Source organism: Spinacia oleracea, chromosome 1 (assembly GCF_020520425.1).
Source record: "Spinacia oleracea cultivar Varoflay chromosome 1, BTI_SOV_V1, whole genome shotgun sequence".
Lineage (NCBI taxonomy): Eukaryota > Viridiplantae > Streptophyta > Magnoliopsida > Caryophyllales > Amaranthaceae > Spinacia > Spinacia oleracea.
The window spans coordinates 104,814,568-104,957,213 of NC_079487.1; the positions used below are offsets into that span (position 1 = coordinate 104,814,568).

Genomic DNA, 142,646 nt, shown 5'->3' on the forward strand with positions numbered 1-142,646 from the left:
AGTTTACCTTTATGTACGTAACTTTAGCCTTTAGGTGGAGCACACCACAAAGACAAGAGCTTTGAGTCAAGGAGCAATCGCAGACCCATAAATTTAGGCATTATACATCCAAATACCATAATCCGAGTCTGTGTGATTATAGTCATAAAAGCAAAATACAATATATTGGATCAAACTCATTCAACTTTCCTGCATGTTCTTAAACATAATGTTTTTATCATATAAAATTATATTAACTTGAGACGAACCTACCAAACTGTTAGGTATAAATACATTCAACCAAACATCATAAGAGGAAGTAATATTACCTTGATTACGTGGGAGTATCCCTCGAGTGGAGGGGCTTCTAATGAAAATTGTCCTTACCTTGTAAAAAAAAAGCATCAGAAGAAGAAGTAAAGAAAATGCAATTTTTTTGCCAACTAATTTGACAAGGTTACACCAATTGCATGTTGGTTCAGTGGCGATTGAGGTTGGACTTGGTAGGGAGGACCGCGTATTCAATCCACACAACAACATTTGGGAGAGGACTGGAACCTATCCACCGATAACTCGCCCCGAATCCGGATTAGTTCTAAGAGTGAACCGGATGGTAACACCAAAAAAAATTTGACAAGGTTAACATTAGAAAACAAAAAAAAAAAAAAAAATACAATACTCCATTCGTTCTTGAATGTTAGTCCTCTTTCCGTATTGGGTTATTTTTTTATTATTCTTTTTTGAACTTTTTCCTTATTTGTCCAACATTTATACCCATTTACCCTCGTAGATATCCAAATAACCCACTTGTTTATTCCAAAGTAAGTCTTTATCTCCATTAAACCCCTCAATTATTTCTCTCGCCTTACTCACATGAGCTAGATTCATGTGACAAGTGTACTTATATTGGATTGTCTTAGATTCCAAAAGACACTAACATTCAAAAACGAACAGTGTCCAATAAATATTCAATGAAAAATGATTTGACACACTATCTTGTGGATAAATCACGGAAAATTATATCTCAAGGTGGATGTGCTAAAATTAATTGTCAGATCAATAGGCAGGTCCGGTCTGAACCCGACCAGGCCACAACCAAAATTTTATGCCCATTATGTCGGCCAAGCAAAACTTTGAGCCGATTTTTTCTTCAAAAATAGCGGGCTTTTCTAATCGGTCTAATTTTATAAGTAAAATTTCAATTATGAATTACCGAAACCCATCCAAAAAATAATCGAATTGGGCCAGCCAGACTTTTAATCGGGCCGGACTCAAGGTGATCGGTCTAATAATTCCCCTATTCAAATTGCATACAAAGTACAAACTCCAAGCCCTAAAAAAAACCTCCTCTTGGACCCACAACAAAACCCTAATTCACTCCCTCTCCTCCTTCATTTCACCTGTGCACAAAACCCCGCCTCCAAGAGCGAGACTGAGAGGAGAGAGAAAATAAGCTTGAAAACCCTCCAACAATGGCAGCACCAGCAGCCCAAGCCCCAACCACAACCCACGCCGTCCAATGTTTCGGGCGCAAGAAGACCGCCGTCGCAGTAACCCACTGCAAAACCGGGCGTGGCCTAATCAAGATCAACGGCACACCAATCGAGCTCGTCCAGCCAGAGATCCTCCGCTATAAGGTGTTCGAGCCAATCCTTCTACTCGGCCGTCACAAATTCAATGGCGTCGACATGAGGATTCGCGTCAAAGGAGGAGGTCACACTTCTCAGATCTACGCCATTAGACAAAGTATTGCTAAGGCTCTAGTTGCTTACTACCAGAAGTTTGTTGACGAGCAGCAGAAGAAGGAAATCAAGGATATTCTCATCAGGTATGATCGTACTTTGCTTGTTGCTGATCCTCGTCGTTGTGAGCCCAAGAAGTTTGGTGGTCGTGGTGCTCGTTCAAGATTCCAGAAATCTTACCGTTAGAACAATGTTTTGGTATGGCGAAGCAGAGAGAAAAACCCTAATTTTGTCTGTTTTTTGTTTGAACTGAATTCGTATTTGTTATGGAATTGAGCTCTTGTTTTCGCAGTTTAAACCTTAATTTTGGTTTAGTTATTATCGTTGGATTTTGATGAGTATCCTATTGTTTTGATTATGCTGCTAAATTTAATTCCTTTGTGTTAGTTTTGATTTCCGGTGCACGTTTGAATGTTTTGTGGTGTTACACTTAAATGGCACAATCATCCTTATTGGGGTGTTAATGTCACTGCTCAGTTCTGTTTAGAATTGCTTAGTGATACTAGTTTGCTAGTTCAGCTCATTGTTTTGAACACTGCCCTCCCCTTTGCAATGCTTCGGTTTTGGCCTTGTTGGTTGGATCTGGGAACACAGGTTTAGGCCTAGGCCTTGTTTTCACTATAACTCCAAAGTTGTGTAAATTTAGCTTAGTTTTTAAATTGAAAGTCGTGATGCACTGATTACCTGATTTCTAGTTTACTCCCATATTAGAAGCCTCTTTATGATCAACAAAGTTGAAGTTGCAATGATTAGAAAATTTCCAATTTAAGCATCTCATAGTTTTTGTTGTTCATCTTGCAGATGTTGTAATGCATTTAATATGGTGAGCTTAGTGTACACAGTAGTTGTTAACTTGTTAATTAAAGAGAAAGAACACAACCTTATCTCACCTTTGAAGCTTGGATTGGTCCGGATAAGTGAGGGCTAATCTATTAGGAGGTTAATAGTATGATCTCTTTCTTTGATTACTCCTTAATTGACTGAAAGGCTAGTACAATCCTATTTGTTTAGAAGACATACTAATTACATTTATCAACCCCGTCAAGCCTCTAGAATCATTGACTGATAGTTCTAGTATTTTTGTTTTTATGATTGTTTGTATGCTTTGAAATGTGTTAATTATTTTTGTAGGGTTAAACTTTTGTAGGGTTCAACTCGATTAGAAGTTAGCTATTTTCTAACCGAGTGAATAATTAGTATTATTGGCTAGAATGTCCTAGAAGGGTGCAATGCATTACTTTTAGATGCCTCATCTGGAGGATCATATATAACTCTAGAGATGGATAGAGTACATTTTTGTATAAGAAGTACCTTTGTTTGGATTAATGGTCGGTTGATCATCTTGTATTTTTGTCCAATTATCCCATTCTTATCTATTTCATCCTCTGTAAGTTAGATTTCTATCTTGAATTTCTTATGCGACTCTTGCTTTGAAAAAAGCAGAAGGCTTTGTATCAGCAGTTCAGCACCGGTCATCTGAATGACTTTTATTTTGGGATAGTGACATAGTGATTCAGTAGTGTGTTCAGGACTTATGGATGGATTTCTAAGGTAAATGTCACTTGGTGGGAAATGAGGACAGTAGATTGTGCTCCAAAGCACAGACATGAAGTGGATGCAAGTAGCATCCATCTGTTTAAGAGCTTATAACTCGAATGTGCAACAATTTTTATAGCACTCTTCATGGACCATTTTTTGTTGAGTCCTTATCGTCTGATTTTGCTGGTTTAGAAGAGCAGAATGTTCGCTTTTTTATTTTTAAATTGGCTGGAAGCTTGAGTATTTTTGTTTTATGATTGTTGCTGGCTTTGTAATGTGTTAATTTCTGTAGGGCATAATTTTTTTAGGGTTTGACCTAATTGAGTCAGTATTGTATTGATTAGCTATTACCTGGATTAGGGTAGTTGATTAGGTAGAAAATAATAGGAGGGAAAACGTCACCAAGAAACCAGTTTATGTGGTAAATTTATATAGTAATTGCATATGTTTCTATATGTAGTCCTCTTAGGACTGGTCTTTGGTCTTAATTTTTTTAGGGTTCGACCTAATTGAGTCAGTATTTAGTACTTGATTAGCTATTACCTGGATTATGGTAGTTGATTAGGTAGAAAATATTAAGAGGGAAAACGTCACCAAGAGACCAGTTTATGTGGTAAATTTATACAGTAATTGCAATTGCATATGATTTGGTATGTAATCCTCTTAGGACTAGTCTTTGTTCTTATAGCTGCAAATGCTAAAAAGATTCTGGAAGGGGAAATGTGTTTGATGACATTGGCGAAACCATAGAATGGTAATGCTGATCATCCGTGTTGCATCTGTTCCTTTCAGCTTTGGCTTTCAGAATTTTAGTCAGTATTACTGAAAGAACTCTATGGACTGAACTATTTTGTAACATTATGTTCTTATGAATTGGGACTTAGTTGCAGGTGATGTTGAGGGATCAAGGATCATATTGAGCACTAAATGTGTTTGAAATCTTCTGTTGGGTACATAGAAAATTTGTAGGAAATTTGTATGTCATATGTTTATTTCATGCTATGTTGATATATATGGCTATTGGTTACGGGAGCTGGTAAGTTGGCAATGGTATAGTCGATGGCGCCTTTGGTTGTGGATTAGAAATTTAGAATATTTGATGAAGTTTCATTTTCTTGATTTAGCTCATTGTGAAGATAATTATATTTAAACTATAAGAACTCTGAAGCTTATTTTGTTTCTAAAAACAGTTTTAGGAAATCAGATTTCATTTTCGTGCCACCGATATATTGTATCCATTGTTGGTTCAAGATTCTAACTACACATTGTTGACATTGTTGAATTTGTTGTTGCTAGCTACACAATGTTGACATTGTTGAATTTGTTGTTACTGCTCAATAGATCTTTATCCCATAATGGTTTTATACCATAATGGATTACCATAATTGTTGAACATAAATTGGTTGAACATAAATTGATAGATGTGCTGAACTTTTGATGGAAGTTGTGGCGGAGAAGAATTGTCATAGCCAAGATTCAAATAGGGGAAGTGCTTGAGAACTGGATATGAGTTTTTCAGTCTTCCTAGAGAAATCAGCTATCCATGATATGGCAAACCAAATATATTTTCTTCGAAATTTGTGTAAGAACTTTAGCTTAAAATACTAGATTAGTTGCAAAGTAATCATAGCAAACAGTTTAATTATTATACCCTTTTTGAAGATTTCCACCCTTTTTAAAGTTTGTAGTCATTCTCCATCTTTTCTCGTTGTCTTCGTGATGGTGTCGTGAAAGGGGTGGGATAAAGCAACTCCAATTGTTATATTTAGGGACTTGCTTGCAATTTCTAAAACTTTCAAGTAAGTAGCTAAATCATTGGAGTAATTTTGTTAAATTAGCTAGACAAAGCAAATTAGCTCTACCAAGCTAATTAGCTTGGAAAAAACCAACTATGGAGTACTTTTTTTCCCCTAGAGGAATGTAAATTTAAGAATAGAGTAAAAAAAAAAAGTTAAACAAAAATTAAGCTATTTGCTAACAATTGAAGCATGTTGTAGCTAGAAAATGTTGTTGCTTGAAAAATTAATGTGGCATACCAAGCTACAATAATATTAGCTAACCATTAAAGATACTCTAAGGTCTTTGGTCAACGAATCATGAAGGACTAGTCAACCATTTAATCAATTCCTTTGCTTTGTTCTTCTTATCATAAGGAACTTGAAATACCGTGGTGGAATATTTGTAGGTAAATTTGCTTTAAAATTTGCCTCTAACATTATTGAGAGAGATGATCTTGAATGAATGAGCATAATTGAGATTTAATACTGAAATTACAGGTTATACTGAAGTATAATTGGGATTTAATACTGAAATTACAGGTTCTACTGAAATTACATGTTCAACAAAAAGTTTGAGATTTCCTTTGGTTAGTAATGAATGTTCTTTAATGTGCAATTATAGCAGAGCTAAGTGTTCTCTTGCGATTGATCAGATGTGTAATTTGTGTGAAGAGCATACCGAAACCGTGCTACATAGTTTGAGGGTCTGCAAAGTTGTTGGAGAAGTTTGGAGGCAAGTCGAAGGTCCAACAAACGCGAGTAATTGTTGTACGGGTAATTTCAAGCAATGGCTAGTGTGCCATTGTGCTTTTGCGGATTTAGAGATGGAGGAATTGTGTGACTTTATCGAACTTAAGAAATGTTAGTCGATATAAATTCCTTCTTTTTATCTCCTTTTAAAGAAGTTTGGAAATATCTAGATAATAATGCGACGGAAGATAATGCCTCCCCTAGCCTCGAAGGGAAGCCTTCTTTTGCTAGAAACCACCTCAAATTTGATGGACTTTTCTCAACAATAAACGGCAAAAGGCTCCCTTGGCCTAGCCGGTGGTGGGGGATTATTCATGAATGTGGAGATGGGCATTGTAGGTGCTTAACCCCCTAACTTTGGCTCTTGTGCGTCCTTCTAGGCCGAGATCAAAGTTGTAGACTATGACCTCGAGTTGGCTTCGAGAATGGAGATCAAAAAAGTGTTAGTTCATATGGATGATTAAGTTGCGGTAATTGCTCTTATAGGCACATAGAAGTATGGAGGAGAGTTGCAGGAAGCTCATATATTAGAGTCGAGATGGAAAGTACAATCAAATCATTATTAACGCGAAGCCAATTAAGCTGCAGACGGTTGGCCAATCAAGGCATATCTCAGGCCTGCATGATCGAGTTGATTCAAGTCTCCTTTAACTTAAGGATTTTACACGATGATGTTTTATGCATGGCTACGCAACATTTTATATCTTTATATATTTTTTTCTTTTTTGTTGTTGTTGTTCCCTTCCGTTGCATAAATAAATAAAAACAAATGAAAACGAAAAGAATTTGAACGACTAACAATTAAAATATGAAAACAACAAAAGAATAATTTCGGTTTGTGGATTTGAACAACTAAAAATTTAAAATGTTTGGGTGCAACGAAGAAATCAATGTGTTATATAAGCCCAACGAAAAAACTACAAAATTTTAAATTCATCGTAATCCACAAAATTTGAACAGGCAAAAAAAAAAGGGAATAATAAGTGAAAATTGACTGTGATACCGAACAAGTGGTTAGTTATCAGTTTTGTCAATATAAAGTTTGATTAGGCTCAATCTGTTATATTTTCTCGCTCCCAATCATCCTTTCAAAAACGCCTTTTTACAAGTGCGGAGTAAACCGGAGAAGATGAGCCGACGAGAGAGAAAACCCGAGACAACAACTATGGCGGAGGACACGGAAATCGAAGTAGCTACCGGCTCCATTGACGGCGCTCTCATCTTCCATATCGTTTACGACGTTTTAGCCTTTCTGCTCTATATGCACCAGCAAATCCCCTCGTATGCTCTCCGAACCCTGTTAATTTTCGCTTTCGCCAATAAATAATCTTAGGATTTCAATTTCAAGTTCTCCAGTGTGTAATTTGTGGAAATTAGCATCAAGCATCAATTTTAATTTGAAAATTCCCAACATTTCCCTATCAATTTGTCGATTTGCCGTGTTTTATTTTATTAGGGTTTATATTCTACAATGTTCATGTAAAAAGTATAGGTTTGCGATAACTTTGATCATTTAGAAATTGTGCGTTAGTTGCCGAGTGAAATCAATGGTAAATGTGATATTTTTCAAGTTGCTGAAATCAATGTAAATTGTGCGTTAAGTTTTTGCTGAAATTAATGTTTGAAACTTTAGCATATTTTCTACTAATATATGAGAAATTGCAGAACTCTTAAAGGGAATGAAAACAATCACTCAAGCTTGCCGGCCAAAGCCTAAAGGTCTGCATTATGATGAATTTAGTAGCCTGCTATAGGAAGCCATAGAAAGCTCCTTTAGTATGTTTGGTATAGAAGCATCAGTTGTAAATAGCGAAGAAGAATTTGTTTTGTCTTGATAATTGAGTATACACATTTTCTAATTAGAAGAAGATTGTAGTTTGCAAGTAGTTAGAAGAAATGGCCTAGAAAATTCGAGTTGAAGAGTTTGGAGACTCATAAGATGTTCAAATAGAAGTGATTAGAGTTCATGTTCAACCTCAGTACCTCAGTACCTCACTCTTGTACTCTATGTCTGATGTCTTATTTTAAATGATTGTGGATCTGAGGACGTATTTCCTCACCTTATCCTACCCTTAGTAGTAGTATTATAGGCATAATTAGAGTAGGCAGGGATTTTAAATTGTTATTTACTTTCTCAAATACTGTAATTACTTAGATTATTATGCTTAGAAAGTTTCTTACTTTTTAGCTTATGAATTGGACTTTTAGGGTGTGTTTAATTCGAAGGATTTTTTTTAAAACAGAATTATGTTTTCAACGAAAAGTAAAGTTCAATGGGAATCAACTTTCAACTTAATCTCCCTTTGGTCCTTGCTAGAAATATTAGAGAGGTATGGAAAAGGAAAAAGGAATAGAGCGCATGGGAAGATGAAGGCTAGGGAGGACAATAAGTAAAAAAAAAACACTTGGAAAACTAGTTTTAATCTAAGATCATTTGCACCCCTTTGCAAAACAAACACAGGAAGATAGGGAAACCTAATTTTTCTTGAATATGATTTTCTTTTCAAATTTTCATTCAATATTTCAAACACAGCCGAAATGTGTGTTAATGGGAATTTCATATTTTCTATCAAGAAGTGCAAAGAGATCTTCTAGGTGGATAGAGCTCATATCTTCCTCTGACTTTCTAACGATGATATCAATAATCTGGCTCTCCTCTGGCAGCGTCTTGCAGGATATGACTCTTCAGTTTGATGCACTCCGTGCTGAATTCAAGGAGTCGGTAGGTTTTGTAGGATGCAGTGGATTTATTTATCAGCTCCAATGATATCCACTGAAGATAATTTATTTTAGGAGATACTTCTTACACAAGGTGGGCTCAATGCTTCATCTAGAAGGCAAGCCATTGGGAGGAAAAGAGATGCCAAGTTACAGATTAGAAGAAATGAGAAATTGATGAGTAAAGTATCTAGTCTTCAGACTGCTCTCTGTCTCTTGATCCGCCAGTTTCCCAGTGTTGAAGATATGGTCTTTATTTTTGGAGCAAGCCCACGACGACCACAGCATGTTTACCAAATTATATTTCCTCATGGAAGGATAGCTACCCCGGCTTCTGAAGATATGGCCAAAAACCGAACAGCAGTGGTGCTTTCGAGAAAGGTTCGTCTTGCTAATGCCTTCTCATTGTTTTCAAATGATATTGAACCTTTGCACTCCCAAGTGAGCTTACCTCCTCTTGGACAGGTCATAAGGGCACTTATCTCTAAAGGTGTGGGATCTGCCTCTTATACAGGTAATGACTAGTTAGTTTCCTTGTCTCATTCAAAGTATTTTCCTTGTGTGTTTATGTACATGGTTCTGACATAATTTCAACTCTGATATTTCTAGGTCCTACTAAGTTGTTTTTCCTGGTGAAGGCTCCAACTTCCTTGAATATGCCTATGCATTTTCTTCCTAAGCGCGACTTTCAGTTCTCAAAGAAGGTAGTGCCAATTTTTTTTTTTGAACTGCTATCCAGCAAGTTCAGTAGCCTGCCCATATCAGTCAAATAAGGCAAACCATTATTTTTCAGAGATATAGTTAGTAACCAGTTTTGTACGTATAATTGATTCTCAAATATTAACACGATCATGTTGAGAATACTGATAGATTAGTCTGCTTGTCAGTTACTATTTGTTGCAACACTTTCATATGGAGTGTAGATCACAATGCTAAACAAGTACACGGCTTCCTATGTAACTATGTACTCCTTAATACAGGATGGAATTGCAACAAATTATGTACATACTAGTATACTATGGAGTACATAGTTTTTTTATCGCAACAAAAACTATGTACTCCATAGTATACAATGTACATAATTTGTTGCAACTGGATCCTGTACTGAGGGGATTTCCTCAATTTTATATCATGGGCGTTCATCTGCAGATGGTGCCATTCAGGCTTCAGCTTAGATCCAAGACCTCTCATCAAGAATCAATAGCTTCTTCCTTTGTCCCAGACACAATCACTGGTTTCAATGAGAACAATCATATATGCAGTGATTTAACTTGGTACGATTATCTATTATGCCACTTAACTTTTATTTTTTTTAAATCATTTGGCTCTGAACTTAAATGGATTGGTCTATACTCTATACTTGCTTGTTACATTGGTGTATTTTCACTGAGTCCTTTACAGCGAGAAGTCTGTTATTTGAATTGGAATAGTACAACAGTTCGCACTTGATTTGCTCAATCCCCAATTATTTTAGGAGTCTACTTCGATAATGTTCATAGATGAGTTCAAATGAAGAACCTTTTTTTAACTGAGCAGCTATTTTTTAGATTGAAGTTGCCCATTTATGGTTGGCCAATGATATTATCAGAACTATCTTGTAAAACATAGCTACTAATAACTTTTTCAAAAACGGAAGATGTCATGCTTACTTGCATCTACCGAAAGATGTTGCCTTGTGCCAGAAGTGTCAGTTGGTGGCTACTTGCTTTACCTTGGCCTGGGCCTGTCATCATACTTATAGTCTAATACAAGCATAACCAGTAATCATAATGAGGATTTGATGTATGATATTACAGTACTATGCGCTTAGTTCAATCATCTTGCAGGTTTCAGTGTCGGCATGTGATCAAGGGCATTGCTTTAGGAAACCCTTTGCCTGAAGAATGAAGGTCGACGAGATCTTCAAAACGGGTATATAGTCAACGCCTTTCCATTTGTATGTCTTTTTTTACTGAATATTTAGCAGTAGTTAGTTTCTGTTTTTTTTCTATGTTTGAATTCCCCTTAGTTACAACTCCAACGTTCTGTGTGCTATCTGAATTCGAGCATTCACAGTTTCAAAGGGTTACGGCCATTCAGTCCTTGATCATATCTTTTAGCTGCAACATTTGAGGCTAAGCAGTTCTGTTCTGTGCTTCACTTAGTGAGCTGAGTGTGCATGCATATGTTCCAATGTACTTTGAATTTATGAGTCACTTTGAGGCACTTTTTGATTCACAGCCCTCTTCACTTCAATTATGCTGGGTTTCTTTCCATTGACATTTTCTTTAACCTGCTCATAGAATTCAAAAGTTATACAAAGAAAGACTTGCATCAATATGATTTTGCAAGATTTGGTTTTGCTCGATTGCAGTAGGGCTGTGGAGTTCTGGTTCTTGATTAAGCAAACATATGTGACAGTTAGAATTTAGAAAGCGATTGTGCACTAGTACACAATAGAGTGGCACTGATGCTAATATGTTGGACCACTTGGATATGACTTGTCTGCTACATGATGAAATTTTCTGATCCACACCAGAAAATCTTCGGGCTTAGGAGGTCTAATGCAGTGGCTAATTTAATTGATAGACATATAGAAGGAGGCAAGATTTGAACTCAGGATCTATATATGTATAACCTCAGTCAGCCTATATCATAAAAACTAAATTATTAAAGGCCTGATTCATAAGAGTGCAAGCAGAGTCTATAAGAATTCACTTTTGTTTATTTAGATTAAATTCTGTTTCCTCTAGGTTGTATTTGGTTTGAAGGAAAATGAATGTTCATTTCTAGAGAAAATATATTTCAACAAACTTCAACTTTCAAACATCCAAGTTTTGGTTTCTTAATAGAAAAGCTAGAGGGGAAAGGGAAGCTGAAGATAGGGGACAAGGGATTCGGAGGAGGAGTAATGAAGAAAGTAGTGCATGTGTTTGAAAATGTGGCATTCCTTCTTTAAGTAAGAAAATCCTGCCCTCCCTTAAAAACTATTTTAAATTCAATAAAAGTATCTCTTGGTATTTTTGGATTAAGAAATTAATACCTTGGCTCTTAACTCTGCAGCAAGGAGGCCATTGTTTAGGGAGGATAACACTGTAGTAACTTCTAGGCACATGTCTCTCAGTGTGATCATGACATCCAGTAACAACCCCTCCTTATATGGGCACTGCAACTCCACCAATGCATCACTCTCTATTATCGACACCTCTAACATGTTGCTTTGCTGCGACTGTGCTACAGTTTTCTTTGCCCTTATTTCACTGACACTGCTGCTTTCTTCTACCACCTGCACTTTCCTCTTATATCTCTCGTCTCCAGACTTTGTACAGCCTTCAAGTTCCTGTATCTTCTTTCGCAGCTGCTTCACATACTCAATAGTGTCCCCTAAAATAGAGGCCTTATCCATTTTTGTTACAAAAGGCACCAATGACCTCAAAATTATAAACCTCTCATTCAACTTCTCCCTTCTCCTACGCTCGGCTAATACATGGTTAGCCGAGAGCTCGTCGTGGGGGACGCTGCTGCTGCCTTTCCCACGAGCTAAGATACCGTACTGCGGGTCTGACTTGGGTGAGCTAATGTTCTCTTCGCGGTATTTGGAATGTAGGAGAGGAACTGTTAATAGGATGTTTTTCAGAAGGCATTGCGAGGTGCCTTCCATTGGCAAGTGGTGGAGGTTGGACCTAGGTCTCCAGCTTGAGAAGACAGAGTTTGAAGAGTACGAGAGGTAAGAAGAGGAGGTTGGAATAGAGGTGGTAGTAGATGATTCTGCCCAACGACTAGATTGGAGTTGGAGGATGATAGAGACTGTTTGGGAGTAGTGCGTGTCCTCTTGGGAGAGGTTTTCCATTGTTGTGAAACCTGGAAATCAACAGTTTAGAGATTAGTAAGACGTGATAGCATACGTTATTATGTGGCTCATGAGTTGGTCAAGAGTTCAGTTAGTATAATGGCTAAGTGAAAGGGTTTGGAAGATAAACTCATACATCATGGAGTCTAATAGCCTAGTCACAGTTACAAGCCCGAGCTGTTACTTGCACAGCAGTAGTCTGTGAGCACCAACAGATGCAGAAGTGCAGAACAAAACTAGGTTCTTACAGTTTACATGTATTCTAGTAGTCGTTTTATGTTAGCCTCGTTTAGAGTTACTAGTTTGGTTTAATCAATGTCTTATACAGTTACACTTTTTCGTTCTGATAATACCTACAAGTCTTGAAAAACTCAACTTTGGCCTTCTTTTGGGATACTCACTTTGGGTGATGTTTGTATTTTTTATCACAAATTATTATCAAGCAGGTAGTTTGGGAGGTTAATTAGTCATGTTATACATGGATGTTGTACGGCCATTTGGGAATGACAGGACAAAGATTTAGATTCAAAATTATATGTTACTTGCACATGATAATCTTGAGGGAACTAAAAACATTATTTGACATTGAAGTGGTAGTGCAACATTACAGAACTGTAAGGAACAATAATGCCTCAAGTGGGAAAAAATTATTACCTGGAGGAGGTGGCTGGAGTAGGTTGCTGAAAATGATTGGATCCTGTAACTGTTGCTGTTGCTGTTGCTGTTGCTGTTGCATAACTGGCCATCTACGAGTTGACTTGGTTGCTATGAACGAGTCAACAGGATGATGCTGGTGGCTGGCTGGTGTATCAGCAGCCGCCACTAAGGGGAAGTTGGAGTCAAGGTTGTTGGATACGACATCAGGGGAGCTGAGTCGTATGTCCTCAGGCATTTCTATCTGCATTAACTCGCTGGGCTCATCAGACGAGTCAGGAATGACAGTAAGACCTGGAAACGAATATCGTTAACTATATTACAGTACTACTTAGGCTCTGTTTGTTTTGACATAAAACACTTTTCCAAAAAAATGATTTTCCCGTTTTCCTTTTGTTTTGTTAAGGGTGGAAAACAACTTTCCCTAGTGGAAAACCAATTTTCCTTTTGAAAAGAAGGAATGCCACATTTTCCTCTCTAATCCCGTACCTTTCATTTTATCTCCTCCTATCTGTCTCTCATTTCCACTTCAATATTCTTTTTTTCTACAACTTTTCTTGTAAAGAAACAAATAAATGAAAACATTTTTTCCACTTTCCATGAAAACTAATATTCTATTGAAAATCATTTTCTGTTGAATATATTTTCCGTTGAAATAAACATAGCCTAAGGTAAAACATCAATGATTGTCATATTACCATGGCCCAAGAAATTAATAGACTACCTTTTTGGTAACATAGGTCCAACTTAAGTGGCAAGACAAGAGTTGTATTGGCCTCAGGATCTGAGTCAGCCTCGCCTTCAGTCTCCTCGTCATCATTGTTGTCGTTGGGACCGTCAGTACTAGGGACGGGTGGTGGGTTGACGGTGGCAGGGGCAAGAGGAGACTGGAAGTGGGAATGGTTAGAGGCAGTTGGGTTGGAGGTAGAGTGCTCCGAGAGTGCTGGTTTTGATTGTAATGGTGGTCCATTTTGGAGTTGTTGATTGTAGTAGTGGTCGTCGAAATAATATCTGACTTGTTCAATAAAAGATGGGTCTTCTTGAATCTGCTCGGGAAATAAAATAAAACTGAAAGCTAAGTATGAATATATACGAGATAGTGTAGCTAAGAATATATTCCACCCATTTATGGAGGATTATATGGTATCTTTTTTCTTCTTCTTTATTGATAGTAAATAAATAATGTAACAACTAAATCCGAACAATAAACCAACCAAAGTTGTTTTTAATAAGAAATTGAGAATATTCACCATGCAAACTACTTCGTATCATACATTCATACTCATATTCTTATATGTGGCAAACTAGAAATGAAAAGGGTGACTAGTGACTTACTCTTTCTGTGTATCCTAACTCCACCACACCGTCAATTACAGGTATGCACACTACAGTCTGCAAGTCACGTTGCCAACAAATACGAAAAATAATTGCTATTAGATCCACATAATCAAATTATAACCATCATGAGTTTACATGTAAATATAATGTACATGTTAGATTAATATTTATTAATATTATTATATCTGTTACTCCGTATTATTATCTATTGATTTCACAAAATTTAAGACGATCAATGAATTTTCTTATATCCCAACATTATTTTGAATATATATGACCTCTTATGTTTCGAAAATTGTTCGAGTTTATAAGATGCGTGAAGAGAATCGAACATGTACGTACCTGTATTCGAGCACTCTACAAGAGTTCCAAACACATGTACAGGAAAGAATAAAAGGGAGGTTAGGACAAGTACTACTTACAACATCAATAAGGAAAATGAAAATATAGAATCCCACCATTACCCGATAATTATTTCGACATAGATTTTATTTATACGTAGTACTCGGTAGTATATCATACTCTTTACGTTTTGTGACAGGAAGTAGCTTGTTCATACATTACTATTAGGGTGAGTTTATTTCCAGACTCACATCCAATCTTCAGACTCTGCTACATCAGCTTTTCACTAACTTTTTCATTATCCAGACTCACACAAAACTCACCCAATTTTTACACATTACCCTCAAACTCACCTCAGACCCTCACCTAACTTTTAAAATAATATTTTATGTATATATCTTTATTTTGGTACATTTTCTAAATAATATTGAAACTATGTTTTCTTATATACAAACAATGTAGACCTGATCAAAAGGCGGGCGGAGCCGGGTTCGGATCGGGCCGAGGACATGGAAATTTGTCCATTATGTCGGGGGCGGGCCGGATTAAGCTTCGGGCCAATTTTGTATGCTCAAAACCCGCTATTTCGGGCTAAAAATAGCGGGATTTTCGGGCCAATTGCGGGGCGGGCTAAATTTATAACTAAAATTGTTGTTTTGGGTTGTCAAAGCCCATAAATTTTTTTTAAAAAAATCGGGTCGGGGCTGGCCTTCTGCCCAAAACCCGATAATCTTCGGATCTGGTCAGGTCGGGCCAGCGGGCCAGGCCCATGTTGATCAGCGGTAAAACAAAGTAATTTATAATTCGAGAAAAAAATGAAAAAAAAAAACATAAAATGTTAATTTCGAAATTGACATATATTTCGTACAAATTAGAAACAATAATACAACATATTAAATTCAAAAGATCTAGAACATAAATTTAAAGGCAAATGAAACAAAATAATACATAAACTATCAATAATTTAGTTGGGTGAAATAAGATAATTTAAGTTTGATGATGTGGCATGATTTGATTGGAGGAATAAAAAAGTGGAGTCTTAAGTTAGTCTTGGATTTTCAAGCTCACTTCAAGATTTGGTGTAATGTTTTACCACATTATCCCAAAATTTAAGCTTGAGACTCATCTCGAGACTCCCTTTAAAACTAGGGATAAACTCACCCTTAGTTCAAAATAACTTGTTTCCGAATATATAGGAAAGTAAGAAATCATTTAGCATATAGAAAAAAAGAAGTCAAGGGAGTATGAAATAATCTTCCTTTTTCAGATTTGTTGGTGTACGTGTACGTAGAGAGAGTCAAAAGTAGAGGACAAATAATCTGATGTAGATCGGAGTTTGCACACTCATAGTCATAACTTAACAATTAAACTAGTTGACATCTATATTGTTTCTTCGGATTTTTTTAATGTATGTTATTTTTGTATCAATAATTTCTTCAACATGATACAAATGGGTTTAAGTTGAGATTTTTACCTTGGCAAGAATAGCTCTGGAAAATACTTTGCTATCGACCTCATTTGCTCCAGTTAGCCACATATGTTGACCTTTTGAATATGCTTTTCCAGGTAACCTAATTAACATATTGCATAATACACGTTAACATAATTAACACTAATTAGTATAAGCAATTAAGTCCATGAAAAATGTGAAATGAAGAAATGTGGGTGCATTTGAACAATGTACATGTATATACAATGTGAAAAAGAATGCACTTAAGTCTTTTGGTTTTTTAACCAATCATGTAAAGTTTTAAAAAATTGTCCAAGAAGAATATTGGTAATTTCGATTTTTTTTTAATGAGTGTCCATACCAATAGACACGTGATCAACAAAATTCGTATTTTTATTTTACCGCCAAAGTTAAAGAAAACCTTATATTTCGAAATTGTACTTATTATTTTCAGTTTTTCACTAGAGGTCAGATCTAGGGGTCAGATTGGGTGGGATACCTGAACTAATATCGCTATCAAATTCTAGTATATAATAACCAATAGCTCTAAGATCGATGTCAATGAACATAATAAGTTCGGATACTTCGAATTTTCGTATCAGATATCGATTATCCGAAATGATATCCAATTGAAAATTCAACATTTGAGGTCTTGAATTTGAAAGGAAGGAGAAAAAGACGAGTAATAGAATAACGTAATTGGAGTGGGTTAGCATAAAAAGCAGCTAAATTGAAGCGTGCTGATCCATCAATATCAGCTCCTTAACTGGAAACTATTTACAAAAGTGTTCATATTTATATATAGTTTTGGTTTCCCCCACTAAATTGCATGGTGTGGTCACCAAATATAACACCAATTCACCGCAGCTATGTTGCTGCAATTAATTCAATTTACACCTTTTTTATACGTAATTAACTCACCCACATTTCCTTAAATACCACCTTCTAAACAACCTTTCCTAATATAGTCATTATTCCCTTTTATTATTATGTGTACTTTATCTTTTTACCTTACATTAATTTCATGCATTACAACTACTTCCTTGAGAGAGAGACAGAAAGAGAGGAATGAACTACTCCATGTCTCCATCTGTTCCAAAATTATAGTCCTATTTTTTAAATCGGGCGTCTCAAAATTATAGTCTTGTTTTTATTTTTGGCTATTAAGGTCTTCACTTTTCCATGTACTATATTAATTAAAAATGCATTGAAAACCCCACCCATTTCTATATTCCATTTTTCCATATACTATATTCTCTTTCCCATGTACTTTATTCCACTTTTTCATGCAACTAAATCATCATTTGTATTTTATTCCAGTTTTTCATATACTATATTCTATTTTTCTTAAAATCCGTGTTTTTGGTCAAACGGAACTACAATTATGGGACGGAGGGAGTAGTTATTAACTCAGACGATCTCTAAGGCTTGTTAGTTTGAGAAATCACTTATAAAATTCATTAGATTTCTATTTTGAGAACAAAATTTACTAATCAATACGGTTTGACTGGACATGCTTGCCAATGTACAACTTTGATCATCAATATCTTCAATTATATATTATAAAAACTTATAAAATATTAATATTTTGAAAATATATATTATGAAGCCAACAATATATTATATGCTAACACTTATTTTCATGTACTATATATAAATAAAACAGGGCCAAAGTGGAATATGTGAATAGTGCAAAAAGTCAAACCGTTGCGAGTAGTCCGGGACGGAAGGAGTAATTAGTAAATCAAACTACTCCTTCTGCCCCTTTTTATTATTTACGCTTTCCGTTTCTAGTGCTATTGTAATATTTACATTTAAATTTTTTTCCTTTTATATTGTACAATAAATGTCCTTAGTAATCTGTCAAAAAGCATGCAAATTATTAGTTTAATTAATTAAAATCATTGGGACACTAAACCTTTCACGCTTTTCCATTGAAAGTTTACATGCATTTTTCACACTTTTTCAATGTCATATTTTGGATAAAAGTGAAAACATTATCAATAAACGTATTTTGCATTGTTTAATTAAAAAAATGATGAATCTTTATCAATGTTAATTATTTTCTAAATCACGTGTATGATATCAATCGTAAAAAATAAAAAGGGACAGAGGGAGTAATTTTATAAAGTAGTTTACTTGATTTGTATAAAATATTGAAGTATTTTTTTGTACGATTTCACTTACACCTTATAAAAAAATTTGTTAAGTTATTAGAACTGATGAAGCAAAAAGTTGTTATCATAAATGTTCCTCAATTATAAATTTGGGCGTTAAATTTTTATACATTCATAAAAATGACTTCTCTTCCCTCAAAAAAAAAAAAAAAAAATTGATAATAATAATAAAAAACAAATTGAAGTCATAAATTGTATCTTCAAGCGATGCCCATGGTGGTTAAAACTTAAAAGTTTGCATCAACAAAAATGGGGTCACGATTCTACGACGGATAATAACATTTTTATCGTGAAATACACTATATTGAATAATGGGTGTGCATGATATATTGCCAAGTTATGACTACACATAAAGATATCTTACATTGCTTTGGAATTTTATAATTTTTTTTTTGATTTTAGCACCCGGTTCACCCTTAGGACTAATTTGGATTCGGGGCGAGTTTTGAGTGGATAGGTTTCAGTCCCCTCCCAATTGTTGTTGCGGGGGATCGAACACGGATTCTCCCCACCAAATTCAGCCTCAATGACCATTGAATTAACAGACAATTGTTATTTTATAATATATACATATAGATGTATGATTAATAGTCAAATTTTCTGTCGTAGGAAAAAGGTTAAAATTTGTTTTAGTGTCCCAATTGAGTAAGTATTGAGCTTTTCACAAGATATCCTTAGGCCTGAAGGCCCGGGTGACCTAATGTGAAAACAAAAGCAATCATTTAGCTAACTAGACATCCTTCTTTGGTCTAAACGAGTGACAAGGATATTACATACTCACAAGTGAAGGGGGGAAGGTTTAGAAGATTTCGAACGTGCATATGATTTATGGTACACCGGTCATACAAGTACAAGACATCAGTCTTTGCCGCTAGGCCAAGACCTCAACGATAACCTGATCAATAAGTTTGTAGAGTTATTTCGTTACCATCAATTACGGAGTACATATTTACCATAAGGCTAATGGATAATATGATTTCACAACAATAATGGGATGGCCTTCAAATTGATTCTATTATTTCTCTCCTACTTTCCATCCCTCAACTTAAATGTAGCTAGGTGTATCTAGTAGAAAATAATTCATTCATTATCTAACATTTGCACTATTTTTAAAAGGTGAAATCATTTTCAACATATTGAAATAGTAAAGATTAATTGACATGCAACTTTATTACCACATGATAAATAATGTAATGCTAGAGAATCTACATTTCTTTTACCTTCTTTCAGAGAAGAAGAGGTCATTTAAAGCGCACCTCGTTATAGCACTTTTGTTATACCAAATTCCAAACAAGGAAAGGACTAGTTAATTCAACCAAGCTAAGGAAACTTAGCAAGAGCATAGTATAAACAAAACAAAAACAAAAACAAAACAAAACAAAAAAAAAAAAAAAAAATCAAAGTTGGAAGAACAAAGAGGGACAAAGGAAGTAATCTATACGAAGTAATACGTATTAATTAATATTTTAAAATAAGATTTTTTTGCATACCATGATTTCACATGTCATTGCTTTGATCTTTTTTCTTAATGTAAATTAAACAATCTTTTCTATTCATCATTTTCACTTATTCTCCTTAGTTAAATGTTCTTGTGCCGTAAAATTAATTTTATTTGTTTGACCTTCTGATTCTGATTCTGATTTTCGTTTTCATTATATTCCAAATACGTAATATTTCATTATTTCAATATTTATTAGAGCCTTAACTAATTATAAGGTTAGTTAAACAAAATAAAAATGGTTAGGAAAGAAATAAAAGGAGATGGGTGTGAATGCAAGTATAACTAAATAATTAAGACTTACCCAACACCAGGAGGGAAAGAGAAAGAGACACACATGAGATAAAACCACTCCGTTTCCGTTAAGTCCTCCGGTGACAACGCCGCACACGGCCTTCTTGCCGGTGGTTGGTTTAACTCTCCGGCGGATAACGACTCATAGAGTTCTTTTAGTTGTTGGCTTCTCTGAAGACATGATTCTTCCGCAGTTGCGTCCATTTGTTGCACCGTCTTTCTTGTTTTTATAGACCCATTGTAATACCCATCTTCCCATACTAATATCCTATTTACAAAAATATTAAACCTCTATCATTCTTAACAAATTTTATTTATACCGGAGTAATTAGTAAATAACAATAATCTAGTTTGTTGCTCCTTATAATTTTCTAGATAATTACAATTACTTCAATCAATCATTATCTACAAAAAAAATTGTAGTAGGTAAGATCCACTGAGATTCAGTCTATGTCGCTTCGATGTTTTTTTTTTTGTTGCATCAACAAAAAATCGGCGATAGAATGGGTGTAGTGGAGTAGGCTATTGGACTTATTTTGACTAAACTTATATTATCTGAACTTAATTGAATTTATCTGAACTTATTTTATCTGAAATAAGTCAAAATAAGCCGAACAAAACAAAGTGTCACTACTATAAAAAATGGTCTCTTAAGGCGCTTAGAAAAATTGGGTGTAGTGAATTAGTGTTTACTGCAAATAATCTTGTTAATCTTAAATACGATACGCTGAGATTCATCCATATATCGCTTTGAAAAAGAAAAAAAAGTTTAGGACCTATTGTCGGTACAAATAAATAGGTGTAGATGAAAATACCGTTGTTGGGGACAAAATTGCCAAAAGAGGCTGTAAGTCCATTGAACTGCTTGCACGGCAGACTGTAACATATGTTGAAGCTGTTTATTAGTACTTGATTCCGGAACAACAGCCATTTTTTTACTTGTCTTTCTTTTTTTTTTGGTCTTTGGATAAAGATATCATGCATATATGATCCAAACGGTCAATAAACGATGAAATCATATACACTGATCGGATAATAGTAAAGTTTTCGTGCGAATCATGTTGAAGTTTAAGGAAGTATGATCATGAACACATTGAAGTTTGAACAGATCGAAAAGAATTAAGAAAGTAGTAACAAGTTGTTAGGGTTTGAGGTACGTACGTTGAGTATTGTCTTCTTTTTGTGAGGAAGAAAGAAGAGATGAGAGAGAAAGAGAAAGTTTGAGCAGTGAGTTATGAGTTATGAGTTATGAGTTATGAGTTATGAGTTGACTGGCAGCTCTACCTGAAAGTTGAAGGGAAAAAGTGATTTGGTAGGAATAGCTCACTAACTAGAATCATTCATTTTTGGTTTTTATTTATAACATGAAAATGGAAATGTGTGAAAACTTGGCTTATAAAATCGTGCTTTTGGTATCTAACGTATCTTATATTTTTTTTTTTGTATTAATTATTCTGTACAAATTTTATGTTGTACGTAGTACTTAGTAAAATATTATAAGGGTTAAGTATTAATTATTCTGTACAAATTTTTGTATTAAGTATTAATTATGGTCTTGATTTTCACTGCCAAATAACGAACACTCAGTCACAAATTCTTATTTATAAGGGTTATACAATAAATATCGTACACCAGAGTAAAAGTTAATTCAAAATGCTTAAAAGTTAAGGTTAACTACAAAAAATTGTACCATTAACGACGGGAAATCCCGTCGCTAAAGGCCAATAATCGTTGATTAATGACGGGATTTTCTGTCGCGAACCCGTCATAAAAAAAGGCCGTCGTTAATGGAAAATCCCGTCATTAACCCGTCGTAAAAGACATTTGCAACGGTTGTTCCCGTCTTTGTTTGGTTGTTAGCCCGTCGCAAAAGGGCTTTTGCGATGGGATTTTTGACCCGTCGTAATTAGGTTGTCATTAAAGATACAAATTTTTGTAGTGTATATGTAAAAGTTATCTTTTTTTTAGTGATAGTTTTTTCATTTTAATAAAATTTATTTCTTCAAAATCACTAATAATGTATAAAATTAATCATTTAACCTTTAAATGTTTATCTGTCAACTTTTCTTTTTACTAATATAAAAGTTAATCAAAACTAAGTTAAAGTTGCAAAAAAAAAAGGGTAAAAATTATCTTGGTGTACAGTAAATTTATTGTACACTTTGTGCGCGCAAGACCTTTTGACACTCAGTACTCTCGTGAGTACTCCCTCCGTATTTATTTAAGGGATACACTTGTCTTTTCCGGCCGTATTTATTTAAGAGATACACTTGCCATTTTTAGTAACTTATCAACCCCACCATCTAATTAAATAATACATTTAATTTACCCTATCACCCACCATCCTATTAAACAAATAATTTCATAAATCCACCCCACCTCCCACCACCAAAATAACATGGTTCTCACTTGTTTAATTATTAAAATATCTATCCAACCCCACTTGCTTTATTATTTTATTTCATTCAATTTTTCTTCTTAATACCCGTGCTCGGCCAAGTGTATCTCTAAAATAAATACGGAGGGAGTATTTGTGTAGAAAGATGGAGACCACTTCAGAGTTGTAGTGGATTAAGGAGTGGTTGGAGAAGAGGGGTGGAGGTACGTGGAACCAGGTAGACATGACTAGGCCTGTTCATCGGTCCAAACCCGGACCGGACCGAACCGGACAGGACCGATGACCAAAAAAAAAAAATTCTGACCCAAAGACCGGACCGAAAATAATCGGTGCAAGACCGGACCGGACCGATAAAATCGGTCTGAAACCCCGACCGGATCGATTGGACCGGTTCAACAAAATTAATATTTTTTTTTTTAACAACACAAAATAACTCAACAAAATTATTATATAGATATATCTAAAGCCCTACTGGTCGTGTATAATAGTATGGAGTATGGACCATCAGATGGCATGCATGGCTGCGTAGGATTTAAGATCCTAAATCATGTTACTCTGCTTGCTTATGCACATCAGCATATGCAATAATGCAAATGCAAGTTGTAACTAATAAGGCATTTAGCCAACTTTTATTAAATAAACAATTTGTCTTCACAAAATCCTCTAATCAGTCTAATGTAATCAAACTTTAAAACGTATGAAAAGTCCAAAAGTGTGAAACATGTTCACAAATCAAAAATATATAATACACGCTAAAACTCATATCTTTGTAAAATGAAAACTAAAACTAATTGAATAAAGCCTACAGAGGCCGACCAACTTCTTTGAGTATAAAATTATCCGACATTATTAATCTGCATGATTAAAAAAAATAGCATTAGTATTATCATAATAAAAAAAGTACGTAATCCATAAAAATAAAACATAGTAGCCAATTATATTTTACTAATATAAAACCTTGACATTTTCTTACCTCAATCATACAAAAAAGAACTAAAATGTTCATCATTCGTCACCACTTATCGAAGAGTTCTCAAATTCTAACAATTTAAGAATAAAAAATATGTCAGTAGGAAATTCGAAAAAAAAAAAAATTATATAAAAATATATAAGTAAACAAGGAACATACCCTTCTCAAGTTGCTCTAAATCTTCCAACTTTTCCTCCACATTCAATCTCTCATCGTTCTCTTTCTTAGGGCGTATCCAATCTTGAGTACAAATAAGAGCTTCTACCATCTACATAAATATGTAAAATTTAAATAAAAGTTAACTAGTAACAAAAAAAACATTAATATCAAAGTAGTAATAAAATTACCTTAGTAGTCAAAGAGCTTCTAAATTGATCAAGATGACGACCCCCTGCACTAAATGCAGACTCAGATGCAACTGTAGATATAGGAACGGCTAGCACATCGCGAGCTAAACGTGCTAAGATCGGATACCTATGAGCATTCATTTTCCACCAACCTAATATATCCATATCCAATTCATGTTCCCCTAACTGCTCATTTAAGTATCTATCAAATTCTGAACTTGAATATCTGTTATCGGTTCTCAACTTTTTCACTTGTTCTTCAATATCTTTCTTGAGATCAAAGCTAGTAGAATGTGAAGAACTTGCAGAAGTCATCACATCATTATTAGGACTAAAAGCTGCATATATCCTCCTATAGTCATCAAACAACTTACACGCTTTATTATGCACTGCTTCACCTAGTTCTTCACCTTTAGTTGTTCCATACATACGATCAAAAACAAGTTTTAAACCTACAAGCTTCACTTTAGGATCAAGAATAGCCCCCATGTAGATTAACACATTCATCTTCTCAAGTTGCCCCCAATATTTATCAAACTTCTTTTTCATTGTTGTAGCCATTCTCATAAAATCTATATTATCACTAGCCATCCACTTATTTAATTGATCTAAAACACGTGCAATATAAAAGAATGTTGAATTGCTAGTCACATACAAGGAGCCAGAAACTTGTTCATTCAATGTCTTAAACTCCTTCAGAAATAAAGCAAACCCTTCACATACTTTCCAATCATTTTCTGAGGGAGCCCCCGCATTTTCCATTTCAAATTGTAATTCAATAGGATCTTCATTATCATCTCCAGCAAGCACAGCTTCCAAATCAGAATCTAGTTGGGGATTAGTTGGAATATCCATCCTCCAAAAAATATCACGAAACTTCAAGGCTCTATCCAACATGTCAAATGTAGAGTTCCATCTAGTAGGAACATCTAAAGAAGGTGATAATTGGCTTCGCACATATTTTTCAGCAAGATCTTTAAATAGTTTCAATCTAGAAGGAGAACTCTTAACAAATTTCACAGCATATCTAACTTTATCAATAGATTTCTTGTTATTTTTCAGCCCATCCCACACAATAAGGTTAATGATATGAGCAACACACCTCATATGCAAGTAATCCCCATTACCAATGCATGTTGATTTTTTTTGCATCATTTTTTTCAATTCTAGACATGCAACATCATTAGAACTTGCATTATCTACGGTCACAGTAAATAATCATCCAAACCCCAATCAACCAAACATTCCTTTACATCTTTAGCAATGGCCTTACCTTTGTGGCTAAAAATAGGACAAAAATTCAAAATCTTTTTATGTAACTTCCATTCATCATCAATAAAATGAGCAGTGAGGCACATGTAATTGATTTTCTGATTACTTGTCCATGTATCAGTTGTAACAGAAACCCTTTGACATTTCATTCGCAAAAACTCCTTTAAATTTGTCTTTTCTTTCCCATAAAGTTGCAAACAGTCACGAGCAATAGTAAAACGTGATGGTATATGAAATTTAGGACAACAAGTTGCCATAAGATGCCTGAATCCAGGTTTCTCCACATGACGAAAAGGTAACTCATCTACTATGATCATGTAAGAAATTGCATCTCTAACATCTTTGACATTCAAAACCCAATTTTTAACATTTGCTTCTCCTCCTCCTCTATCAATGTCAAACACCAATTCAGCTTGTTTACCTTTCATTTTAGACTTATTTGCAGGATTAGCAGGACATCTTTCCCAATGATATTTCACATTTTTAGAGCCATTAGAATGAACATCACAAGCAAAAGTTACCTTTTCACAATACTTACACTCAGCTCTATTCTTCCCTTTTTCCATGCACCCAATATTCAGCTCTCCTCCCTTTTGAGCCCTGGATGTATTCTCTTCCCACCATTTTTTGTCTTAATGGTAACAAAGCTTTCGTTGTTTGATCCTTTGTCTCTACAAGGTCATCATCTTGAGACTCACCACTACTAACATCTAACGTGGCAGCTCCATGTACTTCTACAAATGATTCTTGAGTTTCTGACTCGGAGATTGATCGTTTACTTCTTTTTGTAGGGCCTGACATCTGTAAGAGAAGAATATAATAAAGGAATATTAAAATGTAAAGTAATTGCAAATAAATAATTGGCAAGATTGAGGAATAAATACTTATAATCATTAATTCATGGTATCAACGAGATTTATGCATTCATGGTATTAATCTGCTATAGTCTATAGATTTCCTATACATAAACTCAAAGTAAAAGAACTCAAACTGAATACGGATTGGCAGATACGGAGTATCAAAGTATGCAAAGTAGTACGAACTTTCCATTACATTAAAAAACACTATGACTCCACTACTCTAAAGTCTAAACTCTAAACACTATATACAGCATAACAGCAAGTCAACAAGTATGCATCTCCCATATCAGTTGAGATAAAAGTCTAAGCCATATTAAATTGGGAAGAGTACAGCTACATAAATGCTCAAAGCCATAACTCACAAGCCAGTAACAATTCGAATATCGTATCACTAATTCACTATCTCAGTCAAACTCAAAGTTAAATAACACAAACTGAATACGGAGTACTCAATTACTCATAATTCAGGAAGTCAAAAATCATAATTGATCACTGGCAATAACATTTATTCAGTTTTAAGATTATTGTAAAAACTTAGCACCATGAAAAAAAATACACATATACATACTACGTACTCCATAGATAAATACATACAAATTAGTAAAAAAAAAATAGATATTCTTAATTGATTTAAGTACCAGTCGCTGATTAGTTAGATGGGAAAAAACTTATACGGTGTAGCAAGAAAAAGGCACCATTAACTAGTTAGGTTATAGGTGGTTATTACTTTATTCCATTAATTCTTTTGTAAGGTGGGTATTTTATTTGCAGATAAAACACATAGGAATGCCATTAATCGGAATTTTTACATAATAACTTAATTTACATTCATTGAAAAAGCAAACTACCATTACAATTTACACGCTTTACAACATGAAGGCAGGAAATCGAAACAACAAAACAGCAAACTTGCTAATTAAAAAAACCAGAAAGGCAGGAAATCGAAGGAACATGAAGGAATTAAGAAAAATTAAGCAACACTTACCAGTTACCACTTTTAAGGAATTGAGATGAAATTGACTAACAAATTGACGATCATCTGTAAATACCAACCGGCAGAGAAGAAGATGAATAGCGTTATAGCGTGGAGAGTTAGGGTTATGATGAAGTGATTGCAGTTTTAACTTTTAAGCGCTTAAAATCTTTTTAATAACCGCAAGCCCGCAAGCCCGCAAGCCCGCAATATGGCAACAATTCAGCGTAATTATTTTTTCAAAAAAAAATTTAATTTTTAAAAACCGGTCTTCGGTCCGGTCCGGGTTTTTTTCGGGTTTGGACCGGACCGGACCGAAACCCGAATTTTCATTTTGGAAGACCCGAAGACCGGACCGAAAAAAATCGGTCTGGTCCGGTCCGGTCCGGTCCGATCCGGCCTAATTTTTCGGTCCGGACCGATTTTTGCACAGGCCTAGACATGACAAATGGGTCATCTAGATCGGGTTTGGATCAGGTTATTTTACTTCAAATCCGGTTCGGATTACGTAGAAATCGGATTAATTGGGTCAGTTTTAACAGTAGCCAGGTAATCGAGAAGGTCAAGTTAAAATAGGGTGGACCCAAATCTGACATACTCCCTCTGTCCTTTAATACTCGCACCGTTTTGACTGGGTACGCTTGCATGCCAATGCACAACTTTGACCACCAATATCTTTAACTACATATTATAAAACTCATAAAAATATTAAAAATTTGAAAATATACATTAGGATGAATCCAACAATATATTATACTAGTCTTATATGCACGCGATGCGTGCGAGATAATATCAGAAATTTAAATTGTTTTATTGCAACTAATCACCAAAAATAATAATAGATTATGTAAATAATCTATTTATGTTTAACAATCTCATTATGTATAGCATATATTATGTATATATGATATCTATGTATAGGATATCAATAAAAAATAATCAGCCATAATTGGCGCATAATTAGCGATACTATTGCTGTAAATTAGCAACATGATTGCTGATTATCATGGCAGAATATTGCCTTAATTGTACATTGTATATTTATACTCCTAATCTATGAATGCAAAGATACAGAGTTATCATATCTTACAAATAGTATGCCACAAAATTTGTGGCTTCACTTCTTGGACCGTAGTATTGAATGCTAGATGGTCTCCATAACTGGATGTGACTTCACTTCTTAGAACGCAACTCATTTTACTTTTAGCTTATGTTTGAGTAAGAAGTAGATCTGAATTTCTTGACTCCTCTCTTTGGTCGAACGTATTCAATGGTGTAAGCGAGTGGTGCTGACGTATTGCAATGATTTACTACTACTACTGGAACCGTCTTTACCACCTTTTGATTCCATTAGAACATTCACTCTTCACTAAAGAATGAAACCAGAAATCATATGTCAGCAAATATTGCAAAAATATGATATATTTAGGAGTACTTCGAATAAAAACATCAATCACGCTAAATCATACGTCACCTTGCAAACTCGAAAACAGGAATTTATGAACATCAATCGCATGCCCGTTGATGAGGGAGTTCAAGAAGCCCAACTGCACAGGGCCCAAAAATTTAAAAGGTGTAAGGTTTAAAAAAAGGGCCCAAAAAAATTTACTACATCTATTAATCTATTATACCTTACATTGGAAAGCTGCATTCTCTTTTATCTTCCTAATGAGGAAAGCCAGCTTCCTCATTGTTTCTCACGCCATCATCATCAATCTTCCATCTTCTTTGCTCTTCCATTTTCTCCAACAATTCTACTTCAAATTACTAAAATAAAGTAGTCCAATTCCCATTAATCTCCCAATTGTCAATGGAAAAATACAGATTTTTCTTAATGGCTATGAACATCTAAAAATCAATTCCCATTAAATGTTTCTCATCAAACGTTTTGATTTTTTCCAGTAATGTATAATCTTTGTTCCTACTCCTATATTTAATAGAATAACAGTACTCTAATTATACAAAAATGATGTACACATATAACTGGTGTATTTGAAGAGAAATCAAAAGTTGGAGCAGAGCCTTGGAGGAAGTTCTGAAAATAAATCACTTTGTTACTATATATGGCACTTCAATATTGTTAAATTGTTTAAATTTTATTGTGATTTCTAAATTATGAGCTAATTGATACTCAGAGAATGGCCCAATTTTAATTTTAGAACAGGCCCCTAGAATCTTTAAGAAGGCCCTGATCAGTCGAAAACAGAAATCCAATCGAATTATAATGTAAAACATCAATATCAAAGCCGATTTTATAGGGAAAGAGTAAACTGAAGACGGGCTTAACTTGTGAAATTAAAACTCAAATTCACAAAATAAAAACTGAGTTTCACATATATTTATTCAAATTACAACGGGTTTTCATAAAGTAGATCAAGGAAGACATTGTAAAAATTATAGCCTAATTTCACTAATAATTCAAATTCTTTGGCAGACCTAGTCGAATTGATTAGGTAACCAAAGAAAATAGCCCAAATATTAAACAAAAACACCACATTCAATTACTTGCCGTTAAAAATAATATAATTAATTTTCTCAAAACATACCTAATTGAAAAACGTAAACACAGTATTGACAATGTTTCAACAATTTCACAGATTCCGACTGCAATTAATAACAAAAAACTTAAATGGAACAAAAACAACAAAAGAAATCAGATCTATAGAATTAAAACTCAAACAACAGAAAATTACAGCCAAAATTATCAAATACATAAACAGATTGCATGCATAAAATCCTAGATGAAATATCCCTAAACAATTTGCATGATATCGAAAATACACAAACTCTAGATCCAAATCAAACAAAAACTATAAATAACAACGATTGAAACGGAACAGTTAAAATCAAATCTAAGATCGGAAACATAAAATAAATAGGATCGAAGAAACTTACAGATAAATGGAAAATCAAGGAATGAACCAAAACCAATATCTCCAACCAACAACCCAATCTTCCAGAAAAACAAAGACCCCAGAATAATTACGAAATAATTGAAACGCAGATCATAGGAGAGAGAAAATTGAGGCAAAAGATTGGAGGATATGATAGAGAAAATTGCGTGAGATTGTTGGTGGTGACGGTCAGGAGCAAGGAGGGCCGACCAGACTGATGGTGGCGATGGCGTTGATCGGCGACGGCTGAGCAGGAGGAGAGAAAGTATGAGAGAGAAAAGTATGTACGCTTAAACAGAGGAAATTCTCGGGTTTTGAATGAAAGGCTGGGGGGTTTAATTAGAAGTGGGGGTAATTTCGTCAATTTACAGGGGGACACGAAAAGTGGTTTTACCCTTATACCCTCAGCTGTTCCTTTATATAATAGAGATACTAACATTTGTTTTCATATAATAGAAATAAAATAGGGTCAAAATGAATTATGAAAAAGTTGGATCAGCTTTTATTGGCTGTTACTGTAGATCAAAGTTTTCATCCATGGATAAATTTGGAGGTAAGATTTTTTTAAAAAAAAAAATTGTTAAAAAGTCAAACACGTGCTTGTCACGCGCCAATCAACGCCGGAAAGCAGTGGTTGACTACCGGAAAATCACATTTGGTCCTAATTCACAACAAAAAATCTCAATTGGGCCTTCTTTCACAACTTTTTTTTTAAAAGGTCCTTTCTTACAATTTTTGTGTTTTAAAAGATCTTTTCTGACAAATTTTCCAAAAAAAAAATAACGGCCCTACAACTATAAGAGCACACCATGATGATGGCGCACATGCATGAACTTTTTCTATATATATATACACTCCGTATTTTTTTTAAAACATTGTTGGCCGTGCGACAACGCTTGCAGGCCTAAGGTCAAGTTAAAGCACAACAACAAGCAACTTTGGGCCAAGCTCGAGGTGGGCTGGCGTGCAGTAGTAAGCAACTTTGGCCCAGCCTCGCTAGGGCTGGTGCGCTGCAGTAGCAAGCAACGCTAGACCAAGCCCGCGTCAAAGCGCTGCTGTGGGTGGCAGCAACTAGCGAGGCAACTTAAGGCCAAGACTTCCTCGTAATTTAAGGGCATACGTAGTATGTTAAAGTGGAGGTCAACAAGTAAGAGTTCGGAAAACTAGTTGTTGGCAAAGTAAAATGACGAAATAACAAATGTGCAAATCACATCCTTACATTTAAATCATTCTAGACCTTCAGTTGCTAATTCATTTTCTTTTGATTTTCATTAGAAAAAATGGCTAGAATTTCAGTTATGTTCATTATATTTTTGTAGGGACCTTTGAAATCTAAAAGAGAACTACTTTGCAAAATACTCATCCATGGACCATGATGATGGAGTATAGGCATTTGATATCATTTGGGGAGGCAGAGTGATTAGTGGATAGCATGACGATGGTTGTCATCAAAGGAGTGTATAACTGAATATGTAATCATTCTAACATCTTAAGAATGAGCATTTTCCCTTTAATCCAAACTCCATAGTCCTTGAGAATACTTATGGAGCGCAAAAATTGCTACATTGACAAATTCAGCTGGTTTTCATGTATATAAAACACCGTATTCTCAATACTTTCGTACTACGTATAATTTAATATGCTTTCCATCGAAAGGGGAAAATGATAAAAAGAAGGTAAATCAATGTGATAAACAAAAATTACAAGCTACTCTGTATAATTATATGTACCGGAATTTAGAGGCAAATCTTTCCCTCCCTTCTACGAGAGAACTTCACGCTAGGAAACGCTGATATGCATTCCAACAGTTGTTTGCTTCACTTGTGCAGACCGTTCCGTTACTGGTTTTCACATCAACTAAATAACTTGTCAACTACAGTACATGCACACAGACAAATCTCACAGGCAAATCAGCAGAGGACTGTTTTCTGATGGTCATACCAAACTCTGTATTCATTTACAAACCACCTCAACAGCACCAGCAAGTTTCTGATAGAACACAAAACAGTAAACCTCCAATGGCAGAAGAATCAAACAGTCCTTATAAGTGATGCATCACTCGGTTGATATGCAATAACGTTCTGGTTAGTATGAAGTAGGGAAGACGTACTTGTTTAAAAAATGATGCGTGTATATTTTCCAAGTAAAATTTAAGCTGTTACTCCCACAACTTAACAACCATGCTCCGAAGGCTTTCAGTTACTAGGGGCCTCAGCTACTAGTGTGGAATTCTTAGAGCGAAGCAATTGCTGCTGCTTCTTAAGGAAGACTGCATACAGAAGTTCATTCCATGTATCAGGAACACCAGGCAAACACCAATGACTACAGTCTTGCCTGTGAATCGGGGCTGGTTTTGGCCCCAGATAGTAGAGTGATGAATGAGCCTCTCTTCTCTGTAAAGTCAAATAGGTTACATTCAACAAGTTCACTTTACTCACATGAGATTTGTTTGCATGATCCGCAAGAGCATCATTCACAGTATTGAAATGGCCCCAAGTATGGGGCAAGTATGGAGCCGTCAAGTCTGGCATTGTTTCCAAATGACAAGTACCACCAGTTTTCCAGTCGCCTCCACTGTAGAAGAGATTTCCCTCATTAGTAATTGTTCTTTAAATACAAGAAACTCTAAAACAAGTAAATGAAATTAGAAATCAAGTACAGGCTCCCACCTAGCTAGGTTTGCAAGGGTCAACCGGTCAAATATAGAGCAAAGTGCACCACGCCAGTTGGCTTTCAATATTTCACTTAATTTCTAGGTTTGGAGAAAGGAAGAAAACATGGATAGCTAGCTATAATGCCAAACAGGAAGTTACAAATGGATCAAAGGATAAGACATAGGAATCAAGTAAAACCACATTCAAAAACAATACATGGGAGATGCTTATCAGGGATCTTGTAAATTACAAAAGCATTAGTAGAGTTCCTTAACAGTTGCAGATAATGATGTAGGTGTTTACCAGTTCCCTTGTTGTCTAAAGTAGGAAAAACTTTCCTAGTCACACAAGGTGGGTTTGATACTCCTTCCGTATTTAATTAAAAGATATACTTTGACCGGCACGTAGTTTTTGGAGAGTGAGTTGAATTATTTATTGTAGTAAAAAGATAATGTGAGTAAGTGGTGCAGACCACAAGAAGGAGAGAAATATTTATATAATTGGAAGTGGGGACCATGACATGCCAAAAAGGAAAGTGTATCTTTTAATTAAATACGGAGGGAGTATAATGATATCACTAGCTAATATAAATGATATTTATTGCTGTTAAGTAAAATCTTACATGGGAAATAGTTAAAGTAGCATATAAACATACCTATAAGTTCCATAACAAAATATAAGCAAGTAACCGATGGAAGACCCAAGTTAATCCAAACATTGATGGGTTTAATGATGGAACTACATGATGGACTTCATTTTGTGTCGTGGGCTACCAACTTGTGGAATTAACTTTTGGTCATATTATATGTATACCAAGTTAATCAAAAATCAATTATATTTGCAACATATAGAAAAATTACTCCCTCCGGTTTTTTTTTATACCCAATTATTGTAGACTCTTGTTTCTAGGAGAGGTGAGTTAGTGGGCATAAAAAGAATGTGAAAATAGTAAGAGAGAGGTAGTAAAATGGTGCAAAGTATTACTACTTTGTCGAAGCTTGATTTGAAATAAAATGCCTGATTAACTTTTCCCTCAAAAATGGTGGGTAGGTGTAAGAAAAAAGCGGGTAAAGTAGGAGAGAGAGAGAGAGAGAGACAAGGGGTAAGATTATATAGTTGCCAAAAATAATATAAAGTAGAAGGCTAGAACAAACAAAGCACCCTCTTATGGGGAAAAAATCAGAGGGAGTATGAAGAAACAAAAAGAATCCTTGCAAATTTAGAGGTTTTACGAATTATCTCAAGGAAATTAAGCAAAACTTGATCCATACGGACCATATAGTAGAGCTTATTCAGGACATGGCTCTTGATAGAAAACAAGGAATTCTAGAATCTATGCGACAAAGAGGATCATGTTATATTGTTTTTTTAGGCTTTTATGCAGTGTGTGTAAACCCTTGTGCATGTTTATCCTATGTGATACCTCATTGTTATTGATTTAGCTCTTTTAGTTTCTACCTCCCCCTCCTGCGTTCTTCCTACCTCTGTAGAAAGAATGGTTGTAGACTGGTTGACTCTAACCCTTTAGTTGAACACTCTTTCTCGACTTTTCTATAGGTCGTACCTTTCATAAATTCATAGACAAACCTTTACTAATTTCCTATAACTATTCAGGAAAAGAGATCGTACATTTGAACCTCCTAACCCTCTAATAGAGAGATTGTTACAACCAAATTTACGATACATGTCGCAAATATTGTTCTTGGTATTTCTCTTGTACAATGATTTACGTTTGGTCTTTGGAGCTTTACATCTAAACAGATCAGCAGTGAATGGCAAAATTTCCAAATAGGCATCTTCATCCAAGAGCCAATGATAAAAAAAACAAATGATTTTTCTTTCACCCAAAGAGAGACTAAAAGATAAGCTTAAAGGTAGTGGAGTAACAATTAACCCTTTCATTTGACCAATTAACGCCTATAAAGAGGACAAAATGCCAATAAAAATCCAGTTAAGGTCTAATTTTAAATCCGATCCACGCATGAAAAATAAATACGACCCCTTGTTCACTAAGATGGTTACTCCTCTTTATGTTGACTGAGCATCAGATCGCTAAATCGTGGCCTACAGTCACTAGGAGTGAAGACAAGTTCAATACAGTTATAGTTTACCTTCTAAGCTTAATAGCATTTTACACTAGATGCAATTTAGGAATGAGTTTGATAAATCCATTTTTATTTTATTGATAATGCTATTTAATATTGGTTTCCTTTTATGTTGAATTTCATGTCTCCCATTTTTCTACGTCGTAAATATAGTTCACTTGTTTGTGTAAAATCATTTGGACTACAAAGTACCCCACAACATAGGTGTGGCAAAGATGATGTATATAGAGGTGAATGTGTGGTAATAAAAGAAGAAGACAAAAATGAAGAGATCCGCAATAGGGTTGGAGTTGCAGTTATCAAGGATAAGATGAAAGAGAACCAACTTAGAGGCTTAGATAGGTCCAATGCAAATATTAAGAGGCACCTATTCGAAAAATGGAAAATTGAAATGACTGAAACTTCAAAAGTATCAATTTTCCAAAGATGACTGGGGTGAAAAGAGGAAAGAAAATTATTTGGTCTTCAACATCATATTGCACTGGATAAGCATTAGTTGATAAGAATGATTTACAAGATCAACTAAAAGAAAATTTTGTCTGTGTAGTGAAGCTGACCACATTCGCAAAAATTCTTCTCTTCCAACCATATGTTTGCAATGCAATATGATCAGAAAGATCAAATTCTTTCATTTTTTCTTTAACACATTTCATCCAACTCTTAGTCTGTCTCAGTCTTCTATTAATATCAATAATTGGTAAGACTTTTATGAATAAAAACAAAGAAGAAATTCTATTTTGACACACCTATGATAACTCCATTGACAAGTCAACTTTTTAAGCACCATTTTTTAGAATGTTTCCAAGATAATGACACCTTTCTTTCATAGTCCACCAACTAATCCTCCTTTGAATATTAGTTAGAGAAAATATTGTAGAAAAGTATTCTACATTTCTACTATACAGCAACTACGGAACTACCATCCCTACCCCTCTTTTCCTTTTTCTCCGTATATGTTTTTTATTGCATAATGTAGACAAACTTAAGTTCCCCACCCTTTTTGTCCTTCCCAATTTTCTTTTCTCCATAAATATACTATATGGATACTGGATCTGGGATTCAACATCTAAAGTTTGTTCAAATTTGAAGAGGGAGGTTGGACTGTGATAGTTAGCATCCATTCCCTAATACCCTGTCCATTTCAGGTTAATAGCAACATTTTGATTTTCACGTTTGCCAACGCACAACTTTGACCATTCATATCTTTAATTATCATTTAGTAAAAATTGTATATAAAATATATTTCAAAAATATATATTAAAACTAATCTAACAACATTTTACATAATCGCATTTGTGTTTTATATACTAGTAAAAAAAATATGGTCAAACATGGTGAATAGTGTAAAAGTCAAAGTGTTGCAATCCTGAAACGTAGGAACTATTCATTTTTAGTTAAAAAAATGCATTACAGCTATATTATTTTGACCTTGAACCTGAGGTTTTATAATTCAGTAATTCGGTAGCTCTTATTGGAGCTTATTAGCCCTTATCTGAACTTAATTTTATTTTTCTGAAATAAAATAAACAAGCATTTGCCTACACCTATTTCTATAAGAATTCTGAATTTGTATCATTTTGTATGCAGAAAGGTGACTATGTACCATTATAACAGAGCTGAATTATCGATCAAGCGGATAATGTCCAGTTTGTTTAGCCAAACTAAGAAAGAATGTCCATTCAACCATGCCATTTTCAAACCACTAATCTCTATTGTATAAGCCAACTCTTGAGGTTGACTTGTTTGGTGTCCCTCCTAGGAAATGCCTAAACTACCCCCTTAATTAATGTTAATAAAAATATAATATTGTCTTAAGGAATATTTGTTGTTCCTATATTTAATAGTATAATAGTATAAAATTCCACGCACGCATCGTGTGTATAGACACTAGTTTATTCATAAGTAAACCAGATGATACTAGTGTGAATAAAAATCTCATATCCTAGTATGCTACTATGCTAGTTGCATTCTAGGCTAGCTCAACCACCATGTGAAAAGATAAGCTTTGTCAAGTATGGAATTTACATAAACAGAGAGTTACAATGATAAAATGATATCCCACATCTTTATACAACTTTCCATACTCTTGTCTGACAAAAGATAATGTATAGAAGAATGAAGACATGTAAATGCAAACAAGAGATCCAAATATATTGTAAACAGAGGGGGGGCGGGGGGGAGCATAACATTACACTAGTCCTTAATGCCTCTATGAAGATTCTAGCCAAGGGCAAGGTAAGGGGATACTTAACCACATTCAGCCTCTAAAGAAAAGTAAACTTGGGCATGTTTTGTTTCTGCGTGAATTAATTGACTAGCTCAGTATTCATGTCATCGCCAGAGATGAATATAGAAATGTCCTTTAGATGTATCCTAACAAAATATCTAGTATGACAGATCTATCAATCCCTCCTAAACATCATATATTATTCAAAACGAGACAAAAAGGAAAAAGTTATCAGCGAAATCAAACCTGAAGTGCACGGGAGCATAGGATCGAAAGAAGATGCTTGTCTTGTTCGTATCTACTTGACTATCTATCCAGCTGGCAACAGTCTCTATTGACCGTCTAAAAGCAGTTTCAACAGTCATATTCATCTTTACAGCATTTCCTTCTTCAAAGTAACAACCACTGAAGAGTTGTAAATCAGATGTTAAGAAGTTCTAAAGGTAAAAAATATATAGAGAAAGCAACATCAAAGATAAAATGATAACAATCACAAACAATAATCAACAAAATGTAATCCTATGAATTCCAATCAGTCAACCGAAGTGAAAAGATGATGTGATCAACTGCCTGGGCTCAAGTAAGGGTGAAAGAAGCAACCGAAGAGGGACACGTAAAAGAATACAATTGGGAATTTTTCCCAATTTAAAAACAATAGAGTAACAAAATGTAACTAATAACATTTTGAAATCCCATGAAAAAAGAAAAGTTAACACTCAAATTTCACTTGGTACAAATTAATCACAAAGTTGTCAGACAAGCTATTTACACAGATTGATTTGAAGCAGCAAAAGGAATTGAAGCCTACTACATCCTGATCCTCAGACCTAAGAACGTCATGGATGCCAGAGCTTGTCAACATCTAGGCTACAGTATCATGAGAAAACACTGCCTATCAATGAAAATGTACAAGACCAAAACAGTAAATGGCTATTAAACTTGAAGTAGATTTATTCAACTAAGAAAGACATCAGAGCCATAGATGAAACATCCTAACTCGATACAGTAATTGGGTTTTGAATAGTTTCTTTTTAAACAGCTAGCATTCAACAATATCATGGAGCTTTATCAGTCATAACAATGTGTAACTTCAAATGCTCCTCCTTTTTGGTCCTAATGTCGTCTCTCTACTTTCGTTTTGCTTCAAGAAGAAGACAAACTCTAATTATCAAGTTATAACCCACTTTAAAACCGTCTTTAAACACAAATCTGGGGTTCCTCATAAGGACAGAGCCATGAAAATTAGCTTTCCCATTCATCTTTCTTTTTTGTTTTCTCAAGTAACCAGTTGTGATAGCAATAGATTGCAGAGGATTTAAAAAGAAACTCATCATACAAAATCATAAGTGCACCCTGCGAGATAAATTGGTAGAGTGATTTCTAGAATCGACTCAGTCAAACAAAACCAAGACTTATACCTCTCTTAAACTCGAACAAGCAAACAAGCATAGTGTTTACCTCTTAATTGTCTTGTCATTAGTCCACCAATGTCCAGCATTTAAAATCAGCACATCAACATCTTTCCATTTGCCAGAGCTCCAATCCAGCTTATCCACTTTTAGAGTGTACTTCACATTTGGTGGGGAACCACCAGGAGGTCTGCCTTGCACTACTAAGAATGGAGCTCTGTAGTATTCAATAGTGCAATTATAATCCCGAAACATAAACACCAAAGACCCCATATGCTTTGTTATCGGGTTTCCATGTACTTCGTAGATTGAAGACTTATTAGAAACTGCAGAAGAAAGCATACACAGGAGGGATTCCCATTGGTTTCTTCCGATTGAGTCCCCGACAAATGCAAGCCTCTTGTTTCTAAGCTTTTCTAACATTGCCTTTGCGTCGAATCTGTAATGCTCAAACAAACAAAATACATAACATGTTAAAAACATCACACACTCAATTACATTCATAATGCAATAGCACACAAACAGCAGGAAACCTAAGTCCACAACACCACATACTACACTTCTTGATCATTCACGCAACGGAACAAGAGTTCTAATAAACAAATGTCAAATAACACCTACAAATGTGGAAGAAAGAACCCTAATTCCTCTTTATTTTTTAACTTGTTTTTTCATTTGGTGCAACAGAGAAGCACATAGGGCATTACCACCGACAGCTTTCAAAGCATCTTCTGGTACATCCTCCTAGGAGTTGACCTTCAACATCAAATTATAATCAAGCCAGCATAACAGCTATTTAAAATCATAATCCGCATTATACAATAATGATTAACAAGAAGTCAAGAACATTATTAAAATCAAAAAATGTATTTTAAATTTCTAATGACAGGGAAAATGGCAAGTGAAGGCAGTAAACAGTAATACGAACAAAAATCAGGAAGAACAACGCACAGTATATACTATGACAAATACAGAAAATACCCACATCAATGGGGCAGTGTAGGAACACAAACCAGGAAGAACAATGGCCAGTATCATGAGAAATACAGAAAACACATACATTAATCATACTTTAGACAGAATTCGATTCCAGGTCCCGGGGAGTTTACTAACTAAACTAGCAGACATCCACACATTAATCATACATGTAATTGCAGAATAATAACAAAGAAAATCATACATGTAATTGCAGAATAATAACAAAGAAAATGAAAACAAATTGTTTGTGTTTTTACCTGGGCATATTGCATTTGTTGGGTTGCCATCTCCATTTAGTGTAGGAATTATCAGGTCTACCATTCTCAGAACACCTAAAACCACCATCAATAAACAAACAATCTTTGGAATCATAAAGAGGATAAGTTTCATCCCAAACCCATTTCCCATCAAAATAATCACAATCTCCTTCTTCACTAAATCCCAACTCCGCATTACCACTAAGATTACCCCCAAACCACCACGTGACCCCAGCACGTGACCTTACCCCTCCTCCTCCATCTCCAACACCATTATCAAAGTAGAACAAGGAACATAATAGACACAAAGTTAGCACCAAAAAAGCAGCTATTGATAATGATAGTTCAAGTGCGGTTAACCGGTTGAGTTTCTTGAAGAAATCAAGCTGGTTCATACTTCCTAATGTTTGTGCAAAATTTCGAGCTTATGGGTATAATTTCAGTTGAAAAACTTGAAAATTTGTAATGGGTATAACCATACCAAAAAAAGGGTGATACTAAAATGTTGAGAAAAAGTCAAATAGCTGAATCTATGACTAATTTTCAGTTGAAAAATCTTGCAAATTGCTACAAGGAAGAAGGGTGTTCAAAACTGCAGAATATAGGTTCAAATTCCTGAATCTGTGAGTAAATTTCAGTTGGGAAACAACTTGAAAGTTTTGAAATTGGTAATAGTTAAATATTCCATAACTGTACAAAGAGAAAAGTTCAAACTGAAGCTTTATTGAGTATTTGGAGTTACAGAGAAGCAATAATAAATAAAAGCAGACAAAATTGGGTCTAAAAAGAAGTTTTTAAGAGAGAGAAAGAGAACGCATTGAATGCAATTACTGGGTGATGAATTAAATACATAATAACCAAGGATTAATTTATGAATGAATTAGGATTAGGAGTCGTGGTGTTGACGGTGAGACAAATTCGGGAAGTGGGGGAGTCTGGGACAGCTTGGAAGTAGGGATGTGCAAGAATTTTCATGCTGCCGAATATTATTATTTTATGATTCATATCATAATTAATCATATGTTATCAAATTATTGAAAGTTTATTTTAATTCATTAAGATAATGGAAAGAAGTTTCTTAACACTAATCTTTGTGTAATTGGGTGTAAGTCAAATTAATCTCAAGTTCTCAATTATTCTCATTAATCAATCACAAATATATACGAATTGAAGTATATAATACACATGTGTTATAATCATACTCCCACTACAATAATATTAATCTTATGTAAACTCTAATTCTAACAATATTACTCCTGTTATATTTTAACATCTTCTTACGTTGGAGCATAAAGAATACAGTAGAAAGAAGATTTTTGACACTAATCTTATGTAATTGGTTGTCTGTCAAATTAATCTCAAGTTCTCAATTATTCTCATTAATCATTTAATCCATCACAAATATATACGAAGTATATAATAAATATTATCCTACTCCAACTATAATAATATTAATCCTACGTAAACTCTAATTCTAACAACATTATAACTATACAAGATAGAATTATACTCCTATTATATTTTAGCATCCTCACACGTTGGAGCATGAATATCTCAAATAGGCAAATAATTCTCTCTTTGATAGCATCCCTATGAAATGACATTATGTGTAATGTGAAGTGTTGACTAACTATGACAAAACATACTCATACCCTGCTTGTGTTTCACTCCCAAAATTTCTTAGCTTCAAAAGTCAATGTTGTCATCGAATGATGGTATGCTTCTGCGGAGAAACGAGACATTGCGAAAGACCAATTAGCACAATCCAGCCAATGAACGAAAGACGAGTCAACGGACAACTTGCCAGGCCATTCCTAGTCGCACCACTCCTTTAGGTACATAGCAAAGTCAACACGTAAAAGGATGCATTGACTCATACATTTCTTAAAATATAGTACCACTCTTAATGTTGCTCCTCGGTAGTCTTTTTTCGGCATTAAATTTGAATCTGGCATAGTGAAAACCAGATAAAATCAAACTTCCTATCAAACAGTTGCACTTTTCTCTATCAGTTAAAAGAGGGACATACATGTAATGCTTAATTTGGAGGGTAATGCAAGTGTAATTCTTCCTACTTAAAATTAGAAATTTTGTAAGATTTTGTAGCCTCTCAACATTCTTACAAAATAGGAACTATTCCTTTGGAAAATTGCTCTACCTTTGAAGAACATCCTAAATAGACGAGAAATTATACAAAATGCATGTGTTTTGTTTTTTTGTTTTGCTCTTCCGTGGATGAAGATGTTTAACATTTATTCAGTTGTGTTTTTTATTTATAATTTTGGGTTATTAGTTGGTAAGGGATTTTTTAAAAATCGTAATGTTATGATTCATTTGAGAGACTTAATTAGATATTGCATTTTTCTCTTTCTTGAGGAAGATGCGAATAACATTTATAGAATTGCGCTTTATGTGGCAAATTTTTGGAGTTTTTGGCTCATTTGAAACGAACTCCCCCCCCCCCCCCCTTTGTTGTGTTGTTTTTAGTATTCTTTACCTTCCCTTTTGTATCTGTCACATTTAACTATCAAACTTCAAAAAACAATCAATCATCCAGAAGTCTCACCAACGCTTCACTACCCCTTCCACTATAAAATTTGCCTCCTCCTCCCCATCCAATACTGCACAACAAAACTCACCACCTCCTCCTCCTCCTCCTCCTCCTCCTCCTCATCTTCTCCCACATATTTCTTTTCTTTAAACACTAGCTACCTCATCCTCCACCTGATCTTATTCTTCCTCATATTTCTCGTCATATATTTTCAATCTCCACCACGTAATCCCTTTTTAACTTCGAGTACCGCCACTCTTTCTCCTCATATTCCCAATTAACTTCTTTAAAGTCCACTAATTCTATGGCGCAACAACATTTGTTGTGTCTCAACAACAATCACTACCGCCAGCGAATCCGAGAACTTTATCTCCAACAATGTTACCCATCTAAACTTATCAAATCCAAAAAATTAGGTCGACAACCCGAAGCCTGCCCAACCTACTAGTTTGACATACTTATCCTCAAAACATCTTTTAAAACAGTCGATGTCTTGTACCGTGTTTCTACCCACACCACCTTTCTTAAAATAATCAATTTACCTACTATCAATTTTTTCCAGCAAAGAATTGACTACTTATCCCACTTGTATATAAAAATTCAACTCAAATCTCCTAAAACTACGTGTTAGTCAATGTATAACACTTAGGTTCATCACCATATCAGTTTGAACATATTTAATCAAGTGAGAGTGTTTTATCTTCGCCTTATAAAAACATGAAGTTATATGAATATATGATCTTCTCTTAATTTATTGCAACTAAATAAATCTTATTGACCGAATGAGTTGAACAGAACGGGGCATAAAAATTGAATGAATGATGAAGCCGCAAGCCCAGTAGCACTTTTAAGTTTTAACCCGTCGTCCAGCCCAGTGATCGTATAAATACGTCTTCCTGAAAAAAAACGGCGTCGTATGAGTCATAAGAGATAGTTGAACCCTAGTCTCGCTCTCCCGCTCATCGACTGCACTTCCATTTCTCATTCTTACCTTAAACCCTAGTTTCTCTCTCTTCTCTCAACAGCAAGATGAAGCTCGTCAGGTAATTGTTCTTCACTTTTTGTCCATTGAATTTTGATTGTAGTTTCTTCATTTTCGTATTCAATTTTCCGAACAACTTAGTTCTTAATCGTCGCAAATTGTCTTTGCTGTAAAATTCGTATGGAACAGATTTTTGATGAAATTGAACAACGAGACGGTTTCAATCGAGCTCAAGAATGGAACTGTAGTTCATGGAACTATCACAGGTTTTACTCTTTCTCTCTCCTAAATCGCCAATTTATGGTTTTTGTGAAGTTTTGGGGTAATTTTTTGTTTTGCGTTGTTCTTTTTTACCCCTAAAATCAATGTCTACGCAACCTAACTGATAGAGTTGGTAGTTCGTTCTTTTTTTCGGGTGTTACATTGATGTTTCTTGGCTATCTGAGGTGGTTGATTGATAATATTGGGTTTTATTTTCGTGTGCTGATTAAATGGAGTTGTCTTTAGGTTTCTTACCGTTATTGCGAGGGTTTAGCAGCTTGGTGGAGAATCATTTGCTATTATGATCTACTTGATTAGTTTGTAATCAGTTTGATAAATTCTAATGGGAGAGATCATAAATCGTGCTCAATGGGCTGTGTTATTGTGTATCTAAATAGTACAAAAGGGGTGAGAAGTTGTGGTTTCTAGCATGTTGTTGTATGGTTGTATTTCCTTACGATTGAGTAGGCTATCAATATCAGCAGTCTGGCTTTATTAGTATGTTTTTTAACTAGTTTGATATATGAAATACAATTTAGGTGTTTAAAGTAACATTGGGTTGTTAGATTTATGATATAATTTGATTTTTGTGTTACTTTCCGTGGAAAAGCGCAAGTCATAGATTTTCCATCTCTTGTTGGATGAACAAGTAATCTCAATGATTTTAGATCGAGATGGTGTTTGTTTAAGTGTAGAATGGACGAATGGGGAGGTTGGGACACTCTTGTTTGTTTTGCTAGAAAAGGTGCTGATCAGGGGTTGTTGATAGGAGTCGGAGTATAGCATACGAGCTAATGCAAAGTCAATTAAAGCTCTAAAAGCTGAATCAAATCAACAGCCTCATCTTAAACAAGGGGATCATTATGGTGCTTAAGTATTAGGATCTTTGTTCTCATTCCACTTTTGATCTTTGTAGTTTTAGAAATCACAACTAGCCTTAGTTTAAAAAGGCGCAAGGCGCACTAAGGCGCACAAGGCTCAGGCGCACGCCTTTTGGATACAAGGCGCACATAATTTTCTAATAAACCTTAAAATTCGGTATAGAAAAAAATTAACAGAATTTATACTCAAAACAACATATTTTTATTGGAGTGCCATATTTTCTTGCCGGTTCATAAGCATTACGACTTGCGCCTGGGCGCGCTTTTTTAAACTAAGCAACTAGCAGCTCAACAATGAATAGTTTTCTTATGATGAAGTCTGTAAATTAGACCCCCTAAACAAAACATTTAACACTTTGTTTCATCTCTCTCTGCTTGTGATGTAGTGAGCTTGGTAAAATTTTCTGTGGTTTTCCTGGATGTCTTGGACTATCATGTGGTATAAATACAAATTATGTAATCTTGCACCTGTTCCAATATGTTTCTTGCATATCCCTACAGAACTATTTGTCTCCTAATTTGGGTGTCTTCAACCTTAACCTAATTTAGTAGAAATGGTGTTTCAGGAACTGAACTGACTGAGACAAATGCATCATAAGTAAAGGAACACTTGAGCTTTTTTTAGGAAACAGGGATATTTTTAGTAATTTGGGTTGGGGGGGGGGGGGGGTAGAGGGGATGAAGTAGGTGGCTAGTAAACCACAACCAGGTGTCCAGGACACTAATATGGACTCAGAAAAGGCGAGGGAGAGTTTTCGGAAAGGATGGAGAAAAGTTTGTACATGTTATGGGCTTGGTTGCAATGTAGCGTTGAACAGATGCAGGCATAAATATGAGAATAATCTATGTTTGAAAAGGTTATTTGTGTTTCTATTTGGTGTAAATTTACTTTTGATATCAGTCATCTTCACAAGTAAAATATCTGAATAAAGGCCATTGGATTTGCAGGTATTGATATTGGTGATTGATATTGGGCTTTGATGTTCTTGAAAGTTTGAGGGTTTGTATCCCATAAAGAAAAAGAGTAAAATAATATACTAGTTTAGAGCTTTAGACATTCAACTGTGACTGTTACAATATGTCACTGACATTTTTTATTGAACCCGTTCACTTATTAGCAACCAAAACTTTCAAAAAGATATAAAGGAGGCTACAGATTCCCAGTTTTTCGTTTTTTTGGTAAGTGTCTGATTCATGTTTGGAATCATCAGATAAGTTGGGTTATGTCTTCACATTCAAAATATCATAAAGGCTTTGCATGTTTACTTCACTTCACTTCACTGGTATGTTTCAAATAAGTGTTCTCTCGCATGCTAGTGGCAGTTGCTAGCTTCTGAACCTACTATACAAGATCCTGGAGCACTTTTATTATTTATGAAGGACAGGGTACTTTTATTAGAAGAGTTATCAAAGGTCAAATATTGATAACATATATGTCGACCTCTTGTTTTGTAACCCTTGACGATATCTTTACATTTTCTCATCAGAGCATCTATATGCCTCTAATTCCATATAAATTCCACATTTTCCGCATTGTGCATTTTACCTTAAATACTCCTTGTTTACAGTGATGCCTTCTCCTGTAGTTAGGTTGCATGTCCATGAAGCATCCCTTTCTCCTTCCTTAACTAGTTACTTGGATTTACATAGCTAGCCAATTTTTTACCTTATGGGGACTTGCTGCAATAGTTACTTGCTAGTTTTCTTCCTGCTTGAGACAATGTAGGATGCAAGCTCCCATTGCTTTCATTGAATGATTCACCTTTACATCTTTGAAATATTTTTCATCAGTTTACCATAAGCGTTGATCATGATCTGAAAGTTCAGGGTATCTTGATTATCAATAGAGTTAGAGGTCATGTACTGTCTAGGGTGTACGAAAACTTTTTTGATACCAAGGGTTCCCCCGCAAGTTATATCATTGGCACTTTGTTGATTGTTATCTACATTGTTATCTCAGAAGTGCAAAAAACATGTTTGCAATTAAAAGTTGGTGTTGGTGGTTTTTTTGTTTAATGGCCTGGATTTATGTTCACCAAATTAACCTTTACCAATTTACCCCACCCTCTCAAGAGCTTCAGTCTAGGTTGTTTGATCGGTTCATTATTAGGATTTCAAATCACTTGCTTACACGATCTCGTACTCTTAAAGTTGGAATTGGTGAGTGAGAAGACAGATTAAAGAGAGACATTCAATGCGATTGAGGAAAGGAAGTTACCTTGCAAGTGAAAGGTGTCTCCTGGATTGTGACTGTCACCCTCTTTATATAATTATATAACATAATCATGTCTAAGAGGAACACACCATTCCCAATTCCTTACTCTGTGATGGAAGTATGCCGATGGCTTTGCAAAATTCCACCACTCTTCTACTGTGTTTCCATCCCCATGTCTTACCTTTATTTTTCTTTCCAAGGGAGATGGAGGTGTCCATTCATTCTTCTCCTTCCTCTTTCACTCTTTCACTTTTGACAACTGCGTAAGTAGTTTATGTGGTCAAACATACATGGACTGATTGGGTTTTGGGTTGAGGCCAAACTAATGGTTGTTTTGCGCTATAAATTTAATTACGAAAGTGACCATAGGCTTTGTTTCTATATACTTGTCTAGATAGACATGCATAGTGGGTCATGATAGAATTTGCCTTTTTGTTTTCAGTACAGTTTTCTCTTAAAATATGAAATAAGTAAAATTTTCTTGAAACAGGGAACTAGTGATATTTGACACCCATAAAGAATTTACGTGCGAATCAAACTGTGGGTCTCAGACTCCACATGCAAATTGAACGTATTCCATAGCCAGGCATCAGTCCCACGTTGACCAGTGTGGGTTATGGGACTCAACTCCGGTACCTTGTTTTTGACGAGAAAACTAATAATTCTTGCTTAGTGTGGTCACACATTTCTAAAGTTTATCTCAGATAGTAAGCTGAAAAGGATCTTTGTTATCTGGTGTCTTTATTTAGCATTCTTTTATAACCTGCTCTCGTCTCTGCCAACCCCGATTCTCTTTATTTTTGTTTGTGTTCTCTTCACCCGAGAAATTGAGACCATTGTACTTTATTTACAATGTGTAGGTAGAAGTTTTACAAGTTTTCAGCAAATGACAAATTGAGACCTCTGTTATAGTAGTCATTTGGTAGGCTGACTAATTGGTATTTGTTAAAAATGTAGAAAATGTGTAAACGTTTGTCCTGACCCCGAGTCATTTTAATTTTCCTAACTTCACTTTTATTATTCGGCAAATCACTCTAATAGTCTAATTCATCTGTCTTATCTTTCTCCCTATGCTATGGTTTGTTCTGATTTCTGTTCTCACTACTGACTTGTAGGTGTCGACATCAGCATGAACACACATTTAAAGACCGTCAAACTCACACCCAAGGGGAAAAACCCAGTAACTATGGATCACTTGAGTGTTAGAGGGAACAACATCCGATATTACATTCTTCCTGACAGCTTGAACCTTGAAACCCTACTCGTGGAGGAGACACCAAGAGTCAAGCCTAAAAAGGCCGCTGCTGGTATGGCCTCTTTAACAGTATTTTATTGAACATAATTGCATGAATATGTAGTATTAGCTGATCCCAAAAAGACTTCTGTTTTGCTGTACTGATGTTCTCTTTTTCCCCTTTATCTAAAATCCAGGGAGACCTGTGGGACGTGGAAGAGGCCGAGGCCGTGGTCGTGGAAGGGGTCGTGGTCGTTAATTTTGTGGCAGGCTGGCCCAATCGTTGTTCTTTTGGTCCTTGTAAACAGATCTTTTGTGACCGGAAAAAGTTCATCAGTGTCGAGGTGCGAACGTGATTACGCTTTGACTTTATCTGCCTTGTTGGCTGAGCTATGAATTGTACGTCGTATTTCTACTTAAGGACCTTAGTATTGAATATTGATAGATGTTGCAAAGAGGAGTGTACTTGTTAAGAATTAAACAGTCGCTAATTGTTTGTAGAAATTAGTCAAGTTATGTTTCATCATTATGATATTACTATTAGACCAGCTATTCTGTTTTCCCCAAGTTTATTACAGGCATTAATTTCTTCATTGGTTCCCCGGATTATGGATGTAAAATGTGAGCAGCACATTGCTAATGACATGAAATCGGGGATTAGGAAATTGATAAGCATGTGTCATTATAGATCTCTGCATTAAATATCCAAAGTCAATACTGCTGTACCCTAAAAAGGCGGTTAATTACCAGTTAATTGGGATGCTATCTGTTACTCTTTATCATATAGATTCATCTTCCATATCATTTCTTGTTCAAAAATGGGTCAAATACTTCACCTAATCGTTCTTTTGATTTCTCTTACAACTCCGGTAATCGAAGCTCAGTCGTTTAAAACACTAGTTGCTCCCATAACCCAAGTAAACCCTTCCACTTTTCTCTACACGATCACTCTCAATCGAAAAGAGAAACTTGTGATAGATCTTGAGTCACCATTCTCGTGGCACCATTGTCGTAAAGCATTTCCCCGTGTTTCATGCCAAGCGAAGCAATGCACTGCTGCACGCGGACCAAACCAAACCCCATGTCCTTCGCACAACCCTAGAACTCCATGTTCGACCTTACCTTCAAACCCGGTTAACCATTCATACGCCTCATCTCACTTAACCTACACCAATGTTTCAACCGCGTTTACTGATGGTCATAATCCCTTTGCACAAGCACACTACAAGAAGATCTTCCTGTCATGTGCCCCTAAGTTTCTAATTAAGTCCCTTCCTAAGGGCACTTCTGGGTTTGCTAGCCTTTCTAATGGAACTCTTTCTCTTGTATCACAGTTTTCTACTTCAAAAGTGCCGATAAAGTTCGGTATGTGCCTCGGGGATCAAGGAGTGGCCTTCTTTGGTGAAGGTCCCTTTTATTTGTTACCTCCTCCTGGAAGGGATGTAACCCAGTTGTTGAGTTATACTCCACTTTTAAAGCACCCATTTAGGGACACTTTAGGTCACTACATTGGGTTCAAAGGTATTTCCATCAACGGACAAGCAGTCGAATTCTCGAAGAAGATGCTTCCGTTTGATAAATTAGTGATGCTCAGCACGGTCACACCTTACACTATACTTAAAAGTTACATTTATAGGGTTTTTCTTCGACAATTTAAGAAGGCTACTCGTGGGATTCCTCGAGTAACCAAGGTTGCTCCTTTTGGGTTGTGCTTGAATACTAGCGATTTAGGGTCTACACGGGTTGGATTGCCCGTCCCTAAGATCGATTTGCAATTGATCAAAGGAGGGAATTGGACGATATTTGGAGCAAACTCGATGGTGCAAGTATCCAAAGACGTGGCGTGCCTTGCGTTTGTTAATGGTGGGAAGAAGGCTAAAAACGCGGTTGTGATAGGGTCGTATCAAATGCAACATAATTTCTTACTCTTTGATCTTGTTCGGTCTAGGCTCGGGTTTAGTTCTTTGTTATTTTTCTTTCAAACTACATGTAATAACTTCAATTTCACTTCTGGTGTGTGAACCAAATATAGGTTGAATGAAATAATGATCTTTCAATTTGCATGTGTAAGCTCAACTGATTTGGGAGTTAACTATTTTAACCGAGAGTGATCTTTAAAAACAATTATGTACAAAATAAGCTAAGTTGACGTGAAACCATCAAATCAGATGGTAACTAGCTTAGTTGGTTAAAATCTTGAGCGATAGATTTCTACAACCAAAAATAAAATAAAATGAAAACCATCAAAGCAATAGGATAGAGTAAGACCATCAACATTTTTGTGCAATTCAACAATCTAATAACAGGAAAAGTTGTCACAATGGAACTTAAAAAAACTATTCCAACACAAATGTCATTAACTAGCTTATACATGCATTTTCCAGAGTTCAACTGACAGGAGCCTTAAAGGTTTCATACAATAACAGAGCCTTCCATGACAGTAACAGCTTTTCCTCGAAGTTTAACTCTATTTTTCTGCTCATCCAACTGCAGCTTCAAAATCCCACTTCGCGGTGATGCCTGTTGCAGACAAAGAATTAATACGATGATCACAGTTGGCAACAGAAAAGAGAAGGGATAGACGGGAGAGAGTGGCGGTGAAGTGGTGATAGAGTAGAGCAAGGATAGTAGGGTGTATACCGCGAATGCAGTGAAATCTGACTTCCCCATCTTCTTGGACCAATACCATGCTAAAGCACAATGCGCGCTCCCACAAACTGGATCCTGCAAGGATATATTGCAACATCAATTCAATTATGTCCATTTCATAGAGAAAACCATTTCTTTTAACATCACATATTAGGACATTATATGGTTGACTAAGGGTGCGTTCTATTCACTTGATTTTCACTTATCTTTTCTGAACTTAACTGAACTTATCTTAACTTATTAAAACTTATTTTAGTCATAAATTGTACTTGGTCAACCCTTATTTTAGTTATAAACTTATCTGAACTTATTTTCCCCGAAATAAGTGGAAATAAGGTGAACAGAGCCTAAAACCCCCCAAAGAAACTTCCACTTACTTAAAAACTTTCTACAATAGTTTTACTGTGGACTTTATGATCCACTTAGACTAATCAGAAAAGCAAATATACTTTGAGAATTTTGCATCTTTGGAAGTCATTCTAAACCTTGATCATATCTGCAATGTAGCTTTTCTTAATTGGCAATATCAAATCACACACATAACTTAACCACAATTATTATTAAGATGATGTTCCCTCAAGTACAATGCAATAAAAGAATTCAGAGCATGAACTCTTTCTGAAAGAGATCTAGACAAAGTTATAAATATAATACCTCATCGATGCCATACTTTGGGCAGAAGAATCGACTAAAAAAATCAAACTCAGATCCAGATGGTGCAGCTGCAGATATGATCAACCCCCTGCCAGGGCATTTTTTAACTTCCTCAAGGTCAACTCTCATATCTGTAACAGCTTTTGCTGATGGCAAAACAACCTAAGAAATACTAACAAGTTAATAGTTTTCTTTCTGAAAACAGAAATTCAAACATTGCAAAAACATTACAAAATCCACCCATGAAACCCAACATGATGAGAAGAAGATGCAATGTTTTGACATATTGATAAAAAAAATAAGACTAGTGATTAAATTAAGTAAATGAACAGAGTTTGACATACAAATAGATCATCTGAAGCCGTCTTCTTCATATCGATGACAGAAGAACCTAATACTTTAGATATAGAAGAGGCCTCATCTAAACTGCATTCCGTTGTTGCAATAGCAGGAAAATCTAATTCGATCAAGAATGGTTGTCGTTCCACTTCACCTTTCTCGGACTCTTTTAGTTCAATCACTTTATGGGCCGTTAAGATGCCAGAGAGTGTTGAGAATTCTACTGTATTTTCCTTCACCAAACCGGATGTGAAACAAAAGTGTGCAGCCGCTAAGGTTGCATGACCACAGAGTTCTACCTGCAAAGTTCAGCAAAGTACTATCATACTTCAGTTCCATTGGCACACTTAAGAGTGAGTTTATCCCTCATACGCAACTCCAAACTCTGCCACATCAGTTTTCCATAACTTTTATCTGTTTTTTCGTTATTCAGACTCACACAAGACTCTCCCTACTTTTTCCACATTACCCACTTACAAGTAATTAAATAGGATAAAGTGTGATGATGTGACATGATTTGATTTGGTTGGAGGAAAAGGTGGAGTCTTGAGTGAGTCTTGGATTTTCAAACTCACCTCCAGACTTGTTGTAGTCTTTTATCACATGATCTCAAGAGTCTGGCTTTAGACACCCTTCCAGACTCCCCGGCTACTTTTGTCTTGCCTTTTCTGTGTAGAGTACATACAACACAATAAATTTAAAACTGGTGAAGCTAAAATGCATTTGCCCATCTATGCTAATAGTCCAATATATTAAAAAGCGTTGATAAGCAAGTCTATGTGTCATGTGGCACTCTTACTAATCTCACTCCAGGGCATCACCCGAGCCTAAATACTAAAATACTACTCCCTCCGTCCCGGAATACTTGACCTGTTTTCCTTATCGGGCCGTCCCTTAATACTTGACCTGTTTCTAAAAATGGAAATATTCTAACAATATTATATTATTTCTCACTCCACCCCTATTAACCCACCTACCCCCTACTCCATACAAAAAATAATTACAAATTCAACCCCTACTCTCCCCCAACCCCACCTCTTAACCCACCTCCCACTATCAACTACTACCTATTAAATTAAATAAGTCAATTCAAGTCCCTTAAACTCTGTGCCGGTCAAACCGGATCGAGTATTCCGTGACGGAGGGAGTAGTTAAATTTCAAAAGCTGTTTGATGTACTTTTACACATAACATATGCTACCATCACAAAATAAAGACAGAACCAAGTCCAAAACAATTAAGCTAGAATAATCAACTAAGTAAAGAGTGAAAATAAATTACAATTCTTCATATTCTCATCTTAATTTCATGAGTATCCTTCCTACCTCTAAGCATTTTTTCTTCTTCTGTTTTTGTTATTTTTGTATTGTAAGAAATACTCCCTCCGTTTTTTAATAAGAGTTACACTTATGGTCGTTTTTTAATAGGAGTTACATTTGTTTTCAAATAAGAGTTACACTTCATTTTTTGTTAAAGTTTTACTCCCCCATTCTCATTTTACTTGCTCAATTTGACCAATTTTTGTGAGTCTTTTTTTTTTTTTTATTAAAGTAGAGCAAGTAAAATGAGATTGAAGATACTCTGTAATATATGTCGGTCAAACTGTAACTCTTACTAAAAAAACGGAAGGAGTACGTGACGTCACAATCTCTATCATCTAGGACAATTTACATTGTACAAAGTACAATGCTACTCCATTCTTAATGGTTAAAGTCTTACTTATACTCTTACATTAGCAAGGGTGAAAGTCAAAATAAAAAGTGAAAAAAAAAGAAAAAAAAGAAAGAAGAGTTGACCTCAGTAACAGGAGTGAACCAACGGAGATGAAATCGAGGATGTGGGGAATCAGAAACAGGAAAAGGAATGAGATAACTAGTTTCAGAGATATTGAATTCAGCAGCAACTGATTGAAGCCACTCATTTTCTCTTTCCTCTTCGAGTAAACAAACAGCAGCTGGGTTACCCTTGAACTCGGAATCTGTGAACGCGTCAATCTGATACAAAATCAAAAACTCAGTGAGATCACTATCATAGCATTAGAAATTTAGAACACAGTGAAATCAAAAGATGCAGTATTGTTTGTTAGAATCTTACCACAGCGTATTTGACTGGCTTTTTGGTAATCCCCATTTTGATTTTGCGTTATCTTGTTAGTTCTTCCAGTTTAATTGGAAATGCAATCAGGAGTTTTAATAGACATGGGAAGAAAATTCGCGGGCAATTAGTCAACCTCACCAACCACGCCCACTTATGAAGTAAAAATACTCGTACCAATAGGATAAATAAAAAAGGTAACATTACTATTCACGCAATACTGTAAATATATTGAACTTTCAATAATTAATGGTATCAAAAATGAAAAAAAATAGTACCAAAAAAGTAATAATATCAAAAAAAATGAAACAATGATATCTTCTATGATATTTAATAAAATCATGCAAAATGATATAAAAAGTGAAACAACAGTACCTTAAAAAGACAATAGTATCAAAATGACATTATAAAAAACGAAACAATGGTATTTGCGTTACGGGATTCACTACATGTTACATAAAGTTCTTTTTATAACTGTTAGCCGCCTCTCCAACTTTCCACGTCCACTGATGAAGTGATGATTTAAAATTCGGTGTCTAGTCGAGTCATGTCGTGCTAGCTAGCTCTCTTACTAATTTTAAGATTTTTTGTTAATTGCTTAAATAATAAGTGAGTAGGCGTGCAGGCTGGCCCATAAAACTTATAGCGCTCACGCTAAATTTATAAGATGGTGTTCATCCATTACCCATGACCTATTGTTGTGCCTCTCATTTCATGCCACATTCACATCGGGCACTTGTCTTGCCAAACCAATTTTATGTTGGGCTCGGGCAGCCCGTTTGCTGGCTACCAGTCCATGCCCAACTCTAACCCCCACCCTAAGACATCTCCCAATCCAACCCCTGGAGTTTATGGAGGGAGAACATACTTCACGTACCGATTGCATGTTGATTCAGTGGTGATTTAGGCCGAACTTGGTAGGGAGGACCCCGTGTTCGATCCCCTACAACAACAATTGGGAAAGGACTGAAACCTATCCACCCAAAACTCGCCCCGATTCCGGATTAACCCTAAGGGCATGCTTGGATTAAGGGTAATGTATTAAAGGGGTAATAAAAGTCAAACTAAGGTAATTGAAGGTGATGATGAGGAGATGAAATGGTGGCAAGGGGAACAAGCTAGTGTTGGCAAGAAAAAAATAAAAGGAAAGAGGGAACAAATACCCTCATCATGGGGGGAATAGTTACCCACCATCCCACTAGGGTGATTATTACCCTCATTTGGGGTAATAACTTCCCCCCTTCCTCCCTTCTCTTTACAACACCACCACTACCACAACTTCTCATCACAATACCACCACACCACCCTCCTTGCAACCACCTCAATTCACCTTTATTGTCATTTTATTATAGTGGTTTGACTTTTATTACCCCAATAATCCATTGCACCCAATCCAAACGTGCCCTAAGGGTCAACCGAGTACTAACACCAAAAACAGACTTCACGTACGGTTAATAGTACATGAATTGCCATCCGCTTAAGAAATTTTTTAGAAACTGCAATTCTAGCATATATACAATCAGATTAAGAAGAATTTTAGAAACAGTTTCGGATGTTGGAAGTTAGAAACTTAAAACATTATTATTATTTACAAATGCAGCCAAGCCTTACATCCTAATCAATATCCTTGAAATAAATTGTGACAGTTCCAACAAGGCAACTGAGTTTATTAGTGTGGGATATAGCAACAATTTATAAATTACAACAAATTTCACATCCCACGAAGTCACCAAATCCCTTCCTTGGACATTTTCAGAAAACGGGACAGTGTAAGGCTAGGAATCTCCAACGGACCCGATTTTTTCTTCTGTATCTTTGTCGTCTTCACCGATTTCGAGCCTCTACTTTGTGTCTCTGTAACTGAGATCAAGTCATAGAACTGTTCCACATAGGAACAAAATCGCGAGTGAGATTGCTATTTTATTCACAAATATGACCTCAGTATCTTACAGCAAGAGGAAGAGGCAACACAATATTGTCATAACAGATGTAACACTGAAATTTCCATCCCTCATGAATCCTAGGCATATAACCTAAAAGAGTAAAAGCCCTTTTGGCTGGTTGCCTACATGATTGTCACTAATTAAATCAAATTTTCATTCTATATTTTATGGATGGTGAATATTACTGTCATTTTGGGGGTTGGCACTTGGCAGTTGGCAGTCTAGGCCTGGTCCACATTTAAGCAAGCCCATGTTTTAAGCCGAGTTAGAGAGGAGGGAAGGGGAGGTACACTTTCCATAAGTGTTAGCACTGGAACTCGAATCTGAGAACTTCAATTCACCAAGTGGATTTCCCACCACTATGCCAAACTTGGGTATGCACATCTTCATTTAGTCATAACATGGACATGCAAGTTATCTCACACTTCATATAACTTTTGACAATTTTTGTGGATGTCAACCAGTGTAGTTGGTAAAGTCTTGAGGGGGTGGTACCCAAAACCTGGGATTGAATCCCGTCTACATCATTTGTCGTCTTGCACCAAAAAAATAAATAAATAACTTCCAACAATTTTTTAATTCCAAATTATGACCATGAAAATATAGAATAGATCCTATTCTGTTTATAATTTTAAAATATCCTCCTCATTTCCGAACTTCCTTCTTAAACCCATAAGGCCATAACCATTTAAATTCCCAAGAAGTTACTTATAACAAGCTCCATTAAAAAATTCCAGGAGGGTGGGAGGGGGGAGGGGGGGTACATAAGGTTTAACGCATACTAACTATCATGGACCTGGAATTCAGTGGCTTTCTGAGGTTTAACACATCAACTATACAAGGTTACTTTAAATACCGTTTTCACACCAGATCACTTTAAACCACCCATATCGGGCATTTAAATTTAACCATTTGGCAAACTGTCCGAGGTCTTTCTAGCACCTATCACTGAGATGCTAATCTTTGAATGAAGGAGCCAAATAAGACAACATTGTCTCTACCAAAAAAGCTAAATGTGCATCAGTTGTAGAGGCTATTACCTCGCACACACCATGAAGCAACAACCTGTGGAAAGGATCTTGGACCTGAAGCAACAGAACTTCAGAATCATTGCCGTTCCCAATAAATGCGCGTATGCGGTTCTGGAAAGGAAGAAAATAAAGCATCAGAAAATTGCAAGACAAGGAACATGTTAGTGGGGACTGACAAGGGCTGGGGAAGCTGAGTACCAATAACAACTTTGCCAATACGACAATTACTGCTATTCACAAAGGGCTTTCTCATTTAAAACTTAGACGTGCTACAAATAAACAAAAACAAGAACAAAAGCTTACTGCTATTCAGAAACTACTCAAACAACTATAGGCTGAAATAGATCCCAAAAAAAAAAACCCTAATTCAGAGTAAAAAAAAATCTAAATTCAATATTATGCCTTCCAGTGGTATTACTAGTTCAAAACAAGAGGAGCCTGTGTCCTCTCCAACAGATGCAGCTTTTTCTTTATTGAAAAAATTAGCTATTTGAACATGAATGATCATTTTCAAACCAAGACTTCTCACACTTCTACTAAGTTCCCTGCAGAAACATAAACAAATTATTCTCCTACTGAAAACAAAGTTCACCTATGTTAGGATTAATATCAGCGAGTTCATTCCTCTGCCATAAGGAATAACAAAACCAAAGGCGTTATGTTGTTGTTGGTTTGACAAAGTTGTCTCTTTACACTTTAGAGAATGCGTATCCCAGAAGAAAGTCAGAATTTTGTTTCCCAAAACATGTATTGTAAACAATATGATAAACTGTGAACCTATTATTCACCACCTCTAACATGTACAACTAGATAATGGAACAATTGATGTTCGCCACATACCACACTTGAACTATGTACCAGAAATGTTAGAACACTTATACTGTGTTTGCATAGCAAGACAAAAGGGGAGGGGAGGGAAAGAAAAGAACGGGAACGGGAAAGAAAGGAAGGCATGAGGTGGAGCAAGAACAACCTGAAACAAAGGGCCCACACGCTTAGGAGGGCCTCGATCAAAGTGCATCGGCCAAAAAGAACAAAGGCTAGCTAATCCTACAGAATTTAAATGGCCTTAAACAATTTTTATGACAGCAAGTGAGCTCAAACCAAACTTGCGGGGGCTTGTTTGATATGTGGTAATCAAGTAAAGCAATCTGAACCTCTGATTCCCTTAGAACATGTATGGTTGGTGATTTTGAAAATTACTTTTCCCTTTAATTAGTGTTAGTTCCCTCAACTCCCTCAACCTTGATTACCACACCCCCGCTCGGGACTTACATAACCCCTAAAAGCTCCTATACACCATGACTACCATTGGCCCACCTTGACCACCACCCTAAACACCATCCTAATCCTATATCCACCACCAAACAACCCTCACAACACCAATCCGTAGCTTGATCCTACCACTCCAACCACCGTGGCTCCATCAGCGCCACCAACAACCCGGCCCATCAGCTTCACAAACAGCCCATCTCAATCCCTCCTCCCATCAAAAATCCTACCCCACTACCACCACCCCCACTAACAGCCGTACAACTAGCCTTCCATCCTACCCATATCAGCCAAAAGAATCTCCAACACATCCCATGAAGTCATGAACCACCTAGATAACCACCTCCACAGCCAACAACCACAACCATCAATTGTGTGTAGAGAGAGGGAGAGAGAAAGATTAAGATTTAAGACATACCCTTTATATATGAAATAAAGTTTTAGAGTCTAGATGGTTGAAATTGGCCAAAAAATCTCGCACTTTTATGGTCGAATTAAGCCAAATAAGCCTTTCTTATTGTTGGAAAGGGGTCATGTTTTATTAATTTTGGTGTTTTGTCTTCAAAATGTGATTACGATGTCCTTATATGAGATGGAAGCAGCGACATCAATGGATGACGGAGAAGAAAGATGGTAGTGGAGGAGGTTATGAAGGGGAAGAGGTGGAAATAGTAGTGGTGAGCAATAGAGGATGAAGATAAAGGTGGTTGAAAGAGAGAATAACACGAGGAATGTGGATATTGAAAGAAAATACCAACCGAACAGATATGATGTGTAATGATTTCAGTTTCTCACTTTCCCCTTTGAAACAAAAATATATATTTAAGTTCCCTTTCATGTTTCTTTTCCCCTAGTTTCCCTTTCTCTATTGAGAACCAAGTGGGAAAAATAGTCAAAACTAACATCACTCTTTTATCTCATAAACGAATGGGAAAAATATAAGCACAAAACTTCTATTGAGAAATACAAAATAAACAGTATGGCACAATACCTCATAGCCCTCGATGAGCTCAGGGAGAAAGCTACGTCGAAAAGCTTCCCTTGTTCGACAATCAATTTTATGCCATGCATTCATGACAGCCGTTTTGTCAGCGTCAACGTGGGTTTTACGCTTCTGAGAGCTTTGTCTAATGGACTCCAAAATGCTAGCCTACAAGAATACTTATACACGTGAAAAAGTTGTTGGAAATAGTATATTCATTTGAAGTTGCATAGTTTGGGAAACTAGTGCTGCTAAATTAGTATATTCAAAGTTGTTGCAAACAACTCTTTCTGTGTAATGTGTAATCTAGCTTTACATCCTTACTCTTCAAAATTAAGGACTCATACGACGAACAATATTTTAGACAAATAATTGCATATAATTGTCAACAATTGGAAACTGGAAGCAAGAACATTCAAGATTACACAAACATAGCCTTAAAAATCTTGAATTCCTGTCTTAAGGCACAAATTTATTACCTTAGATGAATCTTTATGGAAAGAAGCGAGTAAGGGTTGTATGAGATGGAAAGCGAGTAAGGGTGGTATGAGATGGAAAGAAAATGACCTCTTTATCCATGTCTGTGTTCCTAACTTTGTCCCAATCCCCCACATTGGCCATGCAAAACGATGACAATGGAACCTCCTCACCTGCAACAAACCATACATCAATAACAGGAAAAGAAGCCAGTTACAACCCACCCATCAGGGAATGTTAACTAAGCACCTCCTAACTAATGTCCACTCATGAGTCACATACATCAACATAAAAATTAAAATCACAAATTATTAGCCCGGTATCACGAGCAAACAACTTCCTAGCAAAGCTCTTCTTCAGAAGCAATTGGTAATTCTTTGAGTAACCAGACTACCAAAGAAGCATCCCAAGATCTAAACTCTAACACTTTATTTGGATAAGTTGAAATGGAGAGAAAGGGAGAGAAGGGAAAGGGAGCAACGTGTTCCCTTGTTTGGATAAGGGGTTGGGGGCAGGCAGGGGAGGGACAGGGAGCTCCTCATTTAATAAACAGCCATCCCTCCAAAATTGGAGAGATTTGGAGGGGAAATGAGGAGCTTCACCTTTCGTCTCCCTTTCTTTTCCCTCCCCTCCCTTTCTTTTGCCTTTTATCTTGTTATCTAAACAAAGAGTGAACTTGCGGGTTCAGGGCCTAAAAATAAAAATAAAATCTAAATATGAAGCAACTTACCCCAGGGTGGTGGAGCAAACAATCCCCTAATTTCTTCGGCATTAAGACGAGGGACGAGCTCCATCAAAAGTCGGTCATTCAATAATCTTCGTGATCGTCGATTGCCAACCTGCATCAAGTTCGAAAGAAAAATGCAGAGAGCAATAAGTGTGTTGAGATTAATAGCTACTCAGCGGATAGTGCAGACAAAGCACTTAATTGGCCAGGGTGTGGGAAGTATATTTTACAACAGCTAAATAGTTAAGGAAGATAAAGAGTGAATTTGAAGTTATTAAGAAAAGCCAAAAAGTGAATTAAGCTTATTAGAGATCGTAGTCCCTAAAAACTATCAAAGAAAAGAGTCAAAGAAGATGCAAGTAATGCAACTCTTATAGTTCAATCATTCCTCTTCCCTGCTCATAATCTCTCTTAACTTATCCTCCCTTTTTAATTTGCTGTTTGTTATTTAGCACATTGGAAAGAAAATCATGGGGGTATACATCATATACCAAAGGTCCAAACCATCAGATTGGATATGTACATGCCTGATGCCTCTTCAACTATATTTAAAGAAAGGGTAAAATTTAAACTCATCTACCCGGTATTTAAAAGGCTGCTAAAAGGATGAATATTATATGTACATAAGAACCTTAGTTTAAAAAGGCGCAAGGCGCACTAAGGCGCACAAGGGTCATGGAGCCTATGCGCAAAGCGCAAGGCTCAGGCGCGCGCCTTTTGGATACAAGGCGCACATAATTTTCTAATAAACCTTAAAGTTCTGTATAGAAAAAAATTAACACAATTTATACTCAAAACAACATATTTCTATTGGAGTGCCATATTTTCTTGCCGGTTCATAAGCATTGCGTGATCCCGTCGATGGAGTACCAGAATTAGAACCTTCCATGGTAATTAAAAGCTGGGAATATGAAAATTAACTCATAATGCTACTTCCACTACTCAAAAAGCTAACGTTGTAGAGATATGACCGTTGATAGGTCACATGGGGTGTGTTTATATCATTAAAAAGGAAAAAAATGTAAATAAAAGGTCCACGTCATCCTACCGCGCCTGAAGAACGAAGGCGCACAAGGCGTTGCGCCTTACGCCTTACCTAAGGCGCACAAAGGCGCGCGCCTGGTTGACATCAGTGAGCCTGGAGAGGTCAAGGCGCCGAAGGCTGAGCCTAGGTGAGCCTTGCGCCTAGGCGCGCCTTGGGAACGCTTTTTTAAACTAAGATAAGAACATAACCCAACCGGCCAACCCAGATATTAGCCACAACCCTTGGGAAAGCAAGTGAGACCACGGTAGTTCAAGAAGTTTTTTTTTCAAAAGTGAAAAGCATCTAACAGAAATTTAAGTAGGTAGATTATTTTCTGGTGTTGGCAAGTAGACTGATTAAGTTTTCCCTAAATTATTTTCCACAATGCTTATCATCTAAATAGAAAAAGGGAAAAGGTGCCATCAAAGGACAGGGAAAAATGAAGAGGAGGAGGACTAGGATGAAAACAACAATGCTAGGAAAAGAAAGCATTAATCCATCGACTCCGTGTCTCCATCATTATCATTACCCCAGTGCCTTCAAAGAGGCTCCCGCAACAAGCGGGGGGGGGGGGGGGTTAAGTGTCTAAGCAATAACGGAACGACCATCTTCTACTTCATGGAAAGGAAGCGAAGAGGTTTTGACATCCATATCGACTCCAAAAACTAAAAGTTAAAATATTACAGGAAAGAATGGGCAGCAGATAATGAGTTACGCTCATTCTTTATATGAATTTATCTTATCACTCATCTTCCATCGTTACAGCTTATCAGCAAACCAGATGCTAATTTCAAAATACCAAACAAGATCAATGAATGTGTTGGAACAGGGGAAGAAAATGTTTCTAGGTTCCCCGCTTAAGATGAAACCCAGAATACCTTATCAACCTTCATAAGAACTGGGATGGAGCAACTAAGGGGACACACGGGGAACTTGGCCCCTTTCAACCCCCAAGAACCTTCATTTGTTGCATTAAAATTTCATTGAAAGTTTTTAGCTACAGTACATGCATCTCCCTGCATATACCGGTGAAAAATAAGAACAAAAAGTTAATAAATCTCATCTCCCCACCCACATGAATATAGATGAAAGAAAAGAAAAATTATAAAACCCAATTTTAACAACTTGCTGATTATCTTACGAAGTATAATTTTTTTTCCAAATAATAAATGTTTTATTAAAACATCTATAGGATAAATTAAGATCACAAAATTTCCTCACAGAAAAACACAACTACAAATTAGCCTAATTGCTCTGTACATTCCTATATCGAATAATTTGGGGAAGCACCAGCTGCCTTTGCTTATAAGAAAGCCAGGAAAGTCACTTTATCCCATATTACATCACGCAAGACAAAAACAACTAAAAGTACGACCATTCCGCTCTAGCAAAATGGTCCACTATATCGCCATCACTGCATTTCACCAAAGAAGCTTCTTATCCTTTCTCTTACCGAACCCCAGAAAATAAATTTGCAACTAAGCTAGTACACTTGAAGACCTAACCCAAACCTCTTACACACTGGAAAAAATCTTCTCCAAAGGTAACAAGCCATTTCACAAAACATATCTTGCAAAACTAAAGGAGGCATATTTGCTGAATACAAACTTTTATATAAGACGGTCTTACACAAAAGACCACATCTGTGTCATATAAGTTAAGCAATGAAACCAATTAGTTAAACAATAAAATCAATTAGTTAAGCATTGTAATCAATTAGTTAAGTACTGAAACTAATTAGTAAAGCACTTAAACCAATTAGTTAAGCAATGCAACCAATTAGTTAAACAATCAAAGTGGTCTTTTCGGTGAGGCGGTCTTACACAAAAGTTGCCGTTTGCTGAACTATTAGAGCGCCACGTAGGATTACTAATGGTTTCGGCCAAAAGATTTGTAATTTATTTTTGAACTAAAAAAATTGTTTAATTATTAGAGCGCCACGTAAGATAGAGATTGGTTTCGGCCAATGAAAAATAAGATTTAGGTGTCACATATCTTTGACTACTAATATAACTCTACGTTAGAATTACAATGCTAATATCCTTTCTTAATAGTTGTTACGTAGTATAATCGCCAACCGAATAGGATATGATATTAGATGCACATAACATATATAGTATAAGGAATATCAAAATTTTCTAATTATTCAAGACTAACAGTCAAATATAGTAAGGAGTACTGGAGTAGGACATTACTACGTAATTACCAAATAAGCTCACATGATATTCTAAATATCTAAATTTATTATCCCATTATTTCCATGATAAAATTAGAATACAACATACATATAAATCATAAAAGTCCTAAGCAAATTATAACTTCAAGTTACACAATGCACTATAACTTTTCAAGATAGAAATTGAAAATTATAATCAAACCATGATTCCAAGTTAAGATAAGAATTGACAGTTCTAATCATAAATTGATTAAGTCCTATAAATTGATCGTATAGTTCAACTCATAACCCATCAACAATCACATCTTTACTTTTAATTTTTCATAACCTATACACAATCACATCTTTGACTTTAATTTTGGTGAACCTATGTATTCACCAAAATGCAACCTAATAACATAAGTAAAAATAGTTATTAAAAATAAACAAAATAAAACGAAACCCGTGCATCGCACGGGCTTCAAAACTAGTTACTAAATAATGACTACGGAGTATATACTAAAGTGATGGTTCAAACACAATGTAATTCCTAATAAGGAAAATTCCTTCATTTCTTGAGTAAAAAGTGGCATGACAAGATGACAACAACAAAAAGATTGCTCCAATGTTCCTTACCAGCATAAAATTTCAACCCCAATTTAACATAATTCTAATGACTAAAAAAATATCAAAAACCAATTATCATGTATAGATTATAGACTATGAATGCTCATATCAAAGATGAAATATTACTTTGGGATCCACATGACCAATCAAATGTACAGATTGCGGATTGGTACAGAAACAGACAATAATGCAGGAGATTAATTTACAAAAAAAATCACACTAGGAAATACAAAGACATTACATTGGAAGCTAAGCCCTCGAGCATTTCAATCTTCTTCTCAATCAATGCGCCCCGAGATTTAACTGTACCTCCTGCAAAAAAAAAAAAAAATCAAAAAATTAACTTCAAGTGAAATCTGCGACAATCAAACCATAATTCGCATCAAATCAACAACAACAAAATAATAAACCCAACTCAAAAACAGGGAAATCTAGAAAAGTGGGTAACAAACCTTCATCGTCTCCGAAAATGGAAGTGTAGAGAAGCAAATCTTTGTCATTCTGTATAATGTTCTGAGCAGCCATGATGAAACAAACAACAATTCGTGAAGATTCTCTCTGTCGTTGTACTGAGTTCGTAAATTAGGGTTCGTGATTCACGAGAAAAGGGGGAAGAACACGATAAGCAGAAGATGAATGAATTCCGAGGTGTGAAGGAAAATTGAAACGAAGGCTCAACAATTTATGAGGCACAAAATTATTAGAATATTCTGATGTTCTGTGTTACAAGGAAATTGAAGTCGAATATTGTTGGATAAAGATTAAAGAATATACTTTGGTTTGGTTTGTTTTTGTTTGATTTTACTTCTCCCACTTCCTTAATCTTTACCCATTATAGAGGTCAATTTCTGTCAATTTGCCTTCTTGAAAGGGAAATGTTCTTTTTGATTAGAAATTTGTACTCGTACAGTTTCGATCCAGGGTCGACAGTTGACGTAACACCTTATGTTATACGGAGTATTTTTTTTTTTTTTTTTTTTTTGAAAAAGATAAGAAGAATAATACATTATGACTTATGAGCCCCTTCGAACGAGGGTTAAAAATATTTAGTACCATAAAAGTTTCATGAGTACCATTAAGGAGAAATATAAACATAATGTGTTAATTGCGGTTGTATTTTGAGTCACGTAATACACATGGGATTACATAAGAGCACTCTCACCAATGAACTTAAAAAAGATCTATCACTATCTCGTTACCACTTTCTTACTCCCCGTATCATTTTCCTCACAAATAAAATATTTGACAAAAAATTCATCCCACCAATGAACTAAAAAATTCAGTCCACCACTTTTACTTTTCAGCGTGGGTCCCATTATTTCACGCGAGGCAAAACGTGAAAATTTACACTGCGCGGATTTTTTTTTCTTTTGCTTGTGAACTTTTTTGTATCTTCTCGTTGATATTGTGGGTGAACCGTATTTAACTCACTATGTTTCACTCGTGAGGAAGTATTTTCCTCATTGGTGAGAGTGGTCTAAAGTAATTAAGGTTATTTTTAAAAAATATAAAAAATATCAAAATCAAAAGGTCTTGAGTATACATCCTGACAACTTTTACCCAAAATTTGGTAAACTTTAATATGGTTTGATTAACTTTATATATTAAGAAGTAATTGTTTTTTTTTTGACGGGAAAACGGCACAGGCCTTTTTATTCAATAGCATATTTGTCCAAAATGACAGCAGCGAGAGCTTCATTTGGGCAGTCCTCCATCCAAGTCAACACTTCAACAAGGGAGAGTGCAAGCTTGGCAATGGAGTGAGCTGCTGCATTACATTTTCTACGGGCAAAAATAAAAGAAACACCATTACATTCATTCGACTTTGCTATAATATCTTCCACCACAATTTGTATGCTGGACCTTTATTTCGTAAGGCCATTTAGCAGCGGCAATCTGATTCAGCTTCAACAGACCTAAAACCAGCATCAAAAGCATAATTCATACCAAACCTCATCGCTTCAGCTTCAGCAAAGTGGCATTCATCAGCCCCTCAATTCGTTTAGCAGCTGCCATAACAACGTCCCCTACCCAGTCCCTTACCACCATGCCCAACCCCACACCATCATCACACACCGACGCATCCGTATTCAATTTGTATGTTCCTTGGGATGGGGCCTTCCATGTTCTCCTTTCAACAGGTCTCGTAGTACTGTCTGCATCCCTCATGTTGGCAGCCTCGTATTCTCCAAGGTAGTTCATGGTTCGGTTACATAAGATGGTGGCCTCCACTTTCTTCTTATCAAACACCCACGCATTCCTCGCACTCCATACCTGCCATAGGAACATCATAATAATCTCCCACGCCCATCCCTCCTTGTACTTGAGCGCATCATTACACACCAATCGCGAAAGCTCATATTTCCATATTGTTGATAAGTAAACTTTTAAAAGGTTACTTGATTACCTTTATACAGTGATTGTAACGAGATAATATTTATTAAAGATAAAAAATTGTTATCACTAAAAACAAAATAGGAACAAATATTTTCTACATTACATCGGAGTAACTGCTAAGCGTTTTGAGGTAACTTTACCTCAGCCTTACAACATTTATTGTACATTGGCCTTAATTAAGAGTTTCTGAAACAAAAATTGGGCAAGCCCACCTGCTCTCGTGCCGGCTAGACATCGCCTAAAACTAATTTCATTCATTTAACGTGTTGTGTTGTGTCGTGTGTTATCATGCTTTTTCTAAAAAGATTTAGGCCGAACCCAACAAATGACCCACGACTCCGTGCTTGTACTTGTCCGTACTTCTTTTTTTTTGATAAGGGGAAAAAACTAGGCTATTCTCTAACAAAAGAATAACCTAAAGCATCCTTTCGGATGATATGAGAGAACTCATTGTTACAAGAAGTGAACCAAGAAGACATTGTCGGAGAAGAGTGGCCATGATTGGCCATAAAATCTGCCGCCCGATTTGCTTCACGGTAACAATGGTTGATGGAGACAGAAGTAAAGGAACGAAGGTCCATTTCCGCATCATGTATGATGGAGGAAATTGCCCAAGGGATCTTCCATTGCCTTTTGATTGCGTTGATGACGCACAAATTGTCACCTTCAATGATAATATGGGTGATCCCGAGAAATAACGCTCCATTAATTCCTTCCCGAAGAGCCAACGCTTCCGACTGGAGGACGTCGCCATGATAGCCCAAAAACTTGGAACCCGCAAGACATAGATCACTGTTGGAATTTCTAATGACAAATCCCAAAGCCAAACTACCATTAGCAAGTTTGGAGCCGTCAAAACTTAGCTTTTATTGGTTAGGAAGATTCGGTGGAGACCAACAAACATAAAGTGGGGAAGAACTAGACTCCTTAGAAACTTCATTTGTAACTGAAAAAGAAACTATAAGGGAGGAAAAATCGGAAATTTTGGCTATCTTCCAGTCATTGGAAAATTTCTTAACAAGTTCCACACTTTGGGAAAAGGTGAAACTTTGTTCTCTAAAGGTGACATTATTACGGATGTCCGTACTTTTTCATGCTCGTGCTGAATCGTGCTATTTTCAGGATGGATTGTACGGTGTACCGTGCCTCGGCTCAACCAGTCTCATTGCCATCTTTACAAATGGCCAACCATGACACAAGTTCACAACCCAATAACCTATGACTTTTATGTGCTCCGCTATCAATGGCCCGCAATTCGCAACCTTTAATTCGCATGTCCGACGAACCCAGATTTCTGGGGAAAAAAACGGCATAGCAAAGCAGACGTGATAGCAGAAAAGTATATAAAGAGCTAAGAACTGAAAACATACTCCGAATTCCCCAGATCAGACAACACTCAGATTAAAAATTGTGAGAAAACGGGTACTCCATCAAGCCAGTTTATTTTGTAAGATTTTGACACAATACAAGAAATCTGGCAAACGTAGGAGGACTGAGTTTACGGGCAAGATCTTCATTGAAGCCGGAGATCACCCACGACGGTGAGGACCTCCACCGTGCCACCCGCCCATGGTTCCTCCTCCGTCGTTGGTTCTTCTCTTCCGTCGCTTTCTTTTCCCCCAATTCTCTCTCCTCCGCCCTCCGCCGCCTCGCCTTCGTCCTCATTTTCATCGGCTTTCTCTCTCTCCTTTACTCACTTCCCATTGAACAGGTTCTTTCTCCTTTCTCTTTCGCATTTTTCACTTTTAGGATTTTGATCTGGTTTTGATGATTGCTTTGACAATTGGTAATTTTGGTGTTGTAATTGAAGTACATTTGAGCTGTCTTTGCTGTTGTATGACTATATGAGTAAATTGGTGTTGTAATTTATGCTATGATGATTGAAATTGGTATATTGATCAGCACTATCTTGTGTCCACCAATTTGGAAATGTGGTCGAGTAAGTTTGACGGGTGATTAGGTGTTGATTAAGTAAACTGGAAATGTGTGCCCCGATCTCATTAAAACGAGATGGAGGTTTCATAGAGCGAGTAGATGATCTTTGAACAATTACATTCCGTTAAGGCGGGGGCGATTTTTTTGGTGTCATGACTCATGAGGCCTTGCACTTCATGACTTTTTTGATGTTGGGTAGACTAATAGCCTATACCACAATAGTATTCACTATTCAGTAGGTTCTGGCTTTTCAGCTTACACGATCACAACTTCCAACTGAATTAGGAACTAGGGGAACGAGAGAATTAATGAAATCTTAATCAAAATCCTATTACAAATATGTGATTCAAGACAGTGTGAATGGAAAAATGGAGATAGTGATGATTCTATTGAGACACAAGTCATGTTTTCTGAAAAAGGGCAATTGCAAGTATGCAACGTGTAATTGTGCACTCTAGTGGTTTTATTGAGCCACATTAAGTGTGGATCACATGTCTCTTAAACTCTTCTGGGTGGCACAGGATGAAGTATGGTTGTTATTTGATAAGGTTGTGGGTAGAAATTAGAATGAGGAGGATGTATCTTCTAATCATTAGAATGTGCAATCAGAAGTAAGCTTCTAAGATCATGTAACATGTGCAAGGTTTTGTGGTTTGAATCGAAATAATGACACAATGCATGATTGAGAGAAGAGTTTTTATTTTTATTTTTATAATGAGATTGGGTGACTGTTTATAAGTTAAGGTCCCTACTTTTATCAGTGACCTGACCTGTATGAGCAAATATGATTTTGAAGACATAGAGCGTGAATTTTCGAAAGCGTCATGTAAAAGATGCAGGTCAGCCTGTCAGGAATTGGTATCAACAAAATATTGTTGTATTTTGGAGAAATTATAGGCTATCAACAGATCGACATAGGCTTTCCAATTTTTACTCAGTACGTTATGTGCTTTATTCCAATTATTTTCTCTAAAATTTGTCTATAGGAATAAAAAGGTAGTCATGCCTTCATTCCCATACATCTGAAATGTTTGGTCAGACATTGCAATGTTCTAAAGGTGTCTTTTACGGGTTTCTCTTCCAAAATGTTGCAAAACCCTTAGGCATTTTAGTGCATTGTTAGCATGTAAATGCAATATGGCAGAATTGGTATCACCATGTCTGTAATTTTGTAATGAATTTACTGTAGAAAACAATGATTTTAATAAGAGTCTGGAATTATTTTGGAATTTCTTTTCAAGTATGATACTCATAGATTTGGTATTTTCTTGAAAAGAGTTACTCACTACTTACTCCTTCCCGGAAGATAGTATAAAGCTCATCCCATCCCAGAAAATGGTTAAAGTTGCCATTGAAATCGTGTATGGATAATATTTAAGTGAGTGGTAAACACGAACTCTCAACAGAAAACATTTTTATAAATGATGTTCTCTCACCTCGTCCCTCTCCTATTTCTTTTCTTTTGACCCGTTATTCTGAAGTGTTATCAAGTTTTTGGGACAGAGGGATCACTTCATATTTGGTAGGTAGTGGTAAACCAGAGCACTGATGTTACTGATTCGTTTTTTCTAAGGGAGTCGAGTTGGTTCTTATCTGAAAAAGGAAGGGAAAATGGATGTGCTTTTCTTGTACATTAAATATGCCTCGTGGAATGAGCTGCATGGGCCTGGGAAGTGCTTATGCTGTATCATGGGTGTGCCTCACACTTATACATGGTTAAAAGAACTCTGACATATGAGCAAATGAGCTGATATTTGCTTGCAATATGATACTGCTGACAAATGTTATGAAGGCATCGTTAGACTTGCTTTTGGATCATAGACACTTGCCTATCAATAGAAAAGGCCTGCGGAAATTAATTATGTTCCTTAAATGTTAATGACATGTTGCAGCTGTACATGAAGTTAATAATTTTATTGCAGAAGATTTATTAATTTTATTGCCAGGACTCTTCTGATAACCCCTAACTATTTAGGTATATCACAGAACCCACCTGAATGCCTAAGCAATTATTTTCCAAGAATATTCCTTTGTTTCAATGTAACATCAATTCATATTTTAGAAATGAGTACTGTTAGTAGTCATATGCTAAACACAATTACTTCTCCCATTTTCCTATTTACTTTATTTAACATGTATAAGAGGTACTTTGTAGTAGAGACATGAAAATAAATGTCTTTACAGGAAAGCTAAGTATAACTAAGTTCATACGTGTGACAAAAAATTGAATCAAAGTTAGGACTCAGGAGACTAATGTCTCCAAGTACAATTTGCACTGCTACTGCATTATTGTCCACCGTTAAATTAATCAAATCGTCTGACCATTATTTGACTTTTGATATTGACTTGTCAATTTATTTTTTCTTCTGACAGTATCTGAAGGATTTCTTGCTATGGGTCAAGGAGGACCTTGGGCCTTGGGGCCCTGTTGTATTGTAAGTTACTTTTATTTTTTTTGCTACTCTTCATTTCATTACTTTTGTTTAGCAAGGGTTAGAGAATTCTAAAGCCATATAAAGTAATAAAAAATGATGCTGAAAGCCTGAAAAGTGACAGTGGATCAAAGGGATGGTTTTGGGTTTTGTTTGGTGGAGGACATTCAACTATGCAAGTAATGTTTGTGGTTCAAGGGTTGGATAAATGTGTCATGGATATTGGATGTAATGCTCAATGTTTTATTTGTCCAAATTAAAAATGCTTCTCAAATTTAAGTTAATTTTCAGGAGTGAAAATCAGAATCACGTGTTCTTCGTGCTTCAGAAGAAAAAAACTTGGCCCTGAATTCAGATAGGTTGATTGATTCAATTTGACTGAAGAGAGTGTGTGGGATGAGATCAGGAAACAGCGTTTTGATTTTAGTTATCTCACTAGAAACACATCTACATTGTTCAGATTGGTATAGAAAATGTCTTTACTGTAGAATCACCCAACAACAGAAATAACTAATTTAGTAAAGACAAATACTTCCTCAGTCCCTTTTTGTTCTTTACGTTTGGTATCATGCACGCGATTTAACGACTAATTAATCTGGATTGAGATTCCTTCTATTTGTTATTTAAACAATATAAATTACGTTTATTTATAATGTTTTCACTTTTATCTAAAATTTGACATTGGGAAAGTGTGAAAAATTTAATGTTCCAGTGAAAAGGTGTGAGGTTAAATGCCCCAATGAATTAAATTGATTAAAATAATCACTTGGCAGTTGGCACAATTTTTAACAGAATATTAGGGGCATTTATGTGATTAAAATGGAAATATTCCAAACGTAAAGATTAAAATGGGACACCTAAAAGGCTAAAACGGAATACGTAAAGAATAAAAGGGACGGAGGGAGTAATACTTTGGAAAATTCTGCATGGTAGTTCTGCAAAATTGTGTATGATGGAAAAAAAGTTTGATTTTGTATAGTGATCTCGTGTTTTGCAAAATTCCCAAAGGTGATATTATGAGCTTTTTATCATCCAATTTACTCGGAACTCTAAAAAAAAAACCTCGAGGGCGTTTGGATGGATGAAGTTTTTTAAAAGAAAAAATAAATAGCATATTAATTTAACTATGTAATTTTACACAAAAAGTTAATAAATTGGACGGAAAATACTCATATGTCATGTTTGTTATTTTGCGAAACACAAAAATACAAGAGCACCATGTAGAATTCCCTAATAATTTTGTGGCTCTACAACTTTACTTAGGCTGTTTTTATTTATTTTTGTTCTGTGTTTTTATATGTATATTTTTTTTATCATGTTAGGGCTATTGCGTACATCCCTCTCACGGTTCTAGCAGTTCCTGCCTCAGTACTTACGGTATGAACCTTTTCTATTATTTTCTTACTATCTTCTCCGCTGTATGCAATTATGTCTTCACAAGTTGAGAATCGTATTCTTCTATGTCAAAATTATTTGGACAAGGGGACTAACATTCTTTGGTTGGTTGCTGATGTTAACCCTGTTAGGTTTGTGAAAAATCCTCGACAAGGAAATAGCTGTGTTGTTGGCATATAACACATTTATTGCTTATGGCACGTGACATTTTAATTTCATATTTATCATAGAAAATAAAGGGGTTTCACGTGGAATATAAATGTCAATGGCTTCTCTTTTTCACTGCACATCTAGTAGCTATAGCTCATTCTCCGTGACAAATTGACAATGCATCTCCCTTCAAAATTGACAAAGAGACAATATCAGACATATTTTCCTGTAGTACTGTTATTTTGTTGCAAGTGACACATTGTACATTTGTACTACCAAAAGGTACTCATAGTTTATACTCTTATGCGGAAAATTCTGTTTTAGGTACACTCAAAGTTGGGCAAAATTCCTCTTTGGTGACCTCCATTTTGCATATTCCATTTGGGGTATTGAAGTTCATAAAGTTCTTCATTCGTGCTATTGGATACTTGCATCTGAATGCAAATCCACTTGCCTAGGTTGTGGATGTGACTATGTGTGGGTGAAGGATTGGAGGTGCCTAAAATCCGAGGAGGTTGTAAGATAATATCAATGAGTGAAACCATTTAAGTTTCTTGACAACCTAAGTGTATAGAAAAATCCCTTGCTTTCATGAAGGCCCTTCATCTCCCATGAAATATTCCTTTTAGTATGACCTGAAACTGAATAGGTAGAAAGAGAATGTAGGAAAAATAAATCCGATTCCAATTGAAGTGCATGGTAAAACCTTTGTCTTTATTGATGATACCCTGCCGATAAAGTCCTTGGATGAGGTGGTGCACTTCAAGATCACTTGTAACGATCCTTATTTTGTTGAGAAGCAACCGATTACTCCCTCACTTTGTCATAAGCTTTCATGGCTTGCCTAATCCATTGTTTCAAGCTGACATAGAGGAATTCTCAGAAATAGGGACGGTGGGGATGTTTGATAAGGAGAAACAGGATTCTGTTTTGGAAAATCGTTTGTCAACGTAAGTTTTTTCATGCTTGAGCATGATGTGTTCATCAATTGATTGGCATCAAACAAATGTATGTTGTTTATATATTCCAATAAGTTTCATGCTTGAGCATGATGTGTTCGTCAATTAATTGGCATCAAACAACGTATGTTGTTTATATATTCAAATAAGTTTCATGCTTGAGCATGATGTGTTCATCAATCGATTGTCATAAAAAATGTATGTTGTTTATATATTCCAATCCACTGTCTAGTATTCCCTGGACGGGGAAATGTTCTTGCTTATATGGTTCCTGGCTTGACTCTGGCCGCCTTCCCTTCCCCCCAAAATTGAATTCTATTTGTTAGAACCTTTTTCTGTTGCTTAATTTTCATAATGTATGATATCCATATTTGGGAATATAAAATTTTCTCTTTAGATTCTTTCCTAACTTCTCCTGTTTTCCCCCCTGAATTGGAATTTTTCAGAAGAAGTGTTGAATTTTAATTTTTCATCTTGTGCATGGATTACTCGATGGTAAATTGGTAGTTAGGGAATTAGTGTATGTAGATTTATTATTTTGAGCCGTCAGCAATGTCCTGTAGGTCATTCGTGTCTCTTACCTTACTGACATACCATACCATTACCCTTGCACCTTTAATGAGGTTCCTGCCTGTGTCGGGGAGGGTAGGGTTCAAACCTTCTTAATCTGGTATATACAGCTTTAAAGATACAATTATGGCCTTATGGCCACAACTGCAAAGAGGTTATTTATGTTAGATACTTAGATGCTTGCTTTAGAAGACTTCTGCATGGCTTTACTACATTTTTATTGAAATATTCAATTCAGTCCACTGTATCTAAAGTTGATATGGACTCTTTCAACTTTCTTTTAAACAGATTCATTAGCTCTAGCTTCCTACTAACTTTATAACTAGTGAGGAGATTTGATGTGAAATTTGTAAATAATACAGAGTATAGTTGAGAACAATAAGTGATTCTACCTTGTACCAAACATCATGTTGGATCCTGTATCCAGATTCCAGAGTGCTGACATTATACCATCAGTAGGGAGTAGGGCCAAAATTATTGCCTAAATTTCTTGGTAAACTTGAATTCTCGCGTATTGAATTTAAAGCAATTTTTACACTTTCTTTGATCACTTTACTCTTTCCCTTATTTTAGGTGTAATTAATTATATATTTTTTCAATGACTGAATGAATGATCTTAGATTTCTCATTATCAACGACTGCTTATTACATCTTATGATTCTGGCTTGTTTTTTTTCCAGCTTGGAGGAGGTTATCTCTTTGGGTTGCCATTAGGATTTATTGCTGATTCAACTGGAGCCACAATTGGTGCTACCGCGGCTTTTCTTCTTGGAAGAACAGTAAGTTTCAGATGCCTCGTGCATGTCTGTCATTGCATACATGCTTGCTACTGGTTTTTTACGTTTCTATATGTTCTAATCATGATGTCCAAAAATATATGAGCTGTTAATATATTATTATTTTTTTGTTGTTTCAACTATTTTCAGATTGGAAAATCTTATGTCATTTCAAAGCTTAAAAACTACCCCAAGTTCCAGGCAGTTGCCATTGCTATTCAGAAATCGGGCTTTAAGGTAATGCTGCAACGAGATTAGTTTCAATTGATGCATAAATATGTAAACGCTTTTCTTTCTGTGTCATAGTTTGATTATTTGATGATGTGATGAGTAAGAAATTCTGCGAGCAATGTGATTTGGGAAATTGGTTAGTTGAAAAATATCGAGGGCTCTAGTGGTTTCAGTGTTATGATTTTTGAAGTAAGGAAATTCTAGAACCATGGTTCAAAATCAGAATATCAGTTAGTTGTATGTCATCCACTCGTCCTTACTTCATGTGAAGGTGTCAGGTAGGCTGTGGAACCTGTATGGGAAGTTCATTTTTCCTCAGAAGGTATAATGTACCATTGCGTGTAAGGAGTCATTTGTTCATTTAAAATAACAGGGTAGCTTATTCAGTTTCTGTTAGTGTTGGGAGATATGACAGATATATGTTGAGATTTTGACTGGGACTTTTAGCAATATATTTCTTAATTGTCAACGGTACAAAATATATAGAAACGCTGTTACCGTAGTTACTGTAGTTGTTACATCGATAATATGTGGCTGTAAACAGTAACTTTATCTTCTAATAGAATAACAGGGTAGCTTTTGGCTTACCTAATAGCAGTTGTATTGATTGTAATTGTCAACCGTCACTTTTCTAGCTTTTGGCTTAATATATAGTTGAATGCTTTTCTGTAAGCAATTGGACCAACTGACTTGGTTCATCTTTCTTGGGGTTTCTGCATCTATTTAAGATAGAACTTTGTTTTGAAAGTGTCTATTTCAGGATTATTGACTCAGGAATGGTTACTTCTAATGAGCCTCAAGTTGTATCTTTATAGGCATAATCAACAATGACTTTTTAAATAATCCGTATGATTACAAAAGTTTGGCTAGCCTTCTGTTTGCAAATCATGCAGTACCCAAGAAGTCTCCCTTTCCTGGTGCCATGATATTACCCAATGCCTTTACTTGGTTTGTTGCATGGGAAGAAATAAGTGGATTTGCAATGAAAAATGATACTAAATGACTCATTAAACTACCGTCACATCTTTCTTGTTGTTAAGTAGCAGACCCATGTTGCATTTTTGGTCAGGGGTCAGTTGGACACAGAATCATCCTCTCTATTATTTGAGGTTTTAGAGTTGCCTATAGTCAGCTGTTACATCGATAACATGTGGCTGTAAACAGTAACTTTATCTTCTAATAGAAACAGTGATTGTTCCCCGGAGTGGCAATTAGTTATGTGTTAGACCACATCGAACAAAAATTCCTGGGTGGTACGCCGTACGCTTCCCGTACTATACCTACAACTGAACCATTCTACACATGGAACTTGTCCGGATTCATTAACGCAGTCACCTGAACATAGATTTTAGCACTATGCAAAGTCCTACCTTGGTAAATTTCACATACTCTGTTGTAAATCAAATTACTTTACTTCTAAGATTGAATCACTGAAATGATAGAATATGCTTCACCCCTTTGCTACCTCTTTACAGTTGAAGCAGCTATTATGGAAAAGGGAATTGGTGGGCTATTGTTTTTGTTTGGGTCTTTCTTTTGGTGACTTAAGGAGTAGTAAGAATTGAATTTTACTGGATTTCATGACGGATGTAAATTTTTGGACTGCTGTTCAGAATCAACTATCTCTTTATGTGAAGATCGGATTGAAAATATACTGATACGGCGTATTCTTATTGCATTAGTCCAGTGGTAAATCACCACCTAGCTCAAAAATATGTCTGTAAATCCAAACAAATACCCTTACCAGACACCAATCCCTAATATCTTGCACTTATAACTTGGATATTCTTCTTTTTCAAGAATTTTGTACAGATGAGAACATGACACATGTTATATGTTGCTTGTACTTTCTTGCTCTCCTTATGCTGGTACATCGTCACCCTTTTGAGAAATTAGTTATAAGTAATGGTTTATCGTTTTCCCAAAAGAAATTGTTCCATTGTCAACCAGGCAGATGACTTTTTCTATGCCATGCCAAATGGAAACCAGACAAATGGCTGTGAATGGAGAGAGAGATCGAGAGAGTTCCATATTAAGATGTATCAAGATGTTCCAAGCTAATAAGTTAGTGTTAAGATGTTGGGTTTATGTTTTACATGATGAATGAATACTTGAGTTGTTTACAATGAATAAATCTGCATATTTATAATATTAACTCTCTCTTTGGCAGATCGTTTTGCTGCTTCGACTCGTACCCCTCCTTCCATTCAACATGTTGAATTACCTCCTGTCTGTAACTCCTGTCAATTTGGGGGCTTACATCCTAGCTACTTGGTTGGGAATGATGGTATTGTATGCTGCTTCGTGATTGCTTTTTTCTTTTTATTTTTCCCTTTCCATCACCCCCTCCTCTTTTTCCCTTGTTTATATAACTCCTTAGAGGACGTTTATTGGTACATGACTCTCAAATGAGCTCTCTTCTCTCTCTCTTTATACCATTATCTCTCAACAAGACACTCTCAAGAGCTCCTCCAAAAACAACCAACATTGATGAGTTTTCAGAAGAGCTCTTCAAACACTTTTTCACTATTTGGTGGTTCCCATAAATGGAGAGCCATGTCCACACATGTCGCAAAGATGGATGCTCATCCAGATTATTGGCATGTCCTGGCCAAGAGCCATGCTCAAGTGGCTCTCCACGAAGAGCTACTCAAGAGCCCCGATATTGGGGTAGAGTTGGCTCTTGATTTTCTCTCTCCTTGGAGAGCCACTCTAAGAGCCCCAATGTACATGCTCCTATGTTGTTGTTCTATTTTCTTGTAGAAGAAGGGAGTGCTACTTCTTTTTAAATGCTAACAATCAGCATGTTTTTTTTTTCATTGCAGCCAATCACATTTGCTTTCGTATACGTTGGAACTACATTGAAAGACCTTTCTGATGTCACTCACGGATGGAATGAGGTTTCAACAGCTAGATTGGTAAGTGCTGAGCCTGACAGTTTATTTATTTAGCCTATCTGGTCTACATGTTCTAACTAGAAAATGGGTTGATTAGTTACTCTTATTAAGCTCATACTGCTGAGAGTACACATAGCAAACAAATGACATGTTCAATGGTGTCAATGACTAACATGGTTGTGCACTCGTGGTAGGACTCCCCATGGTGTTCTGTCCATACTATTTAGCAAATCTTCACTAGTATGACTCGACTCGCGCATAAATCTAATTTCCGTTCAAAACCTCTATCATTATCAGTCCGCTCTAGTCTACAGTTCCCTCTAAACATAACTGACAAGTTTCACTCCTCTTGGTTGTATGCATACCCCCTTTCCTCCTCTTCTTTCCTTTTCTCTGAATCTTGTTTTCACCTCTTGTATGCATGGAACATTTAAGAAAGGTAGTTTTAAAAGATTTACCATTCCTCAAAAGAGGAACATAATGTTTCAGTGGTGCAGATTTCTTGGGTTCGTTCTTCTAATTGCTTTCACATGGATAACACCACTGAACTTGCTGTGCTGGCATATCTGATCTGAAATTCATTTGTTATCTTGTTGTTGCAGGGTTTTATTGGATTGGGTCTAATTGTATCTGGTGAGTCATTTACTAGCTATATTTCTTGTATATTTTTTTGTTTAATGTCATACCAGAAATTAACACTCTTTTGCATCTTACTTGGCAGTGGTGCTTATTATGTCTATAACCAGAATTGCTAAAGCATCGCTGGACAAAGCCTTAGCTGAAAATGCTGATGTTGAGTGTATTTTGGCTTCAGACGAAGCATCAAAACTTCCCACTGTAAAGGAGTCCCCTTCAGATTTTTGGCAACCTCTCGTTATCAAAATTGATCCATCCTGAGAAGATTTTGAGCAATAACTGACATGTATATACTCATTTGAGTCTTGCAACAGTAGGTTTCAATTGAACTAGAAACTTTTGAAAAGATTGCAGATAAAAGAAGGGGTAAGCGGAGGGCCGGAAGGGTTAAGCGCAAAGAGTAAAATTTTGTATCATTGTTTCTATTTTCCTGCATCTAGTTTCCTTGTATAGTCTTGCAATTTCATGCACTATTTTCATACATATTAGTTACTTAGACGAATCAAGTACGGAGAAGAACGCAGATGTATGTTTGTATTGCTCTTGTTATAGATCAAGAAGCTTCTAAGATTAGGTGTAATGCACTTTTTGTACTATAGTAACTCGATCTTTGCTTAGCACAGTTTCTTTGTATCTTTTGTGTTCTATGCTGGGTTTTTTATGGCAATTTTTTGTTTGTTTCGTTTCTTGCATCTGACGAACTTGCCTGATTTGCTGATTTTAGTTAGTTTAAGCCAACTCAAATTGGTGACAAATGAAACATAAAGTCTGAGTCGGTCAAAGCGATTCATAAACTCCGTAGTTAAAATCCTTTTGCTTGCTTGAGATGAAAAGAGGGACTTTAGAACAAGCTCTATAAGAAAGATGATATCCTTCCAATTCTTTGCTAACAAGCAAAAAGAGTGTCTCAACTAACAATTCATTTGGAGTTAGAAGGTTAGTACTAAATCAAGAAACCACGGCTATTTTCACTACGACTAATATGCCAAAAACTATTTCAGTCCATAGCTCCAAAAAAAACCTATCCCAAACCAAACTCATAACAGTTAATAACTTGCATACCATTTTCTTTTCTGAGGCGCCATTACTGCGACACATGAGTACCAGGACTTGAAATCTACCAAAATAGTGAACAAGTTCTTTCGGTTGCACGTGGAAGTGATCTTATTTACACAACTTTACTACCTATATGCAAGTATGCAACAAGTATGTTTGAATAACTTAATCATGACATTGAAAGTCTACACTTTGTTGCATAGTAGCGCATTGCTGAAAGCCATAGGAACCGCATACAGGCCTTTACTCTCGAAAAGTTTATGTGCTTCAGCTGGATTCTCCTGTAGTAAGCTTTCAAGATTTTCTTCAAGAGACTCAACAAAAAGTTGTTCATGTGGTTGCTGACCCTGTCATTCATCACATTATTATTATAATTTATAATATATATATATATAATGATATAAACAGACAAAATCCTGCTTGAAAAAAAGGCAGAAATTACTGGGCACCTCGTTGAATTTTGAAGGACCAGAGCTTGAATCACCTCCCAGTCTGCTTCTGCTCAATTCCTGGTTGTTACATTTCAGGTTTAATTTCCAGGAAGATTTGCATGGGTGTGCAGTATGTATGAATATGAGAGTGCATGTGAATTATGATATTCAGTCAAAGAAATACCTTGAGTTGAAGTTGTAAATACTTGATATGACCGATGACATCTTGCACAATTGATTCTTGGTTGCCTCTTTTATCCTGCACCATCCACAACAGAAGCAAAAACAATATTCAACAGATATTAAACACTACTCCCTCTGTTCCTTTATGTTCTTCCCGTTTGGGAAATGGTGTGGAAATTAAGAAAATGGAATCTTGTAATGATTGGGTGTAAGAATAATGATTGAATGTAAGAGAAAGTAATAAAGTAGTAAAGGAAAGTAATAAAGAAATGAAGGAGAGAGAAGATATTTTTAATAAAGTAATAAAAAATCATAAAAGTGGGGTTGGGTGGGTGAATAGGGAAATGTGAATGAATTAAAAAAGGATGGTGGAGAATTTTATGGTAAAAAGGTATGTCCAAAAAAGGAAATGGGAAGAACATATAGGAACGCCCGAAATAGAAACGGGAAGAACAAAAAGGAATGGAGGGAGTACAAAGCAAGTTACAAATATTTTAGCACCAAAACAGAACAATGACATACGAAGTATTATATCAATGACGTAAGGTAAGATGTATGAAGCCTAACAAAAGCAGCTGAACATCATTCACAGAAATCAGTCTAATGGCAAACTGATTTAATTTCCAAAGAGAACTCAATTAAGGGATTTATTTATATTATAATTGGAATGCAGAAGTAATTAGAACTTACGGAAGTCAAGGAACTAAAGAAACAAACCATACATACCTTACTAAGCTTGCTCTAATCTAGTCAAGCATCACCATATTTGTTAAGAAGTATCTAAGTATCAGCTTACATCGCCATTATTTTTATTTTGAAGGACTTACATCATCACTATTACAATAGTCAATAGAACAGAAAGTCGAGCTGGAAACTTTTAGAAAACACCTCTCTACTAGTATCCCTTTTCTGCTACCCTCTCCACAAATCTGTCCTTTTCTTCCGTCTATCCTTTCCACCAATTGTACACATGTAACCCCTCCCCAGGGGGAAAAGGCAAACCAATAAACAAGAAAAAAGTCCTCCAAAAACTTGCAAAACCAGGAAATTATATTCAAAAAGATGTTAAAGCAAACTGTAGTTATAGAAAAAATGCCAAATAAGTGCAACAGAACACATAAATTCAATCTAGAGAATCAGTAATCACCTTCAAGGCTGGGGGAAGGAGAGCCTGCAGAGCTTGCACCCTTTGACTGACAATGTATCTACGGCGCTGCGCAAAGGGGTGAAGTTAGTAACCCAAAGTACACGTCACAACATTTAGTAAACTGAAATTAGGTAAACAAACTGGAAGTTACTCTCTGTCAAGGTGGAAAAGGAGCTAAATGCAAAACTTAAATGAAGTTAGCACAACAGAAGAGAGAGAAAAACTTCAATGTGAAAGAATACGAGGTGTGAGAACTTTGGAAATTAAGAATTAGTCCCATGAGTCCGTATTTGAACTCAAACACTAGTCCCATGACTCCATGACTCCTAACTTTCAAACAGGGAAACAAAACTGTATAACCAACTGAGTAGACCTTTAATGCATCATTCAACAGCGTCAAAGATATTTTGAGAATTTTCGAAGAACAGACTTTAAGTGAGTACATAAGCATTATTGTTATTAGTTATTTTTCTGCCGTGGGGAGGGCACGGGGTGGGGAATCCTTAACTAGTGGGAAATGTTTCAACAGACCATCTATTCTGAAATATCTCAAAATGAATGCTAAAACTTCTTTCAGTGATAGTATAATACAAAGTATACAATTTATATTATTGATCGAAGAGTCTACAAAGCAATCTGACTTACACTTTCAGCTCCTCTTGCCCGTTCTCTGTTAGTTCTGGTCTCACTCCTCAAGGTTTCCGGGGCAACATCAGATGTATCAGCCTCTCCCTTCAAAGCTGACAGATATACAGGAGTGTTGTTCACGTTTACTGGTTGTACTGGAAAAGCAGGACTCTGCTGCATATGTGTAATTTCGCAAACAAGATCAACCACACTTGAAAAAATAAATAAAATACAAGACAATATTAGATAAACATGACAAGAATAAGCTAAAGTAGGTTGTGGAAAAGGTAAGTAGGAATTTTTCACCTCAGCGTATTGACAGTCTGTATCCATAAATGAAATAGGTTCTTCCTTGGGCATCCATTGACTCAACTGCTGAATTGAAGACAATTAATGCTTGAATTTTAACTTCCAAATACTTTTGAACATGCATATAAGCATCAATGGTGTAATTAGACAATCGAAATAGAACAGAATTCCTAGAAGAAGAAATCTCACCACTAAATTATCTAGTCCCCCATTCCTGCTTCTCTCCTGTGGCCCATAGAATGTTAGTCCTGATCTTTCAACTGAACTGTCATAGTTCTTCGATTCCATATGATGGATCAGTGGTGGAAGAGGATTCTGGTTGAAAATTCCAGCCAATGCATCAGTTTGTGTGTTCTCAGTAACATCATATGTTGCGTTCATCTGGACTTCAGATAATCCACTAGCAGCTAGACTTGTATCTCCATACCAGCATTGACTCTCCATCATATCACTGGTCTGATACACAGGAAAAGGTGGAAGACTTCCATTGTTGTAGTTAGCACCAGTGAAAGGCTCGCTATAGACCATTGTTATCCCAATCACAAACAGAACTTATTTCTGGTTCTTTGCTGCAGCCAAAAATCAGGTAAGCTAGTATTATCAGAACATGATAGAAAAATGAGGGAAACACTTACAGTTGATTCAAATATATGAAAGAGTTTTGTAGTGCAGAAATCATTGTGAGTTCTAGTAAACCATCGTAGTAGATAAACAAAATGAATTAATCAACTTACACAGAAGAGTCTCTATCTTCAATGATTTCTAGAATAACAAACTATTCCAAGAAATGTGATTCTTAAGAAGGAAATAACTCGAAATAGAGCAAGCTTTTTTCTGAACTAGTGCAACATATATTTAACAGAAATTCAACTATTAACACTGTTGTTTCACGTTGACATCTCTATCCACATATACACATTGCACCTTCAGGAAAAAGGTTCAGAACCCTGAAACTGCATTTGACGACTTAGGAGTCAGACTTCCTAAGTTGCATTGATTCTCATTGATAATGAACAACAACAAAAACACAAGCATCAAAACACTAACGTCTGTTGATAATACAGCCAGAAACCATGAATGCGTGCACTAAATGTTTTGGCAAATATTTTGCCATTAATATAAACTAAACTAACTATCAAACCAAAAAACAAAACTAAACGAACTATCAAACCAAAAAACAAAACTAAACTATTGGGCAGTCTAGTATGATTGCCATATAAGAATTAGATCATAGGTTCCCTGGTAAAAAGTGAGACAAGTTGAAACTGAGTGAGACATCCCCCCAAACAAGTTCAAAGCACAAACTCCCCAGTGTATCTCCCAACATCAGTGAGGTACTGAGGGCTAGCGCCAATCCAACAAGCACACAAAATGAAGGGCATTGTATTATTGTACATTTGCAAATACATTGTCACGCATTATAGCAGTAAATCATATGGAATTCAAAGAGAATCCATAAAAAGGGGGCACTCTCGACCATTCAAATTTAAAGGTACAATCTGAATACAAAACTTTGAGACTTAACCAGTACATAATACACAAAAGTCGACACTCCAAATTAAAGCAACTTCAAAGGTCGCTTAATAAACGTTGCAATAAGCATAAAACCATGATTTAAGATCACATAAAACTTCATATAACCACTCTACAAACGCTAAATTATCGACAAAATATTATGAACATAATCATGTACGAAGTACCCACCTACAAAATTATAACCCCAAAAACTGCTAGAACAACAATATCAATCTCAACTTCGCGTTAATATAGAAACAAACAAATTGGGGGGAAAGGAAACTTAAAACATGCATTTTTCTCATATCCTGCCAATTTTCAGGTCCATTTTCCAATAAACTTAGCAAAAATGGCCAAATCTTAACTAAAGCCAAAACAAATAAAAAATTGAAACAAAATATACCATATGATGTGCCAACTACAATACTTCTAACGAACTGTTATTTATTTAAAATATTTTCGATTATTAAAAACATTAATCGGACAAAGAACATCTTTTTATTAGTTAATCTGATTATATAACCCAAGCAATTCATACCCACAAAACAACCATATTATAATGCTCGAACTAATAGATTTGAGTAAAAGTATTGTAGGCCAAAAAAATGGAACTTTTTAGTAAATGCTACACAAACAACAACAACAACAACAACAACAACAACAACAACATGATGTAATTTGAACAAGGAAATGTAAGAAACATGTAAATGTAAAGGAAATTCAGAAAATTCAGAGAAATGGTTACTCACAGACTCACAGTGTCACAGAGGAGAAGGAAATTTGGTTAGGGTTTGTTCGAGTTGAGAGTAAAACGTGACGAGTGAAGTGAGTGAGTGACTCTGATTTTGCTATGAGCGTAACGTTGTTCACCGCCTGGCAGAGTGGGTATACTATGTTTCACGTACTCCGTACGGCACACCGTACACGTAAGGTATCAAGCGAGTCGGTCGGGTTTTAGTTTATTCAAAGCGTTTCAAGTTCGGATTATTTTTGGATTGATAATTTTCGGATTCAAATGTTCATGTCCTAAAGATTTTAAATTTGGATCGAACTAGTGGGTTGAGATTTTAGAAAGCTTTTTTATTCATTTTAATTTCAAAATTTTGGGTTTTTTTTAAGGTAAAATTAATTTAGTTATAAATAGTCATAACATCTACTACTATAATTTACAAGACAAATATTCCCTCTCTATTTAATTAGGAGTCACATGTTAACCGACACGTGTATTAAGGAAAAGGAGGTTGAATCTAATAAAAATAATAAAATAAGTGGGGAAGAGAGTAATAAACAAATAGAAAAAATATGACGGAAAAAAAATATTTTAATCAAAGTGGAGGGAGTTATAGTAGCGGTGGTCCCTAGAAAATCATATATACTCCCTCCGTCCCTTAATACTTTGACCCTATTTTATTTATAGTATAAGTAAACAAAGGTTAGAATATAATATATTGTTGGCTTCATGTAAATATATATTTTCAAAATATTAATATTTTTATAAGTTTTGATAATATGTCGTTAAAGATACTGGTGGTCAAATTTGTGCATTGGTAAGCGTGTCCAATCAAAACGGTGTGAGTATTAAGGAACTGATGGAGTATTAAATAATTAGAAGGTGGGGTAGAAAAGTTACTAAAAATAGAAGTGTGTCTCCTAATGAAATACGGTCGAAAATGGTAAGTCTGACTTCTAAAAAAATACGGAGGGAGTATAAATTTTCAAAATTAGTTTTTCATCCTAACTCTTCTAACCAAACATTCTCAACAATAGCGGATATTAGGCGGTTTTCAGTTCATTTTAAAAAAATTTACTTAATTTCAGTTTATTTTTCATTAATTTTCAAGTAGTGATCTAATTACTACAATTTTTGGATTCATCAGTGACTCCCATTAGCTAAAAAGTTCTTTTTCTCCCAATTGACCTTACATAACCAAACATCCCAAAGATCTTTATTGGGTCGGCCTTTCTTGAAAATTATTATGTACATCCAGATGGACTGTGTACTCGATGGTATTTTTATATCTATTGGTGATTAGACCTGTCAAAAATCGATCCGACCCGAAAACCGACCCGAACCCGACCCGAAAATACTGGGTCCTGAACAAGATTTTGTGACCCGTAACCCGATTTTATCCGAACCCGAGCAACCCGAAAAGTAATGGGTCAAAACCCGACCGAACCCGTTTTGGACTCGACCGATTGAAAATCGTTGTATTTATAGTAATAAATGTGATTATGAGAAAATTTAAGCATAATAAACACGCTGTTTTTACTATTATTGTGTGTAATATGATTTTGATTTGAATTATACGTCATTTTATGGTTGAATTTGACTAAATATAAACTAGTGTAGGAAAATTTGTTAATTTGTGCCCATATTTTGTATATTTATCACCTAAATTAATGAAAATATAATGCGCGTTTTAAAATCTCTCAACCCGTTGGGTCGACCCGAACCCGAAAGTTCTGGGTCTTGAACAAGCATTTGTAAACCCGAACCCGAAAGTGACCGACCCGATCTAACCCGAACCCACAAATAATTTTTTACAACCCGACCCGACCGACCCGTTTGACAGGTCTATTGGTGATCCATATCACATTTGTTCTTCACATATAAAGTACTAGTATGTGCATCTTACTAGTAATTATGTTCAATCTCCACCAGTAAATATTTAAATATAAACTTTGAAATGAGCTTCGATTTTCTAAGGCTTGTTTGCACCTTTACATGGCATGCGCCAATTCATGTAAATTGCTCTAAGATAACTTTCATTATTTCATCAGATCCTCCAAACTTACCTCAAAGCCACTTAGCTTACGCTCCCTCTCTTCATTATGCAACATCAAAAATCTTCTCATCAATCTTTTCCTATGCATGTTATAAGTTGAATCAACACAGACCAGGAAAGATTACAGAAATAATTAGAGCAAAAAATCCAAATGCCAATTGTATGATCACTCTGGTTTGCTAAAACCCAGAACGCAAAATTTACAAGTTTGACACCCACGATATGAAAAATAAAAAGTCCTCAGCGCCATTCTGAGAACTCATCACTCATAGAGTCATTCTCATTCTCATTTTCGTTCTCGTTCTCGTTCTCATTCTCATTCTCATTCTCATTCTCATTCTCACCGTCGTTGGATGGCGTTTGCATGCAAGCTTTGATAATGCTTCTGTACTTGTCAGGGTGATCCCACCATGTTGGGGTTTTGATAATGGCTCTCTCCAACCAATACCTGTCCACCTCTTTCTTTTCTGTCATCTCCTTGAAGAAGTCATCCCATCTGTCCAACACACGAGATAGACGAACACTCTTTTTGCCACCAAATATATATTTGAAGTAGTCTTTGCCTAGCTTTGCCATCTCTGCGCCGTTGATGATATACATGTACTGAAACCATCATCATCAGAGTGAAAGCATCACCATACAGCTTTTTTGAGGAATAGCAGAATTAGGATATACTACATTCTCTACAAGTATAAGCTTTTCATATATTCGCCTAATAACAGAACATGAATAACCACATATGCATCTCAGAATTGGACCAAGGACAAGATCATACACCATCAAGGCAACAACATCATACAGAAGAGTCCATCTTCAATAATAACTACACATGGTGTGTTAGAATAGAATATAAATGCGCATGTTTTGTTCTCCTAATCAACTCAATCTAGCAACCCTGGAAGAGTATTCTTACCAAAAAGATGAAACCCAAGGTTGCTAAGATCACTTGTATAGTCTCTTCTAATACCCCAGAGGAGCCTTCTTCCTCAGTTCCACCGAAACCACCACCACCTCCACCGCTGCCACCTCCTCTACCGCCTGGGGGATTTCCACCATCATAATATTCTCGTTTCTCAATCTGTTGTTTCAATACATCTTCCACAGAAGATTTCTTTCCCAAGTTTTCAATGGCATTTCCGAAAGATTTCCACAGAGGATCCTGGAAACAGTTCACAGTCATAAAATCATAATCAAATGTTGATCTTGTAACAAAACACAATTGACCAGGTCCACACAGATGATGGATATACAAAATAAAAATAAATAAACTATTCTCTGTGATTGGGTTAATGAGTTCTTTTTAGTGTCCACTAAAAATAGTTAGAAGTCTCAGGACTTATGGGGTGTTTGGGTAGCAAGAAGAAGGGTAAGGAAAGGAGTGAAAAGAGGAAGAGGATAGGAAAGGTGAGCTCCATTTTCCCTCCAAATCTCTATAATTTTGGAGGGATGGTGTTTATTAAATAGGGAGGGAAAATGGATGTATCCCTCTCCTTCCTTTTCCAACCTTTTATCCAAACAAGGGAGCTTGTGCCCCTCCCTCTCCCTTTCCCTTCCCTCTTTTCTCTCCATTTTTTCTTATCCAAACTAAATGTTAGGCTTCATTCTTTTCACATGAACTTTTCGTAACAACCTGCAATTGTCAAAACTTAATTTTAGTTGTAAAATGAACTTGGTGGCCCTTTTTATGAAGAATTGGCTATATCTGAACCTATTTTTTAAGGTGAAGAGAACAAAGGCAGTTTCATGACTTGAGTAAAGATACTGACATTGAATATCCCAAACGAAGCCTTCCATGTCATCACTTGAGAACTTTATGTTGAAACGTACCAAGCGACCTATAAATGATATGGAGTACTAGAACTACTTGTCATTCGAGATTTTTTTTTTTAAAAGGTGCACGAGAGAGATGGGGATAATAAAAGCTCAAATCCACTCAAAAAGTAAATATCTACCACCTTCTGGCACATACTGTAATAGGAATTTTGAAAAAGGTCAAAAAAGAAATGGAGATTTTGCAATGAGGATTTGCTCCCCTATCTCCCTTCCCTTTCACTCCTAAATTATCAAGTAGGGTGAGCACTTAAATCCAGCCACCTTCCCTCCATTACCTTGTTGTTCTATTGGGTTTGAACACTTAGAAGTATGAGTAAGAACAAAATAAAATGTGTGCCACTTGCAAGGGAATGCCTGAAATTGAAGCACAACATAAGCAACTATTGATTTTTCTTCATTCAATCGATTACCAGTATTTACATACTGTCACAAATTTCCCAACAAAGAAAAAATCACGGGAATATACAAACTGCATACTCTAAATTGTTTTTTTTTTATGGGAGAGGCTTTGATTTTCATAAATAGCCACCAAATTAAGCACAGGTATTTGTACTCTAAAATGTTTTTATCTCTTAATTTTGCTACCAAAACGGGCCATACAAACACCAATCATGTTAATCCAAAATCTGATAAAAGACACATATAAATGACAGAGCAACTGTTTTTACCTGATTTCCACTCCCAGCTCTCGCTTCCCCACCAGACAGACAAACTGGCATACTCTGTTTGCATTTCAGTGCATTGGTTGTGATCTTCAACGGAACCCGGAACTTTAGAGGAGGGCGACGGACAAATGTGACAGGAACTGTGGGTAAAGGGCGAAACCCCTGTACATTTTGCCTATTAATCACATATGTTTTAGGGCATAACACATTGTTTACCTGAGTAGAAATCATATTCTTAATTATTGTGTCAAAACTTCATGAATTGCACCAAGAGCTTCCTCTTGAATTATCACTGCATATGAACATTGTACAAATATATGAGATTACCAGCTTGCCCAGTTTCACTCAACTCCTAATTGAAAAAATAATTCAACCCACAATAACCATACCATCTAACTAGAAGGCTACCTGGTATTACTAACAAAGTTTGTTTTTGTTTTGTTGTAAATTTTAGTTGCATCGACAGAAAGTACTTTTCTTGAAAAATAACAAAAAATAAAAGAGTACGAAGTAAAACCGCAATGAATTTTCTCTAGAACAACAAAGTCTTCCAAAAAAATGCGACTCTCAAGAGGGAGATAACTAGAAGTAGAGCAAGTTTTTTTCTGAACTAGTGTAACATATATTTAACAGAAATTCAACTACTATCACCTATTGCTTCACCTTGACATCTCTATCAACATATACACATCGCACCTTCAGGAAAAAGTTCAGAATCCTGAAACTGCATTTGAAGACTTAGGAACCAGACTTCCTAAGTTGCATTAATTCTCATTGACAATGAACAACAAAAACACAAGCATCAAATTACTAACTTCTGTTGATAATGCAGGCAGAAATCATGCATGCGTACCCTAAATATTTTTGGAAAATATTATACCATTAATATATAAGTAAACTAATTATCAAATCAAAAAAAAAAAAAAAAAATATATACATATATATATATATATATATAACTAATCTATTGAGCAGTGCCAGTATGATTGCCATATAACAACTGAGTGAGGCATCCCCCCAAACAAGTTAAAAGCACAAACACCCTAGTGTATCTCCCAACATCAGTGGGGTACTGAGGTCTAGCGCCAAACCAACAAATAAAGCACACAAAATGAAGGGCATTGTATCTGTTGCATACTGTACATTTGCAAATACATTGTCACGCACTATAGCCGTAAATCAGATGGAATTCAAATATAATCAGATAGAAGGAGCGCAAAATGCCTAAACCAACGGAACCGTGATGCAATATGAATAAACTTAATTCAGGAAAATGAAGGCAACTCGAAGTTCGTGTGACTAATCTGACTATTCCATTCACCTAGAGGGAGACCTAATTTTTCTTCGGGGGACAAGACTAAACAATGTACATTTTGTTAAAGATTCAAAAGGCAACAGTCCACCAGAGAGCTTGTTCCCCTATTAGATATGCCCCTACCTAATATACTAGTATAGCACCAACCAATAATCAGCGGGATGTCAGTGGGGCAGGTTTTATAGGAGACCCACCCCGCATCTGCCCCAAGCAGGTGGGGATTGGGGAGGTCTAGCGGGTGATGGGGCGAGAATGGGTATAAAAATTGTACCCGGGTATAAAAATTGCACCATAGTATCAATAGCTCATTTAACTAGTGGTGCCACTTTCAACGATGAAAATGAGACTATTGGAAGCTCGCTGATCACGCTTAGCCCTCGAAACGCATTTCTTTGGACAAAAAATCAGAAAAATGGAATCATATTAAAGAGGATTATACGATTTCAATTAGAATTCTCATGAAAAACACCCGAAACAATTTGACAATATGAAACCCTAGCATATCAGGAAAAATCGAAATACAAAATACGAATTTCATAACACCAAAACAAACCCAACATAATATATTCAACAATTTAGAAAATTACATGTTTGAATCAATAAAAATACAAATAAAAATCATCAGAAAATTCGAATGTAGATAATTACCTAGAATAGCGCAACAGTGACAGAGAGGTAGTTGGAACAGGCGCCTCCGGCTAGAGATACAACTACAAGTCCAAGATGTTTCTCTTCTTCGAGGGTTTTCACTTTTCAGTCTTGAGAGGAGGAATTGAGGAAGGAGATGCAGAGCACAGTTTCGGAGTATGAGGAGATAGAAAATTTCTAAATCCACACTTATTTGAGTAACTTTCCCCTTTTTTTTTTTTTTTTTTTTTTTAAAGAGCTGAATTGGACTTAACTAAAATTAATTGAAATGAACTGAACTGAACTGAACTGAACTGAATAATTAATAAATAATACTTCCTCCGTCTTTTAATACTCGCAACGTTTGGACTTTTGCCACTATTCATATAATCTACTTTGACTATTCGTAGTGTTTTTTGTATACGATAAAACATAGTCATGTGGGATCTTATTAGATTCGTCTCAATGTGTATTTTCAAAATATCAACTTTTTATAATTTTTGCATAAAGAGAATTTAAGATATAAATGATCAAAGTTGTGCATTGGCATGCGTGAAACTAACAAACGTTGCGAGTATTAAAATACGGAGGAAGTAGATGATAATACTTTGTAATAATATGGAACAAATAATAATAAATTAATAGTAAATAATAATAATAAAATAAATAATACTCCGTAGTACTATAATAATAATAATAATAATAATAATAATAAATAATAATAATAATAATAATAATAATAATAATACTCCCTCCGTCCCTTAATACTCGCACCGGTTTGACCGGTGCGGAGTTTAAGATATTTGAATTGACTTATTACTTTAATGGGTGTTAGTTGATAGTGGGGTATTTTTTTAATATAGTTAGTGGGAAATGTATAAGAGGTGGAGAGTGGTGAGTGGGGGTGTGAATTTTTAAATGATTTTTTTGTAGGAAATAGGGGTGTAGGTGGGGTTAGTAAGTAAGTGTGAGAAATAATATAATATTGGTATAAATTTCCATTTATAGAAGCGGTGCAAGTATTAAGGGACGACCCGAAAAGGAAAACGGTGCGAGTATTAAGGGACGGAGGGGGTAATAATAATAATAATAATAATAATAATAATAATAATAATAATAATAATAATAATAATAATAATAATAATAATAATAATAATAATAATAATAATAATAATAATAATAATACTTCCTCCGCTGTTGTGTTGGAGCAGATTAGGGGCTTTCCGCGTGGTACTTCGTGCGGTAGAGATGGCTTGCGTGCTCAACACCTTTTGGATTGCTTGGGTGGTGCTGCTGTAGCTGTTTCTGATGAGTTGGTGGACTCTATCACTCAGGTAGTTAATCTCTTTCTTGCTGGAAAGTGTCCTGCTGAGCTTGGAGGATATATTGCTAGTGCTCCTCTTACGCCACTTGTTAAGCCTGGTGGTGGTATTCGGCCTATTGCTGTGGGCACTATTTGGAGGCGCCTTGTTTCTAAGGTCGGGGCTGCTATGATTGGTCCGCGTTTAGGGAACTACTTAGGAGGGCTTCAGTTTGGAGTTGAGGTTCCAGCAGGTGGTGAGGCCATTCTCCATGCTGTCAATCGTTTGGTTGAGGCTCGTGGGGCCGATGTTGGCCTCTCTATGTTATTGGTGGATTTTCATAATGCATTCAATTTGGTTGATCGATCGGCTTTGTTGCGTGAGGTTCGGCTACATTGTCATGCTCTTTCGCGTTGGGTTGAATTCTGCTACTCTTCTCCAGCGCGGTTGTATTATGGGAAGCATACCTTGTGGTCTTGTCAAGGTGTGGAGCAAGGGGATCCTCTCGGCCCTTTGCTATTTTCTTTGGTTCTACATCCATTGGTGTGTCGAATTAGAGACTCTTTTGATCTATCTCTTCAGGCTTGGTACTTGGACGAAGGCACTATCGTTGGTGACACTTTGGTGGTTGGAAAGGTCTTGGGGTTGATTTTAGAGGAGGGTCCCCTCATTTAGGTCTCCATGTTAATGTTGAGAAGACAGAGGTTTTCTGGCCTACGGAGGACCCACGCAGTCGTCTAGAGGGTGTCTTTCCTACGGATATTGCTCGTCCTGCGCTTGGTGTTAAGTTGCTTGGTGGTCCAGTCAGTAAGGATTCCTCTTTTTGTAAGGAGTTGGTTTCGCGACGGGTGTCGAAGACTGTTGTGTTGATGGATGTTGTAGCTAAGCTTAATGATCCCCAGTGTGAGTTGTTGCTTCTTCGTGCGTGCACTGGGGTTTCTAAACTCTACTTCGCTATGCGCACTTGTCCGCCTCATCTTTTTGAAGCGGCCCAGTTATCTTTTGGTGTAGCTCTTCGGGCTTCTTTAGAGTGTATCGTGACTGCTTCGGGACCTGGGTTCGGTGACTGGCAATGGCGTCTTGCTACCTTGCCATATTCTTATGGAGGATTGGGTGTTTATTCAGCTGGTGATGTTCGGCATTATGCTTTTCTTGCATCCTGTTTGCAGTCTTCTGGTTTGCAGGATTCGCTTCTTCGGCTTTCAGGTGTTGATGGTCCGGGGTCGGCCTTTGATGATGCTCTTGGTCTTTTCAATAGGACCGTGGAGACCGACCTTATGAGTAGCCCTAGTGAGATCGCTGCCCCCACTCTCATGAAGAAATTGGCAGACATATATTTCACGAAGGTTACTGCTGATGCGGAATCCGCCTACTCCTTATATTCACGTAATGTTGCCCTTTGGAAATCACAGCAGGGGGATCAGTCCTCAGCTTGGTTGCGGGCAATCCCCATCTCGGGTTTAGGCCAGACTATGAACGGTAAGACTTATCGTTCGGTTCTTTGCTATCGGTTGGGTATTCTGTTGTTCTCTGATTCGACGCCGTGTTCTGCTTGCTCTCGGGTTTTCGATGGGGACATTTATGGGGATCATGCCGTGTCTTGTGATGGGATTGTGGGTATTAAACATCGACATAATGTTGTTCGCGATACCCTTTTGGATATTTGCTATCGGTCGGGGATTTCTTCTCGCAAGGAGGTTGATGTTGGGCTGACTAGTGAGAGTGATGGAGCTCTTCGTCCTGCAGATATATTGCTTTATTCTTGGGATGGCGGTGTAGATGTGTGTGTTGACTTGACTAGGTCTTCCCCTATGCGCAATCTGAGTTGTCGGACTTCGTTCCGGGTCGGTTGTGGCGGTTGCTGCGCAGTGGAAGCAGGCTAAGTACGCGGCACGTTGTAGGGCTTTGGGTTACGGTTTCTTTCCTTTTTCCTTCTCTTCTTTTGGGGAATTAGAGAAATGGGCTGTTTCGTTGCTGAAGTGGGTCCAGACGTACTCCAGGGCTCAAGACATTGGGGCACGGGCAGCTGCACACATTTTCAGCAGGATCGGGTTCGCCATAGCTAGAGGAGTGGGGGCCCAGATTGTATCTCGGCTCCCCACCAACTTCTTGTAGTTTACTTTATCTTTGTAGTTTGTTAAGCTCGTAACGTTTTGGTGGTTTAATAATAATAATAATAATAATAATAATAATAATAATAATAATAATAATAATAATAATAATAATAATAATAATAATAATAATAATAATAATAAGTTGAATTGAATTGAATTAAATTAATCTGAATTTAACTGAACTGAACTGAACTGCCAAATAAGTCATGAAACTGCAAATAAAAAGAAGAGGGCCTAAGTGTCTAGGTGGCTTCGTACTGACACAAGTGGTTCGTATGGTACCCATTAATTTGGTATTGGTACTAAGACTAGTATGTTATTAATATAACAATATATTGCTAAGAAATACCAATATAAATTATTTGTGTTTTGGTACTGGCATATGTTGTGTTGGTACTAAAAATGGTTGTATTTCAAGTCACTTGTGTCCATATGGAGACAAGTTATTTGAGGTCAGAGTTTGAGCTAGAAGTGCTCCTGGAAGAGGAGTGGGACATTTGTAATCTTTATTTTTATTTTTTTTAGAAAAGGAAATTTGTAATCTTAGTAGGAGCTTTCCAATGAAACTAGTTATGCCCCGAATAATAGACAAATGGATCAATCAGATTATTATATAACTTGTTTTGAGTCCAATTAAATTTGTTACATTACAATATATCTTACTTTGAGTATGCTTTAATAAATTTTATCATGTAAAGATTAGTAACTCGCAAAAGTATCGACTAATTAGTGATGTGAGACTATTAATAAATGATTCAGATCATTGTTTAATTATATTAACTTAATATAATTTTGGGGGATAAGAATCAATAAAATGAGTTGTGGCATAATGGTTATCATGTGTGACTAATAAATGAGAAGTCACACGTTCAAAACCTATATAACTAACATTTTTTCATGACAAAAAACTTATATATATGAGATGACATGTCAAAGATGACGATGTGTCATGTGGTCATTATATAGGAAGCAACATGTGGCGTGATGGCATTCTTTGCCTTGGAGTTTTAATAATAGTATAGATAGGAACAGGGCAGATCAGTAGCAGATTAGGGAATCAACTTTGACTCCTTTTATACAATTATGAACTTTACGTGACTTTCGCTAGAGCCTCCTCCTCCTCTACCAGATAACATGGATGCGCTCCAACTCACTCAAGAATGGGACGGCAAAAGTTTAGCATTTCTCCACTAATTTACTCATTTTTTTTATCTGAATTGTTTTTTTTAACGCATAGCACAACAACATACCCTGATGCAGTGATGCACCTAATAATTTCCACACACTCGTTGCTTATGGTCACTGGTGGGGTGAGTAAGCTGATATGTTCATATTTTATAGTGTTTTTACCCTCGTCCCTTAGTACTTTTTGATCTCATGTGAGCTCTTCGGAGTGATTTTTAGTACTAATGTGCTCCTTTTAGTGTGTTTGTAGTTTCAGGTTCATCATTGTAAGAATTAGCATATTTTTTGTGCATTTCCTACTCATTTGAATCAATACAAGAGATTATGTACTTTCGAGAGCACAAACATTGAGTTGGAAGAGTTTTCGAGCAAAGCGAATAGTGAAAGAAGTAGAAAATCGACACTCGTCTACTCTTTTGATCATAACTCAAATTTTACAAATCCAAATGCAGTGATTCCAATTTGGTTGGATTTTAGACTTCAATAGCTTTCCTACGAGTGTTAATTTGCCTAATTCCGATAAAAAACGAAGGAGTTATAACGTTTTGAAGATAGAGACTTTGTGCAGTTTTGCACCGAAAATCGGCCGGGTTCTGAAAACCGGCCGGTTACGAGTGCAGCAGGGATTTTGGACAAAATTCCGCCCAGCAGGTTGCACCAAAAACCGACCGGTTTTCGATGCTTTTCCCTATTTTAGTCGGTTTCCTCCATATCTTTTTGGGGGAGCATATATATATATTAAACTTAGTTTTTCTTAGAGGGAAACTTTTATTCCGTATCTTATTTTCTAGTTTTAAACACTTAGTTTATTTTCATTACTTAGTTTTATTCTCTCAATTTTTCAAAACACTTAGTTTTATTTTCAATTAAAAATTCAAGCTTTCATTATTCGTTCTTTGTTCCCTTAGGTATTATTTCTTACTTTGCTTTATTATTTTGTTCTAATTATGTTTTCAATCAATATGTTTGCCTTAGTTATTTCAAATATGTGTGAGTAGTTCCATTCTAGGGTTTTGGGAATCCATGAACCAATATGAAAGGATGATTAATTATTGTTGATTGTTGGTATTAGCTGGTAATTCCTATTGATTGCTTCCATTTACTTTGCGATTAGATTTGCGCAGGTCTGATTGTATTAGTCTAGCAATATCAAGTTAAGATTCGAGAGATGTAAATTGATGTTTAGGTTTGTGTCAATAGGTAGAATTGGGATTAATACGTAGCGAGAGTCCGTTAATTCTAAGTCTATGATTAGTATCGATTCGAGAGAGCATGCTAGTCTAATTAATTGCTTTATTGATTATTATTGATTGTTTATCATCCTGGATTGTTGGTCATTGGTGAACCTATGCCTTAGACCTTTTAATATCTGAATTCTTCCTTGTTTAATTATTGTCGTAGTTTTAATTATAAAAATCATCCCTTTTTCCTGTTTCCTAATAGTCTAGACCTTATATTTAGTAATAGAAAGAAAGCATGTTTCCCTGTGGATTCGATCCCTACTTCCCTTACTATCTTGTTAGTGGACTTAGGTTTATCTTTGATTAGGCGATACGACTTTAGCCTGTCATAAGCCAAAACAATTTCTATATAAGGCGATGCTCGTACTCGAGATCTCCCTTATTTTTATGTCGAGTATGAATATTGTAGGTCTTATTCCTCGTATAAACTACGGAGTACGTGGCTGCTTGAATATACAGAAGTATTCTACTTCGTATATATTTTGGTTTGATATGATATTTTTCTAAAAATAGATAATGAATTATTTGTTTCATTTACAAAAAATTCACATGTTAGTAAGTGTACGGAAAATACTCAATATTTCATAGGAACACAAAAAAGTCAAGTAGTGAATAAAGATTTCAGATCTAGCCATCAAATTCAGACGAACTCCTATCTAGCAATTATATTCGATCAAATCCACTTTTGTGAATGAATGTATGTTTCATTTAACTAATTTCTAAAAATAAAATTTTATATTACAACCATTCAGATTTTAGATTCGCAAATGGTTTCGGTTGACTCTCTACTCAAGGCTAGTCTAGTATTCTCACCTTAAAAAAAAGCGTCTTGATAACACTCTTATTAGGTGTAATTTCCCTTTTCTATTATTTAGGGAAATTATTTTTCACATCAAATGATACTAAAACCTTTATTTCACAAAATACCTTCTTTTTAAAACAATACTCAGTCTAGTGCCTACTTGTTAGAATCCAACCTTTCTTTATTTGTATTTTGTTTATACAATGCTCTCTATGACTTTTCTAATAGCTTTCTAGGGTTTAGGTAAAATTATTATGTTACTATCAATCTAGTGTTTACTGGTAGTTTGAAGCTAATTCAAAACCTCTATGAGGGGTATAAATATGAATGAATTCCTACTTCTCACCAATTGTTGTTATCGCTTTATTGCTTGTGTTTTGTTGTACGGCTTTATAGATATTGTGCCGCCACCCACTCTAAAGCATCCAAAATCTCACAAAGTACTACAATCACGTAAATTTTCGCCGTCGGTCCCTCTTGTGTGTGTTATGCATACACAAGCGCCCCGATCGACCTTCGCCCCTCGCTCCAGTCGCCAATAGGTCGGCTAGAGAGTCCCTTCAAAATCAAATGCTTGTTTGTGCCCCTACGTGCCACGAGACACTCTGCACAAGGCTTGCATCTTGCCGCCAAAATGCAAGAGTGCGCCACACGGATCCGGTATCAAAATGTTCGGATCGTGACACAGGTATGATACTTCATTTGTTTCTTTTTACTTGCAACACTTTGTTTTTCATGATTGTCAATCCATAACTTGAACCATTAATATCTTTAATTTTGATAAAGTCTAAATTATAAAAAAAAAAAATGATATTTGAAAAATATATATTAAGACGAATCTAACAAGATCGCAAATGAATATGTTTTCCCTTAAGTATAGATTATAAAAACTAAACAAAGTAAAGTATGTGAATAGTGTAAAAAGGAAATTAAGTGTTGTAACTAAAAAGAAATGAAGTACCTTCTATCACTTACTCCGCATTACCTAATTGTCGATCCATGCTCCGCCATCTATCGGAACATCAATTGAATATTTGAACAAGAGCTGGATAACATGACATGTGGTCTAACAATTTACTAAACGTCAAGTTGTCTTTTACTAAACAAGTATTTTAAAATGTACTCTATAAAAACAAAGCACAAACTTTACAAGTGTTTGGAGTCATTTTTACGTTCAAAAGGTTAGGTTAAGACTTAATAGGTTAGCTACTAAAAAGGGACTTGTTAGGTTATTGCCAAAACAAATAAAGAAACAAAATGAAACACTTGTTAGGTAACCTCAACCAACAAAGTAACGTTCGGTAAATAAATGAAAATTTGTTTGAAACTACCTTATTAAAAAATCATGTTTTTTTTTAAAAAAAATACCTCATAATAAAAATGTTGTATGGAGCACAAACTAACTTTAAAACACAAAAATGTTATAAGAAAGTACCTTATGTCAGATTTCAGTATTGACTACAACAACAACAACCTATCTATCTATCTATACTATTATTAAATCTCTAAGGCAAATCATGTTACGCCGTCATGTGTCACCTTCTCTAAACATGACAAGGTGCCACATCAACAATGACACGGAGGATGTGCTTTTGCTAAATTGATACACAAAATATTTTTGTTAGGGTTCGAACATGAAACCAACAAGAAATATAGTAGAAAGCTTACCATCTTATCTATACTATAATACTATTATTTATGTCTTTTACTCTATTTAAATATATATAAGTGGGATAGGATTAGTGTAAGTGTATTTTTACTATTCTTTCAGAGCGATTTCCTTCAATATTGCTTAAAGAACGTCAAATTCAGAAAATGCGCCACTTTCTAACTTAATTCCCACCATACTGTCCACGTCAGCATTAAAATTGGTCTATTTTTTTTAACAAAGCGGCACTAAACCGCTATCTCAGGTAGCGGTTGACATAAGTAAAACGCTATCTCAGATAGCGGTTTAGATATTCCCTAAATCAAAACTTAATTACAGTGAACTTCCAAAACAAAAACTTACAGTACCCCTGTTATGTTTTAAAGCAAACCGCCAACTGAGATAGCGGTTTATAACATTGAACCGCAGTTTGCTTTAAAACAAAACCACTATCTCAGATGGCGGTTCAACGCTGAATCGGGAAAAAAAATACTTCTCTTTCTCCCTTGCTGACGTGGACGGTATGGTGGGAATTCACTTAGAAAGTAACGTATTTTGGGAATTATTGGATCTTTATGCAATATTGAAGGAAATCGCTCATTTTTTCACATGGTTTATGTTATTACTTTTCTTATTTCACCACATAGTGATTGCAAGAAAATTTAATTTTGTTACCATTATTGAAAATGGTTTTGATAATGACTGCATTTTTAATTTGTCATTTTTCTACATATAATAGAACACTTTATTTTCATTAATTAGTCAACAATTGTGTTAGCATATGTGGATCATAACATATACACAAAAAATTATTAGAATTGGACATGATTACAAATACTAACAACCCAAAAAGGGAAGAACACTATTACTTAAAATTGATACGTACTACATACACTACATCACATCCAAATAAAATAAACGATCTCCGAAAAGTTATTAAAAAAAAAGGTCAAACTCGCATACGCGACACATGTAAACAAATGCGTAAAAATTTCGTATATTATCCAACATTGTTACCGGGGCCTCGCCCGGAGCACAAACTAGGTTGTGTTTAAAAGAGTAGTTTATTACTAGCACAACATTTATTTAAGATATGGAGGAGTTTTTTTTTTTTTTTTTACAAAAGTCGGTTTTTATAGTTTATTACTCTCTCCGTCAAAATTATAGTCATGTTTTTCAAATCGAGCGTCCCAAAATTATAGTCATGTTTCTAATTTTGGCTATTAAGGTCCCTACTTTTTCATTTACTATATTAATCCCTATGTTCCTAAATGTTCGTCCCATTTCATTTTGACACATTTGCAAATGCATATTTTACATCGTTAATATCGCTAATTGCGTGTTATTAAAAATTATAAAATTTGCATATTGTTAAAGTACTCATGAGACGAATCAAATAAGACCCATATGACTATATTTTTTCTAATACATTGGTAGTAATTTAAAAGATTCTTTTCAATTGTGAATAGTGTCAAGATTTCAAATGGGAAGAACAATAAGGAACGAAGGGAGTAATTAAATGCATTGAAAACCCTACCCATGTACTATATTCTATTTTTCTATGTGCTATGTTCTCTTTTCCACGTACTTTATTCTACTTTTCCATGCAACTCAATCATCATTTGTCCTTTATTCAACTTTTCCATGAATTATATTCTATTTTTTTAAAACCCGTATTTTTTTTCAAACGGGACTATAAATATAGGACTGAGAGAATTTTTTTTTTTCCTATAAAAGGACCGTTTATCTGAAAATACAATTGGATAACAATAGATTATAGGATGCATTTGTACTTTCAGATAAACTGTCCCTTTATAGTTCAACATTTTTAAACAGTCCAATTGTACTTCCGGATAAACTAATTCTTATGATCCAATACTGTTTAATCAAAAGATGCAAATTCTTGTGATTCTTAAATTAAATTAGTGTATCTCTTTGTAACTAAGAACAAAAATACTTTCTAAGTTTAACAATTTTCACACCTAATTCTAGACATCCTGTTTAGTTGACTAATTGCTTATAATTAAGAACATGTTTAGTTAGTTAAAAATAACAATAAAAAGCCCACTACACTATAATTAAAATTATTTGGGTTAGCATTTTGGCTTTACGCACCGCCATTGAAAAATGATTAGCAAATAATAAGGCTTTGTTTGGTAATATTAGTTGAAATTTAGCTGAAACTGATAAGTTAATTGAAACTGATAGTTTAGCATTTGAAAACTGATAAGGTCCTGAAATAAGTAAGGGCCCGTTCGGTATCACTGAAAGTTTCAAGTTTTTGGTGTTTTGGTTTTATAAGTCATATGATTTAGATTGGATTATGAACTAAAAAAATAGTCATACCTATTTTAATCATGTTAATTTTGAAAATTGACAACAAGAAACTGAAAACTACTTTTTGTGGTTTTCATATTTTGGTTTTTAATTTTGTAAGAAACAGAAAACAGGAAACAAAAAACGATACCGAACAAGCCCAAGATAATGGTTTAGTGGTTTACATATCATTAACAATTTGGTAAAACTTATTTTATAAGTGCCTAAATTTTTTTGAATATTTTTAATCGAGCTTCTATGTATTACTACATCTAAACATTTTGTGTGGCATGAATAGTTACAAATAAAATACACAATCTCAATTGACAACTAGGAAAAGCAAAAACAAGGTCATCTTTCCACATAAAGCCCAAGTGCTCAACCCTTCCGTCAAACCAGATAAAAAGCTAACACAAATTTTTATTTACATGGGGTGTACGATAAATATTGTACACCGAAGTTAAAGTTAATGTAAAATGCTTAAAAGTTATCCTTATACATGTAAAAGTTATATTTTTTAAGTGATGAAAATTTCATTTTAATAAAAAAATATTTCTTCAAAATCGCTAATAATATATAAAATTAATTATTGAACCCTTTAAAATGTTTATTTATCAATTTTTTTTAGTAATATAAAAGTTAGATAAAACAGTGTAAAAGTTAGATAAAATTGGGTAAAAGTTATGTTAGTGTACAATAAATTTATTGTATACCTTGTGCATGCAAGACCTTTTGAAAAACTAATAGCCCCTAAAAACTTTACTTTCCCTATTTTCACCTATACTACCTCTTAAGGTACAAATGTCAAAAACTAACTCGGCCTGAAATCTCGACCTGAAATAACTAGAACATAACCGATCGAAATCTGAATTGTTGTTAAAACAGGAAATCTGTAACCCGACCTGTAGCCGACCCGGTAAAATTGATAAGCGGTTTTGACCTGGTATTGTATGACCCAAACTTAAACCCGACACCCGAACTGAAGATGACCGATAACCGAATTAACCCGACCCAACACTAATCCGAACCCGATTCAATACCCGATCCGGTGCCAACCCAAAACCGATTGTAACTCGATGAAACTCATTATTGACCCGACTTGTGACAACCCGATAAACGATTTTACACGACATGTTGAAAATATGACTTGCCATTGACACGATCAAATATTAACTTCAATCATAAGTCTATTTTATTAGTTTTATTACTTGATCCGGAAAAATTAAAACTTGTTGAACATCTTAAAGTTAACTGCTACAAACCTGTATGACTGTATCCAGGAGTGAATCCGACCAGACACTGATCCGAACCAGATTCAAAAGATAGTTATTGTACTCGATCTTAACCCATTTCCGAAAGTGAACTCAACCTTAATTTTAACGGACCCGGAAATTATTCGATCTAAACTTGACCCAAACCCGAGATTAACTGCTACAAACCCGATTCAAACCCGACTATATAAGACCGGAACCCAAAATTAAACCCGACCGGAATATGACTCAACCCAAACCCGACTTGTAACCGAAATGGGAAAAATCCCAACATGACCTGACTGGAAACCAACTCGACTTAAACCTGAGTGACAAAGTTACACGACACGACACGACCCGATATGATCATGACCCGAAATAATCCGACCAGGATCCGAACCCGCCCCGATGACATGTTTTGACAGCTATACCTCAAGGGTACGAAATCCCCTACCCAACACTAGAAGACACCATTATCTTTGTATCTTCCTTATCCTTCTATTTCCTTTCTTGTCTTGTTCTAGTTCGATTCTGGTTTTTCTTTTTTTGAATAGTATAGATTTTGTCATTCATACAAAAATTATTTGGATTTAAGTCTGGGATTTGTGCATTAAATTTGCGACCTTTGCTGTAACACAAGCTCTTAGTATTGATTTTGGTCTCTTTTTTTGTGATTGATTAATCAACTAGTTTGAAGGGAAAATAAAATTTTAACTCCTGATCTGCAAACGTCAGTATGAATTTCAGTCTACTAAATCACCTTAAATTTTATTTTAGCTTTCTAACAAGCGCTCCTAATCATTTAAGGTGACTTGAATTAATAGTACCAAATTATTTAAGCAGACTGAAAGTGTTTGCCAAACAAAGCCTAAGAAAATTATTAACCACTAAACTTTGAAGCAAAATAAATATTAAAATTAATAATCTTTTTAGTAATTACCATTAAATAATCCTTAACCCTTAAAAAATGAGAGCAATCCCTTATGAACAGTAACACTCACTCTATTTTATTTTCTTTCTTGATTTTTTATTCTTAAGTTTTATTTTTTTTAATATGTTGAGTTGGTCTTTCCTCCGTCTACACACGTGTTCCCTTTCTTGCTCATACTCACACTTTTCCTTTCTTATTTCTAACCATCTTCAGATTAATCTTTGCTTTCCTATTCAAAATTAAAGGTTCAATTGTGTCGTCCTGGGCCTCTGTAATCGAGAATTTCATAGTCCTTGACTCCCCTCCCACTCTTCAATCCGAAGTAAGTTATCTATTTTTTCCTAAATTGATTTGGTTTTCACTGAAATTTGAAATGGGTACCCTAGGATTTTCTTGTGTTCTCTTTTGATTTCTGGGTCACTCATATTTTTATTGATTAGGTGTTTAATTGTGAAGAATACGCTACAAATTGTTGTTGGTTTAGTTCAATTTTGCTTGTAATGTTGCAATTTATGTGCTTGTTAGCAATGCGCAACAAAAGGGTAATTTTTATTTTTGATGGGAAGAAAAGGTTAATTGATAATTGAGATAGTTGTCTAGTTTGAGATTTAGGTCGGTGGGTTTTATTTTAATCTTCTGTTAATTGTTTGAGTTGGGCACCTTTCTTCAACCGAGAGCAACCACCCCACTGAGAATGGCCGGATGAATAGGAAAATATAAAATGTACGGAGTATGTAATTTATTGGACCACCAAACAACAAATTGCAATTTAGAATTTTAAGTAGTCTGTAAATATAAATAATGGAAAAAATTTCGCCTATATGTATTTATTTGAGGATTATAGCGTGAAATGTGTAGCTTGTCGAAAAAAATATTTATGTTGCATCATTTTATTAATAGTGTTTTTGCCTACTCAATGGCTATTTTCTTTGTGTTGGGATACGAAAACATTTGAATGAAAACTTTAAGCAATGTTATAAATATTTGTGAGCATATAAATACAACTTTCTGCATCATATAGCATCAATATACAAAACATGTAAATGTACATTTTAAATTCTCTAATGATAACACAAATTTCAATTCTATGATCAATAGGAAGACTTTGCTGAACTCACAAAGGAGTTGAAGACTAAAAACACATTCTTCCAAATAGGTCCAGCAACATCCTTGTCAAGGATAAGAGTTTTGAGAAGGATGATCAAATCCATTTCTTTCGACTAGAGTATAGTTTCTTCATGGCTTTTTTTGGAACTATTTTGAGTTTCTTATAGGAAAATATGATTTCTTGAATTCCTACAGAAAACAAGCTATTTGTTCCTATAAGACACCTTTTTCTGTAGCAAATTAGTTATTGTAGTGACTTATATTTTTGCCAAAACAAGACTCTAACTTGTAACTACGTTGGACATCCAACTATATTAAAAGTTGGATATCTTGTAACAAACAACCTTAATTAGAGTGGTTTGATTTAGGGAATGTTGGACCATTAATTTTGTAAACTATATATTATAACTACGCTGAAAAAACTACAAGTTTCATAGACTCATAAGTTCGCTATTGTAGAATGAAAGCACAACAAAGCAATAAATACTATTATTCTATAGACTCATAAGCTATAGAACACCATTAACGCTAAATTTGAATTCCCAACTACACCGAGCACAACGACCAACCACTAATTATGGTCAAAAACACTTTTTGTATTAGGATTCCGTGAAAAAATAGATTACTAACTTTTGATTTGGCAGAATATCAGAAAATGGTTTTCCCATTTCCTGTTGTTTGTTTTGCTGAAGATGGGAAATATATAAACTAGACCTGATCAAACGGCGGGCCGGGCACGTGCATAAAAAATCAGCCCGATATCTCGGGCCGGGCCAATATCCGGGCCTAAAATACCGGGTTTTTTGGGCCATTTTCGGACCGGGCCAAATTTTAACTAAAAAGTGTGTTTTTGTGTTTCCCAAACCCGCAAAAAAAAAAAATTCGGGCCGGAAAATTCTGCCCAAATCCACGAAAATTTCGGGCGGGCCGGGTTGTCTTAATCAGGTCTAATATAAACACTATTATAAACCTGCTTTATGATAGTGTAATTTATATATTTTGCATCGCGGTTCGTTATTTTTAAAGTATTTTAAGTCTATTTTTATTTAAAATTGAAAATGTTTGTTGTTTTGGAGAAATTAACGTTTGTGTTTTGCCGAAATATCGTTTTCACTTCGCGAATTCGATCAGCGACTTCGCGTTTTTAAATAGTAACTATATGAGTTATACAACAACTTTATGATTTAAAGAGGTACTATGTGATTTTTAGAGTTTCTATGCAATTTTAACTATAACTATATGATATATACTGACTATTACTATAACTGCTTATTGTATGTTATAATGATTTAATTTATCGACTATATTTGACTATAAATTTCATGATTATGTGCCTATAATCGAAAAGGTTTGCGCTCTTCTACAAATTGATGCAAGAATTTGGAAAATTATGTCTCGGTTCGTTAGTTTTAAAGTATTTTAAATTTATTTTTATTTAAATTTGGAATAGTTACTATGTAAAGTGACTTTGTAAAATGGCTTTGTTAATTTAAAGTCCTATGTGACATAAGGGATGGCAATGGATCGGATTCAGACTGGGTGAGGCCTCACCGCATCCACCCGTTTATCAATCTGCTCCACCCGCATCCATCCGTCACCAGCTTAAAATGTCACCCGCATCCACTCATCCGCAGATAAAACAGGTGGTTCGGGTGAATAACAGATGAAAATTTTATTATAAAAAATTTACATCAACTTTAACGAATAGTCATTATCATCAATAAAAAATATTGCATAAAAAAATAACAACAAAGGCTTTAAAAAAATATATTGTAACAAGAAGATTAGAAGAAGAAAAAAATCTTCAATATATTAAATTTTTTATTAAAATTTGGATGAAAAGTATATTAAACGGGTGGATGGATGATAAACCGATAGAGCGAGAGTCATCCGTATCCGACTCGATCCGTCACCCGCTTCATCCATCACCCACATATCATCCATTTAATTCGAGTATCCATCTATTTAATAATTGTGGATGGATCGGGTAACTGGATATCCATTTAACTTTGTCATCTTGGTATGACGAATTATAAATACAGAAAGAAACTCCTGCAATAGTTAGGTGAAATTGAATAAAAAAGAGAAGAATACATTATCTTATCTTAAAAGTTAAATACTCTATACGAAGTATTATGCAAGGAAGTGAAGAAGGACAACTAGCACACTGCATACTGCACACGTATGCATGTATATACCCACGAACGGTTGATTTAAAAATGAACGAAGAAGAAAGGACAAAAATTCGAAAAGGTCGTAATTATAATTGGTGCACTTAATACTTATAATTGTAATGCAACTTGGTACTACTCTAATTGTTTGAGTACGTGTTTTTGTCAAATATACACATTAATTACTAAACCCATGAAAATACTTGAATAAATGTTGGAGGGGTCAACCTTATTAAACAACGGTTTCTTTCCCCTGAGAAACACTACAACATATAGTTTAAAGAGGGCGAAAAATATCACCCTATTTGATGTAATCCTCGCCCTTTTAGGCTACAAGGGCGACCTTTAAATCGCGTTTCCATCACCCTGTTAGACTCGTTGTATTAGCTTAGCAGGTTTTAATTCAAAAAACATTTATTTTTATATATATCTTAATAAAAAAAAAAGTCTAAGGTGAACTCATAAAGTACATAACTTTATAAATATTGTCAAAAGTCAAATGACCATATTAAAACAAAACTACATATTAAGTACCGTAATAGTTTAACGTATTCACCAATTGACTGTTGGTTCAGTGATGATTGAGGCTGAACTTGGTAGGGAAGACCCCGAGTTCGATCCCCCGTAGCAACAATTGAGACGGAACTGAAACCTATTCACTCAGAACTCGCCCCGAAACTGAATTAGCCCTAAGGGTGAACCGGGTAGTACAAAAAAAAAAATAGTTTAACGTATTCAAATAATAAACATACTCCGTACAAAGAAACTAAGTAGACTAGTGCGCAACTTCGTATTGCTTTCTAAGAAACTAAGAATGATTTGCAAACTTACATTTATTGTTGTATTATATAATTGTACACGCTTTGTTAGTTATGACTTATGACTTATAGAGTTATAGTTATGAGTAGGATTAAGTGATGAAAATCGAACCTAGACAATAGATTACGAAATATGCTTAAACAATATCTACTCAACCGCCACAAAATCATATCCAATAATCAAGAAGTTAACCTATAGGATGGATAAAATATGAGAAGGGAACTGCTAGATTATCTATAGCATGGATTAAATACTAGTAAATTTCTATCTCTATCAGAAACTTTTTTTTTTTTTTTGTAAGGAGGTAAGATGAAGTGCCCTATCGAGTCGGAATCTCGCACGGTCAACCCGCCCGGTTAGCAGGATAGACACTTTAAACCTAATTACTACTAATACATTACTATTTACTACTCAATCAACAATACGAGAAAACAATTAATAAGGTATTGGACTAGTGGTTAACACTGAGAATTTATGTACGATATGTTTAAGGGTCGAATTCTCCACCCGTGAATTGGGGCGAGGGAATCGAACTTGAAGCCTATTATACATAGACCCTGCAAAGGTGTATGACCGGCACGGTCTTTCTTCGATTCATTTTGCGGAGTACAAGAGATCTTTATTAGCTCAATTTTACACTCCCTCTCGATCTTCGTTATGCAAATTGTTCAAGAATTTTGCAACCATTAAAAATCTTTTGTAGGAGCAGTCACGATATTAAGATTACGAAAATGATAAAGGTCGCAACATGCGACTTTTAAGAAGTGTCACAATGATGACATGGCATGCTTATGTGTCATGATTTAAATTGGAAACTAAAATATTTAACTTATATAATCTATTATACATGTTTCAAAAAAGATAAGAAAATTTTAATATTCTAATTTGTTTCATTTTTTATATCGATTAATCTATTTACATATTTTCATAGTAAAAATATAGAATTGATAGTAAAAATATCCTGATGACACATGGCCTACGTGGCGCCTATATGTACCAATTAAACTGCGACACGTAAGATTGTGACAACTAAATGTTGTCGCAACTTGCGACATTTATCATCACCCTTAAGATTATTATTCTCGACATAATATAATGTATGTATCCACCTCATTCACATCTTATCGTTCTTTTGTGCAACATTCAATTCAATAAAAGTTTACACAAAATTGTTTTGTATTGAGTATTTACGTTTTAAGTATTGTCTTCAAAAACTGCAAAGAGTTAAATGGAACAATATTTGAGAAACAGAGGAAATATGAATTTATTAACGGTCGTTCGACAATTATCCGTACAATGGAATCTGAATAGATGGAATAAAATTTATCTTTCGATCGTATGTATTCTCGACATATATGGAACAAGAATTTTGGAGTCAAAGATGAAGCAATAAAAAAAAAAACATATTTTTTTTGACATTTTGACTTTATGTTATATGCTGAGCTTTCGCTTTATTTGAATATAAAGGCAAAACTTTAACTAAAAAAATGTCAATAAATGGGCTTTTGCAACATAATATTAACATCTACTGATTTTTTTTTTAGTAAGTTGTCCATCAGAATCCACATATATACCGCAATTGTCATTTTCTTTCATATTTTGTTGTCAGGGCACAAATTAGTCTAGTCACGTCAAGATTGAAGTTGTATATTTGGAGTTGTCCTCGAAAATACTCAAATTACCTTATTTTGATGGTGAAATTGTGGTAATTAATATTCAACTTTGTTGTTTAAATGGTCTATTGAATTATTGTAGATAGTGATAAAATAATAAAATTCACATCCAACATAAAATTTTAGCTTCCATGAACAACCCCCAAGAGATGTATCGTGTACGCAGCCCTAGGGCCGGGGAGGCACGACCGCCTTCTGCCACCTTCAAACATACATGCACCCAACACGCTACGCGCCGGCCAACCATCTCGCACCACCCTAGCATAACTATAGTTCCACATATTTTTCCTTAGCTATGGCTAAGGACAGTACGTGAAACCACATCTCCCCCCATCTAATGATTATTATCCAGCTTAATCCGTTATTAACTTGAAGAACAACTTTTGTTTTTTTGGAATTCTTGATTGGAGAAAAGGACAATAAACTAACCGGTCAAATTATTTGATATGCATTGTCGACGTTAAAAATCAAAGTTGGTCTATGGTACTATGCGGATGTTTGGTAATTGGCTAAATATTTGCGGTTGTTTGTCGTCGACTGCTTTACTTGGCTGGTTTGGCCGGTCGTTGGCATTGACTTTTCAGTTGTTGTTTGACTTATAAAGATGTTTTGTAAATTCATTGGTCGAGTATTGACTGTGACTATGTAAAAAGACAATTAAGGACATTATTATGTTTTATTATCCATTTATTGTATTTTAAGTAATTAATTAACCAATTTAATTAGTAGTTAATTAATTATTTAATAAACTATTACATAATTTAATATAAATAATAATTAAAATTAGTAATAAATTAAATGGATAATAAAAATTAACTATTAATTACTTATAGTTTAAATAATCATTAACTTAATTAGCTATTAATTAGTACTAATCAAAACTATGAATCTATACTAATATATTAAAAGGCGTTTTGAAGAATGTATACGTGTCACGTAGATCTCTCCTTATTACGCCACGTCACCACTTATTAGCATCATGACACGTTATTACAAAAAATCTAACAAGGATCGAACACAAAACCTCTTTGTTAAAAGTTACACTTCTTACCATCTTAACCAACTACAACTTATGTAATATCTTTCCATATAAGCCTATATATTATTTTTACAATAAAAAATACATAGAATAAAAGTGAATGCAAAAAAATGAATGATTACTTAATTCATAAATGTATAATTATTACTTTGAAGAAAAGGATCCGACTTTGTTTAGATTTTTGGATGTGGGGTTTAATCAGGGAGGTTGTTGATCGGCCACTAATCTTATGTCACCACCATAATTTGATGATGACACCATCTCTATGTGCACATATTTAAAAAAAACCCCGAATAAAAGTCAAAATCCGAGGCAACGCCCGGGTTATATTAAAAGGCGTTGTGGAAAATGTATATGTGTCACGTAGTACTCTCCTCACGCCACATCATCCACTCACCAAGTATTATATAATGGACAACCAAAAATCAATACAATGAGGTTCGAACACCAGACCTCCGGTTTGGGTGATAATTCTCATTACCATCTTAACCAACCACCAATTGTGTTTATCTCTTCACATTAACTTATAAATAAATGTTCACATGAAATCTAAAACAAATAAATTTTTATGTGACTATTTAATTTCTAAGGACTATTTTGAAAAGGAAAAAAATTAAAGTATTATGACAACCATGAAGAAACCTGATGTCACAAGTCTCATAAGAATCAACTATAGGATTTCCTTATATAGCTGCAAATATATGTAATTTGGTGTTTATTAATTTGACGCACTTAGTTCCACGAGAAAACAAATTATACAAATTGTAAGATGATATGATTGAAAACTTACTTTCCATGATAAATGACTTAGCGTGCCTGTGTAGTTGACGAACTTAACGGATATTTTTCATTCTATAAAATACAAGTATTTAGGTCAAATATTGAGTTTAAGAAAAATCTAAAACTTTTTGTTATTCAATGTAGCAACCGGGGCATCGCCCGGGCCATACACTAGTTATTAATTAATCATTGTTAATGCATGGTTAATCATGGTTACTTCTTATTAATTATTTAATAAGTTATTATATTTAAATTACGGAGTAGAAAATTATGAATATATTAATTAAAATTAGTAACTAACTAAATAAATAAAGTACTTATATTTTTTTTAAAATAATTAATTTAATTAGTTGTGAAATAGTAGTAATTCAGAATTATGAGTTAGTAATTAATAACTCTTAATGCATAGTTAATCACTGATTACTCCAGATTGATTTTTAATTGCTAATTATTAATTATTAATTATTAATCATCATTATTAATTATTAATTAGTGAAAGTAAGGATAGAAAAGCCAAAAGTCATACAAAAAAGCTAGTAAAACTAGCTTTTTTGGCGAACAAGCTAGTTTTTCAGCGAACTAAAAAGCCACTTACCATACACGTTTTTAGCTATTTGACCAACATAAAAAGCCAACAACTAAAAGATACTCTTTCTGTATTTTATTTTGAGTCACAGTGGCCGGCACACGTATTAAAGAAAGAGAGTTGAATCTAACAAAAATAATAAAGCAAGTGGGGGGAGGGAGTAATGAATAAATAGAAAAAATTTGATGGAAAAAGTATTTTAAGTGGTGGTCCCTAAAGTAAGTGGTGTGGTAGAAACTTACTAAAAATGGAAGTGTGACTCTTAATAACATACGGCCTCCCCGGAAATGGTAATTGTGACTCCTAATAAAATAGGAGGGAGTAGTGAAAAAGCCACCAAAAAGCCATTTGTTAAAAACCCCCTATGTATCTTCATATCTTCTACGCAAATTATTTCTATATACAAGAGTATTTCTGCTCAAGTAACTTGAGAATTGAGATACATTTAACGCAATTTTTCAAGATAACACTCTCAACGATTATCTTAAAATCAGTTTAATTCTTTACATTTAAAGATATCGCAAATTATATTCTCTATCATATAGAATATTATTATTAATTACTCACTCAGTTCATTGTTGTTTGTCCCATTTTACTCTTTGGAATGGCCCTTTAAAATTATTCTATATCTTAAATGGTAAGTTTTCTCACTTGCTTTCTCTATATCTTTGTTCTCAATTACAGTACCACTTTACTAAAAAAAAAATTTACACCCAATACTTAATAAAGTAAAATATCTTTCATGGAACAATAAGAAATAAACAGATGAAGTATATTTCCAAAAATTCAGATAAAGTATTGTACTAACAAAAATGTATAGACAAGTCGGGGTTGACTCCAAAAAAAGTCAAAGGGACCCAGCAATCCATGATGCATACATGATACATGCATGATTAAAAGTAAACATCCAATAATAGTGATATAGATGTTAAATTCCAATAATAGACACCGTCACTTGTGCTACATAGCTGTACGTGTTTTAATAACACCGCCATCTCTCTCTATATATATATATATATATATATATTCACCAAATATCTTTCTATCTATCATTAACTCATAAAACGTACACAGTAATCTTATACTCCATCTATTTTTTGCGTTTGGTTCTCGTTTAATTATAATCCCACTCCATTTGTGTGACTTCAATTCCTCCAATAAACTTAAAGGTTTGTACTTATTACACTCATGCATATATCATGCATGCAAATTCAATTTCCCCCTCTCTTCTTTTACATTATTTTTTAATGTGTGTCAAAATATTTCTTTCTACTTCATGTAAACCCGCGTTCAGGCTTATAATGTACTCACGCTTAATAGATGGGTTATTTCGGTGTTGAATCGAAATTCTCTCAAATAATGAATATATGTACGTATTATTGATACACATACAACTTGTATTGATGTAATTACTTGTTGGAACAGGTTGGAAACTATAAGGTCACTTCCCATGCAAATGTGGAAATTAGCTCAACCATTACTAAATATGCATCAAAGGGAAAAGGTGGTCTTCATTATGGGGGCAACCGGCACCGGGAAGTCCCGTCTCTCTATCGACCTAGCCACGTCTTTTTCGGCAGAAATAATAAATTCAGATAAGATTCAAATTCACAAGGGACTGAATATTGTAACCAATAAGGTGACAAAAGAAGAGCAATGTGGGATTCCACACCACTTGCTAGGCATTGTGGATCAAAATGTTGATTACACAGCTAAGGACTTCTGCCTCATGGCCACACATGCAGTGGAATCTATTCTCCTAAAAGACAAGCTCCCAATCATCGTTGGCGGGTCCAACACATACATTGAGGCTTTGGTATCGGACCCGGAATACGGGTTCAAATCCAAGTATGACTGTTGTTTCCTTTGGGTGGACGTATGTCCTTCGGTCCTACATAGTTTCGTGTCATACCGGGTCGATAAAATGGTTGAATTAGGTCTAGTAGACGAGGTCCGAGAAGCATTTGACCCGCATAACACGGATTATACAACGGGAATAAGACGAGCCATTGGGGTGCCCGAATTAGACACGTACTTTCGAATTGAACATTGTGTAGATGAATCGGGTCGGGCCGACCAACTCCGTCGTGCCGTAAATGATATAAAGGAGAACACATGTATTTTAGCAAACAAACAATTGGAAAAAATCAAGCGATTGAAGCACGTAAAAGGATGGAATATAAACCGTGTTGATGCAACTGAGGTGTTTAAAATGCGTAACAAAGAAGCTGCTGATGATGCTTGGATGAAAACGGTAACCCACCCGTCACTTAAACTTGTGACCCGTTTTCTAAATGATAACACCAATGATTTGGAGTCCAAATTCTCGACAAAAGTAGTAACCCAAAGCATGATTGGAAAGAACCACATGATTGCTACAACCTAGCTAGTGTCTAAAAACCGACACACAAAACTGCAATCTCACAGTAAAAATGCCAAAAATTGTTTCCCTAATATCTATAGTTGTTGTCTTAAAAAAACTCCGTACATATTATTTATTTATTTATTGATTGGTTAATTAGCTTTGGTGCTAATTAATTTTGTAGTTTTGGAAAAAGATTCCAAAATATAAACACTAGTTAGCTACTTCGATCATTATTGAAAAGAAATGTATATATTGATCAAAGTTGCTAACAAAAAATAATGATGCAGAAAGTGATAATTATATTGTACAGAGTACTACCTTGGTTATCTTGTGTTCTACAACTTCAACTCGCTCTTAATTTTCATCCGTTATTTATATGGAAGTATCGATGCGAATAGGAAACATGAAGGGGAGATTCCTGCCACTTTATCTAAACCTTGTCCATCTATGCATTTAACTTTACGGAAGTGACACTCAAATCTAATATATATACATCTACATTTATATATATATGAAGAAGACATATTTGCTAAATTATTAGAGCGTCACGTAGGAAATCTAATGGTTTCCGCCAATGAAAAATAAGATTTCAAAATTACTTTTAAATTTAAAAAGTCGAATGCCACATAGATAAATAATAAAGTCCAATGTATATATTTTTATTAATTAATTACTAATATTACGCACATACAACTTAATCTAAAATCAAACAATCTAATAATTAAAAAATAATCTAAAATAAAAAATCTAACCTAATCTAATATATAAAATATAACAGTTGGTATATATATAAGATTTTTATTTTAACTTAACAATTTAATAGAATTTCGTACATCACACGGGCCAAAATCTAGTAGTACTCTATATGAGGAGGGTAAGGGGCCCTCGTGCCGGATGCAATTAACAATTAATCCGTACAAAGTACTATCTATGTTCCTTGATGTTCTTTAAGCTTATTATTTGCACGGACTCCAATATAATATTTAACAACTTATATATCCAATTAAATATGTGAAAAAATTACTCGTATAAAAAATTGATATTCTGAAAATTCATAACGATACCAATCTAACAAGATTTTACATAATAACGTTTTGACGTTTATAACATTGAGAATTTACGGTCAATTTTCATACTTCGGGCACATATTCCAAGGTGTAAAGAATTTCCAGGAACAGAGGTAGTACAAGATTAGAAGAATAATCGCATATCTGTGCGTTTTGTCAAACAAACCAAGATTTGATCAAGCATGATACACAATCAAATGCCAGTGTAGAATCTTCAAAGTAAAAGTGCAGAAACGAGCAGCTAAGTGCACACTGTATGAAATTCTGAAGTGCACACTAACACGAAAATTAAACATCATTATGATGAACAAGTGCCCGAATGTAAGCACATATAGGTTAATAACAAGCAAAGAAGACCCATCTAATTCAGTCAAACGTGCACCACTCTCTTCCATCAACAAAATCTACCTTACTTAAGAATGGGATGACAACTATGACTAAACTATTGCAGATAAAGTGTAAATCCTCCGCGATAAATGCAGACACCATTTTCTGCCATTTGATAAACCTGCTTCATGAAAACTGATATCATTCTTTTAAATCGCAGCTTGCAAACTTGATAGAACAATAGCATTCAAAGCAGAAACCGAAAAGAAAATGGTGTTTTTTTTTAGGGTGGGGTTTAAACTTTAAAGAGATGAAGAAGAGACCTCGAGTCTTCATTCTTCAATGCTGCACAGTACGTTCTCTGCTTCTCAATCAAGAATTACAGGCAGAAGAAATGCACACCATCAAGCTATTTTGCCACCTCTTGAATATGTTGTAGATGGCTTTTACCAGGTGGAATAAAAATAAAATCGCCCCAGCCAGAATTCTTCTCGTTTATCTGTGACCAACATCCACAAACATAACTAAGGAGAACATAAACTAGAGACAAATTAATTAACATGTGAAGGGAATTTCCCCCACCGCTATTTTGTTGGGACTAAGAAATCATATAGATATGAAAAAGAATTACTTCAAAGAAAGAAAAAACAGGAGAAGAATAGCCACAAACTGGTAAAACACAATATTTTACCTCCATTTTCTTCAAAACGTCTTCCAAACTCCCAACCTGTTGACACCCGCAACAAAACAGAGCAATCAGGTTAATTAAAACATTGATATAGAGTCATGGACTACAACTTATTCGCAAAGGAACACACAGAACGTGAAACAGAGTGAACGGCTGAACGCTATACAAAGGTAATTTATAAAGAGCCAAAAGAACCTATTGATCATTCTGCATTACTGAAACATCATGTTTCAAAGAATCTGTGGAGAAATCAGATAAACTGATAAAAGTATCCTACTGACAGCAGCAGCAAAATGAACAAACATTTATTCTCTCTTCTTCCTGTGAAATCTGCATCTTATATTCTCAAGTTGGAAAATCCATGGATTGTGTAAATAAGACAAAAAAATTAGGGCAAGGCAAGATATAGTTCAAAACTTCAAATGGAAGTTTTAACGGATGGCAGAAGCCACAGATGACTCCACTCATGTCAAGTCAGATCAAATTGTCAATTCAAAAAAAGGATGAAAGTAAAAAATCAGTCTTGGGAGTTTTGATTCACAAGAAAACTAACTTAGAATGAACAGCAAGGACTTTCAGCCATAATTCCTGCTTCTTATACACGTGCGTACACAAAATTTACTCATTTAAGGTTTGGAATGGTGTATGATTATATGAAATTATGAAGGGGGCTTTTCATTTCCGAACAGCAGCAAGAACCAACATTTATTTTAAAAAATTAACAGTACAGGAAGGTCTCTATCAAGCCAGGTACTGCTATATCTTGCATGTAGCTCCAGGACTGAAGAGGAGGAGAGATTAATACAGAGAAAACATGCTCTTTAATGTAGCAAAAAGAAAACAATATCCTTGCTCGTCATTTTTTCATGCAAGGAGAATTACAAGATAGGAGTCACAGGACATCCAGATTAACACATAGGACAGTGACCTCTGTTGCTCTTCTGATTGTTTTTTCTTCACCACTCTCCCCACCAAAATGAATGGGTACAAAAGAGGGACAAACAACTCAGGCTGCAGCAACATCTAATTACAAAGGCAAGAAAAGAACATGGATTTCTAAGAAGCATAACTACGAAGTTGAAGCTGGAGACACCAGAGGCTGGGAAGCTAAGAATAAAAAACAATGGAAGATGCTCCAGAAGTATAAAATTTTATATGTGAGCAGGCTTCATGGCCGTGCAATTTAAATTTCTGGCACTTGAACATCAAGTCCACTCGAGTCTTAAAAGCAGACCAGAACTGGCAAATCTGTCTCCAAACTCCCTCTTGGAAACATGTGAATTTTACTTGCTAGGCGGGGGGAGAGGGAATACATATAGTTTATCGTTCCTTAACTAACATAGACAGAAGCATATGAAAACCCTTGATTTACAAGAAAAAGGGACTTTTTTTTCATGTGTTTTGGGTGAGAGCCAACTCTTGATTTTGTACAAACAAAACTATACCAAAATCAGCATTTCTAATTGTTTCATACATAAAATGGAGACCGGTTTAAAATATACCACTATGTTCTGAGAAGGTCCCCGCCCTCGCGATGCCCTCTGAGACAGTTCTTTCTCTATATCTTCCTGCAGCAAAGAAGCATTAACATCAGCGTTGAGGCAATTCTCATTGATGAGCATACCATTAAAACTAATGAACAACTGACCTTTCGAAAATAAATAGGGCAGTACCGCTTATTTTTCTTCTTCACAACCAGAAGATCTGACTGCATCGGTCAACAATATTTAAAAAAAAAAAGTTAAAAATGAGGGAAAATCAATTCACATGCACATATGAATAAGTAATAAATCTAGGTTTCAAGAGAAGTATTAAGAGAGAGAACTAATCGTGATTCTTGAGCAATAATATTCACATATTGCTGACTAAGGAAACCAAACACAATAAGACTCTTAGATTACCATACAAAAAATGCTACTATAACAAGTGGAATCAGAAATGCTAATAGAAGAACGAAACAATTACATCTTGCAACACTTATTTTAATTACATGTCATCAATCTTAAGAATCTTGGGATTGAAGTCACGAGGGTTGAATCTGGTTGAGAATCTTGGGACTGAAGTCACGACGAGGGTTGAACCTGGTTGAGATATGCAGAAGAGAACAGGAGTGACCAAATATAATCTCTTGCGTCTTGCCATCAATAGCCAATTTCATTCCCCAAAAGGTTTATATTATAACGGGTGCGAGAAAGATAAGTTAAAACAACAAACAACAAACAACAACACAAATGTATGTGGTTCACTAATATGTGTTAGCTACGTCCAGATGCAGAGGAGAGGAAGCTTTATTAACCTTGAGGAAACTGATCACAGAATTGGGCCACTTGAAGAACTAGGGAGTTTATATTACTCTCAGACAGAAACTTGATAGGCCAGACAAACAATCCTAAACAAAAAACTGTAGCCCAATAAAATGCGCACCGCAAGTTTCCCAAAACCGGGGCGCTTCTCCTCCTGGACCCCCAACTCACTGGGGAGCAAAACCCCTGTGCTGGGTCACTCGAAGAGACAGACATATTAAAGGCATATCCAACAGTTGCAAAAGGTGGTAAGTGGTAACAGAGGTGGCAACTGGCAACTAAAAGGAAAGTCTGATACAGTTTGGCGCTTATAAAGAAAAGATCTCAACCATGTCTACAAATTATTAAAATCTTTCCTAGTTGTAGAGAATAGAGAAATCTTTGCATTAGAAGGTCGCAAAAGTAAGACTGAACGGGCTGTTTCAACCAGCTGGATGAAGAACTAGCTGCTTCAAGACTAGAAAATAAAAATAACTGAAGATTAACACCAATAACTACACTAAAACAACCACCTTTAAGAGAGGTTTTTGAGGACTTAATGTTTAAGTGTCATGCCCCCAAACCTATGTTAAACCAAACACCAAAAATAACAAATATTCTATGAGAATGGTGCCTCGACAACAAGGTTTTCCATATAAAATCCTAACATGCCACAAAACCAACTGAAGTTTGAGATCTATGTTCAAACACGTAGCCAGAACTTAAATGAGTAAAATAGGATAAACACTAAATAGAAATTCCAGGTAACCAGGGCCATCAGGTTAGCAAGCTTAACCGAGTCTTTCGGTCTTTCCCCAGTCTTGTGCAACCATGCTAAGTACTATTTTGATTCTTAAACTAAAACAATAGTCGTTTCCTAAACTTTAAACATCCTTATTTGACTATTTGAAAGCAACTTTAGTTCTGTAAGAAAAACATACTATATGGTATAGACACAGTTAAGACAGCATGAAATCGAGACAGTACCATCACTCTTTTGATTGCTTCTACAACTACCTACGCAGTTTTATATACGCATGATCAGAGTCTAAATAACAAACATCAATAAAATTGTGACTCCTATTAGAGAGAGTGGCCTAAACGAAACATACATGATTAGAGAAAAGGACGAACGGGAATTCAGTACAACTGCCTATGCAATTTTATAAACGGGAATTATACAACCTACAAGGGCAACTGAAAGAATGTGCAAATTAAACTTATGATCAGGCATGAATGAATCTTAGCTGGTAACCACGAATTGGTAGAAACATAGAGAAATTTAGCACACCTGAAACACAGGAACACCGTCAAACCCACTTTTAGTCTCCGATGCTTTCAACTGCAGCAAAAAAAGTAAGCTATTGTGAATAAAGTAGGATCAGATATTTATATAGCTCACTCAGAAAAACATATTTATATAGTATTCCTATGACAGGCAGATAAAGATATCATAATTTGCAGCCTTTGTATACCCTAGCCTTTTATATGCCGTACTTCCTATACATTAGTGTGCTAACATGGGATGCATTTGAAGAGCAATTACGTTCTCAAAGGCTTAACACCCAAAACTTTAAATATCCAAATCTGATGTTAAAGAATAAAGATCCATGGAAACACAGCAAGTGTCCACTATTGTTAAGAACCATAACCACCAAGGGGGGATTTTGTTAGAGTGTATCAGACACGAATATGTCTATTGTTTTCACACCTTGTTTTATCTATTACTCCCTCCGTCCCTTTTTATTCTTTATGCTTTCCATTTCTAGTGTCCCATTTTAATCTTTACATTTAGAATCTTTCCTTTTATATTGTATCATTAATGTCCTTAATACTCTGTCAAAAAACGTGCACTTGATTATTTTAATTAATTAAAATCATTGGGATACTAAACCTTTCACATTTTCCCATTGAAACATTAAATCTCTCACACTTCCCAATGTTATATCTATACCTAGTCTATAAAGAGAAAAACCATAGACGATTAAATGACACATATCATCCCTTCTTTTCCTCCATCAATTTTTTTTTCAATTGTTCATTTTGTTGTTTCCTATATTTTACACCTCTAACGCCTCTTCCACTCCATCTTCATCCTTCAACGTCAATTCAAAATTAATTCATTATACATTCAACCCCATCCATTTCATCTCCCTCTTTAACACCCAATATTAATTCACCATTTAATTTAATGTATATATATATTCTTTCAACTTTCAAAATTCACATTTATTTAAACCATACATATATTACCGCTAAAATCACAAGTCCTAGGGCCTCAAAAAAATTAGAACTTTAAAAGACGCTTAAAGAACCACTAATTTCCTGTTCTTTGAACGGGCTCAAGAGCTAGTTTTGGATAAAAGTGAAAATACTATCAATAAACGTAATTTGCATTGTTTGATAAAAAAAAAGGAGGAATTTGTATGAATATTAAATAGTTGTTAAATCGCATGCATGATATCAAACGTAAAGAATAAAAAGGGACGGAGGAAGTATATCTGAAGGACTTTACCTAAGAACCAACACGATGCGTCCGATACCAACATGAATATGGAAGGGCATATCAAAAAGTTCAGTATAACAGAAAGTGCAATAATTGCAAACATATTTCGAAGATAATGGAGAACTTGAAACACCTAATTTTCCTAATCTTGAAAAATGGGAGAGGACAGCAGCTAATTTACGAGGAAATTTATCAATTTAGAAGAGGGGTTTGTTCTTATCTTATTTCAAATATAGCCTAACAATTAGTACCTAATTTTCAATTTGCCATTGGAAAAAATTTCGTCTGTTTTCTTTTGGAAGTCAGAGAGTGAAGCTAAAACCTTCAAGAGCCCTTGACTTAGTGAGTGAAGCTAAGCCTAGTTCCCTTTTTGATAATTTGAGGACACACTTGGATTAAAATTTGGGAATAATGCATTGAAGAGGTAATAGGAGAAAGAAGGTGAGTGGAGCATGTGATAGAGGAGAAAATGTAGTGGTGGATGTGAGAAAGGAGGAAGGGATGAGGGAATCGTTACCCCCATTTTAGGTAATAGTTTCCCTAGGGGAATGGTGCGTAACTGTTACCCCCAAAAAAAGGGTAAATATTCCTTCATCCCTCCCCCTTCTTCAGATGCTCACCAGCTAGTTTCTTCCATTCCACCATGCAACAACCTTCATTTCTTTAGGCTGTTTTTATTTACCCCTTTAATACAGTACGTACAATCCAGGCATGCTCAAAATATTGGTAACTTATATCAAATACCTGAAAGTAAGACCATTAGATTTATTCTTACCCAGCGAAGGTAATGTTAATACTAACTTTTAAGTTCTGCAGTTTTAAACACATTTAGACTCTAGTTTATCCGGAAAGAAGAGAGTTCAAATTAGGGAAACACTTAGGGCCATTAAGTCCTTTTACAAAACTGTTAAGAGCTTAAGACCCTCCATATGGATCAGATTCAGTTAAATAGTTAACAACCAACTTCAACAAACAAATCGCTTAAACAGAAAGCTTACATCTAGTGCGTTCTTTATTTGGACCGGATCAGGCAAGAATCGGAATGCAATTCCTTCAACCTTTAACATGTACACCTGCACAAGTGTTTACTGTTTAAATTATAAAGGAAAAGAAAGTTTAACATGTATGCACAAATGTTCACTGTTTGGAAGAAATCATAAAGGAAAAAACATGAAGTAAAAGAGAAGGGGGGTGCAGGACCCGAGACTCCTGAGAGGAAAAGGAGGAAAGGAAAAGGAGGAACAGAATAAGGGAGGAAAGATGAACAATAATGTGCAATCAACTAATCAAGAGACACACAAACTAAACTTTCGCAGACTACAAGAAAAATGTCTGTAACCACCTCTTACATAGTTACATATGCTAACTTGCAACGACACCTTTAGATTTGATTTTCACCCATCTGTTTTATGCAATTCATCATGAATTATTAACCATTAAAACACTGCCCAATGCCTCTTATACAGGTGGAAATTCACACATTGGTGACCAACTAAAATATGAAAGGCAAAGGATAATTTTGGACACTGACAATATACAACAGGGGCAATTTAAGTGGTTAGTGCTACAATTTGTTTTAACACGTTATTTCCGACAATTTAAAAGTCAAAACCCTAATTTAGTATACCAGCAAAGTCGCCAAAAAATCTCAAGCGTCGTCAAAACAGAAAATAATTATAGAACTAACCACTTAAATATCATCTATCTGAATCATTTCCCTATCCCAACAACAGCACTTCACAAATTTCTAGGGTTGTAAACAACACCAAGTGAGGATCCTGCTGTGGTGGATGAGTACTGAGTATCTTTATATAAAGCATAAAAGACCCGACATTCGTAAGTCTTTCATTGGGTCAGGCTACAAGCAAACAATTAGCGGTAACAACGTTCGATGTTTTATTTTCTCTTTCTTACCATTGCCAACAGTGCAACAGTTATGCACTGTTATGGCATCTCATCGGTCACATAACAAACATATCTACAGCCGTCTCCATATCACCCTATCAAACCCACCAACAACTCCCTTTTACCATGGAAACTATCTCTCTAAACACTCAATCAAAACAAGACCATCAAACAATCACAGTCATATTCACAAATTTCACTATCTCAATGAAAGGAACACAACCAACTAAAATTGATTGTGTTCACTACTTTTTATTTTAGCAGACTGTATCTTGTAAGCCAAAACTATGCATAATTCCCTAGGTCCGGAATTAATAATGACTTATAATGTAAGTTTAACTGGTAACGTGAAATTAATTCCGGACGGAGTTAGTGCCAAATACGAAGTAATTAGCACTAGTCACCTGGTCTAGGCTAATTGGAACAATCTTAGCCTGACTCCGCAGCTCCCTCCTCCTCAACTGAACCTGAAATTTCAGTGCCAAAAAAAGCAAATTCAATTCCCAAATTCAACTGATAATTCTGAAATTCAACGAAGGAGAGAGAAACAGCGAAGCAAAACCTGAGCAAGAAAAGCCTCGGCATCCTCTTTGCGAAAGCAAAGCAAACCAATAGACTTAGCGCCATTATTAGGGTCGGAAATCAACACAAATTCATTGTTCGTATTGCTAACTGTAAAAACGGAGGTGCCGACGAGGCTTTTCGCCACATGGTCGGTGCTCAAAGCGACGTCTTGCAACGGCTTAGCCTGTCCAACGGAGGCGAAAGGCAAGGAGAGAGAAACAGGAGTGGTAGTGCGGCCACGAGGTGACGCTGGAGATAGAGTGGAGATGAAATTTCCGGCGAGTCGGCGGCTTTCGTCAAGGCGGGTGGTGAGTTCAGCGCCGAGGCGGTGCATAAACGTGGAGACTGATAGTAGTGGATTTGGGCGGCCACCGGTTGCTGGTGTTGAAGAGTCCATTCCACTTCCTTCGACCATTGAACGTTGTTTCTGCGGTTAGCACTTAGCAGTTAACACCGTGTTATAACAAAAGGAAAAGGGGCATAATGCAGAATAACTTTAAATATCATTAATTTTATTTTCTTAATTACGGTTGTTTTAACTTACAACCTTATTTCTAGCAACCGTAATAGCAAGCTAATTGTTAGAGTAACACAAATTCTTATTTATAATGGGTGTACAATAAATATTGTACACCAAAGTAAAAGTTAACTCAAAATGCTTAAAAGTTAAGCTTATATATGTAAAAGTTATGTATTTTTTAGTGTTAAATTTTTTCATTTTAGTAAAACTTATTTCTTTAAAATGACAAATAATGTATAAAATTAATCATTTAACCCTTTAAAATGTTTATCTATCAAATTTTTTATTACTAATATAAAAGTTAATCAAAATTAGGTTAAAGTTACAAAAAATTGGGTAAAAGTTATTTTGGTGTACAATAAATTTATTGTACACCTAGTGCGCGCAAGACCTTTTGGTAGAGTAATTTAAGATTTTTAAGCTAATTTATTTTCTAAATAAATTGATATCGGTAAATTAAGAGCAACTTTAATGGTTATAAAATGGACCCGCTCACAAAAAAAATGAGCATGTGAGCAGGTAGTCCACCATTGGTACAACAATGATATAAGCAGCTGTTAAAACCTTGTAGCTATTTTGGGCTACATAGCTCAAAAAAATATAGCTCAAACAAAAAAATTATTTAAATTAAATATTGTAGGGAGCTACAAAGTATTGTAGCCCACCAATGTGATAATTTTTAGTTTTAATCAATTGCAGTTAGAAATTTGATGTGGCAAAGTTAGCCACAACATCTTGTAGCTTACCATTGGAGTTGCTCTAATTACCAAACTAACTTACTATTTAACTAGATCCACTTTTTAATTAACCATTTAATTTTAACTTTATTTTAATTATAACTTGCATCCCAATTGACAATTTCTTCCCATGCTAATTTATTAAAAACATCTAATGGTTAAGTATGTTAGAAACTTTTGCAAATTGCAAACAAATCCTTAATAACCATTGTAATTGTTCTAATAATAAACTATTAAACTACATAAGATGATTATTTTACAGTGCGTATTACTGGAACGTCGAACTACTATTTTTGCCCAGTCATACTAAACTACTTCAAATTAACAACTTTAACATCATATGTCTGAAACAAAGCCCGAAGTTCGAACAGTGATCATCTTTGCAACTGCAGCAAAAGTCTTGTTATAGCCAATGCCATTCTTTTTTATGATTTCTCAAATCAATCAATCTGAGGCGTTCAATGTCACTATTTGAGAAAATTTCAGTCTTGTAGATCCATCGACTTCCAAGGGTACGTTTTCCTAGAGGAAGTTCCTCTAAAGTCCAAGCCCCATTATCCTTCAATTCAAAGCACAAATTTCTTCTTGCATCGATTTCTTCCACCCATCATCTATAAAATAAAAACAATAAAAAAAGAAAGAAAATTAGGCGGACTACCTAGCTCATCTGACTTTAGGGTGACGCACCCTTTTGGATGAAATCCAGTGACGTAATTAATTAATTTGTAGTTTGTGATAAAATGCAGTGACGTATTAATTAATTTTATACTTTTGTTATCCGGGTTTCATTTTATTTTTTATGTTATTAATTATTTTTTACTTTTGTGATAAGGTGACGCTTTGTGCGATGCATGAGTTTCGTTTCATTTTTTTATGTCACTGATTATTTTTTACTTTGTTATTGGGTGGGCTTTTCTTGATATTGTTGTACTCCCTCCATTCCTTTTTGTTCTTCCCCTAAAGAATGTTGGGTGTGGTTTAAGAAAACTGAATCTTGGTTTGTATTGGGATATGAGTAATGATTGGGTGTAAGAATAATGATTGGGTGTAAGAGATTATATATTTAAAATAAGGTAAGGAGAGAGAAAATATTAAATAAATAAGATAAATGGGAGAAATTTTATTATTAATAACAAACAAAAAAGGATTAAATTCGAACCAGAAAAATCGAACCACAAAATTGCAGAAAATTCGTACCAGAAAAATTAACAAAAAGATCAAGAAAATCCAACCAAAAACCCCCAAAAAATTCAACAGCAATCAACCCAAATTCAACCAAAATCAACCGAGAATTCAACCCAAATTCAACCAAAATCAAACCCAGAAAATCGAATAAATAATTTTAAAAAATAAACCCAGAATTCAACCCAAATTAAACCCAGAAATACGAACAAGTTTAACCCAAATTAAACCCAGAAAATCGAGCAAATTTAACCCAGAAAACCGAACAACAAATTCAACCCAATTTGAACAAATTCAACCCAGAAAATCGAATAAATTCAACCAAAAATCGAGCAAAATTCAACCCAAATCCAACCCAGAAATGCGAACAATTTCAACCCATAAATACTCACAAATTCAACCCAAAATCAACCACCAAATTCGACCAAATTTAACCCAAAAATCAACCCAGTAATTCAGCCAAAAATCGACGAAAATCAACTGAAAAATTCGACAAAAACCACCCAGAAAATTCGACAAAAACCACCAAAAATTCGACAAAAACCACCAAAAATTCGACAGCAATCAACCAAAAAATCTAGCAAAATAAACCCAGAAAATTCAACGAAAAAATACAAAATAATAATTAATAACACTTGATCCTTACTATCACTCACGATTTTAAGGATTTAGAGGTCAAATTCGACCATAAAAACTCTAGATCTAGAGTTTTTATGGTCGAATTTCACCATCTAAAGCCATATTTCCGTATTCTATAACTTTAACGGAGGGTGGTGGCGGCGGCGGAGGTTTGGTTGTGGTGGCGGCGGCGATCTCACTCCCGGTATGAAAGAACAGGGAGATCTTTAGGAGGAGAGAGTGAAAAACAGAGCAAGAAAATGAAGAGAGAGAGAGAGGGATAGTAAGATAATGAAGAGAGTGTTAGGTTATGATACATATGACATTACATAGATCATGCGGAAACAACCATTAACCCAGGACAACATATTATTTACACATAATCATATAGCATAATTTAGATGCATACTCTTTGTTGCGTGCCCTCCCTAGCTGCGCCCGAACCGAACAAGAACAAGTCTTTTAGGACTCCAAGTGTCGTCCCTCCGTAGATAGTCCACAGCACGTCCGGATCCGCCTTAAGATTGACCAACTAGAATCGCCCTTAAGGTACTAGAAAATTTCGGCACTTTATGAGCAAGATGTGTTTTAATTTTCTCTCAAAAAACTCACTTTTGAATACTTTGAAACTTATGTATAAATTATGACCCCTAGGCCTTTATTTATAGAGTTATGGAAAAGGAATCGTAATCCTAGTAGGATACGAATTAATTGAAATTAGAATCCTACATGAATTCTATTTAATTAATTTATCCAATTAGGAATAGAAATTTAATCATACACTGACTCTTGTAGATTCAGGAATCACGCATGAGCACAAACTCACACACACACGGCAGCCACAAGGGCTGCCCATGCGCGTGCGAGCAGCAGCCCACGCAGCACGGCCCACGCATCCGTGGCCCTTGGCGCGCGCTGGGCCTGCCTTGCGGTAGGCCTGGGCGCTGCCTTGGCTGGGCTTGTGGCGCGCATGCTTGCTGGGCGATGGCCCCGGCTTCGTGCTGGGCCTTCGTCCGGCAAGCCTCGTCCGATGCTAATTCGTACGATACGCTTCCGATTAAATTTCCATTTCCGGAATCTATTTCCGATTACAAACAATATTTAATATTTCCGATTCCGGAATTAATTTCCGTTTCAAACAAATATTTAATATTTCCGTTTCCGGAATTATTTTCCGATTCCGGTAATATTTCCGATTCTGACAATATTTCCGTTTCCGGCAATATTTCCGATTCTGGTAATATTTCCATTTCCAATAATATTTTCCGATACGTACCATGTTTCCGTTTCCGGCAACATCTACGACTTGGATAATATTCATATTTCCGACACGATCCATATTTCCGTTTCCGGCAATATCATCGTTTCCGGAGTATTCATTTCTTGCCTGTGACGATCTTAGCTCCCACTGAAACCAAGATCCGTCGGTTCCGAATATTCATAGATGGAGTATTTAATGCCATTAAATACTTGATCCGTTTACGTACTATTTGTGTGACCCTACGGGTTCAGTCAAGAGTAAGCTGTGGATTAATATCATTAATTCCACTTGAACTGAAGCGGCCTCTAGCTAGGCATTCAGCTCACTTGATCTCACTGAATTATTAACTTGTTAATTAATACTGAACCGCATTTATTAGACTTAACATAGAATGCATACTTGGACCAAGGGCATTATTTCCTTCAGTCTCCCACTTGTCCTTAGGGACAAGTGTGCATTTCCTAATTCCTTTGTCGCTCGATGCTTGCTCTTGAACATAAGGTAAGAGTTGTCATCCTTATTATGTCCAGAGGTGTTCCTCGGTTTCAGAGTTCAACTGATCAAATAAACAGATAATCATAGCCTATGATTCATCCGAGCACGGCCATGCATTTCACAGTTTCTAGCTCTCCGAGTGGCCTTGTACAACTTTTAAGCATCTCTTCCCGATTTATGGGAGGACAATCCCAATCTTGCGATCTTGAGATTAGACTTCGTTTGATAGGTGATTACCTGAGCGTTGCCTTTATAGCCTCCTTTTACGGTGCGACGGTTGGTCAACGTCAAAGCAACCAGTTCTCAAACAAGTAATCTCAAATCACTCAGGTATTGAGGATTTAGTGTCTAATAACTTAATGAAATTTACTTATGACAGACTTTCATCTCTTACAGTAAAGTTTCATAGGTCTTGTCCGATACTAGTCTTCCCAAAGTAAGTATCTATGCAAATGATTATGACATTGCCATGTCCACATAGTTCAAGAAACAGAACTACTAGTCATCTTGCATTCTAATCGTCTAACGTTTTCTATGCGTCCAATTTTATAGAAAACTCCGATTAGGGACCATTTTCAACCTTTGACATTCAAGTTCACTTGATAGACATTTCTTAGTCACAGGACTGGTCCTGACAGTCTATCTTGAATATATCGTCAAGTTGAAGGGACTCATCATTTAATAAACCACAAATTAAATGGAAAAAATGAATTCCTTTCATTTATTGTGAATGATTAACCAATAATGTTTTACAAAGATTTAAACTCTAAAACTTTAAAACATTAAACAGAGACATCAAAGCCATTCTCCAATATGCTTGATTCCCATAGCTGCAGTGTGCGAGTTGTGCTTCGCTTGCGGCAGAGGTTTAGTTAATGGATCTGATATGTTGTCATCAGTTCCAATTTTGCTTATCTCGACTTCTTTTCTTTCAACGAGCTCTCGTAGAAGGTGAAATCTACGAAGTACATGCTTGACTCTCTGGTGGTGTCTAGGCTCTTTTGCCTGTGCAATAGCTCCGTTATTATCACAATACAGGGCTATTGGTCCTTTAATGGAGGGGACTACACCAAGTTCTCCTATGAACTTCCTTAGCCATATAGCTTCCTTTGCTGCTTCATGTGCAGCAATGTACTCCGCTTCAGTTGTAGAATCCGCAATGGTGCTTTGCTTAGCACTTTTCCAGCTTACTGCTCCTCTGTTGAGGCAGAAGACAAACCCAGACTGTGATCTGAAATCATCTTTGTCGGTTTGGAAACTTGCGTCCGTATAGCCTTTAACAATTAATTCATCATCTCCACCATAGACCAGGAAGTCATCTTTGTGCCTTTTCAGGTACTTCAGAATGTTCTTGGCAGCAGTCCAATGCGCCTCTCCTGGGTCTGACTGGTATCTGCTCGTAGCACTGAGTGCGTACGCAACATCCGGGCGTGTACATATCATAGCATACATTATTGAACCAATCAATGATGCATATGGAATCCCATTCATTCGTCTACGCTCATCAAGTGTTTTTGGGCACTGAGTCTTGCTTAGAGTCATTCCATGAGACATGGGTAGGTAGCCTCGCTTGGAGTCCGCCATCTTGAACCTATCAAGCACCTTATTGATATAAGTGCTTTGACTAAGTCCAATCATCTTTTTAGATCTATCTCTGTAAATCTTGATGCCCAATATGTACTGTGCTTCTCCTAGATCCTTCATCGAAAAACATTTCCCAAGCCAAATCTTGACAGAGTTCAACATAGGAATGTCATTTCCGATAAGCAATATGTCGTCGACATATAATACTAGGAAAGCAATTTTGCTCCCACTGACCTTCTTGTATACACAAGATTCGTCCGCGTTCTTGATGAAACCAAAGTCACTGACTGCTTCATCAAAACGTATATTCCAGCTCCTGGATGCCTGCTTCAATCCGTAGATTGACTTCTTTAGCTTGCATACCTTTTTAGCATTCTTTGGATCCTCAAAACCTTCAGGCTGTGTCATAAACACAGTTTCTGTTAAAGCCGTTTAAGAAAGCAGTTTTGACATCCATCTGCCATATTTCGTAATCGTAATATGCAGCGATTGCTAACATTATTCGAATAGACTTTAGCATTGCAACTGGTGAAAAGGTTTCATCGTAATCCACACCGTGGACTTGCCTGTAACCTTTTGCAACCAATCTAGCTTTGAAAACTTCAAGTTTCCCATCCTTGTCCTTTTTCAGTTTGAAAACCCATTTGCTTCCAATGGCTTGGTAGCCATCTGGCAAATCGACCAAATCCCATACTTGGTTTTCAGACATGGAGTCTAATTCAGATTGCATGGCTTCTTGCCATTGCTTGGAGCTAGGGCTCGTCATAGCTTGCTTGTAAGTCGCAGGTTCATCACTTTCAAGTAATAGAACGTCATAGCTCTCGTTTGTCAAAATACCTAAGTACCTTTCCGGTTGAGATCTATATCTTTGCGATCTACGCGGGGTAACATTTCTAGATTGACCATGATTCTCACCAGATTCTTCTAAAGATCTCTGAGTTTCATCCTGAATGTCATCTTGAGCATTCTCTAGAGTTTGTTGTTCGACTCGAATTTCTTCGAGGTCTACTTTTCTCCCACTTGTCATTTTGGAAATATGATCCTTCTCCAAAAAGACACCATCTCGAGCAACAAACACTTTGTTCTCAGATGTATTGTAGAAGTAATACCCCTTTGTTTCCTTTGGATAGCCCACAAGGATACATTTGTCAGATTTTGGATGAAGTTTGTCTGAAATTAATCGTTTGACGTATACTTCACATCCCCAAATCTTAAGAAAAGACACATTTGGAGGCTTTCCAAACCATAATTCGTATGGAGTCTTTTCGACAGCTTTAGACGGAGCTCTATTTATAGTGAGTGCAGCTGTATTTAGTGCATGTCCCCAAAATTCTAATGGAAGTTCGGCCTGACCCATCATTGACCTGACCATGTCTAGCAAGGTTCTGTTCCTCCGTTCTGACACACCGTTCCATTGTGGTGTTCCAGGAGGAGTCAATTCTGATAGAATTCCACATTCTTTCAGATGGTCATCAAATTCATAGCTCAGATATTCACCGCCTCTATCAGACCGCAGTGCCTTGATCTTCTTGCCTAATTGATTCTCTACTTCACTCTGAAATTCCTTGAATTTGTCAAAGGATTCAGACTTATGCTTCATTAGGTAGACATAACCATACCTACTGAAGTCATCAGTGAAAGTGATAAAGTAGCTGAAACCACCTCTAGCATTTGTACTCATTGGTCCACATACATCTGTATGGATTAAACCCAATAGTTCATTTGCTCTTTCTCCAACTTTAGAGAAAGGTCGCTTTGTCATTTTGCCAAGTAAACATGATTCGCATTTACCATAATCCTCTAAGTCAAATGGTTCTAGAATTCCTTCCCTTTGAAGTCTTTCTAAGCGTTTCAAGTTTATATGGCCTAATCGACAATGCCACAGATAGGTGAGATCTGAATCATCCTTTTTGGCCTTTTTGGTATTTATGTTATATACTTGTTTGTCGTGATCTAATAAATAAAGTCCATTGACTAATCTAGCAGATCCATAAAACATCTCTTTAAAATAAAACGAACAACTATTGTCTTTTATTATAAAGGAAAATCCCTTAGCATCTAAGCAAGAAACTGAAATGATGTTTTTAGTAAGACTTGGAACATGGAAACATTCTTCCAGTTCCAAAACTAGCCCGGAGGGCAACGACAAATAGTAAGTTCCTACAGCTAATGCAGCAATCCGTGCTTCATTTCCCACTCGTAGGTCGACTTCACCCTTGCTTAACTTTCTACTTCTTCTTAGTCCCTGTGGATTGGAACATAAGTGTGAGCCACAACCTGTATCTAATACCCAAGAAGTTGAATTAGCAAGTATACAGTCTATAACGAAAATACCTGAAGATGGAACGACTGTTCCGTTCTTCTGATCTTCCTTTAGCTTCAAGCAATCTCTCTTCCAATGCCCCTTCTTCTTGCAGTAGAAGCATTCGGATTCAGAAGTGGGTTGACTGACCTTTCTCTTTGCAGATTTGGCGCCAGTTTGCTTAGTTGGGCTGGCCTTGTTGCCACCTTTCTTAGCATTCCTCTTCTTTCCAGATTTCTTGAACTTGCCCCCACGCACCATAAGCACATCCTGCTTATCACTTTTGAGCGTCTTTTCAGCGGTCTTCAGCATACCGTGAAGCTCAGTGAGCGTTTTGTCCAGACTATTCATACTGTAGTTCAGTTTGAACTGATCATACCCGCTATGAAGAGAATGGAGGATGGTGTCTATAGCCATTTCCTGAGAAAATTGCTGATCCAGCCGACTCATATTCTCAATGAGTCCAATCATTTTGAGAACATGTGGACTTACGGGCTCGCCTTTCTTAAGCTTGGTCTCAAGAATTTGCCTATGAGTCTCGAATCTTTCGACTCGAGCCAGATCTTGGAACATGTTCTTCAACTCACTGATGATTGTGAAAGCATCTGAGTTGATGAACGTTTTCTGCAGATCCGCACTCATGGTGGCGAGCATTAGACATTTCACATCCTTGTTGGCATCAATCCAACGATTGAGGGCTGCCTGAGTGACCCCGTCGCCTGGAGCTTCGGGCATCGCCTCATCTAGGACATACTCCTTTTCTTCCTGCATAAGAACTATTTGCAAGTTCCTTTGCCAGTCAAGGAAGTTTTTCCCGTTCAACTTCTCCTTTTCGAGAATTGATCGAATGTTGAATGAATTGTTGTTTGCCATATTAAAAACTACAATTGAAAAGAATAAACAAATAAATAACCATTCACAGTTTCTCTTAATAAACTTTAAATTCTAGCATACATGCATAATTCAATGTTTATTAAGCATTTTATTCAAGTTATGTGTTCCGGCAGGTGTGAATAAAATGATTCCAAGATCCTAAAATCATTGAAGAACTAAGCACAGTTTGTCGACTTAATCCTAGAACATCTTAGGTAAGCAAAAGCCTTTTGCTAATAGTCTAGAAACTATTCTTGGTTGATAGGTACGTCTAAGAACTTATTAGGTAAACCTATCGAATTTGCCACGACATAAAAGGACTCCTTACTTATATCGTTGAGTTTCACCAAAACTAACATGTATTCACAATTATTTGTGTACCTTGCCCCTTTAGGACCAATAAGTAACACCTCGCTGAGCGAAAACTATTACTAGATTGATGTAAAGGATATCCAAGCAAGTGTATATTTTGGCATGACACCTTTTAACTCAATTTTTAAGTTTGGAACTTAAGGCTCTTACTATGTTGGTTAGATTTTAAGTGAACTAAAATCCTTAATCATGCAACATAATCAAGCTTTTGATCTCATGCATTTTAAGACATATTTAAAACAATAAATAACTTAAAACATGCATAAGATATTTGTGATCTAGTATGGCCCGACTTCATCTTGAAGCTTTGACTTCAAAGTCCGTCTTGAAAATCTCCGTGGGAGGCACCATTTTCTTCAAATAGGATAAGCTATAACTAATTACAACTATTTGATGGTTCGCAGACCATATTTGAATTGAAAAATAACTTTGGTACTTTAGACCAATTACATTCAAATTAATGGTACGCAGACCATATTTTCTATCCTATTTGGGCCATACTAGTCACTTCATAACCTGCAAAACAGTACATATACAATATATACCATTCACCCATTCATTATCATGAATGGCCCACATAGCTGGTTAGTAAAACACATTATGCATCACGTAAACATTTGCAGTAATTAATCAAGGGCACCAATAATCTACCAATTATTCAGTCCTTATTAATTCTAATCAAGTTGTTTTAACCTTAAGGATTTGTAGACCTAATCAAGAGTTTATGACTAAAAAGCGCTCCCACTTAAACCAATAAATTCATATGCTTTACTAATTTTAAACATAAAATTGTATTTCTAGTCTAACCGGAAACATACAAATTTAATTAAAATTTAAAGCTCATATAAATTTATAATTGAATCCAAAATTTAATTTAATTTCAGTCGCATTTAAATTAATTCATGATTTTAATTTTAGTAAAATAATTAGAATAAATTCCATTTATTATAATTATAATATTCAAAATTAAAATCCAAGAAATTAATTCAAATTATTAATTTTAAAATTAATTAAAATTACGTGAACTGAAATTTTCAAATTAAACATTCAAAACGATCTAATCGTAACGCAAACACCCTACGCGTTGCACGCCCATGGGCCGTACGCACACAGCCATTGCTGGCCATGTGCGCGCAGCCCATGCGCTCGTCGCATAGCTGCTGCTGTCCTACCGCAAGCCTCCGCACAGCGCCCCATCGCACGCGAGCTATCGCTCGCAGTGCGCGCGCGCGAGATCGCTCGCTGGGCGCGCGACATCGCTCGCTGGGCGCGCTGGCTCGCTCGCTGTGCGCGCGAGCCATCGCTCGCTGGGGCGCGACATCGCGCGCTGTGCGGGCGACATCGCGCGCTGTGCGCGCGAGTAGTGCTGGGCGCAGCGCTCGTGGCACGCGAGCTTGCGCTCGCTGCGCGCGAGGCTGCGCGCACTTGTGCGAGGCAGCGCGCGTTGTGGCGCAGCTCGCTTGCTGCCCACACGCGACTGCCTTGGCTCGCCCCTCGCCCATGCCCATTCGTTCATTGCTCGTGGCACACGACACAAGGCAGGGCTGCTGCCTTGTGCTCGTGCACTACGCCCTTGCTCATTGCATTCGTGCCGCACGGGCGACGAGCTCCCTTGCTCGTCGTCGCATGCCCGCATTATACAACACCCCTTAAGGGTAACACGAAGCGTCCATTGCTTCGTGCGTGCAAGTTATTTGAACGAATCGCATAAAAATTTAAAATTTATATTTAAAATTAATGACAAATTAATAAATAATATTAATTTCATAATTTTAGGGCGAAAAAATCGAAAATTTATTATCCAATTGATTTCCGATTGATATGGATTCAAGTCTAGGTCATAAAAATTTAAAATTTATCGTAAATTCACAATTTTTATGGTGGTTTTTAATCATAGGTTTCTAATTAAATTACAATTAATTATGAAAATCAAATTAATTCTAAATTATTCTAATTTTCAACAAATTAATCATAATTACAAATTAGATTGCATAATTAACAAGACTAGGCATTCAAACTTGTTAAACATATGCAGTAGGTCAATCAAAAATTCAAGATTTATCAACAAGAATCGCAAATATTTAATTTAACATCTTAAATTTACGAAATTTTTGCATTCGAAAAACTAAAACCTTCGAAAAGTCATAGTTAGGCTTCGAATTTGAGAATTCTGGGTTCGGCAGAAAAATACTATTTTTGTCAAAATTTTAGAATGCCTTTTACATGCGGAATTGACACAAAAATCACTCAATTCGGATGAGTAATGAAGAAACTGCCGAAAAACTGCGTACATATAATTAAATAAACGCAATTTGCAATTAATTAACAATTACGAAAATTAATCACCCCTTTTAATTCTTGCAAATTTGTAATATTTAACCATGTTCATGCAATTTAGATTATGAAAATAATAAGGGGCTCGTGATACCACTGTTAGGTTATGATACATATGACATTACATAGATCATGCGGAAACAACCATTAACCCAGGACAACATATTATTTACACATAATCATATAGCATAATTTAGATGCATACTCTTTGTTGCGTGCCCTCCCTAGCTGCGCCCGAACCGAACAAGAACAAGTCTTTTAGGACTCCAAGTGTCGTCCCTCCGTAGATAGTCCAAAGCACGTCCGGATCCGCCTTAAGATTGACCAACTAGAATCGCCCTTAAGGTACTAGAAAATTTCGGCACTTTATGAGCAAGATGTGTTTTAATTTTCTCTCAAAAAACTCACTTTTGAATACTTTGAAACTTATGTATAAATTATGACCCCTAGGCCTTTATTTATAGAGTTATGGAAAAGGAATCGTAATCCTAGTAGGATACGAATTAATTGAAATTAGAATCCTACATGAATTCTATTTAATTAATTTATCCAATTAGGAATAGAAATTTAATCATACACTGACTCTTGTAGATTCAGGAATCACGCATGAGCACAAACTCACACACACACGGCAGCCACAAGGGCTGCCCATGCGCGTGCGAGCAGCAGCCCACGCAGCACGGCCCACGCATCCGTGGCCCTTGGCGCGCGCTGGGCCTGCCTTGCGGTAGGCCTGGGCGCTGCCTTGGCTGGGCTTGTGGCGCGCATGCTTGCTGGGCGATGGCCCCGGCTTCGTGCTGGGCCTTCGTCCGGCAAGCCTCGTCCGATGCTAATTCGTACGATACGCTTCCGATTAAATTTCCATTTCCGGAATCTATTTCCGATTACGAACAATATTTAATATTTCCGATTCCGGAATTAATTTCCGTTTCGAACAAATATTTAATATTTCCGTTTCCGGAATTATTTTCCGATTCCGGTAATATTTCCGATTCTGACAATATTTCCGTTTCCGGCAATATTTCCGATTCTGGTAATATTTCCATTTCCAATAATATTTTCCGATACGTACCATGTTTCCGTTTCCAGCAACATCTACGACTTGGATAATATTCATATTTCCGACACGATCCATATTTCCGTTTCCGGCAATATCATCGTTTCCGGAGTATTCATTTCTTGCCTGTGACGATCTTAGCTCCCACTGAAACCAAGATCCGTCGGTTCCGAATATTCATAGATGGAGTATTTAATGCCATTAAATACTTGATCCGTTTACGTACTATTTGTGTGACCCTACGGGTTCAGTCAAGAGTAAGCTGTGGATTAATATCATTAATTCCACTTGAACTGAAGCGGCCTCTAGCTAGGCATTCAGCTCACTTGATCTCACTGAATTATTAACTTGTTAATTAATACTGAACCGCATTTATTAGACTTAACATAGAATGCATACTTGGACCAAGGGCATTATTTCCTTCAGAGAGAGAGAGAGAAATCAGAAATAACGAAGAGAGAAATCAGAAATAACGAAGAGAGGGAGAGAGAAATGAGGAGGGGGGTTGAAGTGAAAGTGACGGGTAGTGGGGTGGGGTTATGGGGGATGGGAAATTAATTAAATAAGGTGGGTGGGGTAAAAGTGGGTGGGAAAGGGTAGAATCTTAGGGCATTTTTGGTAAATAGTGGGGAATCTTAGGGTAAATTGGTAAAAAAACTATGGCCAAAAATAGTAAAGATTCAGTAGGGGAACAACAAAAAGAAACGCCAAAAAAGGAAATGGGAACAACAAAAAGGAATGGAGGGAGTAGTACTTATTAGTTGAGTTTATTAGTTGTAGTGGTCTAAGTAGTTGAAAGGCTGTAGCCTATAGCCTATAAATGTTTTACAATATTTGGCTTTCTATTGTGGGTAGAGTTTTATTTTTCTATTAGATGTGTTCTTTAATTATTAGAGTTGTATTAGTAATTAATTAAAATATCTACATAGCACCTAATTATTAGAGTTGTATTAGTAATTAATTAAAATATCTACATAGCACCTAATTATTTATCTACGTGTCATATTTATTTTTCAATTCTAAAATAACTGAGTAAATATATCCGCTTTATCTACCTATGTATATACTATACTAAAAGAGAGGTAACTAGATGTAGAGTTGTAATGTCGCTCTCTAATTTACCTCTGTTTTAATATAACTAGCATTTGAGCCTCGTGCAATGCACGGGAGTATTTTTAAGGTGTTACACGAACTTGTACAATAACTTTAGGTATTATAATATAAATATATAATTAAATAGAACCACATTTATATATTTAAGATTATTAATAAATTAATCTAACAACATTTAGAAGGAACAATCAACGATAGTGATATATAATATGATGTCAATAGACAAACAAACCGTTAATAAAATAATCATAATACATTGTCGAAAAATCAAACTTAGCCATAAAATTAAAAATAAAAAGAATAGACACACAAAGTAAAACACACATTACCTTTAAAAATGGTATGATGATATAGAGTGATTGTGTAAGTGATACAACGAAAATGATTGTTAGTCAAATCAATACCTAGTATTTAAAAAACAAAACCAACATCATTTCAATGACACGTAAGCAACACCATTTTGAGGACACGTGCCAACCAACATCATTTTAATGACACGTACGCAATACCATGTCGAGGACACGTGTCCCAACCTTATTAATTTGTTATAAAAAAGTATGGTCATTCACTATTCCACTTTATTGCCATTAGTTATTATGTAGTATACTACTAATCCCCGTCTCTTTAATTTACTAGAATTGTACCAAAAATTAGGATCCATACTCAACTTGATTATGCCTAAACAATCGTCCCCTACTTCATCTTCCCCATCCTTCACCTTCCCATTAACTTTCAAACCTTAATTATTTTCAATGTCAATTTAATTCAATCCCCAAATATTCTCCCCTTCTCCTTTAACATTCATTCAAAATTCAACCTCCCACTAATAGATTTATTGACTGATCCGTTTTGAAACGGTAGGAGATTATCAGGTGTTTAAATTCAACATTTTGATTGCTTATTTTCATGCATGCAATTCAAGTTGTAGTACCCCCCCCCCCCCCCCCCTCTCTATCTCTCTCTCCCTCTCTCTCTCTAATCACGATGTTCTTGATTTTTCTTAAGCATATTGGAAGTAGGTTGTTTATTTTTCTTGCATAATTAGTTGCAATTCATTTTGCAGAGATGGTGAATCTTATAATGTATGATTTCTATACAAATGATTAAATGTTGTAAATTGTGATCGACATTTTGAGACTTTTAGGTAGATTTTATTTGTATATTTTTGTTGTTAGGTAACTTATAATTAGTTTTAGTTCTCCTATAAGAAAACTTTTGTCACTATAGTTCAATAGTTAGAATTCGTTAAGCCTTTCCTTTAATTGGATAACATGAGTATGGTCCTAAACTGTAACAGTTGCAAATTGTTTGGTCTTTGTAAAAATGGTATGTTATTGGTGGTAATAGGTGATTCAAAGTGGATCTATTTTTTTCAAGAGAGATGAAAATAAGAAAAAATATATAATTATTAAAAAGAGAAGACTTTATAGGTCGTGAAGTTTTATTATTGTCATTTGGTTTAAACATCTTCTAACACTTGCTTAAGAATAACATAACTTCTAAACTCCATTACACGACCAACATATAAATTATATAAAAAAAATTGATATTTAGAAAATATATATTAATACGAATCTAACATGACCATGCATGACTACAGTTTATTACGTATGAATCATAAAAAATGACCAAAGTTATAATGTGAATAGTGTAAAAAATCAAATGGTGCGATATTTACGGAACAGAGGAAATATATAATTTAATGGCCCATTATTATAAAAATTGTCTTGATTAGGAATTACTCCGTATAATGTATATAGAATTCCTAAAGTTTCCAATTGTTAATGGCTTTATGTTTCATGAGTTATAATCATGTAACTTTGAGGGTGAATGGTTACATCTATAGGCTTTTGTGGGTTTCATTAACCGATGGAAAAGACAATTGAGTCCTTGATTTAAAATTAAAAGACATGTCTTCTAATTATAATTTAAACTTGCATTTTAATTTTATTTCTTCTTCAAAAATAGAAATAATGCGCCTAATTTATTTTAAAAAATACTTTCTTCCCAAAATAAAAACAATAAATGTTTATTAAATAAAATATATTTAAATAAATATTTAAAATCAACTCTAATAAAAAATTCACTTAAAAATACTTTATAAATATAATAAATAATTTTATAATTTAATAAAAATACGGGTATTACATAAGTAAATGACTAATAAATGTTTGCCAAAAATAAATCATATCTCGTGGTAATGTTTATCATATTTTCTACAATTTATATATTTTGTATGAGTCATCACTTACAATCAGAAATTCATAACAAGAGTGTTTATCTAGCATCAAAAATATATTGACAAAATTTACTAAAATAGTAACTTAATAATTAGGAACAACACATTTATATTTATAACCAAAACAATAAATTATATATCTGATGATAACTTAGACCATATAATTTACCACATATTTTATATGGGCTCTAACCTAGACTCATAAATATATGATAACTATAACCGTTGTGATTAAATTATATAAAATTTAACATACAACACGAGTCCTAACATAGACTCAAATTATATTTTAGTACAATGTACTCCGTATGTTATAAAGCTATATCAACATATGTAACTCGGACTTTAAATTTAAATCCCTAAAAAAATACTCAAAATTTGAAAAAAAAAAATTGTTTTAATTTCAACACCTAAAATTTTATAGAAATCGTGTATTTCTTTTTTTTAATTTAACTTATTTTTTATAACCTAATTTCTCTTCAATTTCTCCAAAAACAAATGAAAATAAGTTGAAATTAACAAGTTTAGAATTTTTATGTTAAGTAAGCAGTATGACACCATGTTTAATTGATTAATTTTAATAAATTATATTTTACACAAATCCCAAATTTTACTACGTCATTATTTTTAATTTGTACCTTATATTTTCTCAAACACACAACGAACATTAATCAATTTTATTCCGTTAAAAATATTTTCTATTTATAAATTATTATTTACGATTAATTAATAATACTTCGTAAACAAATTTAATCTCATCCGTGCGTTGCACGAATCCTAAGCTAGTTATCATTAATCCATATCAAAATTAAACAATTAAAAATACATTCTAAAACATTGCAATTACGAAAATTCATCAAAATTAATCCACATTTCTCCACATCAAAATTAAACATTTAAAAATACATTCTAAAACATCGCAATTATCAAAATTCATCAAAATTCATCCACATTTCTCCACATCAAAATTAAACAATTATCCATTTATCAACATCAAAGCATTGTGTAATATTTCCACTTCTCTTTATTAGTCGTCCTTCTTCTTCACAAAAGCTTCCGCAATTGCCCGAGTAATTAGTATGAGTTTAATCATGTGAGGGATGACATCAGAATAATAGATGTATCATAAATAAAAATAAGGCATGTCTTGATTTTTGTTGAGAAGAAGTATCAGTGAATTGTTATAATAATCTATTAACCTTAATATGTGTAATCAGTAAGGTAACTGTGATGTTAATTATTCAGGTGTCATTGTCGGTACAGGTACAACTAATATGAATTTAAACGCATTAGCCGCGTTAAAATATGTGTGGTGATAACACCAGTGTTAAATTGAATGATTGAACTGTAGGAACCTAACTTTTTGTATTTTTTATACTAGGTTTCTAGGAAGTCCTTGTATAGTACTGCTGAAAATTTTCCAGGGCTTATACGTCGTGTGAGAGCCTTGGAGAGGGTGATATGAAGTTGGAGTGCGATTTTGCTATGTGTGAATACAAATATGATGATGCTCTATCAATCTTGAGACATGTGCGGGTAATTATTTGGTATAGAATTTAAATTTTAAATTATATTATCTGACTTTGGTTTTTGCAGTCTGTTCATAACACTGGTGAAGTGTGCCAGTCCTGTGGCCGAGTGTATCCGCATTGTGCAGCAAAGCTACATGGCAGGAGGTTATGTGTAATCCCCGTAAATTTATAAACGTTATTTGTATATTTATACTTATAGTTATATATTTAAATAAGAATTTACGAAATTTAGAAATGTATATATAATTTACGTATATTTGTTTATTACATTTTGAATATTTTTAACGATTTACGAAATCAAATGTAATTTTAGAATTTTACGTTGGAAAGAAATCGAATTACGAAAACCGATTGAATTTAGAAAACGATCATAATCGATTTTGGAATGAAATCCTAACAAAATCCTAATTCTAGTCCAATTGGCAAAGCCCAAACAATAAAACCCAAAACTTAACCCTCTCTCTTTCTATTTTCACGTGAAAATCAAGAAAACTCAAAACCCTCATCTTCTCCCCTTGCAAACTCACGTGAACTCTCAAACCTTCAAAATTTTGCTTCTCTTCACGTCACTGCCCTTGCTGTCGTCCAGCCGCCAGACCACCACCGCTCGCCGCCGGTAATCTGTGTCCTCTCTTTCTCTTTCATATTAATGTGCATGGAAGATGAGAGGTTGATGAAGAAGGTATTTAGTTTCTTATGATTTATTTTGAGTTAATTTTTTTTTAAACTATTAACTCATAAATATTAATGTTTATTGTTATTGTTATGGAATATTAATAACAATGTAAGTTAGCTCATTAAGTTTTGATTATTTATTTTTAGTGGTGTATTTTAGGTTTTTTTTATGGGAATCTCTTGGGTTTTCCTTCTTTTAATACAAGTACACATTAATATTGATGTCTTTTTAGTTTTCTATTTTAATTATGAAAAAAAGAAAAAAAATGGGAGATTGACGAGGTGAGGACACGTCTCATTCTCACATATGACTTTAGTTTTTAAATACTAGGTATAGACTAGGTATAGATTACAAATATTTCAATAAGACCGTCTGACGCGTCAGACGTGCCGACGTTGCAGTGCGCGGGTCAGGACGCGGATCAAATCTTAATCGGGTTGAAAACGGTTATTTTTCCGGGGTTTAGTATAAAAGGCTTTCTTTCCCACGTTTTTGCCCATTTTCAAATCACTGTTCATCTTTTAGAGAGAGAAAACCGCCGAGTTCTTCCATTTTAGGAGAGAGAAAGCTTATACTCTTTGATCTTCTCTTCGGTTTCTTCAATTTCTGTAAGTTTTTTGCATTTTCACTTGTTTTTCTTTGTTTGTATGTAGTTCTTACTAATTTATCCTCTTTTTTTCCGT

At 35.4% G+C, this 142,646-nt stretch overlaps 12 protein-coding genes and 1 long non-coding RNA gene across 32 annotated transcripts; 6 read left to right on the top strand and 7 right to left on the bottom strand.

Moving 5' to 3' along the window:
* Positions 1-1,355: 1,355 nt before the first annotated feature.
* On the top strand, positions 1,356-2,062 carry LOC110805094 (40S ribosomal protein S16-like). Its single transcript, XM_022010705.2, has one exon. It carries the CDS (start codon positions 1,452-1,454, stop codon positions 1,905-1,907), a length of 456 nt encoding a protein of 151 aa, XP_021866397.1. The 5' UTR covers positions 1,356-1,451; the 3' UTR covers positions 1,908-2,062.
* Positions 2,063-6,844: 4,782 nt separating this feature from the next.
* On the top strand, positions 6,845-14,587 carry LOC110805096 (uncharacterized). 5 transcript variants are annotated; one of them, XR_008929658.1, is made up of 9 exons: positions 6,845-7,069; positions 8,453-8,510; positions 8,582-8,887; positions 8,972-9,020; positions 9,116-9,210; positions 9,656-9,780; positions 10,333-10,417; positions 11,338-11,444; positions 11,549-11,688. XR_008929658.1 is itself a non-coding variant. In XM_022010708.2 (8 exons), the coding sequence occupies exons 1-7, from the start codon at positions 6,918-6,920 to the stop codon at positions 10,391-10,393; spliced, it is 846 nt and encodes a 281-aa protein (XP_021866400.1). In that variant the 5' UTR covers positions 6,845-6,917; the 3' UTR covers positions 10,394-10,417; positions 14,366-14,587. The 5 variants fall into 5 exon arrangements, 4 of the variants coding, with proteins under 4 accessions (XP_021866400.1, XP_056694256.1, XP_056694247.1 ...); XM_022010708.2 differs by lacking the exons at positions 11,338-11,444; positions 11,549-11,688 and adding an exon at positions 14,366-14,587; XM_056838278.1 differs by lacking the exons at positions 11,338-11,444; positions 11,549-11,688 and adding an exon at positions 12,946-13,079.
* LOC110805097 (transcription factor BHLH42) lies at positions 10,068-21,357 on the bottom strand. Of its 2 annotated transcripts, XM_022010709.2 has the most exons (9): positions 20,904-21,356; positions 20,099-20,356; positions 16,144-16,240; positions 14,670-14,684; positions 14,325-14,381; positions 13,714-14,035; positions 12,990-13,283; positions 11,529-12,346; positions 10,068-10,778 (listed from the first exon to the last, which is right to left on the bottom strand). In XM_022010709.2, the coding sequence occupies exons 1-9, from the start codon at positions 21,017-21,019 to the stop codon at positions 10,692-10,694; spliced, it is 2,064 nt and encodes a 687-aa protein (XP_021866401.2). In that variant the 5' UTR covers positions 21,020-21,356; the 3' UTR covers positions 10,068-10,691. The 2 variants fall into 2 exon arrangements, with proteins under 2 accessions (XP_021866401.2, XP_056694239.1); XM_056838261.1 differs by lacking the exon at positions 14,670-14,684 and having other exon boundaries at positions 20,904-21,357.
* Positions 21,358-27,844: 6,487 nt separating this feature from the next.
* LOC130466090 (uncharacterized) lies at positions 27,845-30,130 on the bottom strand. Of its 3 annotated transcripts, none has more exons than XR_008926115.1 (4): positions 29,804-30,130; positions 28,545-28,943; positions 28,383-28,455; positions 27,845-28,277 (listed from the first exon to the last, which is right to left on the bottom strand). It is a non-coding gene; the product is annotated as an uncharacterized lncRNA (long non-coding RNA). The 3 variants fall into 3 exon arrangements; XR_008926114.1 differs by having other exon boundaries at positions 27,869-28,277; positions 28,540-28,675; positions 29,804-30,121; XR_008926113.1 differs by having other exon boundaries at positions 27,869-28,277; positions 28,545-28,675; positions 29,804-30,119.
* A 1,237-nt stretch (positions 30,131-31,367) lies between these two features.
* Positions 31,368-40,389, bottom strand: LOC110805093 (protein trichome birefringence-like 10). 5 transcript variants are annotated; one of them, XR_008929667.1, is made up of 6 exons: positions 39,433-40,370; positions 38,247-38,636; positions 37,035-37,193; positions 32,241-32,376; positions 31,913-32,149; positions 31,368-31,791 (listed from the first exon to the last, which is right to left on the bottom strand). XR_008929667.1 is itself a non-coding variant. In XM_056838299.1 (5 exons), exons 1-5 carry the CDS (start codon positions 39,825-39,827, stop codon positions 32,021-32,023), a joined length of 1,131 nt encoding a protein of 376 aa, XP_056694277.1. In that variant the 5' UTR covers positions 39,828-40,389; the 3' UTR covers positions 31,368-32,020. The 5 variants fall into 5 exon arrangements, 3 of the variants coding, with proteins under 3 accessions (XP_056694277.1, XP_056694273.1, XP_021866395.1); XR_008929661.1 differs by having other exon boundaries at positions 31,913-32,376; positions 39,433-40,367; XM_056838299.1 differs by having other exon boundaries at positions 31,368-32,071; positions 39,433-40,389.
* A 2,484-nt stretch (positions 40,390-42,873) lies between these two features.
* LOC110805091 (small nuclear ribonucleoprotein SmD1a) lies at positions 42,874-48,104 on the top strand. The gene is made up of 4 exons (XM_022010701.2): positions 42,874-43,026; positions 43,155-43,231; positions 47,438-47,629; positions 47,754-48,104. The coding sequence occupies exons 1-4, from the start codon at positions 43,013-43,015 to the stop codon at positions 47,813-47,815; spliced, it is 345 nt and encodes a 114-aa protein (XP_021866393.1). The 5' UTR covers positions 42,874-43,012; the 3' UTR covers positions 47,816-48,104.
* A 270-nt stretch (positions 48,105-48,374) lies between these two features.
* Positions 48,375-49,577, top strand: LOC110805079 (chitinase CLP-like). Its single transcript, XM_022010681.2, has one exon. It carries the CDS (start codon positions 48,375-48,377, stop codon positions 49,575-49,577), a length of 1,203 nt encoding a protein of 400 aa, XP_021866373.2.
* A 208-nt stretch (positions 49,578-49,785) lies between these two features.
* On the bottom strand, positions 49,786-64,390 carry LOC110805083 (uncharacterized). 3 transcript variants are annotated; one of them, XM_022010688.2, is made up of 11 exons: positions 63,982-64,377; positions 63,771-63,841; positions 59,727-59,835; positions 59,087-59,169; positions 58,529-58,687; positions 56,275-56,376; positions 52,994-53,191; positions 51,204-51,497; positions 50,860-51,021; positions 50,197-50,280; positions 49,786-50,076 (listed from the first exon to the last, which is right to left on the bottom strand). In XM_022010688.2, exons 1-11 carry the CDS (start codon positions 64,052-64,054, stop codon positions 49,969-49,971), a joined length of 1,443 nt encoding a protein of 480 aa, XP_021866380.1. In that variant the 5' UTR covers positions 64,055-64,377; the 3' UTR covers positions 49,786-49,968. The 3 variants fall into 3 exon arrangements, with proteins under 3 accessions (XP_021866380.1, XP_021866378.1, XP_021866379.1); XM_022010687.2 differs by lacking the exons at positions 49,786-50,076; positions 50,197-50,280; positions 50,860-51,021; positions 51,204-51,497; positions 52,994-53,191 and adding an exon at positions 54,854-55,170 and having other exon boundaries at positions 63,982-64,390; XM_022010686.2 differs by lacking the exons at positions 56,275-56,376; positions 58,529-58,687; positions 59,087-59,169; ... (1 more) ...; positions 63,771-63,841; positions 63,982-64,377 and adding an exon at positions 53,292-53,452.
* A 2,078-nt stretch (positions 64,391-66,468) lies between these two features.
* LOC110805080 (uncharacterized) lies at positions 66,469-78,552 on the top strand. The gene is made up of 10 exons (XM_056834404.1): positions 66,469-66,607; positions 67,390-67,637; positions 70,235-70,296; positions 71,616-71,670; positions 74,048-74,146; positions 74,294-74,380; positions 76,545-76,661; positions 77,200-77,292; positions 77,874-77,904; positions 77,993-78,552. Exons 1-10 carry the CDS (start codon positions 66,469-66,471, stop codon positions 78,166-78,168), a joined length of 1,107 nt encoding a protein of 368 aa, XP_056690382.1. The 3' UTR covers positions 78,169-78,552.
* Positions 78,553-78,902: 350 nt separating this feature from the next.
* Positions 78,903-84,148, bottom strand: LOC110805086 (uncharacterized). Of its 5 annotated transcripts, none has more exons than XM_022010693.2 (8): positions 83,933-84,148; positions 81,850-82,229; positions 81,658-81,726; positions 81,370-81,525; positions 80,725-80,790; positions 79,579-79,653; positions 79,413-79,472; positions 78,903-79,310 (listed from the first exon to the last, which is right to left on the bottom strand). In XM_022010693.2, exons 2-8 carry the CDS (start codon positions 82,186-82,188, stop codon positions 79,149-79,151), a joined length of 927 nt encoding a protein of 308 aa, XP_021866385.1. In that variant the 5' UTR covers positions 82,189-82,229; positions 83,933-84,148; the 3' UTR covers positions 78,903-79,148. The 5 variants fall into 5 exon arrangements, with proteins under 5 accessions (XP_021866385.1, XP_021866387.1, XP_021866384.1 ...); XM_022010695.2 differs by having other exon boundaries at positions 81,370-81,522; positions 83,925-84,147; XM_022010692.2 differs by having other exon boundaries at positions 83,925-84,146.
* Positions 84,149-86,022: 1,874 nt separating this feature from the next.
* Positions 86,023-90,612, bottom strand: LOC110805092 (uncharacterized). Its single transcript, XM_022010702.2, has 4 exons — positions 90,423-90,612; positions 88,463-88,751; positions 86,875-87,120; positions 86,023-86,564 (listed from the first exon to the last, which is right to left on the bottom strand). The coding sequence occupies exons 2-4, from the start codon at positions 88,688-88,690 to the stop codon at positions 86,202-86,204; spliced, it is 837 nt and encodes a 278-aa protein (XP_021866394.2). The 5' UTR covers positions 88,691-88,751; positions 90,423-90,612; the 3' UTR covers positions 86,023-86,201.
* A 21,803-nt stretch (positions 90,613-112,415) lies between these two features.
* LOC110805102 (adenylate isopentenyltransferase 3, chloroplastic) lies at positions 112,416-114,055 on the top strand. The gene is made up of 2 exons (XM_022010716.2): positions 112,416-112,533; positions 112,790-114,055. The coding sequence occupies exon 2, from the start codon at positions 112,815-112,817 to the stop codon at positions 113,748-113,750; it is 936 nt and encodes a 311-aa protein (XP_021866408.2). The 5' UTR covers positions 112,416-112,533; positions 112,790-112,814; the 3' UTR covers positions 113,751-114,055.
* Positions 114,056-115,073: 1,018 nt separating this feature from the next.
* LOC110805085 (protein TIC 22, chloroplastic) lies at positions 115,074-123,539 on the bottom strand. Of its 3 annotated transcripts, none has more exons than XR_002537902.2 (9): positions 123,067-123,539; positions 122,909-122,971; positions 121,598-121,672; positions 119,385-119,435; positions 117,460-117,519; positions 117,314-117,379; positions 115,815-115,850; positions 115,447-115,622; positions 115,074-115,304 (listed from the first exon to the last, which is right to left on the bottom strand). XR_002537902.2 is itself a non-coding variant. In XM_022010690.2 (8 exons), exons 1-8 carry the CDS (start codon positions 123,481-123,483, stop codon positions 115,533-115,535), a joined length of 858 nt encoding a protein of 285 aa, XP_021866382.1. In that variant the 5' UTR covers positions 123,484-123,539; the 3' UTR covers positions 115,074-115,532. The 3 variants fall into 3 exon arrangements, 1 of the variants encoding a protein (XP_021866382.1); XR_002537903.2 differs by having other exon boundaries at positions 115,074-115,318; XM_022010690.2 differs by having other exon boundaries at positions 115,074-115,622.
* Positions 123,540-142,646: the final 19,107 nt, after the last annotated feature.

What these genes read in the sequence shown, in the direction of transcription:
- LOC110805094 (XM_022010705.2), top strand. Translation starts at nt 1,452, where the DNA reads ATGGCAGCACCAGCAGCCCAAGCCCCAACCACAACCCACGCCGTCCAA.
- LOC110805096 (XM_022010708.2), top strand. Translation starts at nt 6,918, where the DNA reads ATGAGCCGACGAGAGAGAAAACCCGAGACAACAACTATGGCGGAGGAC. An exon ending in CAGTGGTGCTTTCGAGAAAG is followed by an intron (nt 8,888 to 8,971) that starts GTTCGTCTTGCT and finishes CCTCTTGGACAG; the next exon opens with GTCATAAGGGCACTTATCTC. An exon ending in ATATGCAGTGATTTAACTTG is followed by an intron (nt 9,781 to 10,332) that starts GTACGATTATCT and finishes ATCATCTTGCAG; the next exon opens with GTTTCAGTGTCGGCATGTGA.
- LOC110805097 (XM_022010709.2), bottom strand. Translation starts at nt 21,019, where the DNA reads ATGGCTGTTGTTCCGGAATCAAGTACTAATAAACAGCTTCAACATATG. An exon ending in TCTTTCCCTCCTGGTGTTGG is followed by an intron (nt 16,241 to 20,098) that starts GTAAGTCTTAAT and finishes TATGTTAATTAG; the next exon opens with GTTACCTGGAAAAGCATATT. An exon ending in AGTTAGGATACACAGAAAGA is followed by an intron (nt 14,036 to 14,324) that starts GTAAGTCACTAG and finishes TTTCCCGAGCAG; the next exon opens with ATTCAAGAAGACCCATCTTT.
- LOC110805093 (XM_022010703.2), bottom strand. Translation starts at nt 39,827, where the DNA reads ATGAACCAGCTTGATTTCTTCAAGAAACTCAACCGGTTAACCGCACTT. An exon ending in AACAAATGCAATATGCCCAG is followed by an intron (nt 38,637 to 39,432) that starts GTAAAAACACAA and finishes TGAGCATTACAG; the next exon opens with ATTCGACGCAAAGGCAATGT. An exon ending in TATGCTCCCGTGCACTTCAG is followed by an intron (nt 32,377 to 37,034) that starts GTTTGATTTCGC and finishes TCTCTTCTACAG; the next exon opens with TGGAGGCGACTGGAAAACTG.
- LOC110805091 (XM_022010701.2), top strand. An exon ending in AGTTCATGGAACTATCACAG is followed by an intron (nt 43,232 to 47,437) that starts GTTTTACTCTTT and finishes ACTGACTTGTAG; the next exon opens with GTGTCGACATCAGCATGAAC. An exon ending in GCCTAAAAAGGCCGCTGCTG is followed by an intron (nt 47,630 to 47,753) that starts GTATGGCCTCTT and finishes TCTAAAATCCAG; the next exon opens with GGAGACCTGTGGGACGTGGA.
- LOC110805079 (XM_022010681.2), top strand. Translation starts at nt 48,375, where the DNA reads ATGGGTCAAATACTTCACCTAATCGTTCTTTTGATTTCTCTTACAACT.
- LOC110805083 (XM_022010688.2), bottom strand. Translation starts at nt 64,054, where the DNA reads ATGGCTGCTCAGAACATTATACAGAATGACAAAGATTTGCTTCTCTAC. An exon ending in GTTTGCTCCACCACCCTGGG is followed by an intron (nt 59,170 to 59,726) that starts GTAAGTTGCTTC and finishes GGTTTGTTGCAG; the next exon opens with GTGAGGAGGTTCCATTGTCA. An exon ending in CGGCTTCAGATGATCTATTT is followed by an intron (nt 51,022 to 51,203) that starts GTATGTCAAACT and finishes AGTATTTCTTAG; the next exon opens with GTTGTTTTGCCATCAGCAAA.
- LOC110805080 (XM_056834404.1), top strand. Translation starts at nt 66,469, where the DNA reads ATGGTTGATGGAGACAGAAGTAAAGGAACGAAGGTCCATTTCCGCATC. An exon ending in TTCCTGCCTCAGTACTTACG is followed by an intron (nt 71,671 to 74,047) that starts GTATGAACCTTT and finishes TTTTTTTTCCAG; the next exon opens with CTTGGAGGAGGTTATCTCTT. An exon ending in AGGTTTCAACAGCTAGATTG is followed by an intron (nt 77,293 to 77,873) that starts GTAAGTGCTGAG and finishes TTGTTGTTGCAG; the next exon opens with GGTTTTATTGGATTGGGTCT.
- LOC110805086 (XM_022010693.2), bottom strand. Translation starts at nt 82,188, where the DNA reads ATGGTCTATAGCGAGCCTTTCACTGGTGCTAACTACAACAATGGAAGT. An exon ending in GGGCAAGAGGAGCTGAAAGT is followed by an intron (nt 80,791 to 81,369) that starts GTAAGTCAGATT and finishes CCCTTTGCGCAG; the next exon opens with CGCCGTAGATACATTGTCAG. An exon ending in GTCCTTCAAAATTCAACGAG is followed by an intron (nt 79,311 to 79,412) that starts GTGCCCAGTAAT and finishes GATGAATGACAG; the next exon opens with GGTCAGCAACCACATGAACA.
- LOC110805092 (XM_022010702.2), bottom strand. Translation starts at nt 88,690, where the DNA reads ATGATTTCTACTCAGGTAAACAATGTGTTATGCCCTAAAACATATGTG. An exon ending in GAGCTGGGAGTGGAAATCAG is followed by an intron (nt 87,121 to 88,462) that starts GTAAAAACAGTT and finishes AACTGTTTCCAG; the next exon opens with GATCCTCTGTGGAAATCTTT. An exon ending in CCTTGGGTTTCATCTTTTTG is followed by an intron (nt 86,565 to 86,874) that starts GTAAGAATACTC and finishes TGATGGTTTCAG; the next exon opens with TACATGTATATCATCAACGG.
- LOC110805102 (XM_022010716.2), top strand. Translation starts at nt 112,815, where the DNA reads ATGCAAATGTGGAAATTAGCTCAACCATTACTAAATATGCATCAAAGG.
- LOC110805085 (XM_022010690.2), bottom strand. Translation starts at nt 123,483, where the DNA reads ATGGTCGAAGGAAGTGGAATGGACTCTTCAACACCAGCAACCGGTGGC. An exon ending in TTCCAATTAGCCTAGACCAG is followed by an intron (nt 121,673 to 122,908) that starts GTGACTAGTGCT and finishes ACACTTGTGCAG; the next exon opens with GTGTACATGTTAAAGGTTGA. An exon ending in AAATAAAGAACGCACTAGAT is followed by an intron (nt 119,436 to 121,597) that starts GTAAGCTTTCTG and finishes TTTTTGCTGCAG; the next exon opens with TTGAAAGCATCGGAGACTAA.